This window comes from Gorilla gorilla, chromosome 11 (genome assembly GCF_029281585.2).
Source record: "Gorilla gorilla gorilla isolate KB3781 chromosome 11, NHGRI_mGorGor1-v2.1_pri, whole genome shotgun sequence".
Lineage (NCBI taxonomy): Eukaryota > Metazoa > Chordata > Mammalia > Primates > Hominidae > Gorilla > Gorilla gorilla.
In genome coordinates, this window is record NC_073235.2 from 29,488,408 (window position 1) to 29,632,586 (window position 144,179).

Below are 144,179 nucleotides of genomic sequence, written 5' to 3' on the forward strand. Positions count from 1 at the left end.
GGGATCGCTCTATGTCATGCCACATGCAAAAATTAACTCCCAATAAACACCAAAATGAGGGTAATAGTTATAGGGTGAGGATTTGTTTTGGGGGCAACAGAAATGTTCTGAAACTGATTATCATGGTGGATGCCCAACGCTGTGACTATGGAAAAAGCCATTGAATTGTATACTTCAAGTAGGTGAACTGTATGGTATGTAAATTGTAACATCTCAATAAATCCTTTTAAACAATGAAATGACAAAGCGTTGTCATTAATGATTCCATGGATATGACGAGGATGACAAAGGAATCCTATGAACAACTCTATGCCCACAAATCTCATAATTTAGATGAAATGACCCAATTCCTTCAAAGACAGAAACTAGTAAAACTCACATAAGGAGAAATAGACAATCTGACTATGCCTGTATCTATTTTAAATTGAATCAACAATTAATAATCTTCCAAAAAAGAAAATGCCAGATCTAAATATTTTCACTGCTGAATTTTACCAAACATTTCAGGAAGAAATACCAATTGTCTATGATCTCCTTCTCGGAAATAGAAGCAGAAAGAACACTTCCTCACTCATTGTATGAGACTAGTATTACTCTGATGCCAAAACCATGCAAAGATAGAGCAAAAAAGAAAATCACAAACCACTAACTCTTATGAACATAGATACAACAAAATATCGGCAAACTGAATCTAACAATGTATAAAAAGAATTGCACATCGCAATCAAGCGGGATTCATTCCAGGTATGCTGGTGGGACTGGCTGTATCAACAATAAAAATTCAGTTAATGTAATCTACTATGTCAACAGTCTAAAAGGAAAATTCATATGATCATATCAGTTGATGTAAAAAAGCATTTGCCAAAATATACCATCTATTGAAAACTCTTAGCAAAGGAGGAATAGCAGGGAGCTTCCTCAACTTGATAAAATAAATCCACAAAAAACCCTACAGTTAACATCATACTTAATAGTGAGAAATCGAACACCTTACCCTTAGGATTAGAAAGAAGGCAAGAATTTCCCCTCTCTCCAGTCCTATTCAACATCTTTCTGGAAGTCCTAGCTAATGTATTGTCAGGAAAAGGAAATACAAGTTATACAGATAGGGAAAGAAGAAATAAAACTATGTGTTCACAGATGGAATGATTGATTCTGTAGAAAATCTCTAAGAATTGACAATAAAGGCCACCAAAACAAAAAAACAAACTTCTGCAAATATTGCAACATGCAGCACCCAAGGTTAATAACATAGAAATGTCAATTGCTGCCAGGCGCGGTGGCTCACGCCTGTAATCCCAGCACTTTGGGAGGCCGAGGCGGATGGATCACGAGAGGTCAGGAGTTCGAGACCAGCCTGGCCAACATAGTGAAACCCTGTGTTTACTAAAAATACAAAAATTAGCTGGGCATGGTGGCGTGCGCTTATAATCCCAGCTACTCAGGAGGCTGAGGAAGGAGAATTGCTTAAGCCCAGGAGGCGGAGGTTGCGGTGAGCCAAGATTGCACCACTGCACTCCAGCCTGGGTGACAGAGTGAGGTTCCGTCTCAAAAAAAAAAAAAAAAAAAAAAAAGTCAATTGCTTTTTCTATATACCACCAGTGAGCAACTGGAATTTGAAACTGAAAACATAGTGCCATTTACAATAGTACCAAAAAAATCAAACACTTACAAATCTTAGTGAAATACATATAGGATGTATACGAGGAAAACTGCGAAAACTCTAGTGAAAGAAATCATATAGATAAATGAAGGGATAGTTCATATTTGTGAATTAGAACACACAACACTGTTATCAATTATTTCCAACTTGACCTACAAAGTCTACATAAAGCTAATCAAAGTCTCAGCAAACTATTCTGTAGATGTCAACAGTCTATAATTTATAGGAAAAGACAAAAGACCTGAATAGCCAACACAAGAATGAAGAACAAAGATGAAGAACCGACACTGACCTGAATAGCCAACACAAGAATGAAGAACAAAGATGAAGAACCGACATTGCCCAACTTTAGAACTTCCTATAAAACTACACTAATGTGCTATTCATCAAGGAAGTGGATCCATGGAACAGAAGAGAAAGCCGCACAAATACAGTCAATTGATCTCTGACAAGGGAGCGAAGGCTTATTAGCAAAGGCTTCAAAGAGAAATCTTACTAGGATTTCAATGGAGCAAGGAGAGGCTTTTCAACAAATGGTGCTGGAACACAACTGGATATTCATATGACAAAACAAAACACAAAAACCCTGGCTGGGCGCAGTGGCTCATGCCTGTAATCCCAACACTTTGGGAGGCAGAGGAGGGTGGATTGTTTGAGCTCAGTTTAGGACCAGCCTGGACGACATGGTGAAATGCTATCTCTACAAAAAATACAAAAATTAGCTGGACATGGTGGCATGCGCCTGTAGTCCCAGACACTTTGGAGGCTGAGGTGGGAGGATCGCTTAGGTCCAGAAGATTGAGGCTGCAGTGAGCCATGATCACGCCACTGCACTCCAGCCTGGGTGAGAAAGCAAGACCTTGTCTCAAACAAAAACAAAAACAAAAACAAAAAATCCTTGACAGACCTTACATCTTTCATAAAAATCAACTCAAAATGGGTCATAAACCTAAATATAAAACATAAAAATATAAAATTCATAGAAAACAGGAGAAAATCTAGGTGCCTTAGGTTTAGCAATATCTTTAGATATAATGTCCAAAGCACAATTCATGAAAGAAAAAATTAAAAAGTTGTATTTTACTAAAATTAAAAACTTCTGCTCTTCAAAAGGTACTACTGGCCAGGCACAGTGCTGTAATCCCAGCACTTTGGGAGGCTGAGAGGCTGAGGTAGGAGATTCCTTGAGCCCATGAGCTTGAGACCAGCTTGGGCAACATAGTGAGACCCCATCTCTACAAAAAATACAAAAATGAGCTGGGTGTGGTGGCACATGCCTGAAGTCTCAGCTACTCAGGAGACTGAGGTGGGAGGTTTGCTTGAGCCCGGGAGGTTGAGGTTACAGTGATCTGTGATCATGCCACTGCACTCCAACCTGGGAAACAGAACAAGACCCTGTCTCAATTCAAAATAATAATAATAATAATAATAAAAAAGGCAAAGATGTGAATAGATATTTCACCTGAGAGGATACTAAAGAAGGCAAATGAACACATGAAAATGCTCAACATCATATATCACCAGGGAACTGCAAATGAAAATGAAATACCACTACACACCTATTAGAAAGACTAAAATCCAAAAAGCACTGACAACACCGAATACAGGAACTCTCATTCATTGCTGGTTGCAATGTAAAATGATACACCCCTATTAGAGGACAGTTTTGCAGTTCCTTACAAAACTAAACAGTTTTTCACCTTACAACCCAGCAATCACATTCCTAGGTTTTTACCCAAACGATCTGAAAAGTGATTTACACATAAAAACCTGCACACAAATGTTTATAGCAGCTTTATTCATAATAGCCAAAAATGTAAAGCAAACCAATGGGTCCTTCAATAGGGAAGTGGACGAACTGTTGCATCCTCACACAGAATACCACTCAGCAAGAGAAACAACATACTGATACTCATGACAAATGGATGAAGCTCAAATTATGTTGAGCAAAATAAGCCAAACACAAGTAAGTGTGTACTGCATGAATCTATTAAATGAAGTTAACGAACAGACAAATCTGTGTTAACAGGTGGTAGATGAGTATTTACCTTTTTTTGTGGGGGGGGGCGGGCTGAGGCAGAGGGGTACTGACTACAAAGAGGTGCTCCTTTGGGATTATAGAAATGTCAAGTATCTTTATTTGGGTGTTGGCGATGGGTGTATATATTTGTCAAAACACAAGATTTTGACAAATCTTATTAGGATTTGAGCCTTCGACTCTGTACTACAATAAAAATGATTATTTGGAAAAGTTAGTGGGGCACTGGAGGGCTGTGATTAGATGTGGCAGTGGCGAAGCTTCTGGAGATGACTGACAAGTTTCTATTTCTTACCATGGGGGTGATTTTAAAGTTGTTCTTAAGAATTGATCAATCTATACATTTGCTTCATGTACTAGGCTTTTGGATGTGTGGTATTTTATAATGTAAAAAGAAAAAAATTGTTTTTAAGGAGTCCATTTCATCATTGGTTGGCTTGGACTACATAATCTGTAAATAAATATTCAATCCTGTAATTGTATGACTCTCTATTATTACTATGACAAAATCAGTAGGTCAGGTGCAGTGGCTCACGCCTGTAATCCCAGCACTTTGGGAGGCTGAGGCAGGAGGACTGCTTGAGGTCAGGAGTTTGAGACTGGCCTGGGCAACATAGTGAGATCCCGCCTCTACAAAAAATTAAAAAACTAGCTAGGCACGGTGGTGTGCACCTGTAGTCCCAGCTACTCAGGAAACTAAGGCAGGAAGATTGCTTGCACTTGGGAGGTTGAGGTTGTAGTGAGCTGTGTTCGCCTCACTGTATTCCAGCCTGAGTGACACCAAGACCGTCTCAAAAAAAAAAAAAATCACTCGTTATGAAGACATAAAAATATTACAAGCCATTTTCAAATGTTTTCTTGTAGAAGTGGGGTCCCACTATGTTACCTAGGCTGGTCTCGAACCCCTGGGCTCAAGAGATCTTCCTGCTTCGGCCTTCCAAAGTGTTCAGATTACAGGCGTGGGCCACTATTCCTCTTTAATAAAACTGTATTTTTGTTTGTTTTTAGACAGGGTCTCACTCTGTCACCCACGCTGGAGTGCAGTGGTGTGATCTTGGCTCACTGCAGCCTCTGCCTACCAGGTACAAGTGATTCTCCTGCCTCAGCCTCCCAAGTAGCTGGGACTACAGGCATGCGCCACCACACCTGGCTAATTTTTATTTTTTTTAGTAGAGATGGGGTTTCACCATGTTGGCCAGGCTGGTCTTGAACTCCTGAGCTCAAGTGATCTGCCTGCCTTGGCATCCCAAAGTGCTGGGATTACAGGTGTGAGCCACTGCGCCCAGCCAATAACACTATATTCAAAAACCATTGTTTGTAGGCAAGAATCATCCCCTTTGCCTCTCCTAACTTCTGACTGCATTGTCCTCATAAGGGGAAGAAATCCTGAAAACACTATTTTCTTACCTGCACTGACTTCGAGGCTTGTACTGACAAGCTTTCTTCAAAAAAGTAATCTCTAGCCTGAGCAACACAGTGAGATCCCATCTCTTAAAAAAAAAAAAAAAATAGCTGGGTATGGTGGCAAGCACTGGTAGTCCCAGATACTCAAGAGACTGAGGCAGAAAAATCGCTTGAGGCCAGGAGTTGGAGGCTGCAGTGAACTATGATTGAGCCACTGCACTCCAGCCTGGGTGACAGACCGAGATCCAGTCTCAAAAAAAAAAAAAAAAAGCCATAGAGAATATGTCTATAATATAGGATCCCACATACCTGAATCCTTTCCTGCTCTAACCAAAGACCACATGTGATCACTAAGGCAATGTGTGTACTGATGAGAAACTCCAGCAAAGGAACACTATTCTAGGAGTTACGCTAGATTGGCACCTAGTAAAACCTTCTCAAGTTTTCTCCATATCCTCGTCGAATACTCTAGTCAAGCAGCCTCGACTGCGCCCAGGCTGTCTTTAGCCTAGGCTCTGCAGGCCTGGGTGGTCTTCCCAATCCCACAGATGACAGCCTACCATTCTACTATGAGGAAGGCTGTCTCAGGTGAGCCAGGGCATTGGTCCCAAAGGCATGGGCAGAAATGGAACACGGCCCATCTCAAATCTGTTCAAGTCAGAGCAAAGGGAAGCACTCTAGCCCCAACCTGGTAGCTGAAAGCAGGTGTCCTAAGGAAGGGGGGTGGTCACGTCGTGTCTGCAGAGGCAGAAGCCTCTGAGAAAAATCTTTCCTGGTCTGTCACATGGAGGCCAGATGGAGATGGTTGGTCTTGTGCCCAAAGGAAGCCGATCTGAGCTGCCTTTCCACTCAGGTTAGTTCAGACGAAGAGCAATGTGTGGAGAGGATCCACCCACCCGAAAGCTCCGCCCCCAGTACTGCAGCCTTAATAGTCCTGTAATCGGACCAATTTTTATCCGCACTGGGCCACAATACAGGCTCGTATTTAAGGGAGCCAAGATCCAACAGGTTTCACCACTGTAGCATATTTAAACTACCCTCTAAGAGGAACTCTATGCGAACAGCATAACTTCAACAAACAAAGTAGGCTCCCAACAATGTGTGAAAAACCGCAGCAGGGTAAACATTTCAGTGAGGGTCAGTATGGCACTGATTCACTTTACAAAAAGATGCAAACTGCGCAAGTACAAAAACCTCTTTGAGTCCTTTATTAACGTCTGGAGATGTGTGGTACATACAATTAACAGCATCACACCAGCTACAGAAGTACAGATAACCAAGAATGTACTTCAGAACAAGGATCTGAGAGCAACTTACGGTGTTGCCTGCTCTGAACCTCCACAAAAACCCAGTTCTGACACACGCAAGACAGACGATATAACAATTTCACTTGGGAATGGTTTTTTTTAAAAAATGACAAGAACTAATAGTTCAAACCCTTTAGAGTGTGAGATGTGGCAGCTCGCTTGGTGCCGTGGCACTGCTGTAAAAGGCCAACGTGGGCATTTGAAGGTCAGGCAGAAGAACCGAATGGGGTGGGTGGAAGAGGTTTTATTTTCAGTGTAGAGAGATAACAGATGGTCCGAGTGGATACTTTCAGTCCAGGCTCAGTATGGGGCCTGCAGGAATCCACTAGATAAATACAGTCTATAAACCGGAAGGCTGAAAAACACCAGCCAGCCATCCTTGTCATTGCTTCCAACTGATGGACACTGATGCATCCGGAGTCACTTATGACACAGATCAGGTTTAACAGGGGTGCACCCGAACGCAAGAAGGCAGCTCACTATGTCCAGTCAGCTCTGATCCTTTCATGCCCTTGGATGTCATGGGTTCCTCTGCTTTCACACGGGAACTAAGGAACACTTCCTTTATTTCAATGTTCCACTTTGGAAAAAACCAAAACCCTCCCCCCACCCCCACCATCATTCTTCATAAATTTGCTTCCAATCTCCTGATTGTTCTGGGTCTAGACTTTTTCCTTTCGCTTCAATTTGGACACTTTTTTGACAGTCCCGTTCTTGTTAAGCAGCTTCAGGACACGGTCTTTATGATCTAAAACCTTAAGCATGGAGTCTCTGGCTTCACTGATTTGATCCATCACAAGTTTACACCTCTGCATATTTCCCTGAAACAGAAGACATTGCATCATCAATCAGTGACCATGAGGATAGTACAGCTTTTAAAAAACTGCTTGCCTTTGGGCAGAGGCCATGTTGAGGCTTCCACAACAGAGAAAATGTCTTCTTGTTTCTCAGGAGTGCAGGCTGAAGCACATATGTTTTTACTGAAGATATGAGGGAGATGGGGGGAAATGGGAGAAGCAGGGCTTTACAGAAAGCAACTTCATAAAGTGGATGATCAGAAGGGAAGGGGCGCACTCAAACCTGTATCAGTTCGTTTATTCGGTGGAGATCATCATCAGTAGCTGCTTTTTTCTTTGGGATAATCCCTTCCTGCAGGTTGGTAAGTCTTTCATAGACATCATGTTCTAGATTCGTCTGCAACACACAAAAGGGAGGATATCATAAGCTTGGAAATATTTTTCTATGTCAACCCCAGGCAAATGAACCCACCTTCAATCACCTTTGTAAACTGTCTAAGAGGTGTTTGGGTGACAACGTCCTTTCTCCTAAGGACTAAGATACTAAGGTTTAAAAACAGTAAAGGGGCTGGGCGCAGTGGCTCATGCCTATAATCCCAGCACTTTGGGAGGTCGAGGCGGGTGGATCACCTGAGGTCCAGAGTTTGAGACCAGCCTGACCAACAAGGTGAAACCCCATCTCTATTAAAAATACAAAATTAGCTGGGCGTGGTGGCGCATGCCTGTAATCCCAGTTACTCGGGAGGCTGAGGCAGGAGAATCGCTTGAACCCGGGAGGCAGAGGTTGCAGTGAGCTGAGATCCCGCCATTGCACTCCAGCCTGGGCAACAAGAGCGAAATTCCATCTAAAAAATAAATAAATAAATAAATAAATAAATAAAAACAGTAAAGGAAACTGATCAACAAAGATTTACATTATAATTTGCCATAGTTCAGAGCCTATCTTCAAGGATAACTTTTGAATACTGCCTTGAATCCACAATTCTTCTGAAACACAAGTCTCCAAGTTTCATAGAAGTGATTTCTGCTAAGTCAGAAGTAGCCAAGGCACTACATTTTTTAGATACTGACAACGGACAATGTTCTTCAGGTCACTGCTACTGAAAAGGAAGAACTTTATGAGGTTGTTGCCTCCTCTTCACCTGCTGGTGAAGGAGGGATTCTTGCCCTAGGGTTATAGAAATGGCCAAACATATAAGATCCAACACTGGACAGATAAGATTAACAGCAGTTTATGAGTCACAGATACAGTCATGCTCTGCTTAATGACAGGGATACGTTCTGAGATATGTCTTTAGGAAATTTTATTGTTGTGTGACCATCACAGAATGTACTTACACAAACCTAGATGTTATGAACTACCACATATTTAGACTATATGATAGAGCCTACTGCTCCTAGGCTACAAACATGTACACCATGTTACTGCAAGGAATAGTGCGGGAAACTGAAACACAGTGTTAAGTATTTGTGTATCTAAACATATCTATACACAGAAAAGGTACAGTAAAAATACAGCATGACAGATTAAAAATGGTAAAGAGCACTTACATGAATGCAGTCTACCAGGACTGTTAAGTTGCTCTGTGTGAGTCAGTGGGTGAGCAGTGAGTGAATGTGAAGGTCTAAGACGTCACTGTACACTACTGTAGGCTTTATAAGCACTGTGCCCTTAGGCTACACTAAATCTATTAAAAATATTCTTCTTTCTTCAATAACAAATTAACCGTAGCATACTCTAACTTTTTACTTTATAAACTTTTAAATTGTTTTAAACTTTTTGACTCTTCTGCAATAAAACTTAGCTTAAAACACATATTGTTGGACAAATGTGGATACTGTTGGGCGGTTACAAAAAATATTTTCTTTCTTTGTATCTTTATTCTATAAACTTTGTTTTCTTCCTTTTTTTGAGAGTGTCTTCTCTGTTATCCAGGATGGAGTGCAGTGGTGCGATCATGGCTAAGGGCAGCCTTGGTCTTCCGGGCTCAAGAGTTCCTCCCACCTCAGCCTCCCAGGTAGCTGGGAGCACCACTACACCCGGCTAATTAAAACATTTTTTTTTGTAGAGACAGGGTCCCACTATGTTGTCCAGGTGGGCCTCAAACTCCTGGGCCCAAGCAATCCTCTTGCCCCAGCCTTCCAAAGTACTGGGATCACAGGCCTGAGCCACTGAACCTGGCCCCTTATGTTCTATTAAAAAAAAATTTTAACTTTTTATACTTGTTAAAAATTAAGACACAGTACAGCCTGGGCAACATAGTGAGACCCCGTCTCTACAATTTTTTTTTTTCCCGAGAGGGAGTTTTGCTCTTTCACCCAGGCTTGAGTGCAGTGGCATGATCTCTGCTCACTGCAACCTCCACCTTCTGGTTTCAAGCAATTCTCCTGCCTCACCCTCCCGAGTAGCTGGCATTTACAGGCGCCTGCCACCACGCCCAGCTTATTTTCGTATCTTTAGTAGAGACAGGGGTTTCATCATGTTGGCCATGGTCTCGAACTCCTGACCTCGTGATCTGCCCACCTCGGCCTCCCAAAGTGCTGGGATTACAGATGTGAGCCACCATGCCTGGCCTCTACAAAAAATTTTAAAAAATCAGCTGCGTGCAGTGGCTCACACCTGCAGCCCCAGCTGTTTGGGGGTGCTGAGGTGAGAGGATTAACTTAAGCCCAGCAGGTTGATCATGGCTGTAGTAAGCCATGGTCGTGCCACTGCACTCCAAACTGGGTAACACAGCAAGACCTTGTCTCAAAAAAAAAAAAAAAAAAAAAAAAAAAAGAACAGGAGAGAGGGAGAGGTATGCCTCGGTCTCTGAATGATGATGTGTGTGACTGGCTTACCTGAGTAATATTGGAAATTGGAATACTGGAAGCTGGCAGGGAACTGGAGCCTACTACTCAGCAAGGAGCAGGAATTGTGTGCCTGGTCCCTGTGGTATGAAGGGTTGTTTGCCTAGGAGACTTCATCTGAGGGAGCAGAGTTGGGAGGAGGGACTCTCGGTTAGGCCGTTTGAGGCTCCCCCTATTTCAGATGTCACAATATCACATAACACTGAATCTTAAATTTAGGTCTTACATCACAGTTGTTCCATATATTTTGGATCTGGATACCAGAACTCAGATATATTTCAATTTTAATCACATGTAACTGACACAGTGTGATATTACATAGCACACATAAAAATTCTATCATAACCCATGTTAGCTGGGAATGCTTCAGAGTTACTTTTAAAAAGTTCTATGAACTCAGCTATCTGCAGTGTCTTCTCCTCTCTTCAGCATGATGAACAACTGCTAGAACTCCACCTACCAGCTGTAGTAACTGGGCGGCACAGAGGTGGACTTTCCAGCCTTGAGCACGACAGGATACTCCTTTCTGATTAGCTATTTCCTGCAGCATAGCTTTCTTCTCCTCTGGAACCATAAAAAATAAAAATACATGTATTTCAGTGTTTAAAAAGGTAAATGATTTGTGTTCGAGCAGTGTAAATGCCATTATTTTAACAAGAATTTTATTTTATTTTTTTTTGAGACAGTGTCTGGCTCTGTCACCCAGGCTGAAGTGCAGTGGTATAATCTCAGGTCACTGCAACCCCTGCCTCCTAGGCTCAAACGATTCTCCCACTTCAGCCTCCCAAGTAGCTGGGACTACAGGTGTGCGCCATCATGCTGGGCTCACTTTTGTATTTTTTGTAGAGATGAGATCTTGCTATGTTGCCCAGGTTGGTCTTGAACTCCTGGGCTCAAGCAATTTGCCTGCCTTGGCCTCCCAAAGTGTTGGGATTATAGGCATGAGCCGCCGTACCTGGCCATAAGAACTTTTTTACTTGAGGTAATGGTTTCATCTAGGAGAGGCAAGCCAAGAGGACACCAGGCTGCTTACTCCCCTCCTTTACCTCCACTAAGTGCTACCTCCTAAAGCAGGGCTGTCACTCAGAGAGAAGCTTGCCACATGTCAAGCCAGGGCCTCCCCCATCTCTAAAGCCCTGGCTCAAACATTTTGCCGGAAGAAGTGGGCTGTAAAACAGATACCTTCTAATTTCTTCCTGAAGGAAGTGAGTCCATTTGCAAGAATGTGAAGAAGTTCAAACCTAAAGGTGCTCCCCATAACAGTGGAGGCTGTGGCAAAGGGAATTGGGGGAGATTTGTGGAACTAATGAAGATATAGCCTAGACTATGTGCAGGCTGGTTTGAAGGAAAGAACAAAGCATAAGACAGCTGGGGGAGCCTTTCCAAAGGCAGAACAACTTTATCAAATCAAGGAAGAACCCTTCTTTTTCTGTTTTTGAACACTGTTTATCACGAAAAGGTGTTTAATTTTGTCAAATTTTCTATATTGATTGATACAATCATGTGATTTTTCTTCTTTAGCTTTTGTTGTGGGTTGAATGGTTTCCCCCCCAAAAGACATGCTGAAGATCCTTGGTACCTGTGACTATAACTGTATTAGAATGTAATGTAGTCTGACCGCAGTGGCTCACACCTGCAATCCCAGCACTTTGGGAGGCCGAGGCAGGTGGATCACTTGAGGTCAGGAGTTCGAGACCAGCCTGGCCAACATGGTGAAACCCTGTCTCTACTAAAAATACAAAAAATTAGCTGGGTGTGGTGGTGGGCGCCTATAATCCCAGCTACTCAGGAGGCTGAGGCAGGAGAATTGCTTGAACCCAGGAGGCGGAGGTTGCAGTGAGCTAAGATCGCACCATTGTACTCCAGCCTGGGGGACAGAGCGAGACTCCGTCACAAGAAAAAACAAAAAAAAAAGGTAATTTGGTTAAGAAGTCATACTAGATTAAGGTGAGCTGTAAATCCAATGACTGGTGTCCATACAAGGAGGGAGGGAGACAGAGAAGTAGAGAGAGAGAGAGAAAAGGAAGGGGAGAGAAGGAGAGAGAGAGAGAAAGGAGGATGGGAGAGGCAGAGAGACACAGGGAAGAATGCCATTTGAAGATGGAGGCAGGGACTGGAGTGGTGCAGGTGCAAGCCAGGAACACCAAAGATTGCTGGCAATCACAAGAAACCAAAGAGACAAGGAAGGATTCTCCTCTACTGCTTTCACAGAGAACATGATCCTATCAGACCTTTATTCTGGACTTCTAGCCCCCAGAACCATGAGAGAATAATTTGTACTGTTTTATGCCGCCCAGTTCACAGTACTTTGTTATGGCAACCCTAGGAAATTAATAAGGCCAGTTAATATGGTGGATTACTTTGGTTTTCAAATGTTGAACCAGCTTTGCACAGCAAGAAAAAATTCTACTTGGTCAAGGTATATACTGCTGGATCTGATTTGCTAATATTTTATTAATGCATTTTTACATCTATATTCATGAGGAATATTGATCTGTCGTTTTCTATATTTGTACACTCTGTCTGGTGTTGATAGCATGAAAATATTGGCTTCATAAAATAAATTTGGAATGTCCTTGCCTATATTTTAAAAGACACTGCAGAGAAATGGATCATTACCTGGTCAGCCGATTATCTTATCAGTATGTAATATCCCTCTGTGTCTCTAGCAATTTTCTTTCCTCAGAATTTTACTCTATGTGACATTAATATAGCCACTCCTGCTTTTCTGTAAATTAATTTCATATTGTGTGAATTAATTTCGTATTGTGTGTTTGTGTGTGTGTGTGTGTGTGTGTGTGTTTTGAGACGGAGTCTCACTCTGTCACCTAGGCTGAAGAGCAGTAGTGTGATCTCGGCTTACTGCAAACCTCCACTTCCCGGGGAATTCACGCGATTCTCCTACCTCAGCCTCCTGAATAGTTGAAATTACAGGTGTGTACCACCATGCCTGGCTAATTTTTATATTTTCAGTAGGGACGAGGTTTCACCATGTTGGCCAAGCTGGTCTCGAACTCCCGACCTCAGGTGATCCAGCCATCTTGGCCTCCCAAAGTGCTGGGATTACAGGCGTGAGTCACCACACCTGGCTTGTATGTATTTTTCCAGTCTTTTACTGTCAATCTACCTATGCCACTGCATTCAAAGTGAGTTTCTTGTACACAGCACAGTTTGGACTGTGTTTTTTCACTGATTCTGCCAATCTGTGTTTAATTGGTATGTTTAGACTATTTACATTTATGACAATAACTAGTAGGCAAGGCTTAGGTCTGCCACATTACTATGTGTTTTCTGTACTTCTTTTTTGTTTCTCTTTTCTTTCCTGTGAGTTTTTTTTTTTTTTTTTGAGACAGAGTCTTGCTCTGTCACCCAGGATGGAGTGTGGTAGCGGTGGTGCGATCTTGGCTCACTGCAACCTTTGCCTCCCGGGTTCAAGAGATTCTCCTGCCTCAGCCTCCTGAGTAGCTGGGATTACAGGCACCCGCCATCATGCCTGGCTAATTTTTTTGTGTTTTTAGTAGAGACAGGGTTTTACCATGTTGGCCAGGCTGATTTTGAACTCCTGACCTCCAGTGATCCGCCCGCCTCGGCCTCACAAAGTGCTGGGATTACAGGCGTGAGTCACCGCGCCTGGCCTCCTGTGAGTTTTAGTCTATCTTGATGTATTTATATATATATATAATTTATATGTTATTTTATAGGTGAGGCAAAATAGCTGCACTAAAGTTTCATAGTCAAGAGGCACTGTGTAAAGGAGGTTAGTATGAATATATTGAAACAGAAGATTTAGGGATCATAAACCTTTCAGCTGTCAAGTTATCTTTCTTGAGATAGTTTTTGAAGAGCGAGTCCCAATAAGCATTTAGACTCTTGTAGTGTAGCTTGAAATGCTACCAGGCAAATTCCTAAATATTTTTTCTATGGAATTCTTGTGGCATGAAGAGATGTTTAGTGGTTCATATCCTACTTCCACTAAAAGGCAACACTCCTTGACCTCTGGAAATCTCACCTTCTTTCCAAACCTCAGAGTACACTTGTGAGGAAGAAAAGCTGGGAAATGTAGCCGCCTCTGTAATTCCATTCAGAGACTGAACTGTTAGCATCTCCACCTCTGCTTAATTAGTCAGTACTCCATCCAAGTTAGCCTCATCTTGAGCCTTCAAGAAAACCCTTAGAGCAGTTTCCAAATGGGATTTATGTAAGAGAATGGGAAATGTGACCAATTATCTAGAGGCTCACATTTCTTTGTACATATATTATATTTGAGATTAATGGCACTTAAAGTCCATCCGTAGAAATATTTGCAGGTATTTGCAAAGTACTATCAGCATTTTCAATCATATGTGGGTTTATTAAAATGTTATTCTCCGGTTCCACCAGAACAACAGAACATTCATTGAGGGCTTACCTTAGACCACTCCAAGAGTGTTGTATATTTGTTAAACAAAAGATCTTTTGGCAGAAATGCTTACAATGCATGCGTATTTTTAGCATCTTAGGAACTACTGTGGACTGAGAACTGTGTTACACAGTAACCCAGTACAGCTCTTCCACAATGACTCTGGAAACCACAGGTATCCTCTATCAGTACTTTGGGAGCTGTTAACATGTGGGTTTTACAAAAACCAAGGCTGTCACTTAACCATTAAACTGCAATTCCAATAAATACACACAGCTTGCTAGGGCAAAGGGTGATTTTCTAGGTTTTATATTCTACAGGATATACTTAAACACTAAAGCCTCAAGATTTTGTAACAAAAATTTATGGTTTTTTTGAAACCGGAAAATTGTGGTTCTGTTTTTCTCTTCTATTTTAATTAAGTTTACACCAATTTCATGCATTAATATCAAGTGTTTCTGGGGAAACTAACCTTTGACCCGGACGTCACTGTACCTCTGAAAGTGGTGGTAAGCAGCTTTCCAGGGGTTCCGATAGTGACGAAGCAAAGTAATGGGGGGTCTTGGACGCACTGGGACATATCTCACACCTTCCTCATCTATTAAAGAGAAGACATTAAACAACTTAGTAACATTGTCAACAATCCTCAAAGTACATTTCCAGTAAGTGAGGTATGAGTGAGGCTGACTATGTAACGAGCCTCTGGGTTGGACTCTGACTTTATTGGGAAGCATCATAACACAAGTCAGCCTGTGACCATTACCAATATACTCCTTGGGAGGAGATTTGCGCTTCTCAGCCTTCACCAGAAGATTCTTGGCAGTGGACTTCTCATCATCAGTGCTGTTTGTCTCCATCATGTCACCTTCTTCTGTTGAGATCACATGCTGTTGCTTTCGAGGCTTTTTCCTTGGGGAGGCACCAGGTGGTAGGTCACTTGTAGGCATGGACAAGTTGTTTGCCAGCAATGCAAGAGATGGAGACACAGTGTTGGTAGCCAGCGGAGGAACTGCTGTCATAGGAAAAGGAGCACACATATCTGTAAGAACTCAAAGATAACAGAAAGTTTCACTTCCTTCCTTCCAGCAAAGACGATTAAGAAGACAGCACAGAGCACCAACATTTATTGTCTTCCTGTGTGTCTGGCACTGTGCTAAGCACTCTGTGGCAGAAGCAGCAAACTCCTCCCTAATAGCCCATATCTTCATCTTCCTTAGTTCCAGGACGTCCTTTGACAAGGACACAATGATATTCAGCTAAAGAATGTACTTCCTAGCCTCCATTACAGGTGTGGTCATCAAAGATGGAAGTAGAAGTGTTTTGTAGCACTTTTAGCAAATTTCCAGGAGGGAGAGAGAGAGCAGGTGTGATCTCCTTGTCTTCTTTCTGTGATCCTGGAACTCAGAGGAGATGGCTGCAGCATCAGCAGCTGTCCTGAATCAAGAGCATGAAGGTCAAATCCTAGGGGCGGTGGAGCAAAGAGGTGGAAGGAGCCTGGCATTCTAATAATTTGATGAAGTCCACACACCATCCCTGAACTGTTTGCCTCAGGACTTGCTCCAAAGGAGGTAACAGGACCTTATGAGTTAAGCTACTATTTTTCACACTTTTTAAACATAAATGCCTAGCAGGTAACCTATTAACTCATTATCGTAAAAATCATCTGAATAAGTAGGCATTATTATTATCCTCCAATTCACAGATGAGAAAATATGGCACAAGTCACACAAGTATGAAGTGGGCAAGCTGGGATTGACAGAGGCAGTCTGGCTTCAGAGCTTGCACTCTCACCGACCACAGTGTGCTACCTCCAGATAAAAAGCATGTGTTGTGAGGACGTAAACATTTGCTTGAGCTTGTATGAATCGTACATCTAGGAATTTAAAAATCATGTTAAGGGCTCACCTTAACTCTTATTTTCACTCTACCACATACTTGCCCTATTTTCCTCTACCCACTCTGCTGCCCACTCCCAACAGTCATACCCTAAACTTTCCTGTCACCATTAAATAGAAACTGCCTCACACCCAATCTGAATTTCTAGCATCCAACTCCCTAGGTAAATCCAACTCTCTTTCTAGGTTCCTCCCCTCGGTACTCAGCCTCCAGCACTTCTTAGGCCTACAAGGAACCTGTTCATCCGACCATGTTCCTGCAGTCACTCATCCCTCTCATGTCTATCCTCCCCCATCGCTAGGTCTGAACCCTATAATCACTGTATTCCTTTTCTTCCTTCATTGTCCCTTCCTTTTCTTGCTTTACTATGCTCACTTAGCAAAAGGCCAAGAGGTTAAATCCTATTCTCCAACCAGTCTGCACCTATGCAACTGAATGTCGCCAGAGGGAGACACACTACCATGCTGACTGGCCTCACTTGGACAACCCTATCTGTTAAGTCCAGTCTCTCTTGGGATGACTACTTCACACCTTCTTCTCCCTCAAACACTCGATGCCTCCTCCACCATCTGTACTCTCAGTGGATGGCCTTGCTTTCTATTTTACTGAAAAAGATAGATGCAATCACAAGAACATGTCCATCAAGTCCCACCACCTTATCTCCCCATCTCCACTGTGTCCCTATATTCTCCTTCTCTCCATGCTTTCAGCAAAGGCCAAACTCTTCAGCTACACTCAAATCCCACCCACTCGCGCCTCCTCAAACAGTGCTCCAGGAATTCACAACTTTCTCCTGCATCATCAATTCTTCTCACTCTACTGGATCATTCCTATTAACATACAAAACTCTTATTTGTCCCACCTTAAAAAAATCTTCTTGGCCAGGCGTGGTGGCTCACGTAACCCTAGCACTTTGGGAAGCTGAGGCGGGCAGATCATAAGGTCAGGAGTTCGAGACCAGCCTGGCCAACATGGTGAAACCCCATCTCTACTAAAAATATAAAAATTGGCCGGGTGTGGTGGCAGGTGCTTGTAATCCCCGCTACTCAGGAGGCTGAGGCAGGAGAATTGCTTGAAACCAGAAGGCAGAGGTTGCAGTGAGCCAAGATCACGCCACTGCACTCTAGCCTGGGCGAAAGAGCACAACTCCATCTTAAAAAAAAAAAAAAAATCTTCTTGACATCATGTCACTTCAAAGACCTTTTTTCTCTTCCTTTAGAACAAATGCCTCAAACGTGCTGTTTATATATAATGTCTCTATCTCTCCTGGCTTTCTCCTGAACTTGCCCCCAGTCATGCTTTTACCCCATCATTACAGAAAAACTGCTTTTCTCAAGACCTCTGTGACTTCTGTTTGCCAAATCCAAAGGTCACTGCTCAGACCTCATCTTCCTTGATCTCTCAAGAGCATGTGATCCACCTGATCATTCTCTCCTCTCTGAAATATTTTTGTTCTTGCAACTTCCAGGACACCACATACTATAAGTGATATTCCTACCCTGTGTTCCCTCCATTCAGCCTCCTTTGCTGGACTTTACTTCCTCCCCCATCTCATGATAGTACACTATCCTAAGACTAGATCATGGACTGCTTCTGTCTTTATCAACATTCATTCCCTAGGTGATCTGAACCACTCATCCAGGCTCATGACTTTAAATACAATTTATATATATAATGACAACTCCCAAATTTATATCTGCAACTTCATTTTCTATTCCAAAACCAGCCTCATAGATCCAACTATTTATTTGATGTCTACATTTGAAATGTCTAACAGACATCTGAAACTTACCCTATCAAAAACTAAACTCCTAATCTTTCCCTACAAAACATGGTCCTCCTGCAGGCTTTCCTAATTCAGCCAATGGCAACTCTATGGCTTCCAGTTGCTAAGGCCAAAAATCTTGGAAATTGTCCCAGATACTGTTCTCTCACACTCAACATCCAATCATTAAACACTCTTAGCTCTACCTTAAAAACATAAACAGAATCCTACCACCTCACACCACTTCCGCTACTACTACCCTGGTTGAGCCTTCATTGTTCCTGGCAATTAATGCAACAGCCGCTTGACAGGTCTCCCCGATTCCATCCCTGTTCCCAGAGTCTGTTCTTTCCCCAGCAGCCAGAGTGTTTATCTTCAGTCCTAAGTGAGTGCTTGGCACTGCTCTGCTCATACTCCCTGCTCTGCTCCAACAGCTCCCTGCCAACCCCAGCAAAGCCAAAACCTTTACAACAGCCTGTGGGCCCTGTTCAACCATGATCTGATCCTGCTGCCTGCCACTCCCCTTATTACTTAGCTCCAGCGACCTTTGGTTCTTTGCTATATTTTGAGCACATCATGCATGCTCCTATCTCAAGATTTTTGTACTTACTGCTCTCTGGCCTGGAATACCCTTTCCCCGGATATCCTCATGGCCAGCAACTTCATTTCTTTAATGTCTCTACTCAATGGTCACTTCCTCAGTGAGGCTTTCTGCTAAAACTCTTTACACATATTCCAGCCCTGGCTACAACTTTCCTTATATTTTGTCCCTGCTTTGTTTCTCCATAGAACTTATCACCCAAACATATATATACATACATACATACATACATATATAATTTAGTCATCTTTTTGCTTTTGTCTCCCTTGCTAGAATGTAAGACCTAAGAGGATAAAGCTGCATTTGTCTTACACAAAGTTGCATCGTCAGTGCCCAGAACAATTCCTGGAATAGACCCCTATAGGTTGAGGTAGGATTACAGGCAGTTTCCTAGCACAGAGAGGTAAAGGGAACCAGCAAAAAAGAGCAGGTGAGTAGCATAACTGAGGGTGCTTCATTTTTCCCTTCTGGATTACTCATGGTATCTTTCGAAGAAAGTGCCAAGGGTAAATATACCCGCAGAAAGAGATTTCATGGCAGAATAAACAGATGAATAAATAAACAGTAGATTAAAAAAACTATAGACACAACACAATCACACCTCTATCGGGCAAACAGCATGAGAAAGAAATGGAGGACTTCTCACTGAAATAGCAGGTAATACTGGGTACCAGAGCACAAATAACTTGCTTTCTTCTTTGGATTTGTTTATACTTCACACAGTTTGTATACTGAATATGTTACTTTTGTAGGAAAAACAAAATTCCACATAAATTATTAAAAAAAAAAAAAGAAAAAAAGAAAACCTCTCAAGTGACTTGACTTCTCAAACCGGAAGTTTAGAGTTAAGATGAAGTGGTAAAGGGAGAAATGAATTGTTTTAAGATTTTACTAATCACATATAGGTTTTTCAGCAACACAAATCTTACTTGATTGTATAACAAGGCAATGAAACTTGGAATAAATAGTATTAAAGCCATATTGTGACTCCTTTTACATAGTAGTATTTTCTTAATACTACTAGGCATGGAAGGAAACTATGTTGAAGGATATCCATGGGGAAATATTAATCTCTTTCATGATTTTGGCCAGAAATTAAACTTTATTACAGAAGGGAAGCAAAGCAGTTTTAGTTTTCACAATGAGTTTACTGCTTTCTTCTACTTATCAAAAACTAATGACATGCAACATCTAAAATGGGTTATCAGGGAGTCTTGGCTGAGGGTTACAGAAGAATCTGGATGCTGGAGGAGAATTAGGGAAGAGGAAGAGGCAATTGCCAATGGAGAGTATTCTATGGACGGACTTACCAGAAACTGGCCTCATGATATCCATTGGTTCTACTTCTTCTTTCACTTTAATTTCAGGAACGGGAGGGCCCAAGACGGAGGAAAGACTGCCACCCACAGTGACTGATGGAGGTGGTGCAGCTGCAATGGTGGTGATGGGTGGAGTGATGGGGACCGCTCCAGGAATGGTTGAAAGGGCAACGGCTGGTTGTGACGGGGGACTGGCTGCTGCAATCATAGTTGGAATGGTCGGTGGGGGCTGCTGGGCAGTTGGAGGGACGGCAATGGTAGGCTGATCATTATTTTGATTGGATACAGTCTCCATGGACACAGTGACGGGAGTGGCCATAGACACGTGGATTTCAGACTTGGGTTTGGCACTAAAACACAAAAGAAAAGCACATGTAGCAAATAAGAAAAAAAATGCCTTCATCTACAACATCTCAGAGGATGAGTATTTGTCCAATTATTTCTGTCCAGCACACTGCACAATTTATACTCTATTTCCTTTTTTAAAATTTTTAATTTAAAAAAAATTTTGAGACAGGGTCTCACTCTGTTACCCATGCTGGAGTGAAGTGGCATGATCTTGGCTCACTGCAACCTCTGTCTTCTGGGCTCGAGGGATTCTCCCACCTCATCCTCCCGAGTAGCTGAGACTACAGGTGTGTGCCACCATGCCAGGCTAATTTTTGTATTTTTTTGTGGAGATGGGGTTTCACCATGTTGCCCAGGCTGATCTCCAACTCCTGAACTCAAGTGATCCGCCTGCCTTGGCCTCCCAAAGTGATGGGATTACAGGTGTGAGCCACCACGCCCAGCTCTAATACTCTATTCCTTGACTTTAAAGTTTAACAAAGCAATTTTAAATGGAAATCAGGTTTTAAAGATATACTGTATGTCCTGTTCCCAAGTTTTTATAAGCAGTAATAAAATTAACTAAGAAAATAACACTTTAAAGAATCAGTCATATCGTCATAGCACAACCAATTTTCATAATATTAATGTATCTTTTCTCCCAGAATTCCTTAATATATATGTTGTCTTTGGAGTTGTTATTTTTCTGTTTTTTTTTCTTTTCTTTTTCTTTAGCTACAGTTGTAATTGAGAGGGACTAAGGTTGAGCTGATTACTAATGGCCAATGCCTAATCAACCATTCCTGTATAAATGGAATTTCCATAAAAACTCGAAAAGACTGGGTTCAGGAGCTTCTGGGATAGCTAGCACGTGGAAATTCCTGGAGGGCAGCCATGCCTGGAGAGGCCATGGAAGCTTCACGTCCCTCCCAGGCCTTATGCTTCTGTTCCATTTGGTTGGTCATCTGCATCCTCTGTAATAGCCTTTATGAAAATAGGTTAGTGTACGTAAAGTGTTTTCCTGAGTTCTGTGTGCTTTCTAGCAAATTAATCAAACTTATGCACGGGAACTAGCTGGTCAGAAGAACAAGTAAAACCACCTGGGGCTCGCATTTGGCGTTGAAAGTTGGGTGCAGTCTTCCGCATGTTCTCACTCATAGGTGGGAATTGAACAATGAGAACACTTGGACACAGGAAGGGGAATATCACACACCAGGGCCTGTCATGGGGTGGGGGGAGGGGGAGGGATAGCATTAGGAGATCTACCTAATGTAAATGATGAGTTAATGGGTGCAGCACACCAACATGGCGCATGTAGACATATGTAACAAACCTGCACATTGTGCACATGTACCCTAGAACTTAAAGTATAATAAAAAACAAAAAAAAAAGAAAGAAAGAAAGTTGGGTGCAGTCTTGTGGGACTGAGCCCTCAACCTGTGAGATCTGACACTATCTCCAAGTGTCATAATTGAATTGGAGGGCACCCACCTGGTGTCTTCTGCAAAACTGATTGGTTGGTTGCTGGGGAGAAATCCTTCCCCACTTCTTACTAACCAAAGGTCACAGAAGTTTCTGTGTTGTTGTTGAGTGAGAGAAGACAAAAACAAAAACACTTTGGTTTTTACTCCTATATTCTCAGATGAGAAATTGTATACTTGGGATTTTCAAACTATAGAAATGAAAATATTGAGTTGGACACAGTGGCTCATGCCTATAAATTCCCAGCAGTTTGGGAAGCTGAGGAGGAAGAATCATCTGAGGCCAGAAGATGAAGACCAGCCTGGGCAAAATAGTAAGACCCCATTTCTTAAAAGAAATTTTTTTTTAATTAGCCAGGTGCACTGGCATATACCTGTAGTTCCAGCTACTAAGGAGGCTGAGGCAGGAGAATTACTAGTGCCCAGGAGTCTGAAGTTGCAATGAGCTGTAATTGTAACACTGGCACTCCAGCCTGGGCAACAGAGGGACGAGAAGTTCTGGAATACAAAAGTGTAAAGGCTGAAAGGGGGGGAAAAAAAAAACACTAGAGTCTGAACTGTATATTTGAATAGGCATAAGAAAGAACTGGCTAGGCGTGGTGACTCACGCCTATAATCCCAGTGCTTTGGGAGGCCATGGCAGGAAAATCGCTTGAGCCCAGGAATTTGACACCAGCCTAGTTAACATAGGGAAACCCCAAAACTACAAAAACACAAACACTAGCTGGGCGTGGTGGTGTATGCCTGTGGTCCTAGCGACTCTGGAGGCTGAAGAGCAGGAGGACTGCTTGAGCCTGGGAGCTTGAGGCTGCAATGAGTTATGATGGCACCACTGAACTCCAGCCACAACAGAGCGAGACCCTGCCTCTTAAAAAAAAAAAAAGATAAATTACGGCAAAATATTAAAAGTTACATATGTTTGATTACTATTATTTTCTCTATTTTCTCAGACATTTACAGATTTTCATATTGAGAAGGCTTTAAGATAAAGTTGAAGATATCTAGAAAGAAAAAGAGAGAAGAGAGACAGTAAATAAGAGAGAAAAAATAAAAAAAATCAATTCTAGAAGTTCACCTGACAAATAAGAGTTTCCCCAAAAAAGGGAGGAGATGGAAATTGAGTAGCAGAAAACAAATCATGAAAGAAATAATACATTAAGATTTCCCTGTACCGACCAATACAAGTTTTCAGACTGAAGAGACCACTGAGTACACAGCACATATAAAAACAACCAACTGGTACAACAAACCACCATGGCACATGTATACCTATGTAACAAACCTGCACGTTCTGCACATGTATCCCAGAACTTAAAGTATAAAAAAAGGCTGGGCACAGTGGCTCACGCCTGTAATCTCACCACTTTGGGAGGCCAAAGCAGGAGGATCACGAGGTCAGGAGTTCGAGACCAGCCTGGCCAACATGGTGAAACCCTGCCTCTACTAAAGATACAAAAAATTAGTGGGGCGTAGTGGCGAGCGCCTATAATCCCAGCTACTCAGGAGGCTGAGGCAGAAGAATCGCTTGAACCCAGGAGGCAGAGGTTACAGTGAGCTGAGATCATGCCACTGCACTCCAGCCTGGGTGACAGGGCGAGACTCCGTCTCAAAAAACAACCAACCCAAATTCTACTGTCAAGTTTTTGAACATTGAGAACAAAGATCATAAAGCGTTCAGAAAGAAATGAACACATAAGATATAAAGATCAGCACTCAAAAATCATACCTGGGTTTTCAAAAGTAAAAACAAAATGTAGAAGACAACAGAGTAATACCTTTATATGTATGCCACACACTCTCTCTCTCATATATATGAGAGTGAGACAGATGACAGAGACAGAGAGAGAAAGAGAGAGAGAGAGAGAATCTCTCACTGTGTTGCCTAGGCTGGAGTGCAGTGGCATGATCATGGCTCACTGCAGCCTTAAACTCCCAGACTCAGGTGATCCTCCTGCCTCAGCCTCAGTAGCTGGGACTAAAGGTATGTGCCACCATGCCTGACTAAGTTTTGTATTTTTTGTAAAGGCGGGGTTTCGCCATATTGACCAGGCTGGTCTCGTACTCCTGGACTGAAGCAATCTGCCTGCCTAGGTCTCCTGAAGCTCTGGTGTGAGCCACCACACCCGGCTAATATTTTTAAAGAGCAATGATTTCCCATCTAAAATTCTGCCTGCCATTCTATCATTTAAAAGTGAGGAGTTGTGTTTCAGGCATGATGGAGTAGACATACTTTTTCCTATTCCTCCCACAAAGTATAGCTGAAAATTGTGAGTGTTATATATATATAAACCAAGCACAACGAGCTGCTGAAAAGTGAGGAGAAAAAGGCACATTGTCTAGGGACCTCGGGACCCCAGGAATGGCACGGCAGTCAGTTCCCTGGATTTGCTTTTTTCCTTGTGTGTCCTGGACAGGGCGCTGGAGAAGCTGATAACATGGAAATGCGAAAGAGCAGAGACAAAAAAAAGTCCCAAGAAAAGCCTACTCTGTCTAGCCCAAGAACCAAGAAAAAGGGGTGGCTTGGCATGACGAAAATCCTGTAGACAATAATTGCTATACTCCAGTGAAACGTCACAGCAACAACTGCGGCCTTGGCAAAGGCTGAGAAGAGTCTAGACTTCCCCCGCCAGGTTGTAATGAGAGACCTCAATCTCCTCCCACTACTCATGTGGTATCATCAGAGGCCAACCAGGAACCTGGCCTTCACTGATCACCTGGCAGTAACAAGGCAATGCCCCCTCTTCCCTGCTGGTGTAGTTTGAGAGGAGGCCTGCTAAAGTATAACCTATATATAAATCCAGTCTTATAACTTAACACTTAAAATGTCCAGTTCCAAACAGAAAATCACTCATCAAGAAACAGGAAAAATCACAACTCGAGTAAGACAAGAGATGAATGATGAAGCAAATTACCTGACAAGGACTTTAAAGTAGATATCATAAATATGTGTTAATATGCAATTACAAATTCACTTGAAATGAATGAAATAGAAAAATCTTAGTAAAAAAACCCCAAAGTTATAAAAATTTTGGAACCAAATAGAAATTAAAGAAATAAAAAATATAATAACTGAAATAAGACGGTCTTGCTGTGTTGGCGAGGCTGGAGTGCAGTGGCTCTTCACAGGCATGATCATTGAGCACTACAGCCTCCAACTCTTGGCCTCAAATGATCCTCCCTCCTCAGCCTCCTGAGTAGCTGGGACTGTACAGGTAAGAGCCATCGCATCTGCCTTAGAATCAATGAGGCCGAAGATGGATCAGTATTATTAGCCTAATCTGAACAATATAGAGAAAACAGACTGAAGAGTGTGGATAGAATAAAGATGTTTTCTGATATGCCAAGTATCAAAAATCGGCATCTTGGGCATTCTGTCCCTACTACTGAAGAGGTGCTCTTACAAATCAAGGGGGTAAATCAAGAAAAAGGAAGCATACAGGCTCCAGGTGACAAGGTGAAGGGAATTCAGAGCCTGGCGGAGAAAGGAGGCACCAGAAACAACAGCTGGGCACCGAGTCCAGACAGGCACCGATACAGACCGCGGCAGGCAGAAGCAGGGCTTCAAGGAGGGATATGATCAAGAAAAAGCAAAAATGACAGAGATCTGACAGGTTTAACTCATTGAGAGCAGTTCTGTAGGTTTGGTGGAAAGTTTGAAGATGAACTAGTGATACCTAGAAAAACCTACACAAACATTATAAGCCTTGTAGTACTACATAACTTAAAAAAATTAAATTTACTTATATTGACAGCTATTGGATTTCCTTTTTAAATCTATTTTATATTTTCCAATATCTTAATTTTCCTTAAGTTTTTTTGTTTGGAATGAGTAATGCATTCACATGTTTCAAACGATATATCAAGAAAGCTCCCTTCTTCTAACCCATCTACTATTATCTTCCACACAATATCACTATATCTCAGCATTCCACTGACTCTAAGATGGCAACAGTTATAAAATGAACCATTATTTTGTGCATACTTAAAAATGCAATAACTGAATTCTAGAATATTAAGATGTCATCAGTTTTAAGATATTGATTTTAGAGATGCTGTGGTTTTAAAACCTTGTTTCTCACAATCAATGAAATATAATAATTTCTTGTATGACCTTATAATACTTATTAATGAGACATAAGCAAATACAAATGTTTTTTCTTTCTTTCTCTCTTTTTTTTTTTTGAGAAAGGGTCTGGCTGTTGCCCAGACTGGAGTACAGTGGCACGATCAGGACTCACTGCAGCCTCGACCTCCCAGACTCAAGCAATCCTCCCACCTCAGCCTCCCAGTAGCTTGGGACCACAGGTGTGCACCACCACACCCAACTAATTTTTGTATTTTTTGTAGAGATAGAGTTTCGCCATGTTGTCCAGGCTAGTCTCAAACTCCTGGGCTCAAGCGATCCACCCATCTCAGCCTCCCCTCCCCAACCCCTCTAGCAGCTGAGACTACAGGGGTGTACCACCATGCCCAGCTAATTTTTTTTTTTTTTTTTAATTTTAGTAGAGACAAGGTCTTGCTATGTTGCCCAGGCTGGTCTCAAACTCCTGAGCTCAACTGATCCTCCCATCTTGGCCTTCCAAAATGCTGAGATTACAAGTGTGAGCCACTGCACCTGGCCCAAATGTTATTCTCTTACCCAACCTCCCTGCTTATTTCAAAACTGTCATAGCATATACCTCATACCTTGCTTTTTTTTGACTCAATTGGGTTGCTTTTTTGACTTGTAACCATATTTTATTTACCCAGTCCCCTATTTGTGGAGTAGAGTATAAAGACCAATACAGATAACAACATTCAACAGACTAAAAAACTATAAATTTAACTGGGAATATTTGGAGGCGGAAGGTGAGCGGAATGCACACACTTCCCCAGGCTCCCCATCCTACCAAGAAATGCAATGCCCAGCCACAGTGGACGAACCACTTGCTGTCAGAGACAGACTTCCCAAAGTATGTTGCTTCCTTGGTTCTCTACACTAAGGAATTTGGGGAACGTGAGGGTGGCATGAAAACTATGGGGGTGGGAGGAGGTACTTCTGAGCTCTGGTGCTGACTGTTCAGGAGAGCTGCATTTCAGAGTGGAGCTGTCCAGGGAGCAGCAAGCCAGCTATCTTTCAACAGAGCCCTTCCAACTCTGGCGTGTTAGCTCTCAGCACGTTGACACCTCTGTCATCTGATATGTGTGCTAGTGTATCCGAATAATAAATTACCACACATACCTGGGAAAGAAAAATGCCTCTGTAATTTTGGTAAGTATTGCGAAGTTGCCTTTCCATAAGGGTTATAACAGTTTGCACTCTCACCAAGAATAAAAGCACCCAATTATCCACAGCTCTTCCAACAGCATATTTCAAACTCCTGGGATTTTGCCAGTATGAAAGGTAAACGATGGTGTCTCAGTGTGCTCTCAGTTTGCTCATCTCTTGATATAAAGCATCATTCCACATGTTATGGACCACTGATACTTCTTTATCTGTGAACTACTTGTTCCTCAGGGATCTAGAACTAGAAATACCATTTGACCCAGCCATCCCATTACTGGGTATATACCCAAAGGATTATAAATCATGCTGCTATAAAGACACATGCACACGTATGTTTATAGCGGCACTATTCACAATAGCAAAGACTCGGAACCAACCTAAATATCCAAAAACGATAGACTGGATTAAGCAAATGTGGCACATATACACCATGGAATACTATGCAGCCATAAAAAATGATGAGTTCATGTCCTTTGTAGGGACATGGATGAAACTGGAAACCATCATTCTCAGCAAACTGTCACAAGGACAAAAAACCAAATACCGCATGTTCTCACTCATAGGTGGGAATTGAACAATAAGAACACATGGACATAGGAAGGGGAACATCACACACCGGGGACTGTTGTGGGGTGCGGGGATGGGGGAGGGATAGCATTAGGAGATATACCTAATGCTAAATGACAAGTTAATGGGTGCAGCACACCAACATGGCACATGTATACATATGTAACAAACCTGCACGTTGTGCACATGTACCCTAGAACTTAAAGTATAATAATAATAAAATTAAAAAAAAAAAGATGACTGGCTTGATGTCATAGAATAAAGTTAACTAGAAATAGTCACATAAACCTTAAGTGTTGCTGCTTCAAAGAAACTGAATAAAAATAAATTGTATATAAATGTCTGAAAACAAAAAACAAAAAACAAAAAGGTTGTTCATTTTTCTACTGGACTTACTTCTTTATTCTTCATTTCTGGCAGTTATTTATATACTATGAAGATTAGCCGTTAGACTGTGATATGAGTTGGAAATATATCTTCCCAATTCATCATTTGTCTTCCACTTTGCTTACCAAGTTTTTTCTTGACAAAAGTAGTTTGTTTTTTAAATAATTTTTACTGAGTCAAATTTCTCTCTCTCTTATGAAAGACAGGGTCTCACTCTATCACCCAGACTGGAGTACAGTGGCATGATGCTGGCTCACTGTAGCCTCGACCTCCCAGACTCAAGCAATCCTTCCACCTAAGCCTCCTGAGTAGCCAGGACCACAGGTGCGTGCCACCATGCCTGGCTCATTTTTGTATCTTTTGTAGAGATGGAGTTTGGCCATGTTGCCCAAGCTGGTCTCGAACTCCTGGGTTAGAAGCAATCTGCCCACCTTGGCCTCCCAAATTACTGGGATTACAGGTGTCAGCCACCATAACCAGCCCTGAGTCAAATTTCCCAAAACTTTCTTTTTATAGATTCTGAATTTTGAGTCATAATGTGTTATGGTTTGGCTCTGCGTCCCCACACAAATCTCATCTTGTAGCTCCCATGATTCCTATGTGTTACGAGAGGGACCCTGTGGGAGATGACTGAGTCACGGGGGCGGGTCTTTCTTGTGCTGTTCTCGTGATAGTAACTAAGTCTCACGAGATCTGATGGTTTTAAAAAGGGAGAGTTTCCCTGCACAAGCTCTCTCTTTGCCTGCCACCATCCACGTAAGATGTGACTTGCTCCTCCTTGCCTTCTGCCATGAATGTGGGGCTTCCCCAGCCACATAAATTTATGCATGGTTTTTTTCTATCATTATTTGCATAGAACTACGTAAGTTCAATGTAAAAAACTCCTTTTTAATTTTTTTATGGGTTATCTCGATTGGGATAGTGTTAGGCAGGCAAACTAGAAATAGGAATGAAAGGAGAAAACAGAAAGCCCTTTTTACCCATTTTAAAATGTTCTCTGAGAGCTGAGCATAGTGGTATGTGCCTGTAGTCCCCTACTCAGGAGCCTGAGGCAGGACAATGACCTGAGCCGAGGAGTTCAAGGCTTCAGTGAACTGTTCACACCCATTGCACTCCAGCCTGGATGACACGGTGAGACCCTATCTAAAAAATAAGGAAATTTAGGCTGGGCGCAGTGGCTCACGCCTGTAATCCCAGCACTTTGGGAGGCCAACGAAGGCAGATCACTTGAGGTCAGGAGTTCGAGACCAGCCTGGCCAACATGGTAAAACCCCGCCTCTACTAAAAGTACAAAAATTAGCTGGGCGTGTTGGTGGATGCCTGTAATCCCAGCTACTCAGGAAGCTGAGGCAGGAGAATCACTTGAATCCAGGAGGTGGAGTTTGCAGTGAGCTGAGATCGCGTCACTGCACTCCAGCCTGGGCGACAAGAGCGAAACTCCACCTCAAAAAAAAAAAAAAAGTAAATTAAAAAAGCCACAATGAAAGCATTATACAGCAGAATCAGTGGGCTGCAATGAAAGCATTATTTAGAAGAAAGTTCATAGCCTTAAATACTGAAAACTGTTAGGCTGAAAAACTAGAAAAGAAACAAAAAAAATTAAAGGAAACAATAAATATAAAAACAGAAACTAATAACTTAGAAAAGAGACTAACACTGGCTGGGCGTGGTGGCTCATGCCTGTAATGCCAACACTTTGGAAGGCTGAGGCGGGTGGATCACCTGAGGCCAGAAGTTCGAGACCAGCCTGGCCAACATGGTGAAACCCCGTCTCTACTAAAAATTCAAAAATTAGCCAGGTTTGGTGGCACACACACCTGTGATCCCAGCTACTCAGGAGACTGAGACACAAGAATCACTTGAACCCGGGAGGTGGAAGTTGCAGTGAGCCGAGAACGCGCCACTGCACTCCAGCCTGGGTGACAGAATGAGACTCTGTCTCAAAAAAAAAAAACAGGCTGGGTGTGGTAGCTCACGCCTGTAATCCCAGCCCTTTGGGAGGCCAAGGTGGGCAGATCTCGAGGACAGAAGATCAAGACCATCCTGGCCAACATGGTAAAACCCCGTCTCTACTAAAAATACAAATAAATTAGCTGGGCGTGGTGGCGGGCGCCTGTAGTCCCAGCTACTCGGGAAGCTGAGGCAGGAGAATCGCTTGAACCTGGGGGAGGCAGAGGTTGTGGTGAGCCGAGATTGCGCCACTGCACTCCAGCCTGGCAACAGAGCGAGACTCTGTCTCTAAACAAAACAAAACGAACAGAAAAACCCAGACTAACACTAACCCAAGTAGTCCCAGCTACTTTGGAGGCAGAACAGGGAGGATCACTCAAGCCTGGGAGGTCAAGGCTGCAGTGAGCCAAGCCAGGATTGTGCCAGCTTGAGTGACACAGTGAGATTCTGTCTCAAAAACAAAAAAAGCGAGGGGTGGAGGGCGGGGCAGGGAGTGGGCATGGTGGCTCACGCCTGTAATCCCAGCACTTTGGGAGGCTGAAGCGAATGGATCATTTGAGATTAGGAGTTTGAGACCAGCCTAACCAATATGGGAAAACCCTGTCTCTACTAAAAATACAAAAATTAGCTGGGCATAGTGGCACACGCCTGTAATCTCAGCCACTCGGGAGGCTAAGGCATGAGAATTGCTTGAACCAGGGAGGTGAAGATTACAGTGAGCCGAGATCATGCCACTGCACTCCAGCCTGGACGACAGAGCGAGACTGTCTCAAAAAAGAGAGAGAAAGAAAAAGAAAAAGTGTAATCAACACAGGGAATTTAATATTATCTATTTCTCCTTATTATTATTTCGATTTATTATTATATCCTATTTATTTGTTGTCTGCTAGAACTGATGAGGCCTGAAAAATGTGAATTAAAGCCCTTTTGCTCCTAAGCTGCTCTTTGAAACTCTCCTCATACTTCTTGTAAATTCTGCTTTATGAGTCTTAATGCTACATTATTTGGTACACAGATATTCCTAACTGTTAAAACTTCCTTGTAGGCCAGGTGTGGTGGCTCACGTCTGTAATCACAGCACTTTGGGAGGCTGAGGTGGGCGGATCACAAGGTCAGGAGTTCAAGACCAGCCTGACCAACATGGTGAAACCCCGTCTCTACTAAAAATACAAAAAAATAAGCCAGGCATGGTGGCGTGCGCCTGTAATCCCAGCTACTCAGGAGGCTGAGGCAGGAGATTCTCGCTTGAACCTGGGAGGTGGAGGCTGCAGTGAGCCGAGATCGTGCCATTGTACTCCAGCCTGGGGGACAGAGCGAGACTCCGTCTCAAAAAAAATAAAAATAAATAAAACAAACAAACTTCATTGTAAATTAGATTCTTCAGCATTATAAAGGACCCTCTGTGGGCCGGGTGTGATGGCTCACACCTGTAATCCTAGCACTCTGGGAGGCCGAGGCAGGCAGATCATCTGAGGTCAGGAGTTCAAGACAAGCCTGGCCAACATGGTGAAACCCTGTCTCTACTAAAAATACAAAAATTAGCCGGATGTGGTGGCGCATGCTTGTAATCCCAGCTACTCAGGAGGCTGAGGCAGGAGAATCGCTTGAACCCAGGAGGCGGAGGTGGCAGTGAGCTGAGACTGTGCCACTGCACTCCAACCTGGGCAATAGGAGTGAAATTCCGTCTCATGAAAAGAAAGAAAAAGGACCCTCTGTGTTTTGCTTTTAAGTTGAATTACACCTTTTCTGATAAGATTTCAATTTGTTTACCTTTGCTTGATAAATCTTTTGAAAAAATATTTGTGTAATTTGAGTCCTCAGATGACATTATCTTTTTTCACTGGTATTTTAAAACTGGTTACCATGGGATTACAATCAACATTCTAAATTCATATCAATCTAGTTTGCATTGATACCAACTTAACTTCAATAACATACAAAATGTGAAACGATGGAAAAAGATATTTCAAGAAAACAGTAAGTAAAAGAAAGCTACGGGCCTATATCAATATCAGAGAAAATGGATGTTAAATCCAAAACAAGACAAAGGACATACTATATTAATAAAAGATTCATCAAGAAGATCAAAGAACCTGGAGAAATGAGCAGTTACTAATTAAAGGGCATAAAGTTTCAGTTAAGCAAAATGAAGAAGTTCTAGAGCTCTGTTGTGTGACACCGTGCCTACAATGAACAACAATGTACATTTTAACTTCTCCCTACCAGGGCAGATCTCATGTTAAGTGTTCATACCACAATAAAGAGAAAAAGAAACAGCAATTATAAACCTTCGCACATCAAAAAATAGTGCCCCATGTGACAGAATAAAGGAGATACTGACAGAATCAATGGGAGAGACAGAGAGGATGACAAGAATAGCTGGAGATTTCTTTTCCTTTTTTGAGACGGAGTCTCGCTCTGTCGCCCAGGCTGGAGTGCAGTGGCGCAGTCTCAGCTCATGGCAAACTTTGCCTCCGGGTTTCAAGTAATTCTCTGCCTTAGCCTCCCGAGTAGCTGGGATTACAAGCATCCGCCACCATGCCCAGCTAATTTTTGTATTTTTAGTAGAGACGGGTTTCACCATCTTGGCCAAGCTGGTCTTGAACTCCTGACCTTGTGATCCACCTGCCTTGGCCTCCCAAAGCACTGGGATTACAGGCGTGAGCCACGGTGCCCGGCCATAGCTGGAGATTTCAATACCCCACTTTCAATAATGGATGAAACATCCAGACAGAATCTTGGCAAGGACACAGAGGACTGGAACACTAAACAAACTAGACCTAACAGATATACAGAATACTCCACCCAACAACAGTGATTGTACATTCTTCTCGAGGGCACATGGGACATTCTCCAGGATAGACCATACGTTAGGTCAAAATTCAAATTTCGAAAAATTCATAAAGTCTGAATCCAAACTAAAGATCTTTTCCAAGTACAATGGAAAGGACCTAAAAAATCAATATGAGGGAAAATGGAAAAATTCACAATGACAGGTGAGACTTCTTCCCTGAGTCAGGTAACGGTTTTGAACATATGCAGAACACTTCCTTAAACTTTTGGCGTCTTCATAATGTCACAGCTATAGTAAAGCATTTTTTTTTTTTTTTTTTTTTTAGGCAGAGTTTCACTCTTATTGCCCAAACTGGAGTGCAATGGCACCATCTTGGCTCACTGCAGCCTCTGCCTCCTAGGTTCAAGAGATTCTCCTGCCACAGCCTCTGGAGTAGCTGGGGATTACAGGTGGCCCCCACCACGTCCAGCTAATTTTTTGTATTTTTAGTAGAGACAGGGTTTCGTCATGTTGGCCAGGCTGGTCTTGAACTCCTGGCCTTAGGTGATCTGTCTGCATCAGCCTCCCAAAGTGTTGAGATTACAGACGTGAGCCACCATGCCCAGAGTTGGTTTTTTTTTTTTTTTTTTTTTTTTTTTAAAGACAGGGTCTTGGGAGGAGGAGGTTGCAGTGAGCAGAGATCGCACCACTGCACTCCAGCCTGGGCGACAAGAGCAAAACTCCATCTCAAAAACAAAAAAAAGACAGGGTCTCACTCTGTCGCCCAGGCTGGAGTGCAGTGGTACGATCTTGGCTCACTGCAGAGATCTGCCTCCCAGGCTCAAGCAAATCTCCCACCTCCCGAGTAGCTGGGACAACAGGTGCACCACTACACCCGGCTAATTTTTGTATTTTTAGTACAGACAGGGTTTCACCATGTTGGCCAGGCTAGTCTCAAACTCCTGACCTCAAGTAATCCACCCGCCTCAGCCTCCCAAAGTGCTGGGATTACAGGCGTGAGGGCACTGTGCCCGGCCTGACAAGCACTTTCAAGTTCTGTATGACTAACGTTTTCTCCATTACTTTCTTATGTCTAGACCAGGCGTTGACAAACTATATCCCGGCCCAACATCAGTTTTGCAGATGAAATCTTTCAGTACAGCTACACCAGACATGAGGACTCATGACAGAGACTATGTGACTCACAAAACCTAAAATAACTTACTATTTATTTTTCCCCTTATTGAAAACGCTTACCAATCTCTGCTTAGATGATCAACAAAACAGTAAACAAAGTGCTATTGATAATTTCTGTGGAACAAGTGCTCCAACTGGGGCCAATTTCAAGCTGCCAATGCTAAATGACTCAGTGTGGAGTGGGGTGGAGGTTGGCGGGGGGAGAGGGGGACATGAAACAGCACACCATTCTACATAATTATTCCATGGGAAGAAGGATAAAATGTAGTTGAATAATTAGCAAGTACTGGGTATTTTAATTTAATTACAAGTTTTTACCCAGGATTATAATTTTTTCAATGGCTGTGTCTAACACCTACCTCATAAAATTCCTGATAATGTATCAATCTACTCTTGTGAGTTAGCACAAGTCAAGTTCAGCATCCCTTTACTTAATGTTTCATTCTGACCTTCCTGAATCACTTTGTGTTTGGCCTGCCTCTGAATACAAGGCAGAGCAGAAGTGGGTTCTGCTTTGCAATGCAATCTGGAAACAGGTGAGTTAAGACCTGTATTAGATTGCTAGAGCTACCACAACAAATCATCACAAACTGTGTGGCTTAAACAGAAGTAGCTTGTCTCACAGTTCTGGAGGCCAGAAGTCTGAGATCAAAGTGTCGGCAGGGCTGGTTCTTTCTGCGGGCTTGAAGGACAGACTATTCCATGCCTCCTCTCCCAGCTTCTGGTGGCTTTGCTGGAAATCTTTGTTATTCCTCAGCGCCTTCCCAATCTCTGCCTTCATGTTCACATAATGTATTTGTCTGTGTCCTAATTTCCCCTTTTCTAAGAATACTAGTCATGGGTCAGGTATGGTGGCTCATGCCTGTAATCCCAGCATTTTGGGAGGCCAAGGCAAGAGGATCACTTGAAGCCAGGAGGTTGAGACCAGCCTGTGCCATATAGCAAGACCTTGTCTCTACTAAAAAAATTTATTTAGGCCAGACGCAGTGGCTCACGCCTGTAATACCAGCACTCTGGGAGGCCGAGGTGGGCGGATCACGAGGTCAAGAGATCGAGACCATCCTGGCCAACATGGTGAAACCCTGTCTCTACTAAAAATACAAAAATTAGCTGGGCATGGTAGCTCACACCTGTAGTTGCAGCTACTTGGGAGGCTGAGGCAGGAGAATCTCTTGAACCCGGGAGGCGGAGGTTGCAGTAAGCCGAGATTACGTCACTGCACTCCAGCCTGGGTGGGAGACTCCGTCTCAAAAAAAAAAAAAAATTTTAAATTAGCTGGGCATGGGCCAGGTACAGTGGCTCATGCCTGTAATCCCAGCACTTTGGGAGGCCGAGGCGGAGGGATCATGAGATCAGGAGATCGAGACCATCCTGGCCAACATGGTGAAATCCTGTCTCTACTAAAAATACAAAAATTAGCTGGGCATGGTGGTGCGTGCCTGTAATCCCAGCTGCTCAGGAGGCTGAGGCAGGAGAATAACTTGAACCAGGGTGTTGGAGGTTGCAGTGAGCCGAGATCGTACCACTGCACTCCAGCCTGGCGACAGAGAGCAAGACTCTGTCTAAAAAAAAAAAAAAAAAAAAAATTAGCCGGGCATGGTGATGCATGCCTGGAGTCCCAGGTACTTGGAAGGCTAATGTGGAAGGATCACTTGAGCCTAGATCACACCGCTCACTGTACTCCAGCTTGGGTAACAGAGCAAGACACTGTCTCCAAAAACAAACAAACAAACAAACAAAAAGACCAGTCATATTCAATTGAGGATTCACCCTACTCCAGTAGGGCTTCATCTTGACTAACCACATCTGCAATGACCCTATTTCCAAATAAGGCTGCATTCCAAGGTACTGGGAGTTGACTTTTGGGGGACACAACTCAACCCACAATGAAGTCACTGACATGACATGATATGACGCATGCTCGGTCTTACTTCTATCACGATATGCTCTGTATGGTTTTTCTTTTATCTTTCTCTCTTTTGTTTTTTTAGACAGGTTCTTATTCTGCCACCCAGGCTGCAGTGGAGTGACATGAACACAACTCACTATAAACTCAACCTGCCAGGCTCAAGCGATCCTCCCACCTCAGCCTCCTGTGTAGCTGGGACTACAGGCCCATACCACCACACCTAGCCAATTTTTTTATTTTGTTTTTAGAGCTGGGGTTTCGCCATATTGCCCAGGCTGATATCGAACCCCCGGGCTCCCCCCGTATGTTGACCTCGGCCTCCTAAGGTGCTAGAATTATAGGCATGAACCACAACACATGACTATCTTTCTTTATATTTTATCCACTTTTTCATTTTTTTTTTTTTTGAGACGGAGTCTCGCTCTGTCACCCAGGCTGGAGTGCAGTGGCGCAATCTCGGCTCACTGCAAGCTCCACCTCCAGGGTTCACACCATTCTCCTGCCTCAGCCTCCCGAGTAGCTGGGACTACCGGCGCCCACCACCACGCCTGGCTAAGTTTTTGTATTTTTTTAGTAGAGACGGGGTTTCACCGTGTTAGCCAGGATGGTCTCGATCTCCTGACCTCCTGATCTACCCGCCTTGGCCTCCCAAAGTGCTGGGATTACAGGCGTGAGCCACCGCGCCCTGCCACCCACTTTCTCATTTCTATCTTCCACGGCCAATACTCTCTTGTGCAGTTTTAATTTTGCCTCCCTTCTGTGGTATCTTCATTAGTTCTCTACTGAGTCCTGTCAACTCCTGTGTCATCACTTCATGTTTTGCCATTTACTCCAGGGGTCTTTTGTATTTGAACTTTGTGTTTTCCTTCATAGAGGTGGTTATGTTGTTATGTTATTTAAATTCATGGTGGCATGTTTCATTATAAATTTCATCTGTCCCCTGTCAACATCTTTTGGTCAGTGTCTTAAGGAACAGATTAATATACTTTGTTGTTCTTTTCCTATGTTTTAATTTTAATTATCTTCATATTAATCCTTTTTTGTTACTCATCAGTGAATGGAGTTGGCTATTTCTAAAACAGCCATTTATATGAGATTACTTTTACTTGGGTGTGGGAGTGTGGGGGGTTTATTCTTCCAGCTAGTTATTTCTTCACAATCCAAATGCTCTCTTCTTTCAGGTGCCACAGATTGACTACTGCAAATAAAGCCAGTCTGAGTGCCTGTGTGGGCCCTACCTCCACAACTTCTCTGAAGCACAGCAAATCCAAGAAAGAGTCTAAAAAAGAGCCCCTGCTCACCCTATTTCTGCACCTGCTGTTGCTCACAGGGAGACTTTGGTACCTCATGGCAGGTTCTTCACCTTCAGGACCAACACTTGAAAACTAAGTCCATATGAGACTTTGTTTTGAAAAAGACAAAAACAGAAACAGACCAGGTGCAGTGGCTCATGCCTGTAATCCCAATATTTTGGGAGGGCAAAGTGGGAAGATCAGTTGAGGCCAGGAGTTCAAGACCAGCCTGGGCTACACAGTGAGACTGCCATCTCTACAAAAACAATATGAAAATCAGCTTAGCAGGCTGGGCGTGGTGGCTCACCCCTGTAATCCCAGCACTTTGGGAAGCAAAGGTGGGCAGATCATTTGAGGTCAGGAGTTCGAGACCAGCCTGGCCAACATGGTGAAACTCCGTCTCTACTAAAAACACAAAAATTAGCCAGGTGTGATGGTGGGTGTCTTTAATCCCAGTTACTTGGGAGGCTGAGGCAGGAGAATCACCTGAGCCTGGGAGGCAGAGACTGTTGTAAGCCAATATGGTGCCAGTGCACTCCAGCCTGGGCAACAGAGTGAGATTCTGTCTAAAAAAAAAGTAAATTAAAAAAATAAAAATAGCTGGGCATAATGATGCCTACCTGCAGTCCCAGCTACTCAGGAGGCTAAGGTGGGAGGATCCTTGCGCCCAGGAGTTCAAGGCTGCAGTGAGCTATGATCACGCCACTGCACTCCAGCCGGGGTGACTGGGCAAGACCCTGTCTCTAAAAATAAAACAAAAATAAGCAAACAAAAACCCGAAGTGTTCATTAGCTGAAGACTAATTGTGGCACCAACACACCTCAGAACATCACACAGTACAGGGAAACAGTCACTTTTTCTGGTTTTTCATTTTCCTGACCTCTAAAGATGCTATGTCCTCAAGCCTGGTCCTTGCACCACTTCTGTTCTATTTATACTACCTTCCACTCTCATGGCTCTAAAGAACATCTACCTGCTTACAATTCCCAAATCTCTATCACCAGCATGGACTTCTACTTCAATTCTAGAGCTGTATTACTACAGAATTTTTTGTTGTTGTTGTTGTTGAGATGAACTTTCGCTCTTGTTGCCCAGGCTGGAGTGCAATGGCGAGATCTCTGCTCACTGCAACCTCTGCCTCCTGGGTTCAAGAGATTCTCCTGCTTCAGCCTCCCAAGTAGCTGGGATTACAGGCATGCGCCACCACGCTCGGCTAATTTTGTATTTTTAGTAGAGAGGGGGTTTCTCCATGTTGGTCAGGCCGATCTCAAACTCCTGACCTCGGGTGATCCGCCCGCCTCAGACTCCCAAAGTCCGAGGGAGTGCTGGGATTCCAGGCGTGAGCCCCTGTGCCCGGCTTCCTTCAGAATTTTCTATCTGTCTATTTGACATCTCCAGTTGGGTATCCAATCATCTAGATATTGCAAAAGTGAAACGACTGAAACTAACCTGATTTTTTTCCTGCTATTCTCATAGCTTTCCTCATTTTAGAATGCTCAGGTAAAATTTGGGAGCTATCCTTGACTCCTCTCTTTCTCTCCATTCCATCAGAAAATTTTGTCAGCTGTACCTTCAAATCATATCAAGAATCCAAACACTTGTTAAGACATATGGGCAGGGTGTGGTGCTCATGCCTGTAATACCAGCACTTTGTGAGGCTGAGGTGGGAGTATTGCCTGAGCCCAGGAGTTCCAGACCAGCCTGGGCAACATGGCGAAACCCCGTTTCGACAAAAAAATACAAAAATGAGCTGGGTATGGTGGCTCTTAAGTAGTCCTAACTACTCAGGAGGTTAAGGTTGCAGTGAGCTGAGATTGCACCACTACACTCCAGCCTGGGTGACACAGTGAGACCCTATTTCATTAAAACAAACAAACAAACAAAAAACACTACCTCCATGCAGGTTCAAGCCACGAAGATAGTTAACGATTTTATCAGCTCTCACTTGGTCTTCCTGCTTCCACCCTTGCTCTGCTGCAGTTTATTCTCAGCACAGTAGCCAGAGTGATTCTTTTAAAATAAGTCAGATCATGTCACTCCTATACCTTAACCCTCCAATGGCTCTCCGTCTTAGAATAAAATCCAAAGGCTTCTGAATAGCCCACAAGGCCCTAAATAATCTAGCTCTCAATGTCATCTCTAAGCCATCTTGTACAACTCTCCCCTCTGGTTCCAGGCTAGTCTTCTTTGCTGATCCTGTGATATTATTCCTAATACACAGGGAGTCCTCACTGAGCACGAAGCTCACACATGTAAATATCAGATATAGTCATGCAGCACATAAGGATGTTTCAATGAACAAAGGACCATACACATGACAGTGGTCCCATAAGATTATAATTTCTGGCCGGGCGCGGTGGTGCACACCTATAATCCCAGCACTTGGGGAGGCCGAGGTGGGTGGATCACCTGAGGTCGGGAGTTCAAGATCAGCCTGACCAACATGGAGAAACCCTGTCTCTACTAAAAATACAAAATCAGCCAGGCATGGTGGTGCATGCCTGTAATCCCAGCTACTCGGGAAGTTGAGGCAGAAGAATCGGTTGAACCTGGGAGGCAGAGGTTGTGGGGAGCCGAGATTGAGCTACTGCACTCTAGCCTGGGCAGCAAGAGTGAAACTCTGTCTCAAAAATAAATAAATAAAGATTATAATTTCTATGTTTAGATACACAAATATGTACCACTGTGTTACCACTGTCTATAGTATTCAGTACAGTAAAGTCCTGTACAGATTTTTAGCCTAGGAGCAATAGGTTGTACCACATAGTCTAGGTATGCAGTAGGCCATCCCATATAGGTTTGTACAAGGACACTCATGATGTTCATACAACAATGAAATTGCCTACGGATGTATCTCTCAGAATGTATCCCCATTGTTATGTGGCTAGCTCTACGGTCCCCAAATCACCATGTAACTAACAGATGCCCATCATGATCAGTAACCTATCACATCACTTCTTAAGTCTGGTAATGATCAATCACTGACCATAAACAGTTCTGCATAAACAGTTCATAAAGAAAACAAAGCATGTAGTTGTGTTGCTCTGGCATCCTAGTGATAAACCAATGTGAAATTTTAAGAAAATGGAAGACTGAATGTGAGAATGGGTCAACCAAGATGAAAATGCAACAAAAGACCAAAAAGGGATAAGGCCAGAAGTGAAACTGTATGTGATTTGAAGATTTCAAAATGGCCCAGCAAAGAGAAAAAAGGATAAGACCTAGACTAGTAAAAAGCTGTATGGACCATATTGAAAAAGTCCAGTGAATATAAAAAGGAAGGTAAAGTAGCTTTAATATCATCTTTCAGTTTAAACTGCATCAGGAAAGCCACCTATGGCAGAAATAGTTTATTTCTATTTTGGATTGACAATAGTAATAACCAAAAAAAATTACAATTATTCAAGGCTGAAGCGCTGAAGTTAGCTGCCACACTGAAAGGAAATGGTAATTAGGAAAATGAATTACTGCTAGTGAAGGCTGGTTTTAGCATTTCAGAAGTCAGTATGACTATGAGTGGTGTTGAGTGAATCAGCTAACTGCCATCACACAGAAAGATGGTACTATAAAGTGTGTACCCAGAGTCCGAGGAGAAGTGAAGGCAAAGTGGTTTTGAGGAAAAAGATGAAGGGGTCTCAGAAGTTACGCCGGCAAAAACCTTCACATTTAATGAAGTCTTGGAGATGTTCCACGACACTGTCACCCAGGCTGGAGTGCAGTGGTGCGATCTTGGCTCACTGCAAGCTCTGCTTCCTGGGTTCACGCCATTCTCCTGCCTCAGCCTCCCGAGTAGCTGGGACTACAGGCACCCGCCACCATGCCCGGCTAATTTTTTTTGTGTTTACTTTTAGTAGAGACAGGGTTTCACCATGTTAGCCAGGATGGTCTCTACCTCCTGACCTCGTGATCTGCCCGCCTCGGCCTCCCAAAGTGCTGGGATTACCGGTGTGAGCCACCGCGCCCGGCTGGTCATTTTTATGTTACTGCACTAATGTGCAAACTGACAACTGCAAGTATCCTTATATCAAAGCCTTGGTTCCTCTTTCCTCTGCCTGACACATTCCAGCATCAAGGAGCATGTGGCTTATTCCTTCATACTCTTCTCAGAGAAGCCTTTTTCTGTAAATCATCACCTCTTCCTCCCATTACTTTTTATTCCCTTTACTCTGTCTCCCTTTCTTCTTATATTTATTATTTCTTCACATCCACTAGAAAGTAAACTGAAAGGGAATGGACACATTACATCTATTTTTGTGACTGCTCTATAGCCCCACATCCTAAAATAATACCAGGCACAAACAAGGCATTCACAATTTTTTTTTTCTCAAATGCGGTTTTATGAAGAAGTAAATCTAAATATACTAACATGGCAAACTATTACTGATATAAGTAAAAGTGTGAGACATAAAACAATATAATCAGTAAGATCTCTTTTAAGAATCTATCAACTGGGGCCGGGCACGGTGGCTCACGCCTGTAATCCCAACACTTTGGGAGGCCAAGGCGGGCGGTTCACGAGGTCAAGAGATAGAGACCATCCTGGCCAACATGGTGAAACTCCGTCTCTACTAAAAATACAAAAATTAGCTGGGTGTGGTAGCACGCTCCTGTAGTCCCAGATACTCAGGAGGCTGAGGCAGGAGAATCACTTGAACCTGGGAGGCGGAGGTTGCAGTGAGGGCCACTGCACTCCAGCCTGGTGACAGAGCAAGACTCTGTCTCAAAACAAACAAACAAACAAACAAACAAACAAAAAGAATCTATCAATCTATCTACATGTGTATGCAGAAAAAGACGTGGAAAGATACTTATCAGAACTATTATCTTGATCACAGAGGAAGTCTACAGGAAAAAACAAACAAAACCCCAAAACTGTTACCAGTCAACATTATTCTAGGAAGTGGGATTGGCAATGTGGGTAGAGAATGAGACAATAATTTTCACTTTATACTTTAAGTATTTTTATATTATCTAATTACTTTTTCCAGTATAATATTACTTGTGGAATTAAGAAGAGAAAGAACAAATACTGTCATAAGGCCCGGCATGGTGGTTCATGCTTATAATCCCAGCACTTTGGGAGGCTGAGGCACGTGGATCAATTGAGGTCAGGAGTTTGAGACCAGCCTGGCCGACATGGCGAAATCCTGTCTCTACTTAAAATACAAAAAAAAAAAAAAAAAGCCAGGTGTGGTGGCACATGCCTGTAATCCCAGCTACTCCGGTGGCCGAGGCAGGAGAATTGCTTGAACATGGGAGGCCGAAGTTGCAGTGAGCCAAGATAGTGCCACTGCACTCCAGCCTGGGCAACAGAGCAAAACTCTGCCTCAAAAACAGAAAAAACAAAAATAAATACTGTCACGATGTCATTTTTGAATGCCATAGCAACTGGGTGTTTGCTATAAGGCACATACAAAGTGTTTTAAAAGTATCATTTTGTTTAAATACACAAAAATTCTATGAGGTAGATGTTACAGGAATGCGCAATGCCCACTTTATAAATGAGGCAAATGGGAATCAGAGAGGTTGAAAAACGCGTTCAGGTCATGCAGCTAGAAAGTGCATATAAGTTGGGAGTGGTGGCACACGTCTATAGTCCCAGCTACTCAGGAGGCTGAGGCTGATCACTTGAGCCCAGGAGTTCAAGGCTGTCGTGTGTTACAATTTTCTATGATGGCGGCTGAGAATAGCCACTGCACTCCAGCCTGGGCTATATAACCTAACAAGACTATGTCATGCAGGAATATTAGACTCCCCCCAACTGCAACGATGTGTGGGTAAAAGCAAGAGTTCGAAGAACACTTAGGTGCTCACCCTGCAGGCCTAGGTGACCCAGACGTACTCCGCATAGAGCTTTCCACTCGAGGACTAGCAACATCAGGAGGCTGAGGAGGAATGAGGGTTTTCCGAACTGCCATTCTGAAAGAGACAAGAGACAAACCCGGAGAACAGCAGTCCAAGGGCATTCAAGGCTAAGAAATACAGGATGCATATTTGCCAGGCATACCTAGGACAAAATAAAGCCCTACACTGACTAAGTATTTTTAAAATGGATTTTCATTTTCTCGGATACCACAGACACATTACCAAAAAACCCAAATAGTACACAAAATCTTAAAAAAAAAAAAAAAAGAGCAGGTCCCTTCCCCATTCCTGCTCACTTCCTGCCAGGCTCCCTCCAGGAAGCAACCATTGTGGCTCTTTCAGCCGCTGCTTCTAGCATGCCACATCTCCTTTCTACTTAATGTTATTAAGGCTGACATCCATATTAAGTGTTTACAATTATTATTATGCCTATGGTGTTTATAAAGACCCTGAAGCCAAGTGAAAAAACCTGATCCAGGAAGAGCCGGAGATCAATTGTGCTGTGCAGCAGAGAGGCCACGTAAGGCTCTGACAGAGAATTACCCATCAGGTTAGCACTTGGAAAACATGAGCAATCTTGACATGTTTAGTTTTGACAGAATGGTGGGAACAAATACCAGTTGAGAGTGGATCTGAGAGAAAATAACTAGACAGGAATATACCAGTTTACAACACTTAATCACTAATGGATCCGGGTACTGATCTTCAGAGCCACTAACATCTCAAAAAGGGTGAGCATCAGACATCATGTGTCTTCTGGTAAGAGACTAAATCACCAAACTATGAAGTAGTCTTGCCATAAGAAGAAATTAAAAAAAAGAAAAATCAGATCAAACCTTCAGAGTCAAGTAACAACTTACAGAAAATGTGGAAGATAGAACAAGTGAAATTACTCTACGGGTGCAATCAGTTGAACTGAGTTCTTTAAGAAGATATATGTAAGTCCCAATCTTTAGTAACTGTGAATGTGACCTTACTTGAAAAAAGGGCCTTTGCAAATGTAATTAAGGATCTCAAGATAAGAGATTCTTAATTACATTTAGATGTAGAGTTTTGGATGTAGAGTTTAGTTTAAAATCCAGTGACAAGTATCCTAGTAACAGAAAGGGAAGGGAGATTTGAGACACAGGTACGAGGGCAAGGCCATGTGACGACGGAGGCAGAGATTGGGGTGCTGTGCCTGCAAGCCAAAGAACACAAAGATCAACAGCAGCCACTGGCAGCCAGCACAAGTGGATTCTCCCTGAGAACCTCCAGGGGGAACTGACCCTGATGACACCTTCATTTCAGATTTCTAGCTACTGGAACTATACATGGATAATACATGTCTGTTGCCTTAAGCCAGAAGATTTATGGTAGTTTGTTACAGCAGCCCTAGGAAATGAATACATTGGGGATGCCATCAACAAAATCCAGAGGGGGTATGGCCCAGAAGACCAAGTTTCTTCAACAAATAAACTGCAGGAAAAAAGAAAGAAAGAGGAAACCTCGATAATAAAATGGCTTTTAAAGTCATATTAACTAATCACAATGTATGCATCTTATCAGAATACTCATTCAAATAGATAATATAAAATATAACAAATTGTGTGACATTTCAGACCATTGGAAACCTGAACAATGACTGGCTATTTGATATTAAGGGGTTATTGGTTTTTTAATGTTATGTATCTCTCCATAGGAACATGCTGAAATACATACAAATGAAATGACATGGTATCTAGGATTTGCTTCAAAATAATATGATACGAGCAGGTAGGTAAGCATATAGGTGAAGCAAAATTGGCCAAGAGCTGATAAGCTGAGAACTAAAGTTGGGTGACAGGCATATATTCATATGTTCAAAATTTTTTTCTTTTCTTTTTTTTTTTTGAGACAGAGTCTCGCTCTGTTGTCCAGGCTGGAGTGTGGTGGCACGATCTCAGCTCACTGCAATCCCTGCCTCCTGGGTTCAAGTGATTCTCCCGCCTCAGCCTCCCAAGTAGCTGGGATTATAGGTGCCTGCCACCATGCCCTAGCTAATTTTTGTATTTTTACTAGAGACGGGGTTTCACCATGTTGGCCAGGCTGGTCTCGATCTCCTGACCTCAGATGATCTGCCCGCCTTGGCCTCCCAAAGTGCTGGGATTACAGGCGTGACCCACCGTGCCTGGCCACAGGATTTTCTTATGTTTAAACTTTTCCATAACAAAAATAAGGATAAAAGTTAAAAAAGCAAGACCAACTGCATTGCTGCCAACCCTCCCACCCCCAACACTGGCCAAAAACTAACCAAACCAAAAACAAATTTAAAAAAAGAACCTAATGCGAAACATCACTATAAACCGACCGAATGACCAAACTCACAAAGACTGCCCAGAACAAGTGTTGGTGAGGATGAAACAATGATTACTCCTGGTGAGAGTGTAAATGGGTAAAACCACGCAGAAAACCATGCTCCATGAAAGTTTAAAACAAGCACACCCTATGACATAGCAAATCCCTCAGTATTTAACAGAAATGTACTCACGCATGAATCAAAAGTCATGCACAAAAATGTTCAGGGTATCATTACAGGAAAACGTAGAAGCAACCCAAATAACCGTGGATAAAACACGGTACTGTTATACATGGTATTTTATACAACAATTTAAAAATTACAATCAAGGCCAGGTGCTCACGCATGTAATCCTAGCACTTTGGGAGGCTGAACCAGGTGGAATGCTTCAGCCCGGGAGTTCGAGACCAGCCGGGGCAACATGGTGAAATTCCATCTCTACTAAAAATACAAAAACCGAGGTGGGAGGATCACCTGAGCCTGGGGAGGTAAATGCTGCAGTAAGCTGTGATCGCGCCACCATAGTCCAACCTGGGAGACAGAGTGAGACCCCCATCTCAACAACAACAACAACAACAACAACAACAACAACAACAACAAATTCATATGCAATAATGCAGATGAATTACATAAAACCGAGTGATGAAAGTCAGACTCACACAAAAAAATGCACATCATATGATTCTATCTATCCATTGGTTAGTTACCTTTGGGAAAAGATGTTGGTAACTGTTAAGGTCACCACCACCAGACCATTTCCTGCCCCTCCCACAGGCCTTACAATACAGTCCCTTGCACTCTCCTCACAGCTACCCGAGGGCAAAAGACAAACCCCCACCCCACCTTCGCTGACCCCTCCAGTAACTGTCCAGTTACAGGATGCGGTTAACATGTCTGTTCACCTCGCGCAACAAAGCTGGCAAAAAACATCTCCAGGATGCGGGTAAAGACACCTGTACCCGACTCAGCACTCCCACCCTGACCCAGTCCTCCTGCACCCCCAACTCAGCTCCCCTACCCCGACCCAGTCCTCCTGCACCCCCGACTCAGCTCCCTCACCCCGACCCAGTCCTCCTGCACCCCCGACTCAGCTCCCTCACCCCGACCCAGTCCTCCTGCACCCGACTCAGCTCCCCTACCCCGACCCAGTCCTCCTGCACCCCGACTCAGCTCCCCCACCCCGACCCAGTCCTCCTGCACCCCCGACTCAGCTCCCTCACCCCGACCCAGTCCTCCTGCACCCCCGACTCAGCTCCCTCACCCCGACCCAGTCCTCCTGCACCCGACTCAGCTCCCCCACCCCGACCCAGTCCTCCTGCACCCCCGACTCAGCTCCCCCACCCCGACCCAGTCCTCCTGCACCCTCGACTCAGCTCCCTCACCCCGACCCAGTCCTCCTGCACCCCGACTCAGCTCCCGCACTCCGACCTAGTCCTCCTGCACCCTCGACTCAGCTCCCTCACCCCGACCCAGTCCTCCTGCACCCCCGACTCAGCTCCTGCACTCCGACCTAGTCCTCCTGCACCCGACTCAGCTCCCTCACCCCGACCCAGTCCTCCTGCACCCCCGACTCAGCTCCCTCACCCCGACCCAGTCCTCTTGCACCCCTGATTCAGCTCCCTCACCCCGACCCAGTCCTCTTGCACCCCCGACTCAGCTCCCCCACCCCGACCCAGTCCTCCTGCACCGCCGACTCAGCTCTCCCACCCCGACCCAGTCCTCCTGCACCCTCGACTCAGCTCTCCCACCCCGACCCAGTCCTCCTGCACCCTCGACTCAGCTCTCCCACCCCGACCCAGTCCTCTTGCACCCGACTCAGCTCCCCGACCCTGACCCAGTTCTGGCCCTACAAAACCCTGCTATAGTCTGTAAGGGGGGTTGCCTCCTGTAACTGTGGTGGAGCAGCCAAGCAGCTCAATAAAGCTTGCTTGCCTGACTTTGGGTCTCCTCATCCTTTCTCTTGGCTGACCTTACAGTAACATTGTTTCTTGACCCATACAGTGGTTGGACACTGTTTATTTTGAGATTATACATGCGTCTGTGACATTTTCTATATACTTCCATGAAAATGATGAAAAAAAGACTGACAGAAGAACTGGACACAGCAAACACAGACAATTTCTTTTTACAAAGAAGAGCAAAAAAAAAAATTTAGGTTGGTAGATAGTAGAGCAAAGTGAGCTCAACAGAAGGATATTTCATACAGAAGAAATGACGGCATGTTTATACTGTTTATGTGAATGATCTACTAACAAGAAAAAGCTGAGGCTGTAGGAGAGAGGGGGAGAAGAACTAGAGCATCATTCTTGAATAGGCAAGAGAGGAAGAGACAGGGCATGTTGGAGAGGAGCCCAGAGAGCTTGTCTAGAGGAACAGACAGAGGCAGGACATGGGGTACTGCCACCGTAAGTATTATAGATGTGATAGCTGCAGACTGTGGAAGTTGTCTTTTGATTTTCTTTTTCTCAAAAAAGGAGCAATTTGTCGACTAACAGTGAAGATGGAAGAAGCCTGGGAGTTTTGAGAGAAGGAAATGTAAAATAGTTATCTGGAGTGGTGCAAGAGAGTATACTTTGATGGGCTGCTTTAAGACCTTAGTGCGTCTGTGAGGCTAAGCAAGACCAGTTGGCAAAGTGGCTTTCCCTGCCGCAATCTGCTGTACATGTGCCAGTGTAAATGAAGCAGAAAGTTGGATTTAAGTCTGGTTTTGACAAAGCGAAGTGGGATGGGGGTAAGGAAATGACTGCAAGTGACCACAGACTCTGAATCAGGAAGAGCAGAGAAAGAGGCCATGAGAGGCAGTGAAGAACATGAAAAGGTGGATCAATGGACTGGAGGCTGCTGGGGTCCCTCTGGAGCTGGAGTTCCATTGGGAGGGAGGTGGGAAGAAAGAAGGTGGGCTAGGGGCATGGGAGCACAGAGACAAGGTCAGGAAGGCTTACTGAGCTTATGTGCTAAGTGCCCAAACTGGTGGGGAGGGTGGAGGCAGGAGAAGCATTCAAGCACCTGAGGGGCCAGGGAGCTGGAAAATCATTTCTGATCATTAAAGGTGAAGAGAGGGTTCCACTATCACTAAAAAGTGCCAGACATCATGTCCTTCCAAAAGGCATACAGATACACCTGCAAAATCTAACTTGACTCTTTGCGCCTCTAGATCTGCCCTGCCCAGCAAGAAGGCCATATGGTACTACTGAGCAACTGAAATGTGGCAAGCGCAACTCAGGAACAAAATTTTTAATGTTATTTCATTTTAATTAATTTGAATTTTATAATGGATACTCGATCCAGTTATTGAGAAACTTTTTATTGTCTGGAATAACTTGGCTATGTGAAACTACTTTTTCAACTGTACATTTTATGAAATCTAAATACAGATCAAGTGCTTTTGAGGAGAAATGGTCTGAAAATGGCAGTGAGGCATGACAAGGACACCTTGCCTACCTCCAGGCTGAGTGACAGTAGGGATGTGGAAGAGAGGCAGGGACCACTTTAGACAGCTGCAGGGCAAGTTGAGTCCCTGAGGAAGAGCCAGGTTTAAAGCAAGAAGGCGTGGAGAAAGAAGAGACAAGGGCACTGGGGTGGAGGTTGGAGTGTCATGTGATGACAGGCTGTGAATTAGAGGGCACAGTACAAGGGTCTTTGGGAGGAAGTACGGGAGAGGCAGGCACATCTCTTTGTCTCCAGTGCTGCCAAATTTCAAAATACTGGCCTGAGTTTATTGCATCCATTGAATACTGTGCAGAGCATTTCTGTAACCAGGAAACTCATTTCTTTCAGTTTTGGTAATTTTCTATTACTTTGTAACTCCTTACTTTGTAATCCCTGTTCCTTTTCTCTGATCTCTCTTGTTGAAACCCATTACCTGGAGGCTGGATTTCCTGAACTGTTTCTTTTTATTGTTGTTTTCAATTTTCTCCTGTCGTTTTCTCCAATTTTCTTGTCTTTTTGTTCCACGTTTGAGATTTCTTCAATTTTATCTTCCAACTCTTCTACTGATCTTTCAATTTCTGCTATCTTATTTCAGGACCGGTTCTTTTCTCCTCTGAATGTTCTTTTTGCATAGCACTGTGTTACTGTTTTGTGGATGCAACCTTTTCTTTTGTCTTTCTGAAGGCATCACGGATACTGTTTGCTTATCCCTGCTCATTTGTTTTGTGTTTTATTCTCCCTGCCAGGCCTCTACATCTTCCAAGGTGCTTTGGGCATGTATTTATTGTGGTTTCTGTCTTCCACCGTTAGAGGTCCCCTCAGATATGTGCCTATCTTTGGTTGTATGTTCATGATTAAGAGTCGGGGAGAGGGACTGAAATGCTGGCTGGGAGCTCTGAGCTTTGGAAGGGCATGTCTACTATGAGGTCCACTGTAGGGTAATCTAACCCTGTCCTTAAGGAAGCCCTAGTGTCAGTATCTTTAGAGCTTCCCCTTGGGCTGGATAGACTCCCCAGAAGGAAAGTAGAGTCCTCTTCTCATTTTCTATCTAGAATCAAGTTCACCTGCCAGAGTTGTATCAGCTGAAAGCAGGGAGTGGACTGGGAAGTGTTCAGCACTCCAAACACACATGGTGAGTCACAATCTCTTTCTGGTAAAATACTCATGACCTCTATAGCGCTGGGTGACCCTAGTGGACCATCTGCAGAGTTTGAACTTTCAGGATCCTGCTAAAGTCGGGAAGGGGCAGTACACCACATGGCATAGGTAGAAAATGGGATTCTGGGCTCTAACTTTAACACTTTTCAAACTCAAAGGTTTTAACTTATCCTCCTTAAAGGAGAGAGCCCCTTCCTTCGCCCCCAGGATTTGCCTGTTGTTGGTCCTTTTGAAGATTTTCCAATTTTAAAAGAGGATGGTTCTCAACTTTCCCCTACGCAAGCTTCACATTTAGCTTTCTCAGAGCCAGGACGCCATCGCGTGATGGTCTGCTTCCCAGCTTCAGTTGCTACTGTGTCCTCTCCTGTTCTCCCCATCCTTGTGTGTTTACAACTTTTTTGAAAAAAAGTTATATAGGGTTATGAGACGGAGAGATTTTACATGTGTGTAATCAATCGGTCATCTTAACCACAAGCTTTGCCTTGTGTTTTTACTAATAAGGTAACTTTGTCATGGACTGACTTATCCTTTAAAAAAGTACAAAGTATTCATAAACAGCAAAGATAGGGACTCTGGTCTATGCACAGCTCTGTGCAAATAAAAACCCTGCATGGACCCTAGTCCCAGCAATTTAAGTTTGCACTTGCTTTAATCTTTTGATGTTGATGCTATTAGCTCAGCTGAGCCATAGAAACTCTGCTCTCTGAAACATGTCTGCTCATCTCCCACCTCCAGAATGTTTAACTCAAACAGCACAGCACATACCTTCCTGCCTATGATCCACCAACTGAGAAGCTTACATGGCAACACAAAACACTATCTGCTACCAAATATGACCCTTACTACACTTCAGAATTTGTTTGCCCACAGTGACATAGAAGGGGAGTAGGGAAGTGCTGGGAAGAGGCGGGTCCCTGGTGAGGGCTCCACCCCCGGCCTGTGCCCACGGATCTAGGTGAGGACAAGCATTTTTGTTTTCCTGCCCAAATGTTGCATTTCCCCCAGACCACCCTGGCCTGCTACGCCCTGATCCTGTGCCTGTAAAAACCTCCGAGACCCTAGCAGACAGGCACACAAGTGGCTGGACGTCAAGAGGAACGCATTGGCAAAAGACACAAGCAGCTGGACGGTGAGAGGACAGCAAGGGGAGCATGCCGGTGGAAGAGCACATGACAGACGCTGGCATGCCAGCAGGCCCCCGACCAGCAGAACGACGCAGTTTGGCCAGGGCAGTCAGAGAGCTGGGGCCGCTCCATCTCCCTTCTGGCTTCCCCCATCTGCTGAGAGCTACTTCTACTCAGTAAAACCCTACACTCATTCTCCAAGCCCACGTGTGATCCCATTCTTCCAGTACACCAAGGCAAGAACCCTGGGATACAGAAAGCTCTCTGTCCTTGCCATAAGGCAGGGGTCTAATTGAGCTGGTTAATGCAAGCCATCTATGGATGGCTAAACTAAAAGAGCACTCTGTAACACATGCCCACTGGGGTTTCAGCTGTAAACATTCACCTTTAGACACTGCTGTAGGGTTGGAGCGACACAGCCTGCCTGTCTGTATGCTCCCCTAGAGGTTTGAGTAGCAGGGCAATGAAGAAACGAGCCACTCCCATTGTTGCACGCCCTGCGAGGGGGACAAGGGAACTTTTCCCATTTCAACAGCAACGATTTATGCTGAATGAAGTTTATAGTATGAGTTAATGTAACTACCTACACAAGCCCAAGAGTTACTTATAAACTACTTTAAAAGTTCTATGATTGAAGTTCCAGAACTAGAGAGAATTAAAGCAGTATGCAACAGATGCTTACAAACTAACACCTCACTGACTCCAGGATTTGTTAAGATCTTACAGTCTCAGCTGGGTAAGGCTCTACTGAATAATCCTGTGGTCAAGTTGTTTTGGAGGAAATTTTAACACACCACAGAAAATGAGAGATGAGTTTGATACCAGCATTAGATAAGAGTGCCTATTATGTATACCAGTTATATCCAGAACCAGAGGTGTCATTCGGCACTACCAGGTCTACTCACCCATCTGTGGCAGGTTTCTTCCGGAGTATGCTTGGCCGTGGCGATGAGCCCTGGGCGGGAGCGTTGGTGCTAGCACTCTGGCTGTGGGTCTGCACCACGGTTGTTGCTGCTGGAGCAGCACTGAATGGATTGCTAATAGGGTTGGCCACAATTGTGGCTCCATCTGCCAACACCACTGCTACAGGAGAGAGGCAACAGGAAAGAACATTGAAGAGAGGGAAACAAAATGCCACAGAAGACATAAATAAAAATGATGAGACCACTAGAATTAGGTATCCATGTTCTAACTGTCCAATTTCAAACTGATAAGGGACAGGAGCACAATGTTCATCCGACAAAGAGCAGATAGCTAAATGGGAGCAGTTACTAAGTCTACTGATGCATGATCCATACCATTATTTTTTCTTTGCTCTATAATCACAGTTACTAATAAATGAGATAAGGTGAACAAAGTACATAGTATCTAGTATAGTCTCTCACTCTACTAGTTACTTTCCATTTTTTACTGATATAATTCTTACCATCATTGTAATTTCCATTTTAGAGATAAGAAAACTGACAGACAAGAAAGGCTTAATACAAGAGCCACAAATAGAAAACACTATCTACCAGCCTGATAGCATGCTCCAATGTACACTTCAAGAAATGTGCTCATTCAGTTTTTGTAAAATACCAATCTCTCTCAACCCTCAATAACGGTACCCTCCCCAGTCTATCTTTAGAAACACATTCAACTAACAGATATTTTAACTATACACTTAAAGTTAGCATCAAAATACTGGTGAGCATGAGATCATAATCACAAAATACCCGTGTTTGACAGTTTTTGACCTATAAAAATGGCAATTTCATAGGAGTCAACTTAATATCATGAGTTTTCTGGCAGGTGCCCTTAAATATGTAGTACACCATCCTACCAGGTGGGTCATTATGGGTAAATTGCATCTCTATCATAGACATTTAGTTTAGTAATAAAAAATCAGAGAGACTTTGATTAAATAGTTGAATTCAAGGTCTACAGAACAATTAAAATTCATAGCTCCAGCCAGGCACAGTGGCTGATGCCTGTAATTGCAGCACTTTGGGAGGACAAGGCTGAAGGATAGCTTGAACTCTGGAGTTCGAGACTAGCCTGGGCAACAAGCAATATCCTGTTTCTACAAAAAATCAAAAATAATTACCCAGGTGTGGTGGCATGCACTTGTAGTCCTTGCTACATGGGCGTCTGAGGCATAAGGACTGCTTGAGCCCAGAAGGTCAAGGCTACAGTGAGCCATGATTGTACCATTGTATTCCAGCTGGGCAACAGAGTGAGTGAGACCTTGTCTTCAAAAAAAAAAAAAAAAAATCAGTGCCTTGGCTGAGAAACAGCCATTTTGTTTTTTTAAACTACATCAGAGAAATGGCTAATTAATAATAATCCAAGTACATGGAATCTTAAATTCAGCCGAAAAAAAAATGACCTAGCTGGTGTAATGACTCATGCTTGTAATCCCAGCACTTTGTGAGGCCAAGGTGAGTAGACTACTTGAGCCCAGGCGTTTGAGACCAGCCTGGGCAACATGGCAAAACTCTGTCTCTATTAAAAATACAAAAATTAGCCAGGCATGGTAGCTTGCACCTATAGTCCCAGTTACTCAGGCGGCTGAGGTGGGAGGATCACTTGAGCCCAGGAGGTTGAGGCTGTGGTGAGCCAAGATCACACACCACTGCACTCTAGCCTGGGTGACAGAGTGAGACTCTGTCTCAAAAAGATCTAAATACAGTGACTTATTCCATTTTTCAAAATGTTATTCCACTAGTATTTCTTTTTAAGAATTCATAATATTAGCTAACATCAGCATAAGATTTTACAGCTTTATATACAACTCTGAAGAAAATCTTCGATGAGAATACTACTTATAAGGTGAATTTTTTCCCACAACTAGGAGCTTTTAAAAAAGATAACACTTCTCATTATGTTCAAATGAATACTAGGGCTGTTGATGTATACTGTATCTTTTTTTTTTTTTTTTGGAGACAGAGTCTCACTCTGTTGCCCAGGCTGGAGTGCAGTGGCGTGATCTCGGCTCACTGCAAGCTCCACATCCCGGGTTCACGCCATTCTCTCGCCTCAGCCTCCCGAGTAGCTAGGACTACAGGCGCTCGCCACCATGCCTGGCTAATTTTTTTGTATTTTTAGTAGAGACAGGGTTTTACCACGTTAGCCAGGATGGTCTTGATCTCCTGACCTCGTGATCCACCCGCCTCAGCCTCCCAAAGTGCTGGGATTACAGTGAGGTATATTATTTCTAACGTTTACAGTGACCCTGAAACTCTAAGTTCTAAGCAACTCATATTATTAATACAAAGAAGAAAAGGCCTAGAGAAATTATAAGACGACAAAGCCAGTGGCAGAGAAAGGATTTAAACCCAAATGTATTTCTTTTCTCCAAACCACCTTCTATGCAAAAATTTAAAATTACCTGAAGTCTTTCCTTCAGGCTGAGGCTGCTGAGTACCCATAGGTGCAGGCTGAAGCCCTTGTGTGTTGATTGGGGTTGCTGAGTGAATTCCCTGTGTGCCAAGTGGTGCAGGCTGTATCCCTGGGGTCCCAATGGGGGCTGGCTGGATGCCCTGGGTACTGATGGGTGCTGGCTGGATCCCTTGAATATGTCGAGCATGCGATGCATCCACTGTCATCAACTGCATGGGGTTTAGGTGGACGGTAGACGCTACCCCAACACCAGTCTGAGCTGTGATGGCAGAGTTTGGAGCCTGAGCTGAAACTAAAAATGATGCGAAAGGTAACTATAAGAAGGTTAGCTTCATTCCACACAGTCCACATAAAGAGAGAAACACTAAAAACAGATTTCCTCCACTGTATAAGATCTAAATCCATGGTTTGAAAAAAAAAAATAAATAAACATTGTTACTTGAAACTTAATATACTTGGGATTGTTGTTTCCTTTCACTTCCTACCAATATGATTTTGTTTTTCTACAGATTACTAGAAATATGACTAAAACAAGAAAAAAGGCAATCAGCTATTAAATTGCAAATATTAGCCAGGCAACCGTGCTAAATAATTAATATAAAACGTCAGAAATACACCCAGAGGTCCCAGGTCAAGAACCTCTGCTTTAATTGATAGGGCCACTATCACAGGTGGTTTTGAAATACAGTAGTTATGAATTTCAAATGGCACGTATCCACCAGAAACAGAGAACAAGCAAGTGTCCTGTGTCCTACAAGGCAAACACCCCATCTACTGTGTATATTGAAAAAAAAAAAAAAAGAAAACAAGAGCATTCACAGAAAGCAACAAAAAAGGAGGAATTTCTTACTATCTGTGGAAAGAAAATAAACACAGAGGACTTTTTCCTCAGTCATCAAAACAATCCAGAGATGGGACTTTTTCCTCAGTCATCAAAACAATCCAGAGATGTTGGAACTTGTTTTCAAAGCTATTTAAATATCTTACACTCTTATAAGCTACCTTTTCCCTAAATAAACAAGTATCTTACAATGTTTGAAATTTTAGACCGGCACAGTTCAATGGCATAGTGGGTCACTCACACAACTTTAAATTTGCCAGTGGCTACAATAAAAAAGTAAAAACAGCCCGGTGTGGTGATTTGTACCTATGATCCCAGCGCTTTGGGAGACTGAGGTATGAGGAATGCTTGAACCCAGGAGTTGGAGACCAGCCTGGGCAACATGGCAAGACCCCATCTCTATAAAAAATTAAAGAATTAGCTTGGCATCATAACACACGCCTGTGGTTCCAGCTACTCAGGAGGCTGAGATGGGAGGATTCCCTTGAACTCAGGAATTTGAGGAGGCAGTGAGGTATGATTGCACCACTGCACCCAGCCTGAGTGACAGAGAAAGACTGTCTCAAAAAAAAAAAAAGTAAAAGAAACAGGCCAGGCACGGTGGCTCACGCCTGTGATCCCAGCACTTTGGGAGGCCGAGGCAGGCGATCATTTGAGAGCAGGAGTTCAAAACCAGCCTGGTCAACAGGGTGAAACCCCATCTCTACTAAAAATACAAAAATTAGCTGGGTGTGGTGGCGCATACCTATAATACTATCCACTGCGGACAGTGAAGCAGGAGAATCACTTGAAGCTGGGAGGTGGAGGTTGCAGTGAGCCAAGATCACACTACTACACTCCAGCCTGGGCAACAGAGTGAAACTCCGTCTCAAAAAAAAGAGACAGACCAAATTAATTTTGATCATATATTTTATTTAACCCAATATATTCAAAATATTACCATTTCAATATGTCATTAATAAACTTTTTTTTGGGACAAGGGTCTCGCTTTCTTGCCTAGACTTGAGTGCGGTGGCACAAACAACATGGCTCACTGCATCATCAACCTCCTGGGGTCAAGCAATCCTCCTGCCTCAGCCTCCCAAGCAGCTGGGACTACAGCACGCACCGCCATGCCTGGCTAATTTTTGTATTTTTGGTAGAGACTAGGTCTCATCTAGCTTGATCTCAAACTCCTGGTCTCAAGCGACCTTCCTCCTCAGCCTCCCAAAGTGCTAGGGTTATAGGCATGAGCCACTGCGCCTGGCCTAAAAATTCTTAACAAGATATTTTACATTCTCTTTTCTATATTATGTCTTCAAAATCTAGGGTATATTTTACTCTTCGAGTACATCTCATGAATTTTTATCAGAAATGCTTAATCTGTATTTTGATTTCATAAAGCCTACAACTGAAAAAGTAGTTTTGCATTGCTAAGTTGTTCCAAACATACTTGAAATTTCTCGAAATTAAACAAAATTAACAATCGAGTTTTTCATGTACTAACCTACTTCAAGTGCTCTGTGGCCACACATGCCGCTGGCTGCCATACAGCACCGTGTGGCAGGAGGGCAATGTCCACAATCCAGGCAGCAATAACACTTTCTTTTGTCTTTTTTGTTTTTTTGAGACAGGCTCTCACTTTGTTACCCAGGCTGGAGTGCAGTGGCGCCATCATGGCTCACTGCAGCTTCAACCTCCTAGGCTCAGGCAATCCTCCCACCTTAGCTTCCTTAGTAGTTGGGACTAGAGGCACGCACCACCATGCCTGCCTAATTTTTTAATTTTTTGTAGAGATGGGGTCTCCCTATATTGCCCAGGCTGGTCTCAAACTTTTGGGCCCAAGTGATCTGCCCACCATGGCCTCCCAAAGTGCTGGGATTACAGGCATCAGCCACAGCTCCCGGCCCCAGGCAATAAGGCTTTTTTTTTTTTTTTTGAGATAGTTTCACTCTGTCACCCAGACTGGAGTGCAGTGGCACAATCGTGGCTCACTGCAGCCTCTGCCTCCCAAGTTCAAGTGATTTTCCTGCTTTACCCTCCCAAGTAGCTGGGATTATAGGCATGTGCCACCGTGCCTGGCTAATTTTGTATTTTTAGTAGAGATAGGGTTTCTCCATGTTGGCCAGGCTGGTCTCGAACTCCTGACCTCAAGTGATCTGCCTGCCCTGCCTCAGCCTCCCAAAGTGCTGGGATTACAGGCATGAGCCACTGCACCTGGCTGGAAATAAGGCTTTCTGATGCCCAGAGTGACCTGAGGGTCCCACAGTAAAAGACTACACAGACTCTGACATTTAAGGATTGTTTTTCCTGGATTAGCAAAAAGAACACTATTCACACGTCATCATGATGAGAGGAGAGCATAACTGAACTAAAAAACATACAACTGGTACACCAAATCCCTGTGCATGCAATTTATCAACATAACAAACCTGCACAAGTACCATGGAACCTAAAGTAAAAGTTATTATAAACAAACCTTTATAAATTTTTTAAAAATACAGCCAATATTTGCATAAAACAATGGAAACCCTATAAAAGTGCAGCTCTATTCATTGTAACTACTGTCATTTTAAGGAGTAACAAAAATTGTTAACATGAGTATCCTCAGGGTGGCATAATACTATGCAAATATCACTAATGAGTAACAACTTTTATAGATCACAAAGATGATTATTTAAGACCTTCAAGCTTCACATTTTATCTGAATCTGAAAACAGAAGCTGAAATAATTAATCTCATACAAAAAATAACCCCTCATCAACTTCTACGTTATTGTTGGCAAAAGTTAAACTGTGAAAAGTCATCTAAAAAGCAGGGCTCGTACCTGGATACTGTCGGATAGTGGACACGGAACTGGTGATTGGGGTGTAGGTATGTGCCGCCAGTGGGTATGCAGAAGGGGGGTAAGTTGGCAAAAAATATTGGAACTGAACGGGAACAGACGGTCTAGAGACAGAACAGATGACAGCAAACAAAATAGTCATTTTCTTCTTTACTTTCAAATGATCCTATACCCTAGTTCCTCTTTGTATCCTTCAGAACTGTCAAACAAGCTTTGCTCAAATTGTGTCCCAAACAAACTCTTACATCACAGGACACACACCAAGAATGCAAAATTAAAAAAAAAAAAGTGGATACTATAAATACCTATATCAATAAATGTAAAAACATAGATAATATTCTATGGGTGATTTTTGAGAATAAGTCTGAAAACCAGTTCACAAAATCTCAGTAATCAAATCTTCCCTGCTCAATTCCTCATGAACTACACTCAACTCAAATTGGTTTTACTGGCCAATTTCATTAAAAATACATAAAACAAATAATCCCAATTTCATTCAAACTGCTTCAGAAACAATGGAAAGAAGAAATGGGATCCAATTTATTTTTATTTTTTTAGAGACAGGGTCTTGCTATGTTGCCCAGGCTGGAGCGTAGTGCTTATTCACCAGCACAATCATGGTACACTATAACCTTGAACTCCTAGGTTCAATCAAGCCTCCTGCCTCAGCTGCCTGAATTCTGGGACTACAGACATGTGCCACCGTACCTGGCTCCTAGTTTAGTTTTTGAGCTTAATATAGCCTTGATACTAATATTGGAACAGGAGAATATGACAAAAGAAAGATTATAAACAAATCTAACTCACTACAACAACAAAAAAACCTACATAAAATTGAATTAAGTACCATATAAAGTTAAATACATCATGATCAAATAAAGTTTATCATAGGGAGAGAAATGCTTCAACATCAAAATGTCTATTCATGTTTTAGATAAATTTTAAAAATTAAAAGAGAACAATAATTTAAAACCTAAAAGATAAAAATATTCGACAGCAGTCAATAATTATTCATGATATAAATGCCTAAGAAAATAGAAGTAGGCCAGGCACAGTGGCTCATGCCTGCTATCCTAGCACTTTGGGAGACTGAGGCAGGTGAATCATTTGAGCTCAGGAGTTCGAGACCAGCCTGAGCACTCTGGGAGGCTGAGGCAGGCAGACTATTTGACGCCAGAAGTTCAAGACCAGCCTGGCCAATGTGGCGAAACTCCGTCTTCTACTAAAAATACAAAAATTAGTCAGGTGTGGTGGCACACGCCTATAATCCCAGTTACTCAGGGGGCTGAGGTACGAGAATCACTTGAACCTGGGAGGCAGGGATTGCAGTGAGCCGAGACTGCACCACTGCACTACAGCCTGGGCAACAGTGTGAGACCTCATCTCTACAAAAAATAAAAAAACTTAGCCAGGCATGATTGCATGTGCCTGTAGTCCCAGCTACTTGGGAGGCTGAGGTGGGAGGATCATTTGAGCCCGGAATTCGAGGCTGCAGTGAGTTATGATGGTGCCACTGCATCCAGCCTGGGCAACAGAGCAAGACCCTGTCTCAAAAACAAAACATAAAAACAAATGAAAATGATAAGACCCTCTTGCTTTCCCCTCAAACTGTCCTTATTTGTAGGCAAAATAAACATGTACATAGGAAATTCATAAATCTATAAACATTTAGAGCTAATTTACAGAATTATTTAGAGAATCTATAAACATTTAGAGCTAACAGGAGTATTCAACAAGGTGGATGGACATATCAACGTATCAAAATCTGTAAGCATTCCTAGACACAAATGATCAAATTAGAACACTTAACAATAACCTGCTTTTGAAACTACTTTGTGTATACTGTATAGGGTTCTTTATGGGAGAGGCAGATACAAACATGGAATGGGGGAAGCGATGGGGTTGAACTAGAGATATCAGCATGAACTCAAATGTTCTTAAAATATTATATACTTTCTACCTCTGCCTGCTCAAAGGGCCTAGAAGAATGACAACCCATAGCAACAAGCAGGGCTAATGCCCAGATCTTGGTTTGTAAATGACAAAGGGCTCCTTGGAGAAACAGCAGACAGATAAACAGCCAGACAGATAAAGTTCAATAGGAATCTAGAATATCTCATCATTGGAAAATAAGGAAAGGCTAGAATAGAGGGGATGGGGCGAAATCCACAGAAGCAGACAGAAAGAACCCCCAAAGACCAAATGAGATCATGTGAGCACCAAAATAGATGACAGCAATGGATTCTAATAATGAATAAAAGCAAATCTACAAGGCCGAGCCAATTAAAAAACAATAAAGTGCTCAACATAATAAATAAATGGGGGTGGATAAGAGAAAGTTTCTTTACATCAGAATGCCAGCTAATATATATAGACAACACATTAGAAAAACTCACTATTTTGCAACTATCATATTAATAATTGATTCAGCCAGGAATTAATAATAGATCTACAACTATTGAATGAATGTTTACTGGAGAACAGGATATTTATACTCAGATATTTCCATATAGATTACTTGTTTACAAAGGAGAAAAACATGCTTTTCCAGTAGAAAAAACCGGCAAACATCACCTTCACTAAGTAATGAATGTTAACATAACCAATATGGGAAAAACAGACAGCATGAGCTCTCTGATGCAATGGGAAGAACACACTGCTTACCTGGTATAACCTGAATGTAACCATGAGGAAACAATGTGACAGTATCAAATTCCCTAAAACAACCGGCCTCTCCACACTCTTTAAAAATATCCATGAGTGAAAGAGAAGGGAGAGCTCGGAATCCTTTCAGATAGCTGTACCACGGTGACATCAAAGAATGTCTTTACTCTTCCGTGTTACAAATGGAGGTACTTACAGATAAATGGTCATAATGCTGCAACCCTTACTCTCAAAATGGCCAAAAAATGTTAAACACACAAAACCCAAAAAATGGATACTAGGAAAACATCCATCAAAAGGAGACCGGCTTGAAAAAAATCGCACAGAAAAAAAGGAATTATACGAAGTGTTACTTTCAGGGCAAAATCTGAAAACATGAGTAATAAATATAGGCCATATTTGTGGGACACTTTGTTTTATGCTGATAAAGCAGAACGATTAATGACACAGTGAGGCAGAAGAACTGACACGCAGCCTCCTACCTGTTGTCACTTCGGGTTTCCATGGCCACAGGATTGGGAGAGGCCCGATGTCCGGAGATGGGAATCAGGCTGCTCCTCTCGGCAGGGTAGTCTGGCTGGATCCGAGGAGAAGTGTGCGTGATCTGCTGGGGCACCACCTTGGCTGCAAACAGTAAACGCCAACTCCATGACCATTCTACACTTTTTTTTTGGCATGCCAAAACATTCTTGGCTAGCGGCAATCTTAGGAAAGCAAACAATTAAAATAAGCCTGGATTTTTAATGAAAATAAAAAATGAAAAATAAGTACAAAGTTCAACAGAATTATTTCAATCCTATCATTCACTGATATATTCCTACTGTTATTAAAGCAGGGTTCAACATTAATACTGAAACAAAGAGAGAAGTGACCAGGCTCTTTTCTCCCAATCTGGCTTTTTAATGACCTGTTTTTAAAAGGGGTAAACTATTTAAAAAGTAAATAGGCCAGGCACGGTGGCTCACATCTGTCATCTCAGCACTGTGGGAGGCTGAGGCCGGAGGATCACTTGAGTTCAGGAGTTCAAGGCTACAGTGAGCCATGACTGCACCACTATACTCCAGCCTCACTCACAGACTGGGACCCTGTCTCAAAATAAATAAATAAACACACAATTTTTTTTTTTTTTTTTTTTTTTTTTTTGAGACGGAGTCTCGCTCTGTCGCCCAGGCTGGAGTGCAGTGGTGCAATCTCGGCTCACTGCAAGCTCCGCCTCCTGGGTTCACACCATTCTCCTGCCTCAGCCTCCCGAGTAGCTGGGACTACAGGCGCCCGCCACTGCGCCCGGCTAATTTTTTGTATTTTTAGTAGAGATGGGGTTTCACCGTGGTCTCGATCTCCTGACCTCGTGATCCGCCCACCTCGGCCTCCCAAAGTGCTGGGATTACAGGCGTGAGCCACCGCGCCCGGCCATAAACACACAATTTTGTATTAAAAAACGGAAAAAAAAAAAAAAAAAACCTTAGATTCTACTCCAGGTCCATAATTATAAAATGTAGCTAATTAGCAATGAGAAGATGACTTTAATTCCCAAGTCTGTTTCTTTACCTATAAGGACACCTTCTCTAGATCACTTAATAATTTCTAAGGTCCTTTGAATGTCCTACGATTTTATATAATACTTTAGAGCAAAATTAAAATCAATGACCATAGAGTTTTCAAATTCAATCTGAGGCTCCAAATGTGTACTCTTTTAAAACTTGCAATCCAATTTTGTTTGGAAGGTATAGCTGAACTAGAATACACTTGACACTATTTTTTATAGATCTATCTATTAACAGTATGCCTGGGAATTCAGAAAGAAAAGCCATGATCTATATCAGAAATATAGACAGACAGCTTCCATAGACAGACAGCTTCCATCTTTGTAAAAACCCGTTACACCAGTGAGAGGCACATTAACAAAGAGACTAGACTAGGAGGATGCCAACATATTACCCTAAATGCAGAGCATTTAACACCAAAGGTAAGCTGCACAGACCCACTGTGATGCCCAGCCAGCTCCTGTGGGAGGCAGCTGGAGAAGTTTTCGCAGGGTGATAACAGGAATGCCCATCTGACCACTGAAGATCGCATCTATTGGCCAATGCAAAGAGAAGTTGGCATGATAGGGTTTTCCATCAGGGAGGTAAGCAGTGGGGATGGTGAGCAGGGGGCAACTAAGCCTTGTTTTTTTCACTGAGCCTCATGAAAGGTAGGAGAAAATGATGCTTCCAGTAGGAATGAAGCTGCCATGTGACAGAGTAGCTAACCAGTGGCTGGTAACCAGACATACCCCACCACTCAGCCATTAATTTAAATCTTTACTTGTTTTCTAATTTAAAAAGCCATAAAGGCTGGATGCGGTGGCTCACGCCTGTAATCCCAACACTTTGGGAGACCAAGGCGAGCAGATCAACTGAGGTGAGGAGTTCGAGACCAGCCTGGCCAACATGGTGAAACCCTGTTTCTACTAAAAAGACAAAAATCAGCCAGGCGTGGTGGTGTGTGCCTGTGATCCCAGCTACTTGGAAGGCTGAGGCAGGAGAATTACTTGAACCTGGGAGATTGCAGTGAGCTGAGAGCATGCCACTGCACTCCAGCCTGCATAATAGAGTGAGACTCCATCTCAAAAAAACAAAAGAAAAAAACCATACATTCTCAATAATTAAATAAAAACCAAGGAACTATATAGCACAGAAAACATTAAGTCTGTCATAATGTTATCTCCAAAACTTATCCCTATTTTCTGAATAATGTGATCACCAGATTTTGCTTTCTATAATTCTGAGAACATGATCATATGTTGACCAGAACATGAAGAAAATAAGAATGGTATTCCATTGGAATAGAGGCAAAAACCTTATACTTGTGATTTATTAGGCTTTTTTTCTGAGCCAACATATTCCTAATAAGAATAGCTGAATTCGGATTTCATATCACCTGGAGAGGGCAAGCTCACTTGGAAAAAGTCACTTAGGTGATTTTAATATGTATGTTTTACTTCCCAACTTGAAAATCAGTGGTCTAGGGTTATATCAGGTTTCCCTTCTCAACTGAGCTACCTTTCTTAGAGAGATCCTATTATAATACAGAAATACTGGGGTTAGCATAAAAGAGAAAAACAAAATGACAGCATAAACCCCATGGAACATAGGAATACATGTATGTACGTTTCCTGGTACTTTTTAGTGAGTCTACTTCCACAGTGGGATCTCTTAGGAAGATAGAAGGACATTCACAAGAACCAATCTCTAAAAAATTCTTCATGGTGGAGGGTCAGGAGGAAACTAGACAGTCCCTCTGGGCCACAAGGGCCCCTCTTTATTGGTCTGACTTTCGATCATAGATACAAATACCAGAGTGAGGCTCCTGACTTGATAAGCGTTAAGCGTCTGGGCTTGGCTCTGCCGTGATAGCACTCAGGAGAGCTGATGACGCAGGCAGAGGAAGGAAATGGGCTGAGATGGCAATATGGACAATTTACTACCTTTTCAACAGGTGTGTTATGCTAAACAGATACAAAAGAAACAAACTTTTTTTGACAAATATGAATTAAATTCAGAAGGTTACGGGAAAAATTTGGTCTCTCCAATGGCAAGTCATGGTGAGCAGTGATGCAGAAAAGACCCAATAGCAGCACCCTCTGTGCTAAAAGACTTCTGTGAGGCTGAGCACCTACTTAAGGGCTGGTGTAGGCTGGTCACCCTAGAACAGGAGTAGGGACTTCCTGGGTACTACCATTATTCCAGAAAATGGGCTTCAAAGTTTGCTCAGAGGGGCTGGAACCCACACTTTACGTCCAGTCACCAGTATGTCAGGGTGTCCTCTTCACAAAAACTGCCTTATCTCAGCCGAGCGCGGTGGCTCATGCCTGTAATCCCAGCACTTTGGGAGGCCGAGGCGGGCAGATCACAAGGTCAAGACCAGCCTGGCCAACGTAGCGAAACCCCGTCTCTACTAAAAATACAAAAAAATTAGCCAGGCATGGTGGCGTGTGCCTGTAGTCTCAGCTACTTGGGAGGCTGAGGCAGGAGAATTGCTTGAACCCGGGAGGTGGAGGTTGCAGTGAGTCGAGATCGCGTCACTGCACTCCAGTTCGGGCAACAGAGTGAGACTTAAGGAAAGAAAAAGAAAAAAAAAAAAAAAGAGGAAATCAACAATGGTAAAAATCAATACTAGCCATCACCATGAAGGCCTAGTCTGAGGGGTTACAGCACTCCTGGTAAGCTTCTGTCCGAAGGCAGCATGCCACTTACCGACTGGGATGTTTGAGGTGGTCACAGCAGTAGCATGGGAGGAATGGGAGGGTACTGTCATGGTAACAATGGTACTTGTGGGAGCTTGCGTGTGTGACACAGATCCTGAAATAGGTGAAAAAAGGAAATTCTTTAACAAGAACTTCTCTGCACACGTTACAGATTCTCAAAAACCTGGGAAATCTCTTGGAAAAAGTTAAGAGAATTTTTCTAGCCCGTTGTTTTTCTCTGACTGAAGGTGAGAAATGAAAAATTAACCCACCACTCTTGCCTCCTTTTTCCCCAGTAGAAGGAAGAGGAGGGTCATGGACTTACCAGCTGTGGTCGCTGAAGGAATGGTGTTGGTTGCCAAAATAGGTGCTACTGTGGCTGCAGCCACTGGCGTGCCAGTACTGAAGATTGTTTTCTGTGAGGGAAACCCCACAACACAGTTATAAGAACATTATCCACTGCATCCAGGGTAAACACAATCAATGCCTTCAGTATCACTAGGCCCTCAGCACATTTTGCCCACTTTTGGTTTTACCCAACAAAGTACACAGGTGGTTCTCCACTTTTGGTTTTACCTGAGCCATTGTATGAAGCTGCTGTTTTGGCGTCCCTAATGCAGGGTGAGATGGTAGTGTGATTCTTGTTGTGACATCTCGTGACTGGGCAGGACGCTGAATACTGATTGCTGCAGATGGAGGATGCTGGATAGACAAAGTTGGCCTACTGAAAAGATAACAAAGACACAATGCAGATGGGCAAGGTCATTTACAATCTTCTGCTAGGTTACTGTCATGCAAGTTATACTTTTTCATAGGTCTATGAAGTTCAGAGTTAAACCAACACTTGGTCTTTAATCACACCACTGTGGCAAAAGGTGCACTGAGTTTGTCTTGTTTTAAAAGGCATCAATTTGTACCACAAACTGAAGAAATTAACCCTTAGTTGTTCTCAGAATCCTTGATGTAGTTAATCAACACTCCGTAACAAACTTGAGTTAATATCATTATAATAATTGCACTTCAGGTCAGGTGCGGTGGCTTACACCTGTAGACACAGTGCTTTTGGGGGGCGCAAAGGCTGAAGGATAGCTTGTGCCCAGGAAGTCAGGGTTACAGTGAGCGATGACTGCCACTGCACTCCAGCCTGGGGGACAGAGTAAGACCTTGTCTACATAAAAAATAAAAATAAAATAATTGCACTGAACTCTGTGGATAAATCTGAAAATATACTATAAATTTACATGCTGTAAGTTTTTGACAAATTTCCTGAAGAAAGATCAGAGACAATTTGGATTAAAAGCAGCTTAAACTGTGACCCTTGAAGCATGGAACTTCCTCCCAATTTTACATCATTCCTTAGCAAATGTAAGAACACTCCTAAAATGATAAAAAGTTAGTTATGGCTGCCTCAGGATTGGAAGGGAAATCAACAGAGGATGCCAAATTAATTGGTAGCAAGCTACTGAAATGGCAACACTGGCAAGAAAATTTGACAGTATAACGAAGTTGGCTATTCAAATCAGAGGGGAGGCCACAGGCGGCAGCTCACACCGGATCCCAGCAGGAGGACCGCTTAAGCCTGGGAGGCCAAGGCTAAAGTGAGCTCTCCAGCCTGGGCGACAGAGTGAGACCCTGTCTCCAATAAAATAAAATGCAAATAATCACTTCAAGTGACATTCAAACACATTGCCACTCTGGTTAGTGGGATCTAGCTGGAGGACAAAAAGAACTGTGAAGTTAGTTACTCGGTATTCTTATTGTTAGTAGTAATCTACAAATAGCAAGAGGTTAATTTATGTCAGATGGACAAACGATACAGGTGCCTCTTTTTTTAATCTTTTACACTGTATTTTTACTGTACCTTTTCTGTATTTAGATATACAAATACCATAGTGTTACAACTGCCTACAGTACTCAGTACAGTAACGGGCTGTATAGGTCTACAAACTAGGAGCAATAGTTATAGCATCATAGCCTCGGTGTGTAGTAGGTGACACCACCTAGGTTTGTGTAAGTATACTCTTATGATGTTCGCATGTCAAAACTGCCTAACTATTCATTTCTCAGACTGTATCCCCATCATTAAGTAATGAATGAGTGTAAAACCTTAGAAAGCAAAAAAAAACCAAAACAAAACTGTAATGTTAAATTTCATCTGTAAATACCAATATGCGTCCATTACCAGAGAAGGAGTGAAAAAAACTTTTTTTTTTTTTTTGAGACGGAGTCTCACTCTGTCACTAGGCTGGAGTGCAATGGCATGATCTCAGCTGACTGCAACCTCCACCTCCCAGGCAGAGGCAATTCTCCTGCCTTAGCCTCCTGAGTAGCTGGGACTACAGGTGCGTGCCACAATGCCTGGCTAATTTTTGTATTTTTAGTAGAGACGTGGTTTCACAATGTTGGCCAAGATGGTCTTGATCTCTTGATCCGCCCGCCCTGGCCTCCCAAAGTGCTGGGATTATAGGCATGAGCCAATGTGCCCGGCCAAAACTTTTTAATTAACGTAAGATTTAAAATAACATAAGATTTTAAAACAGGTGGTGGCTCATGTCTGTAATCCTAGCATTTTGGGAGGCTGAGGCAGGTGGATCAAGTTCGAGACCAGCCTGGCCAACACGGTAAAACCCCATCTCTACTAAAAATACAAAATTAACCGGGTGCAGTGGTGCGTGCCTGTAGTCCCAACTACTCCAGAGGCTGAGGGAGGAGAATCGCTTGAACCTGGGAGGCAGAGGTTGCAGTGAGCCAAGATTGTACCACTGCACTCTAGCCTGGGTGACAGAGCAAGAGTCTGTCTCAAAAAAATAAATAACAAAATAAAGAGGAAAATATCAGCAGGAAGACATGACTATCTTTACTATACTGAGTACCTGTCCCCAGAAAGAGCCCAAAAGCAATGACACACCAGAAACAATGAACACTTCTAACACCCAGAACTTGGGTTATAAATACTACTCTCCACTAAAAAGAACCAAGGAGAATTGGCTTATTTGAAAACTAAAAAAAAAAAAGACAAAAAACAAAAAACAAACAAACAAACAAACAAACTGGAGAAAGCATGAGACATGGTGTATCAAAAACAATAAAGTACTCAAAGGCTAACGGGAGTCATCAAAAGGAAACTTGGGCCAGGCCTGGTACAGTGGCTCACGCTTGTAATCCCAGCAGCACTTTGGGAGGCCACAGCAGGCAGATTGCTTGAGTCCAGGAGTTCAAGACTGGCGTAGGCAACATGGCGAAATTCCACCTCTACTAAAAATATAAAAATTAGCTGGGCATGGCACCACACACCTGTAGTCTCAGCTACTTGGGAGGCCGAAGTGGGAGGATCGCTTGAGAGCCCAGGAGGCAGAGGTTACAGTGAGCTGAGACTGTGCCACTGCACTCCAGCCTGGGCGACACATGAGAAGGTCTCAAAAAAAAAAAAAAAAAAAGATACTTGAGCCAGCAAAAAGGGGTTCTCACTAGCCCAATTTGGGGCACTGGGAGCAAAAGAAAGAGACTTTGATTAAAATATTTTGAGGCTGGGCGCAGTGGCTCACATCTGTAAGCCCTAGCACTTTGGGAGCTGAGGCAGGAGGACTGCTTGAGCCCAGGAATTTGAGACCAGCCTGAGCAACATGGCAAGGCCCAGTCTCTATGAAAAATAAAACAACTAACCAGGCATCTTGGCATACACCTATGGTCCCAGGTACTCAGGAGGCTGAGGTGGGAGGACAGCTTGAAGCCCAGAGGTTAAGGTTGCAGTGAGCTGTGACTGCGCCACTGCAACCTTGACTTCTGGGGTTCAAGGTCTCCTCCCACCTCAGCCTCCTGAGTACCTGGGACTACAGGTGGGCGTCAAGATGTGATTCAGCCTGGGTGACAGAGTGAGACGTTGTCTCAAAAACAAAAACAAACGACAACAAAAAAAAATCCAGTCTGAATATTTAACATCGACAGGTCCATAGTGACTCACCCACACGTACCAAAAACAGTCAGAGGGAGTAAGTAAGGTCATTCAGAAAGTGCTCCCTAATCCGTTGTCTTAATCACCATATTACAGGTTGAGTATACCTTATCTAAAACGTTTGAGATGAGAAGTGTTTGAGATTTTGGAATTATATACTTACAGACTCAGCATCCCCAATCCAAAAAGCAGAAATGCTTCAAGGAACATTTCCTTTGAGTGTCATGGCAGTGCTCAGTTTCAGATTTTGACATATTACGGATTTTGGTTTAGGGATACCCAACTGTGTAGTTCTCCCACAGATCAGCTTTTTTTTTTTTTTTTTTTTTTTGTTAACAGCCTGAAAGGCAACTCCAAGGATAGAGCCCCAATTCAGTGATCTGACATCTACAGAAAATACAAGGGTTAAATGATAAATGGACTTGTGATTATCCTCCAGTGTTCAGATGGGTCCTTGTATGACTAGCTTATTTGGAGGACAAGGGGATTGTAGGCAGAGACTGCCAGTGTGGTATTTTCTCCTTCTCCTCTCAGAGAATAGTAAGGAAATAGTAAGGAAAACAAAAAAGAGAAATACAGTATCCTCCTTTCGCAAAATTAGGAGACATCTGAAATCTCAAACTACAGGACAGAAGAACTGCCGAAGGTAGGGATAACCAAACAGGGACTCAGGAGCCAGTGAAGGGAGGATTGCTTTCTTTCCTTTTTTTTTTTTTTTTTTTTTTTAAAGCGATAGATTCTCACTATGTTGCTCAGGCTGGTCTTGAACTCCTAGGCTCAGACAATCCTCCTGCCTCAGCCTCCCAAAGTGTACGATTACAGACATGAGCCACCCTGCCCAGCCTGAAGAGAGAATTTCTGGGGCTATAATTCTGGGGATAAAATCCAGTAAGGAAGTATAATACTCCAAAATGAGGAGCATAAACTGACAGAGAAAACCAAAATCTTTTGTGTAACAGTGGAAATGAAGCTGGCAGTGAAGGAGCATTTGGACCAGTTCCAAGGGTTAAAAAGCAAAGGATCTAGGGTTAAACCAGGAATCAGACACAGACACAGATAAGCCCCGTCTGTGGGGAACAGTGTGCGGGGGACCTAGGGAAGAGAGGCTTTGCCATTTTAAGTGGTCTATCTGCACTGACAGGAGTGAAGTAATGGCCAAAAAAATTCAAACACAGGACACTGAGTCATTTGGAAAATTTATCCAAACCCAGTATATAGTCCAGGCTACAATAAGAATCAATTACAAATAGGGGATCCAGAATAAAGCCAATCCAATCAAAGATGAATACTCAGAAAGGACCCAAAACGGGATCTATTTAAAGATGCTAAAAGACAAAAGGTGGAACGAAACACACCAGAAGTGCTTTCACTACGCAGATGAACACTGTACCATGAATTTAAAAACTTAATGAAGTAACTGCTTCTATGAAATGGAAACACAAAGCAAAGACATAAGAACTCAGTGGAAATGATGAGAGAACAACAGAAGACGACAAAATACATGGGCAGAGCTCCAGAGAGAAACAGAAGGCAACTGCTCAGCAGTTTCAAGAATGAAGGCAAAATTAGAAGTGGAACATGAGAGACAATGCTGAAAATGCAGTCAAGGATGGAGAAGAGTATGAAAGCAACATTAAAGGGAACAGTTAAAAAAAATTACACAGGAGTGCAAAAAGATTCAACACTTGGGAATCACCTGTAATCCCAACACTCTGGGAGGCTGAGGTGGGCAAATCACCTGAGGTCAGGAGTTCGAGACCAGCCTGGCCAACATGGCAAACCCCCATCTACTAAAAATACAAAAATTAGCCAGGGGTGGTGGTGGGTGTCTGTAATCCCAGCTACTCGGAAGGCTGAGGCAAGAGAATCGCTTGAACCCGGGGGGTGGAGACTGCAGTGAGCCGAGACTGCGCCACTGAACTCCAGCCTGAGCAAGACTAGGTCTCAAAAGAAAAAAAAAAAACAAACTGTTCATATAGTTTTTCTTTTTTTTTTTTTTTTGAGACGGTGTCTCGCTCTGTTGCCCAGGCTGGAGTGCAGTGGCGCGATCTTGGCTCACTGCAACCTCCGCCTCCCAGGTTCAAGCGATTCTCCCGCCTCAGCTTCCCAAGTAGCTGGGATTACAGGCATCCGGCCCCATGCCCAACTGACAGACAGGGTTTCACCATGTTGGCCAGGCTGGTCTCAAACTCCTGACCTCAAGTGATCTGCCTGCCTCAGCCTCCCAGAGTGCTGGGATTAGAGGCATGAGCCACCATGCCTGGCCAATGAATAGTTTTATGCTACAGATTGAAAAGGCACACCATGTTTAGAACAAAACCATAAATAATGGTCATTACAAAATAAATGCTATGAAATTTGCTGATATTCAACGAAAAAGAATCAGGCAATGAGGCAAAAAGACTAAGGCCTTTGTAAGCGGTTTAAAAAAAAAAAAAGACTCCAGTAACATCCAGATCTAGAAGACAGGGGAAAAATTACCCATCAAGTAATCATGGAAAGAATATAGAAACAATAAAACACTCAATCAGCCAAACTATTGCCTAAGTATAAATGGGAAATGATTCTCAGCATGTAAACTTTCGAAATATTGGTGCTTTAAATTTTGCCCTTTTTGAAGAAAGTTATAGAAAATAAATTTCATTCAACCAAGTAATGACTGAAAAGACAAGGGTCAAAGAACTGACAGACTGAATGTATTTAGCAGAAAAATTAAGATACGACTTACATTTTTCTGGAATTTTACTTTTTTTTCTATACCTTGAACCAATTTCATTATCACTGGTTTATCTGGCCCCTTTGAAGGTTTGGTAGAATTCTATGAAACCAAGGCTGGGTGTGGTGGCTCACAATTGTAAACCCAGCACTTTGGGAGGCTGAGGCAGATGGATCGCTTGAGCCCAGGAGTTTGACACCAGCCTGGGCAACATAGGGAGACCCTGTCTCTACAAAACATTTTAAAATTAGCCAGGCATGGTGCATGGTGGCACGTGCCCGTAGTCCCAGCTTTGGGAGGCTGAGGTAGAAGGATCACTTGGGCCTAGGAGGTCGAGGCTGCAGTGAGCCGTGATCAAGCCACTGTTCTCCAACCTGGCTGGCGGAGCAAGACGTTGTCTCAAAAAAGAATTCTATGAAACCAGCTGGATCTGGTGCTTTTGTGAGAGATAGTGCTTAAAATTTTTTTCTATTTCTTCTAAGGAAATTGGTCTGTTGAAAAAGTTCTATCTTAATTCAAAAAAAGTTAGACATTAGGAATTTATTGTAATTGTAGATATAAAGAGAAAAATCATCTGATTAGGGTTTTTGTCTGTTTCATTCACTACTTGTAGTATATTGCTAGTGTTATATGAGTGAATGCTAAAAATGCATTCAACAAAATTCAATATCCAGATTTTATTAAAACAATCAACACAATGGAAAAGATACTTTGACAAAACGATTAAAAATAAAAAGCCTACCCCTAGTTTTCATCATACAATTGGCCCTCAGTTTCATAGGTGCCACATCTATGGATTCAACCAAGCATGGATTGAAAATATTCAAAGGGGAAAACAATTTCCCCAAATTCCAAAAAGCAAAACTTGAATTAGCTGAGCACCAAGTACTACACGGAATCCACATGAATGAAGTGATGTGTAGGCATCATAATAGGCACTCCAAGTAACCTGGAGATGATTTAGAGTACATGGGAGGAGGTGCGTAGGTTATATGCAAATACTATGCTACTTTATATGAAGGAACTTGAGCGTCCGTGGATTTCAGCATCTGCAGGGGCTCCTGGAGCCAAGACCCCATAGATAGAGATGACTGTGTATCCATTTATACCTTGTGAATTTCCTCATACCATCTGAATACATGAACTTTTATAAAGTTAAAATGAGCAACAACAAGTAGTCTATTTTATGTTGGGTAGTTCTGTCTCTTTGTACCTCAGGCAACATATTTATTAATAACTGCCGCAAAGTAAAGTATCCCTTTTATTGAAGAGAGAACAAAGGATCAGGGGAGTTGAAAACCTGCTTAATGTCACACAAGTAGATAACAGAGCTAATGGCTTAAGATAAGTTCCAGGTATTGCTGTTCATTTAAACATAATTTTCTTCAGAGTTCTGTTCTAGGCCCTCTTCTCACTCTCTAGTACCCCTGGATAGACACCTGAAGGCTTTCATTGCGGCCCACACATTGATCACTCCTAAACCCATTACCTCTAGCACAGACATCTCTTCAACCACATACTGACAACAGCCACTTGGTTGTTACACAGATAAACTCAGTATCCCAAAGCTCAAGCTTTTCTAAAACCTGCTTTCCTTCCCTTGTTTTGATTTTCATTTACTCGGACGAGTAAGGAGGAAATCAAAGAGGCATCTCCGATTCCTCTTTCTTCCTCACCACTCTGCCCCGCTTTTAGCTGACAGGTCCTAGTGGTGCCCCGCCAGCTTCTAACAATTCCTCTCTCCACACCTACTATCCTTGCTTTGATTCAGTGAATCCCTTCTTGTCTGCGCTATTGCCAAAGGCTCCCTTCCCTCAACATAACCAATGGCAAGAATCAACTGCCCTCCCTAACCTCCCTGTAATGTGACTTGGAGATCATGAGGAAAAACAGCATGATGTCATCCCTGATTGTGTCACTCACAAAAAGCCTTTAAGATCATCCCTCATCAACCACACTTTATCCCTGTATGGCTCTACAAATCTTTCTTGCTTCTTTTTTTTTAGAGTCAGGATCTCGCTCTGTTGCCCAGACTAGAGAGTAGTGGCACAATCATAGCTCATAGTAATCTCAAACTCCTGTGGTCACATGATCCTCCCACCTCCGTCTCCAAGTACCTAGGGCTATAGGTACATGCCACGACGCTTACCTTTTTTTTTTTTTTTAATTTGTTGAAATGGGATCTTGGTATGTTGCTGGGGCTGGTCTTGAATTCCTGGCCTCAAGTGATTCTCCCACCTTGGCCTCCAAAAGCACTGGGGTTACAGGCACGAGCCACTGCACCTAGCCTAAATCCTTTTCCTGTCTGTTTTTTTTTTGGTGGAGATGGGGTCTCGCTCTGTTGCCCCAGCTGGAATGCAGTGACACGATCACAGCTCACTATAGACTCAATCTCCAGGGCTCAAGTCATCCTCCCACCTCAGCTTCCCATGTAGCTGGGACCATAGGTACACACCACCATGCCTGGCTACTTTTTTATTTTTTAAAGAGATGGGGTCTCCCTATGTTGCCCAGGCTGGTCTCAAACTCCTGGACTCCGGTGATCCTCCTGCCTCAGCCTCCCAAAGTGCTGAGATTACATGCATGAGCCATTATATCTTGCCATCACAATCTTAAAATGCCTAAAATCAAAGTATAAAACTCCTTTCCTAAACCTCCCACTGTCCTCCACCCTGTTAGGTATACAGGCCAACTAGCACTGGCAAATAATCCTGACTCCTCTCCTTCTTTCACACTCCCACACCCCCACCGCCTGCCCCAGTGATTCCTCAGAAATCTTCTTGACTCTATCCTTCAAAATCTACCCAGGGCCAGGTGTGGTGGCTGGCTCACGCCTGTAATCCCAGCACTTAGGGCGACGCGAGGATCACTAGAGCCCAGGAGTTCACGACCAACCTGGGCAACAAAGTGAGAACCTGTCTCTACAATAAAATAAAAAAATTAGTTAGGCATGGTGGTGCACATCTGGAGTTCCAGCTACTTGGGAGGCTGAGGCAAGAGGATCACTTGAGCCTGAGAGTTTGAGGCTGCAGTGAGCCACGATCGTGCCACTATACTCCAGCCTGGGCGACAGAGTGAGACCCTGTCTCCAAAAAATAATAATAATCTACCCAGAATCTAATCATGTCTTTCTACATCCATTTTCATCTCTCCTACATGCTGGCTATACCCTTCTACCCAACTCTGCTTCTAACTTGGCCTCTCCAGAGCCTATTCTATCCAGCAACCAGGCTGAACCAACTGAAACTTCAGATCATTGCATTGCTCTGCTAAAAACTCCACTAAGGCTTTCCATCATGCCCCAGCTGAGTCCATGTCCTTAGCGTGGCTCCTAACGGCCTATGTGATCTGGAGACCCTGCTACCTCCCCAAACCTAACTCTTGCTACCTTGGCCTCACTGGTGGTCCTTATAAGTGGCAAACACAATCCTGTCTCAGAGCCTTTGCGCTTACTGTTCCCACTGCCTAGAATACTCTTCTCTCAGATAACCATATAGCTCACTCACTTCATTGTATCTTTTCATTTTCTACTGAAATGTATTCTTATCAACAAAGCCCTCTCTGACCACATTACATGAAACTGTAAGTCCCCTGCACCACCCACCCTGTCAATCCCAATCCCTTTTACCCTTATTTTTTTCCAAAGCACTTTTCACCATCTAAAAAGCTACATATTTATCGCGTCTCCAGCCTGTAAAAACAGAAGCTCTGTGTGGGAAGGAATTTCTTTGTTCACAGCTTTAGCCCCAGGATTTAGAACACTACATAGCTCATTATAAAAAAAAAGCCACTCAATAAATATTTACTTAAATAAAGGAACGAAAGAAAACAGAGTGAAGGAGGAGGATGGCAGGAAGGTTCAAACTTCATACTCCCCGTGTATACCTAAGTGCTGAATCAGTAGCATGTGCCGCTGTCGTAGTGATGACTGGAGACTGAGCTCTGGTGGCTGAGACAGTTGCTACCACAGCAGGAGGGATGGCATTGGAGGTGGTCACAGGTGGCCGAGACTACCAAAAGAGAAAAAACAGTTCATTTAAAACAAAAATAAAATAGAGGAAGTCAAATACTAAATGTGTAATTTGAAACTTGAGCCTACAGATAAGCATGTTTCTGCCCAAGTAAAAATAAATTCTCACCATTCCAATTAAGGAATTCTCTTTTCAGATAGGTTGTTATAAGACCAAGAGCCAGGCTGGGTGCGGTGGCTCACACCTGTAATTCCCAGCACTTTGGGAGGCTGAGGTGGGCAGATCAACTGAGATCAGGAGTTAAAAGACCAGCCTGGCTAACACAGTAAAACCTTGTCTTGACTAAAAATACAAAAAAAATTAGCCGGGTGTGGTGGCACGCGCCTGTAATCCCAGCTACTCAGGAGGTTGAGGCAGGAGAATCGCTTGAACCTGGGAGGCAGAGGTTGCAGTGAGCCAAGACCGCACCACTGCACTCCAGCTTGAGCAACAAGAGAGAAACTGTCTTGAAAAAATAGAAATTAAAAAAAAAAAAAGACTAAGAGTCAGAATTATTAAAAAAAAAATCCCTTATTAAGATACCACTGACAAGTGTTTTGAAAAAAAAAAAAAATCCCATTTTGATTGAACAGTACATGAGTATGAGTCCCTCCTGTACAAATGTGATTGGAGTCAAAATTCTGCCCTACTATTGGTACCACTGGGATCTCACCCTTCAATCTAGAGTTGCCACAGGTCTGTTGTTGGTCCTGGTGTAGACATTTTACGCTGCCATCCAACCCAGCACCTCCACAGAGGGCCTACTCAGCTGCTGAATAGAGCTGTTGGCTCTCAGGCCATCTACGTTAGTGAGTACAAGGGCAACTCAAGGTAACAGTATTCTTTTCTAGGTAATCGTTCAGGGTGCCCATATGCTTTCTGGATGTTTTCACATGGACAGAGTGCCCTTATCACACTTACGTGTGAAATCTTCCTCTGAAAAATAAGCTCCACACTGGGCTTCATCCACGTACCCACCATTATTCTTCGAATCACCTGAGTTCTGATTCTTCCCTTGCTCTTAACCCTGAAACATGCATCTAAATGGCCGAGCTCTGCCCATCCCTCATCCTTGCTTTTCATCTGCAGCCCTTTTACCTGCCGCTTCTACCATGTGCAGGTGCGTGTCTCACACTAGGGCTACAGCACCAGCTTCCTCACTCGGGAGCTCCTTGTCTTGGTTCTCGTCTTCCTCTAACCCTTCGTATGTATCACATATACTACTAGAGGCCTAATACTCCTCCGACTCTGTTTTCTTGGCCAGAAAAGTATTTATCTTGAAAGCTGTAGGCTAGACAGATACTACCCAGTGTCATAATCAAGACTTCCTTATTATCTTAAACCCAGTTGTTTCATACATCTGTCTGTCCCCTGAAAGTGCTTAAGGGGACAGACCTCCTGTATGTGATTCAGCTAGATTAATCTTATCTTTCTTATTTTTTGTGAGATGGAGTCTCACTCTGTCGTCCCAGCTAGAGTGCAGTGGCACGATTTTGGCTCACTGCAACCTCTGCCTCTCGGACTCAAGTGAGTCTCCCACCTCAGCCTCCCAGGTAGCTGGGATTACAGGCACACGCCACCATGCCCAGCTAATTTTTTGGCATTTTAGTAGAGACAAGGTTTCACCATGTTGCCCAAGGCGGTTTCAAACTCCTGATCTCAGACAATCTGCCCGCCTTGGCCTCCCAAAATGCTGGGAATTACAGGTGTGAGCCACTGCGCCTGGCCTAATCTCATCTTTCAACAGTATTACTTTAATGACACACAGAGCCATTGTGTTAAAAAGATAAAAATGATTTTTGGCCGGGCACAGTAGCTCATGCCTGTAATCCTAGCACTTCAGGAGGCCGAGGCAGGCAGATCACTTGAGGTCAGGAGTTCGAGACCAGCCTGGCCAACAGGGTGAAACCCTGTCTCTACTAAAAGTATAAAAATTAGCCGGGCATGGTGGTGCACACCTGTAGTCCCAAGTACTTGGGAGGCTGAGGCAGGAGAATCGCTTGAACCCAGGAAGCGGAGGTTGCAGTGAGCTGGGATCGCACCACTGCACTTCAGCCTGGGCAACAGAGTGAGACTATCTCAAAAAACAAAAACAAATAAACAAAAAAACGCAGTGGCTCTCTACTGTATATAAAGTCTAGTTTATACTCCATATCCTAGAGAACCCAATTTATAGATACTATATTTCCTGCAAATATTTTTATACTTCAGTAATAATGAGGTCATAGATTTCCTTAAGAAAAAGCTGAATGGCATGGACCATGTTCTTGGAACATACATAGATATATGCCTAACTTTTAGGAGTCCACAGATCCCCCCAATCCAAATTAAAATCCCTCAATCCTAGCTAGCCTTTACTAACTGCTGTCTACAACCATCACTCCCCTCCTTGCCACTGTTCATTTCCCCCTTCACTTCCTCTTCACTTCTCTGATTCCTCGTTAGCACAGCCTTTCCAACAGGAAGGCTTCCCACCATCTTTCCTCTGCATTCTTACAGCTTGCCACATGACACTGTGCATCTTTCAAACTTCCCTATGTCTTGGCAACTAGATGGAAAGTCCCTGAGGTCAAGGATGTGCCTAGTGCCTGGCAGAATGAATAACTCCAATGAGGCCCTTAAGGCACCCCAGGCTCCAACGTGCCTGGATTGGTTGGTGAATGATGTGCTGTACTGCTGGCTGAGCAGTAGCAGCATTTGGCAGCTGTGAGGTCGGCCTCAGGACTGTGGTTACTTTAGAACTGGACATCACAGCAGCAGCAGCTGCACCTGGAAAAAAAAAAGTGTTTATTATATTTATTCTAGTTATATTCCCTGGGAAAATAATCAGTATGTTTCCCAAAACTCAGATAGCATGTCAATATTGAGCTGAAGTATAGTATGTATACTTCCCATTTCATCACAGAGAAAACAAAGAAAATGTGTATTCAAGAGATTTAATAATAATTTATATTGCCTCTTCACAGACAACCTTAAGTGAAACTAGCTGCTGTTTTTTGTTTCTGTTAACTGCAAGTGTGCACAGTGGTAAAGCACACAGGGAACAGCAGTGTGATGCCACTGCCTCAGCTCTGACGAGGGCTCGGACACTTTGCCTTCCAGTCTTCGTTCCACTAGAGCAGACATTGACATTGTGAAAGGGACACATTATGAACCCTAACCTTAAACCTAACCCTGCACTTTTCACCCTGCAGACCCCCATAAGGGCCTGTGAACCACATTTGGAGAACTGCTGAGTTATGCTATAACCAAGCAAACCTGGTCTTGTGTTTGCTAACTTGATTTTGCCAACAATCTCCAATTGTTGTAAAGTCTCCAATAAAAGGTAAAAATTTCTAGTCAAAACTCATTTATTACCTCATAACCTATTAGAACTTAAGGATAAAAATAAATTAATCTTAGCCAGTGTGGTGGATCACACCTGTAGTCCCAGCCACTCAGGAGGCTAAAGTGGGAAGATCGCTTGTGCCCAAGAAATCTGAGACCAGCCTGGGTAACCCAGTGAGGCCCCGTCTCAAAAAATAATTACCATCATCATTTTATTGTTACATAAGTTAAAAAACTGAGTAAAGATCATCATTGAACTTTAAAAATATTCAGTATTAATATTTGTGACTTATGTATTAAAAATAAAGACCATGTTGCAGATAAGCAGTCTAATAATAAAGACCATGTTGAGATTATCAAAGCTTGGGCAGTTCCTCAATATAAAGGACAATTTTAGACCATATTAAACACTTTAATTGCATAAATATACACACTTGTAATACAACTATAATAAGCACATATTAAACCATGTTAAAAACATGGATTGCTCTAAGTTTATTTCTACTGTCTTGCAATTTTTTTTCTTTTTCTTGAGACAGGTTCTCGCTCTGTCACCCAGGCTGGAGTGCAGCGGTGCAATCTCAACTCATTTCAACCTCTGCCTCCCGAGCTCAAGCCATCCTCCCATCTCAGCCTCCTGAGTGCCATCCTCCCATCTCAGCCTCCTGAGTGCCATCCTCCTATCTCAGCCTCCTGAGTAGATGGGACTATAGACGCATGCCACCACACCTGGCTAATTTTTTGTATTTTTGTAGAGACAGGGTTTCGCCATGTTGCCCAGGCTGGTCTCAAATTCCTGGACTCAAGTGAACCTACCACCTCAGCCTCCCAAAGTGTTGGGTTTATAGACATGAACCGCAGCACCTGGCCTTTTTTTCTTTTAAAATAAAAGAGGTTTATTTGGTTCACGGTTCTGCAGACTGTTGTTCTGCAACTTTAACAAGCTGATTCTAGATACCTTCTGTGTTATGTATTTTACCAAATGTATATCTACTACTGCATTTTGAGAGTTTGAACAAAACTTGCAAGTCGTTACCTCGAGGTAAATGAGAAGCTCCAATGTGAAGAGGGGGCCCAGGAGCATTGCTGCGGATGATAGACATTTGCACATTTGTAGTCATGATGTGATGCAGGTTACTGGGATGGCCCTGAAAGAAAGAGGATAGAACGTTATTTTTACATGTTTGCTCTTTAGCCATTGCCTCTAGGAAGTCACCTGCCTCCAAATGTGGGTCAGGTTGTTTCTTTTAGATAGTGAGTATCCCAAGGGAAAGGGCTAAGGACATTCAGCTTGAGCTACTTTTACATGCCATACCATACAATGAACTGTGCTAACAGGCATGTGAGAAGTATGAGGACCCCACAACTGCTGCAGGCCCACATAATAACAGATAATATACTTTGATATCTACGTTTAGAGACTCTCATCTGCGATATTACCTTTCACACTTGTTTTCCCTGTTCTGGCCAAATGCTTATTTTTTTTCCCATTCTCACTATTTCCTTTACATACCACTGCATCCATCCATTCTTTAAGCTTTTTTGTTTCTAAGTAAATGTCAGTTAGTATCCAACAGGTGCTCCCTACCAGTTCTTCAGCTCAACCCTGAAATGTCCCTTACATTCTCCCAAACCACAGAGTTCAGGGCTTCTCAGCTAAGGGTTCTGGTACTTCTGAGAGTACTCAGCAGTATGACAAAAGGAAAAAACACAGTACACCTCTTTGGGATATAAATTTTTCTTGAAAATGTGAAGGGAAAGTTTTTAGATTTAGTTTTTTTCCCCAGGTAAAAAATGTAAAATATTTAATTAATCAGGTACACAGCAGAGTAGGATTGCAAAATTTCACAAGAAAACCTTAAAACAGAAGACTTCAGAATAAATGTTCGCAACTAAGGCTGGGTGCGGTGGCTCATGCCTGTAATCCCAGCACTTTGGGAGGCTGAGGCGGGCAGATCATTTGAGGTCAGGAGTTGGAGACCAGCCTGGCCAACATGGTGAAACCCCGTCTCTATTAAAATAAAAAAATTAGCTGGGCGTGGTGATGCACGCTTGTAATCCTAGCTACTCGGGAGGCTGAAGCAAGAGAATCGCTTGAACACGGGACGTGGAGGTTGCAGTGAGCCAAGACTGCACCACTACACTCCAGCTTGGGTGACACCGTGAGATTCTGTCTCAAAAAAAAAAAAAAAGTTTGGAACTAGAGAGCTGCTTGAGGTAACCTATCCCAAGAGATGCACATCTGCTCTCCTCAGAGAAACCACAGAGCAGCACTGCCTACCCCCGGAAGGCAGTTCTTGACGCTAAAACCAAACACGAACTGGACTCCGGACTTCTCAAGGACACGGACTGTTTTATCTAGATTTATATATCACACTAGGGTCGAATCGAGCATCTAGTAGCTGCTCAATAAATTCTGGCTAAATGACCACTATGGACACTGGCTTCTACTCCCTTTACAGTTATCCTTCTCTCTCAAACCTACTATCTTCACTTGCAGGTATCAGTGACTGTTTAATCTTTTTTTATTACCATGACTAATGTACTGCTAGCATTCAATAAATCATGATCAACAGTTTGGCATTTCAGTTCAAAAATCAGCAAATTAAAAGGAAGAAAAACCTGTTGTCCACTGATTGTTGCCACAGGAATGGCTGAAGCTTGAGGGATGCTACTCTCCATGGTAACGGTAACCTGCCCTGGAACCTTGGGGGGAAGTGACAGGGTAGAAGGTGGAGCAGGAGCAATAGGACGGCTAGGCATGGTGGGCTTCGGGGGCGGCTGCAAACAGAAAACCACACCAAACATATCAATGGCCTCATACTGGTGATGCGTTTCAATCCACAATTAAGAGTGCACAAATCGAACCTGCAATGTGCCAGGAAAGATGCCATAAGCTTTATACATTTTATCTATTATCATCACAGTGTTTCCATTGAAGTACTAGCATTTCTATTTCACAGAAAAAGAAACATACAAAGCAAGGCTAACTGACTTGCTCAAAGCCACACACACAGTAAGAAGCAGAACTGGGAATAAAGCCCAGAGCTGTATGGCTCACAGCCCACACCCTTTCTTCTACATGATGCTGCCTCCCAAGTTTGGGTGGATTGAACAAAACTCCCAGTAACTGAAACACAACCCCAAGGTAATACACAGGCAATATTCTCAGAAACCCCCAAATTAACCAGTTATTAAAACACACCTTAAAGAAGAGTGCCACTCCACTTGGTCCCATGGTACTGGGTTATCTGAACTTATAACATTACTGTCAGCTGGGCACAGTGGCTCACGCCTGTAATCCCAGCAATCTGGGAAGCTAAGGCGGGCAGACCACTTGAGGCCAGGAGTTTGAGACCAGCCTGGCCAACATGGTGAAACCGCATCTCTACTAAAAATACAAAAATTAGCCAGGCATAGTGACGTGCGCCTGTAATACCAGCTACTTGGGAGGCTGAGGCTGCAGAACTGCTTGAACCTTGGAGGTGGAAGTTGCAGTGAGCCAAGATCGCACCACTGCACTCCAGCCTGGATGACAGAGAAAGACTGCGTCTCAAATAATAACAGAAACAAAACATTAGTGTCATTAAGCCCCCACTGCTAAATCTGACTGGCTTAAAAAAAAAAAGAGGGTCCCTTCAAGATTGTATCTAACTTAACATGCCCATAAGTTGAATAATATCAGTATCAAAATGGATAACAGCAAAGATCCTATGATGCCAACTGCCCAGTAGCACAAGACAAGGCACTGCAGAAAATCAGGGCTGAGTTACAGAAAGGAGCTGAACTCATATGTCATAAAGAAAAAATGAAATGTGATCCTAAGATACAGCCTAAGATTTTATACAAATTGTTACAAACATTAGCCAGTCTCGAGCTCTGGTTCAGTGTGAAGTTTTAACCCTCTCCATTACCTTCATAAGTCCCTCCGAAAATGAAAGTGGCACTGCTGGCGTCAGGTGTGCTGGCGGGGCTGTCACTGCAACAGGTGTGGCTGATGCGACAGCATGGTGTGTCGACAACATCTGCACCTGTGGATAGGGCCTTACCACAACAGGCTCTTGCTTCTCCTCCCGGGACTGGAGGGAGCTGCTGGAACTCATGTGCTCCCTGGCACTGACTTCAGAATCTCGACCAGATTCATCATTGACTAGTAAAGACATTAAGAGTGAGACAGTATGTCACAGTCTCCCAGTGTAAGATAGCAGCACAGACAAGAGTGGCACATGAAGTTAAATCTCAGGATTGACAAAGTGGCCATTTCCTTGTGATGTTTTCTTAACAAGGTCAATATGGGCACTGGATTCTCCTGATGGACATCAAACAAAAGAGCCACAACTGTGGAATATAGAATTTATTCTGGGTATTGTAGCCTTATGAACAAACTACCTGAAAATCATCTAAAATGAGCCGAAATAGTTAAAAGTACAATACAGGATATAAGACAATTTCATTTAAAACATCCTCTTAAAAAGTTATAAAAGCCTGACATTAAAAAGAGATTTTATGCTGGCCAACATGGCAAAACCCTATCTCTACTAAAAATACAAAAAAAAAAAAAAAAAAAAAAAAACCCCAAAAACCACAAACCACGTTTTTTTGTAATCCCAGCTACTTGGGAGGCTAAGGTGGGAGGATCACCTGAGCCCAAAAGGTGGAGGTTGCAGTGAGCCAAGATTCCGTCACTGCACTCTAGCCTGGGCAAGAGAGGAAGACTGTCTCCAAAAAAAAAAAAAAAAGTATGGCTGGTGCAGTGGCTTGCACCTGCAATCCTAGCATTTTGAGAGGCCAAGGCAAGCAGATCCCTTGAACCCAGGAGTTCAAGACCAGCCTTGGCAACACAGTTAAGACTCCATCTCTGCAAAAAATTTTAAAATTAAATGGGCATGGTGGCATGCACCCGTAATCCCAGCTATATTGGAGGCAGAGGGAGGAGGATCACTTAACCCTGGGAGGTCAAGGCTGCAGTGAGCCAAGCCATGATTGTGCCACTGCACTCCAGCTTGGATGACACAGTGAGACTTTGTCTCAAAAAAAAAAAAAAAAACAAGGTGGTGGGGGGCTGAGCACAGCAGCTCACGCCTGTAATCCTAGCACTTTGGGAAGCCAAGGCAGGTGGATCATTTGAGGTCAGGAGTTCCAGACCAGCCTGACCAACGTGGTGAAACCCCGCCTCTACTAAAAATACAAAAAAATTAGCTGGGCGTGGTGGTACACACCTATAATCTCAGCTACTAGGGAAGATGAGGCAGGAGAATCACTTGAACCCAGGAGATGGGAGGCTGCAGTGAGCTGAGATTGCGCCACTGCACTCCTACCTGGGTAACAAGAGTGAGGGTCCATCTCAAAAAAAAGAAAAAAAAAAGATATTTTAAGTACGGTTCCTAACTTTAAGAACATATAATTTTTCAAAACTGAGGGACAGAGATAGGAGAGATATTTTCCAACGTATGCTCTTTTTCTTTTGGTGTTTTGGTCTACCAGAAGACAATCTATTTTAAACTTTTTTTTAATTAAAAAAAATTTTTTTTTTGAGATAAGGTCTCACTCTGTCTCCCAGGCTGTAAAGAAGTGACAGGATATCAGCTCACTGCAGCTTCAAACTCCTGGACTCAAGTGATCCTCTGCCTCAGCTGCCCAAGCAGCTAAGACTACAGGCGCACGCCACCACGCCTGGCTAATTGTTTTATTTTTTTATGAAGACAGAGTTCCACTATGTTGCCTGGTCTGGTCTTGAATACCTGGGATCGAGTGTTCCTCCCACCTCTGGCCTCCCAAAGTGCTGAGATTACAGGTGTGAGCCACTGCACCTGGCCTATTTAAAAATTAAGTATTTAAAAATTCAGTGGAGGCCGGGCGTGGTGGTTCACGCCTGTAATCCCAGCACTTTGGGAGGCCAAGGTGGGGAGATCACTTGAGGTCAGGAGTTCGAGATCAGCCTGTCCAACATGGTGAAACCCTGTCTCTACTAAAAATACAAAAAATAGCCAGGTGTGATGGTGCACACCTGTAATCCCAGATACTCAGGAGGCTGAGGCCAGAGAATTGCTTGAGCCCGGGAGGCGGAGGTTGGGAGATCCTGCCACTGCACTCCAGCCTGGGGCACAAGAGCAAAACTCTGTGTCAAAAAAAAAAAAAATTAAGTGGAAAAAAATCAGAGAACAATACTAATATAATAAAGGAAGAGCTTGTGAAAATATTAACTCATATTTGTCTATAATTTTTCCAAAATAATATTTTTTTCTGAGCATAAAGATAATATTTACTTATGTAGAGAATTTAAATTATTTGGAGTACCATAAACAAAGTGATGTTGCCCCCAAACTTACCCTACAAAGGCACCAACACTTAAAAGTTTTGGTGACAGTTCTCGCTTCTTTTAAATTTTGGGTTTTTATTCATTTGACTTTTTTTTCTTGAAGTATGATTTTCATAAAGATAAGTGCACAAATGTTAGCTGTGCAGCTCAATGGACTTTCACAAACTGAATAAACCTGAGTAAATAGCACCCAGCTCAAGATAGAAAACATTATTGGTCCCCCAGAGACCCTTAGTTTGGCCCTATTCTAGCCACTATCCTCCGAAGGAAATCAATCTTCTACCTTGTAACACTATAGATTAGTATTGTCTGTTTTTTAACTTTACGTAAACAGACTCATAACAAATACACCCTATTGTGCTTTGCCTCTTTCACTTACAGGTATGAGATTCATTCACATTAGCGTACACAGCTGTAGATCTTTCATTCTCAATGCTGTATATAGTACGACACATGAGTAACGTACAAATTATCCATTTTACTCTTAAGAGGCACTTTAGTTTTCAGTTTTTTCCTATTTTGAATAGTGCTAGTAATGTTCTTGTACATGTCTTTTGGTGAACATATGTACCACTTCTACTCAATATATACCTAGGATTGGAACTACTGAGTAGAGAATACTGCATGATTTTTTAAAGGTGAAATGGGGCCGGGCACAGTGGCTCATGTCTATAATCCCAGCACTTTGGGAGGCTGAGGCAGGTGAATCACCTGAGGTCAGGAGTTCAAGACCATCATCCAACGTGGTGAAACCCCGTCTCCACAAAAATACAAAAATTAGTTGGGCATGATGGCGGTTGCCTGTAATCCCACCTACTCGGGAGGCTGAGGCGGAAGAATCACTTGAACCCAGGAGGCAGAGGTTGCAGCAAGCCAAGACTGTGCACTCCAGCCTGGGCAATGAAGCAAGACTCTGTCTCAAAAAAAAAGTGAAATGGGATTCTATTGTATAGATGTACTGTAGCTTTTAAAATCACTGTATCATTGATGGGCTTTTAGGTTATTTCCAAATTTTTGCTTTTATCAACAATCTTGTCCAGTGATCTCTTCAGGAAAAAATTTCTAAAAGTACAAGTGCTGGATGAAAAGACTGATGTGGCCGGGAGCGGTGGCTCAAGCCTGTAATCCCAGCACTTTGGGAGGCCAAGGCGGGGGGATCACAAGGTCAGGAGTTTGAGACCAGCCTGGACAATATGGTGAAACCCTGTCTCTACTAAAAATACAAAAATTAGCTGGGCATGGTGGCGGGCGCCTATAGTCCCAGCTACTTGGGAGGCTGAGGCAGCAGAACTGCTTGAACCCGGGAGGTGGAGGTTGCAGTGAGTCGAGATCACGCCACTGCACTCCAGCCTGGGCGACAGAACGAGACTCCATCTCAAAAAAAAAAAAAAAAAAAACAGAGAGGAAAGAAAAGACTGATATACGTTTTCTTTTTCACTATATATTGACTTTTCTCCCAGGTCATTCAGAATTTTTAAAATTTTGATCTATAAAACCTCTTTATTGGGGAATAAATTACATAGAATAACACCACTGGTTTACCAGAAAAGTTCAATAATTTTTTTACAAATATCCTCAGTAACACCAAAGAGCAGAATGGTTGGGTCAAATGGTAAGTATATGTTTAACTTTGCCGAAGTCATTTCCAAAGTGACTGTAGCATTGCCTGTTCCCATTAGCAGTATACAAGCTGCTCCTCTTCCTTACTCATGCTTGATATACAGCCATTCTAGTGGGTTGTAGTGTGTGTCTCACTGTAGTTTTAATTAGCATTTCCATGATGACTAGTAATGTTGAACATCTTTTTATGTGATCCCAGCCCATTCATATATATCTTCTTTAGTGAAGTGCATGTTTATCTTTTGTCCATTTTAATCAATTAGGTTTACTGAGGTACAATTTACATATAAAATTCACTAATTCTTTGTGTAACATTAGATAAGTGTTCGCAAAAGTATACAGCGGTATAACACAATCATGATACAGATCATTTCCTGTTACTCCAGTGAGTTCATTCACATCCCTTTGCAGTCAATTCCCTCCCCACAACCTCTATTCTCCAGAAACCACCGATCTGCTTTCTGTCACTATGGCATAGTCTTTTCTGGAATTTCATATAACACAATCATACCATCTGTAGTCCTCTGTATCTGGATTCTCTCCTTAGTGTAATGTTACTGAGGGTTATCCATAATGTTGTGTATATTGGTAGTCTGGTCCTTTTTATTGCCAAGTAGCATTCCACTGCACGGATGGACACACAACAATTTGCTTATCCAGTCACCATCTGATACACATTTGGTGAGAACCCTGTTTTGGCTATTATGAATACAGTTTCTATGAACATGTGAATATAAGTCCTTGTATAAACATACATTTTCATTTACCTTTGATAAATACCTATGGAATGAGATTGCTCAGTGGTGTGGTAAGTGTATATTTAATTTTATAAGATATTGCCAAATTGTTTCTTGAAGTGATTAGCCATTTTGCATTCCCAACAATAAAGTATGAGTTCTATTTGTGCTACAACCATTCCAACATTGGTATTGTCAGTCTTTGTAATTTCAGTCTTTCTACTGGATGTGCAGTAGTTTCCCACAGTGGTTTTAATGTGCACTGCCCTGAGGATTAATAATGGTGAGCATCTTCTCATGTGCTTCTTTGGCACTTATCTAGCTCTTCTGTACTCAAATATTTTCCCATCTTAAAAAAAATCAGGTTGTTTGTCTTTTTACTACTGAGTTATAAGTTCTTGTTTTTTTTTTTCCTGGAGACAAGATCTCACTCCGTCACCCAGGCTGGGGTGCATTGGTAAGATCTCAGGTCACTGCAACCTCCGCTTCCCAGGCTCAAGCGATCCTCCCCCTCAGCCTCTCAAGTAGCTGGGACTATAGGCATGAGCCATCACACCTGGCTAATTTTTTTTTTTTTTTTGAGACGGAATCTTGCTTTGTTGCCCAGGCTGAAGTGCAGTGGTGCTATCTTGGCTCACTGCAAGCTCTGCCTCCCAAGTTCAAGTGATTGTCCTGCCTCAGCCTCCCGATTAGCCGGGATTACCGGCACCCACCACCACGCCCAGCTAATTTTTGTATTTTTAGTAGAGACAGGTTTCACCATGTTGGCCAAGCTGGTCTCGAACTCCTGGCCTCAGGTGATCTGCCCACCTCAGCCTCCCAAAGTGCTAGGATTACAGGCATGAGCCACTGTACAATTAGCCTGGCCTCGGCTAATTTTTGTATTTGCTGTAGAAACGGGGATTTGCCATGTTGCCCAGGCTTATCTCAAACTCCTGAGCTCAAAGCGATCCACCTGCCTTGGCCTCCCATGGTGCTGGGATAACAGGCATGAGCCTACCGCACACAGCCTTTATTCCCCCATAATGATGTTATGATCTTCCAGCACTGTTTTACTGAAAAGACTATCAGGCGCAGTGGCTCATGCCTGTAATCTCAGCACTTTGGGAGGCCGAGGCGGGCAGATCAAGAGGTCAGGAGATCGAGACTATCCTGGCTAACACAGTGAAACACCGTCTCTACTAAAAAATACAAAAAATTAGCCGGGCACGGTGGTGGGCGCCTGTAGTCCCAGCTACTCAGGAGGCTGAGGCAGGAGAATGGTGTGAACCTGGAAGGCAGAGCTTACAGTGAGCCACGATCACGCTACTGCACTCCAGCCTGGGAGACAGAGCGAGACTCCGTCTCAGAAAAAAAGAAGACTATCATTTCCCTATTGAATTACTTAGGAACTTTTATCAAAAATCAATTGGCTATATATATCTGGTTCTATTTCTAGATTCTCTACCTGAGTTGTTATGGAAGATAGAATCTTCTGTTATTCTAGAGAATAATAATAATTTTCTTCTAGAGAAAATAACATCTAAGTTGAAACTTGAAAAAAGAAGGAATTAGCCAAATAAGTTAAGTATATGGAAAGGAACAAGGAAGACTATGGCAAAAGGAAAAGAATGTGCAAAGTCCCAAAGTCGTGAAATTGGGAATTTTTTAATCATTTATTTAGAAATATGAGTAGATACCATCGAGCAGGAGTCATAAGTAGCTTAAAGTCACTTCAAGTCTAAAGAGAACTAAAATAAATTTATAACAAAAACTAAGTTGGCAGCCACGCAAGTGGCTCACACCTGTAATCCCAGAATTTTGGGAGGCCTAGGCGGGAGGATTCCTTGAGGCCAGGAGTTTGAGACAAGCCTGGTCAACATAGCAAGACTCCATCTCCATCGGAAAAAAAAAAATTAAGTTGGCAGGAGGAAGGCTAAATAGTAAGAAATGAGGCTGGAACATTAGACAAGGGCCATAGCTCATAAGAAAACGCAGAGCAATTAAAGATGCTTCCAGCTCAGCACAGTGACTCACACCTGTGATCCTAACACTTTGGGAGGCTGAGAATGGAGGATTACTTGAGTCCAGGAGTTTGAGACCAGCTTCGGCAACATTGTTCGATCCCCTCTTTACAAAAAAATTTAAAATTAGCTGAACATGTGGCTGGGTGTGGTGGCTCATGCCTGTAATCCCAGCACTTTGGGAGGCCAAGGAGGGTGGATCACTTGAGGTCTGGAGTCCGAGATCAGCCTGGCCAACATGGTGAAACCCTGTCTCTACTAAAAATGCAAAAAAAAAAAAAAATTACCCAGGCATGGTAGCGCATGCCTGTAATCCCAGCTACTCAGAGGCTGAGGCACAAGAATCACTTAAACCCAGGAGGCAGAGACTGCAGTGAGCTGAGATCGCACCACTGCACTCCAGCCTGGGCCACAGAGTGACACTCTGTCTCAAAAAAATAAAAAAAATAAAAAATAAAATAAAATTAGCTGGGGAGCCCAAAAGACCGAGGCTGCAGTGAGCTGTGATTATTCCACTGTACTCCCGCTTGAGTGACAGAGTGAGACCCTGTTGCGCAAAAAAAAAAAAAAAAAAAAAGCCTCAGCTACTGGTTTGAGCAATGAGTAGACAGTGGTATCATTTACCATAAGGAACACCAGAATCCAGTGGTGAAGAAAAAGGAATAGAAAAGCATTTATTTCACTTTGCAATGTCATATATTTACTTAATACATAGAGAAAAAGAGTATTTGAAGGAATTCCTCAACTTCAGCACTGCTGACTGGACTGGATACTTCTCTGTTGTGGGGGGCTTCCCATTACCTTGTAGGATGTTAAGCAGTATCCCTGGCCTCTACCTATCAGATGCCAATAGTACTCCTTAGTTGTGACAACCAAACTGTCTTTAGATATTGCCAAGTACTCCCCTGGAGGAAAAATCACCTCCCCAAACACCTGTCACTGAGAACCACTAATTTCTACCACTCAAAGGATATAAGACTAAAAACCAAGTTTTATCTATGTCTTTAGATATTGCCAAGTACTCCCCTGGAGGAAAAATCACCTCCCCAAACACCTGTCACTGAGAACCACTAATTTCTACCACTCAAAGGGTATAAGACTAAAAACCAAGTTTTATCTATGTGTATACAATCAGCCCTCTGTATCCATGGGTTCCCTGATGTGAATTCAACCAACTTTGGATGTTAAATATTCAGGGGGGAAAAAAAAACCTGGTTGCATCTGTACTAAGCACATACAGACTTTTTTCTCTTGTCATTATTCCCTTAGCAATACAGTATAACAACTATTCACATACCATTTATGTTGTAGTAGGTATTACAAGTAATCTAGAGATGATTTAAAATATACTGGAGGATAGGTATAGGTAATATGCAAACACTATACCATTTTACATCAGAAAGTGGAGCATCATGGATTTTGGTATCTGAGGTGGGTCCTGGAAACAATCCCCCACAGACACCATAGGGAAACCGCATATCCTTTGTTTTCCACTTCTTTTCCTAGATAATAAACTCCTAAAAGGCAAGATCTGTTCCTTAAACACCTCTGGGCTCCCTCACAGCACTAATGCTATACTCCTGGACATTAATTAAACAAGAATATATTAATGCATTTCAAAAACAGTTCTTACAGGCACGCTTTGCTATAAGTTGCATGTGTACTCTATGTGAATGAAGTGGTTAAAACAGGAAGGAAAAAAAGCCTTGTTTAAATTAGAATAGTAATATACCCTTTCTTCAAATTCACTAAACAAGAATTTACTAAAATCCTAGAAGAATCTGCTAATTTTTAAGTTAGAAAACTGGTAATATTCTTAAAGTAGGAAAAAATATGTTAGAATATTACATATCTCACCTGTAGCAGCTGGGTTTATCAATCCAGCAGAACCACTGTTTGCAATCTGAGAAGGGGCCTGGCTCAGCCCGGTAGAAGGGGCTCCTAACCGAGGAAACTGTTGAGAACTCATTTCCACCTGTAGTACATACAGTTATATGGTTATTACTAGATTCTGAGATCTGAATCAATACTGAGAAATTAAAGCATCTTTAGTACCTATGAGATAGTCCCTTGGAAAAGCAAATGCTGCATCATTTATTTAAAAACAATAACTTGGGATCAATATAAATGCAGACATTATCTAAACTACCTAAGTTTTCTACAAATATTGTTTATACGGAGCTGGCGGGTACTATGACCCTCCATAAATACTTGTGGATTGCTATGCTAAAAAAATCACCATTGAATCCTGTACAAGAGTCACATGACAGGTATTACCACAATGCATGTGTATTTCTCTGTGTAAAGTTTTATGGAAAATGGCATGTCTCTTTGAAACACTCAAATCTCACACCAAGGTGAACAGAACTGTGATTAGTATGTCATAGGAACATTCGGAGGAAGATATCCAGCCCTAAGAAAAGATCGGATATCTTACATCCAGACCCGATGCAAAAGGAATTCTCCAATGCTTTTCGGCAAAGGCCTCCATTTACGGATTTCCTTTTCCTTCTCTTTCACAGATCCCCTCACAGAGCCAGAGGACCCTACACCTTCTCCATCTTCCCTAAAATCGCCCCCCACTTTTCCCTCAGGAGCCAAGCGATCTCCCCTGATTCGCCCGCAACCCCACCCCACCGCGAAGCCCCCGCTGAGACCGGAGGACGCCGGTTTCCAGACACCTCGGAGTGTGAGACCCCCGTCTCCGGGGTGGGGGTGCGGACGGGCGATCTGGGGACCCGACCACAAGACGAGCACTGTGCCTCTTTACCTGTAGCCGCCGCCCGCCGCCCGCACCGCCCGCTTCTATCTCGCCGGCCTGGGGGTGCCGCGGAGGGCCCATCTCGGCGGCGGCGATGTGCTCGGCGGGCGCGGGGAGGGATCGCGGCGGCGGCGCCCGGGGCCCGCCGCTGTCCAGCCCCGCTGGCCCCACTCACCCCCGCCACCCGGCCGCCGCTGTGCTCGCAGTCCTCTTCCCCCGAACCTGCCCCTGCCTCCCCCGCCCGCCCATTGGCCCCACGCCCGACGCGTCAGTGGAGGCCCAAGACCAATCCACAGCGACCTGCACGTTCAGAGCCCGCCCCACCCTCCCGCCGACTGCCAGCCAATCAGGCGCGAGCCTGGCCGGGGCAGCCCAAACCCCTCGAGGCTGAGCCAATGGCAGAGGAAGACAAGCGCCCCCGGCGAGGGGGGCGGGGAGCGGGGAGGCCCCGCCTCAGCCAGGGTCTGAAAGCGGCGGGCGCAGGGCCCGGATGTGGAGAGTCACTTTAAACTGCTCCAGGAGCCAAACTCCCTGGGCCGGCCGCCCGCCCGCCCGCCCGCCCGCGCTCCCCCGGCCGCTCTGCTTCCCCGCCAAGGCCCACGTCCGCCACGCCCCCACGCCCGGGTCAGCCCACCCCTCCCGGTGCCTCTCCCTTCCTCGCCACAGGACACCCAGCCCCTGTCGCCGGCCCAACCGCCGTGCCCAGCTCGCGAAAGAGCCGCGGTCCGAGCCGCAGGAGACGAGGATCCTCTGCCCTTCCCCGGGGACGCGCAACGGGACGGACGCTGCAGCCCGGCTCGGCCGCCCCGCCCCCTCGTCTCCTCCCCTTCCCTCCCGGGCGCCCGTCCCGCCATTACCTGGGTGCTGCGCCCAGTGGCCGCCGCGCCGCCTTGAGCTCGCTACCGCGCGCTCTCCGTCTGTGGGGCCGACGTCCCCAGGCTCCGGACCCGCAGCCACCGCCGGGGAGCTAGCACTCTGCCCCCCACCCCTCACTCCAGCGCCGCTGCTTCCGCCGCCGTAACGAGCCTCCCGTCTATTGGCTGGCGCAGGCCCCGCCCCCTGCCGAGTCAGCCAGTCGCCGGTGGTCGTGAGCGGGAGAGCGGACGGGCCCGCCCCTCTGAGCCGCGGCGTCCTCTGGGAAATGTAGTCGCCGGAGCCAGGAGGGCGGGCCGCGAAGGAGGTGGAGAGCGCCGGGGCGGGGCCGCAGGCGACCCGGCCAGGGCAACACACCCCTTTGCTGTCTGAAGTCGGTTCTGCCTTTTCTCTTGGCTAAGTGAGAAGACAGCGGATCCCACCCTATGCCTTAACCTGAGGGCACTGGGTTTCATTTTCCCCGCGGGGAGGCGCGGCGCGGGAAAGGGTAATGGAGGCCAACTGCGGCGGCCAAGGGATCCGCGGGCCGGGCCAGTGTCGTGACGGTGCCCGCCTCCCTATGCCGCAAGTGGGACTCGGTGTCCCCACCGGGAACCGCGGTCGGCACAGCCTACGCGCGGCGGGAGCCGCCAGGCGCAGCGCGGGCGCGGCTCTGTGAAAGCAGGCCGGCAGGGCGCAGGGCTCTGGGCGGCCGGGGCGCACCTGCGCGCCCTTTCCGGATTATAAAGGAGCTGAAGGGGGCAGTTTTATTTTGTCATTTTGTTTGGGGTTCAGGGTTGGAGTTTATGCACCTGTAGAAGACTTAGCCATATCTTTTGAGGCCACATTTGTGTCTGATAAGAGATTAAGTCTCCCTCTTCCCTTACCAGATGGTAATTTAGGCCTGGAGTTTTGTGATTAGTTAGGAAATAAATGGGGCTCAAACCCCCCTCTTCCTATCATGCACAGCTGTGTAAGACAACTGCTTGGTTAGAAGAGAGTAGCTCCTGGCTATAGCCCAGGGATGAGTCTCAGATACTCCTCCTCTTCAAGCCACTTTCGTTTTCCACCTTCATGCCTTCATTCTCAAACTTCTAAAGAGTGACTCCTGTAATAGACTTCAGCCTCCTCTCTGCCTAGGCAGTCCTTATCCCTTTTGGAGTTGCCACTCTTCTCAGACTGCTCCCCAAAAGTTGCCAACACCTACTCAACTTCAAACCCATCGGTCCTCACTTAGATCTCATCTTGTTTAGCTTACTGACCAGTAGTAATTCCTCCTCATGTCTTCCCTTGGCCTCTAGAACCAGGCTGTCTCCTGCTTCTACTCCTATCTCAAGCTCCATTATACCTCCTCTTTCTCATAAATACAGCATTCTTCAGGGCTCCAACACGCTAATGCTATACTGCCTTCCTAAATGGTTTAATGTATTTCCACAGTTTCAAATGTCATCCTTTTTGTTTTTTGTTTTTTTGAGACAGGTTCTCAGTTCAGCCCAAGCTGAAGTCCAGTGGCGTGATCACAGCTCATTGCAGCCTCGACTTCCTCGGCTCAACTAACGTATTGCTTCAGCCTCCTGAGTAGCCAGGACTGCAGGCGCATGCTACCACACCCCACTAAACATATATATATGCCAGGCACGTGGCTCATGCCTGTAATCCCAGCACTTTGGGAGGCCGAGGCAGGCGGATCACCTGAGGTCAGGAGTTCGAGACCAGCCTGACCAACATGGGAAAGACCCCATCTCTACTAAAGATAGAAAATTAGCCGGGAATGGTGGCAAATTCCTGTAATCCCAGCTACTCGGGAGGCTAAGGCAGGAAAATTGCTTGAACCCGGGAGGCAGAAGTTGCTGTGAGCCCAGATCAAGCCATTGCACTCCAGCCTGGGCAACAAGAGCGAAACTCTGTCTCAAAAATATATATTTATATATGAATATATATATTTTATATATATAATATATATTTTTGAGATGGAGTTGTATGTATGTATATGTATATATACGTGTGTGTGTGTGTGTGTGTGTATATATATATATATATATTTTTTTTTTTTTAATAGAGACAGGGTTCCACCATATGCCCAGGCTGGTCTTGAACTCCTGGGCTTAAGCGATCTGCCCACCTCAGCCTCCCAATGTGCTGGCATTATAGGCATGAGCCACTACACCCAGCCTCAAATATCTTTGAGAATGTTACCTATGCATAGGTGACCTCTCTGAGTTGTATACCTATATTTCCGCCTGATGGGCCAATCCACACAGAAGTCTTAACAAGCCCCTCAAAGTTAATGTATTGAACACCTTTATTGATTTGCCTCCCCTATGTACTCCCCTTGATACCTGGGTTTACTTACTGGCATCACCATCCTTTCTGTCTTCAGCTTCATATATGTTGTTCCACACTCTTCCATCTCCCACAGCCGCCATATTACATTGATATGCACCTCTGCCTCCTTTTCTATTGTTTCCATAGCTGTGGCTCAAGCTGTCATTATTTCTTATCTGAATTGCAGCAGTGCTGCTGCCCCCACTGAAATCTCTTCCTACACCCACTATGTCCTCCAGAATTCTTTTTCTAAATCACTAATCTGGATCTATCCTTCCCATCCACGATGTTTCCATATCTTCAGAATATATTCCAAATCCCTATGCCCATTATCCAAAGGCCTTAATAATTTAGTCTCTCCTGCCTCTCCAAAAACTGGATACTCTGCCAACAACAGTTTCTACTAGTTATCTGCGCAGTTTGGCTTCCAGCATTTTGCTCTGGCCTGAAGTGCCTTCTAATAGGCTAGGATGCTCAGCAATCATCTAGAAGAGTTCTGCCAATTCTATAATGCCTAACTGGAAATAAAACTGTTTCTCTTCGGCAAGAAGCCTTCCTCCAATTCCTCTCTTTTCCCCACCCTCTAGAATATTTCCATAGAACTTCCTCAGTACCTCTCTTACAGCACTGATCTGTGTCTGCCCATATTCCTCCTGGAGTAGGCAAACAGAGAAATTATTTGTCTTTATATCTCCTGTCAACAGGGTTTTAGATCCAGGAAGCATTCAATAAATGTTTGCTAAATATAATCACAAACACATCGGCGTTACTATATGATTGAAATTGGAGTTTTCCTGAGTTACTTGGGACAGTAGCTATGGCTTTATTCATCCATGTCTCTGGTCCTGCACATAGTGGACACTTAAAGGAAAACAGGTGCTTCACCCATCTTTTATCACTAGGGTTTAGAATTCCCATCAACTGAGCTTGGTGTGCAGAAAACACACCTTGTGCCCCAGCCAGACTGAACCTTCTACACTCCTCAAGTATTCAAGCCCTATGCCAGTTTCAGGAGCTTACTAGTATTTGAGGTTCTTGAAAATTGGCCAGGCGCGGTGGCTCACACCTGTAATCCCAGCACTTTGGGAGGCTAAGGCGGACAGATCACTTGAGGTCAGGAGTTCGAGACCAGCCTAGCCAACATGGTGAAACTCCATCTCTACTAAAGGTACAAAAAGTACAAAAATTAATCCCAGCTACATGGGAGGCTGAGGCAGGAGAATCATTTGAACTTGGGAGGTGGAGGTTGCAGTGAACCAAGGTTGCACCACTACACTGCAGCCTGGGCGACAAAGCAAGTCTCAAAAAATAAAAAAATTTAAAAAAAGTGTTTTCCAGCCATGATCTTTTGAATGGATTAAGCAGAGATAACAATAGGCATCATATCTGCTCGGTGATTTTCTAGAGAAAAGCAGATTCTCCACGTGAGTGTTCTGTGGAAGTCAGTCAGATGTCAGTGAATGGTCCCTGAGACTTGGTGATGTGATTGAAACCACTTTTGCAAAATCGTGACAGTGAGAGATATCTAACATATTTGACTCCATCCTACTTCTGACCTCCACGCTGTCTTTGGTTATTCCTGGGTATAGACTCAGCTATGTTTCAGAATTTATAGTTTAACTTGAAAGCAAGGATGATAATAGTCCCTTTCTAAATCTAACCCCCTCCTTGCGTGGGGACAAAAACCACCTTTGTAAACCAACGAAAGACCACAAGAATAGGATTATGAGAGGGGCTTGAACTCTGCTAAAAAGTAGTCAGTTTCTATAATCCTTTACTGCTCAGGAGTCATGTGGCCAGAGGTCTCAGATTTATGACTTCCCCAGTTGCTCCTATAGATAACATCACTGTTGTAAAGATTGTTTTTTTGAGATATCTTTCATTCTGATCCGATCTGAACTCGTGACTCATGGCTCTACTGGTCCTGTGGCCCTACCTAGAGGCAGACTCAGCACACGAGGAATGTTTTCCACACCCCTATGGTTTCATCCCCAACCAATCAGTAGCACTCATTCCCTATCCCCCTGCTTACCAGATTGTTCATAAAAACCCTAAGCTCTGAGCCTTCGGGGAGACTGGTTTGAGTGATAACTCTAATTCTTCCCTGTTGCCCACCTCCTGTCAATTAAACACTTTCTCTGCTGCAATGCCACGGTCTCAGTGGATTGATTTTGTCTGTACAGTGGACAGGAAGAACCCACTGGGTGATCCAACACTTTGTTGCATTTTTTTCTCTTAAAAAAAATTTTTTTTAAGAATTCCAGGGCAAACTGGTGGTAGTAGCCTGCAACTTTTTATTGAATAGTACTGCTCCTTGTGGAGCAGGGCTAACTCATAGGCAGTATGCCCAGAGTCTGCCAGGTAATTGCACTTTGGTGGGCCTCTTTACCATCAGACCCAGACGGTTCTCACTTAGTCACTGCATGAGCAGTCCAACGATACTGACTCTCTGCAGTTGCCCTCTGTCCAAATACTCCCCTTGACTCAACCTCCCAGTCAAGGAAAGCCTAGTTTCTTCCAGGTCACTTGTGTAACATGAGCATACCCTTATTTATCTCCAGCTTGTTGTGTAGATTAAATGAGCCATACACATAAAGGATGTGTTGCTTTTGAGCTTGCCTGTATCCATTGTTTTTACAACTTCCATCTGTTTATTACCCTGGGCAAACTCAAGAATCTCTCTCTTCCTGGTATCACATTCTATACCACTGTCCCCACCCGAGCAGCACCCATGCCAGGTGTGGCAGGAGACTCTAGGATGGTCCCCCATGATCTCTTCCCAGTGGTCCTACCCTTATGTAGGAACCAAGGCAAAGGGATCATTCCTTTGCCTTGAGTGTGGGTAGGACCTGCGACTTTCTACTAACCAATGGCAAATGGCAGAGGTGGTGGGATGGCACTTCCTGTACGATGTTAACTTATACAGCCATGTGGTCCGTGGCAATGTTTTGGTCAAGGACAGACTGCATATATGGCTAGTTCCATGAGATTATAATGGAGCTGAAAAATTCCTGTCATCTAGTGACCTTCTAGCTGTCATAATATCTAGTGCAAAGCATTACTCATATATTTGCGGTAATGTTGGTGTAAACAAAACAAAATGTTGGTGTAAAAAAAACTGAGCCAGGTGTGGTGGCTCATGCCTGTAATCCCAGCACTTTGAGAGGCTGAGGCAAGAGGATCCCTTGAGCCAAGGAGTTCCAGACCAGCCTGGGCAGCATCGTGAGACACCATATCTATTTTAATCTTTTTTTTTTCAAGACACAGTCTTGCTCTGTCACCCAGGCTAGAGTGCAGTGGCGTGATCTCGGCTCACTGCAGCCTCCGCCTCCTGGGTTCAAGCGATTCTCCTGTCTCAGCCTCCCGAGTAGCTGGGATTAAAGGTGTGCACCACCACACCTGGCTAATTTTTGTATTTTTAATAGAGATGGGGTTTCACCATGTTGGCCAGGCTGGTCTTGAACTCCTGACCTCAGGTGATCCTCCTGCCTTGGCTTCCCAAAGTGCTGGGATTACAGGCTTGAGCCAGTGTACCTGGCTGCCATATCTATTTTGAAAGACAAAACAACAAATAAAACTACTGCTCTGCCAGTTGTATAAAAGTATATAGCATACAATTTTTTTGTAGAGATGGGGTCTTGATATGTTGCCCAATCCGGTCTTGAACTCCTATACTCAATCAGTCTTCCCACCTCGGCCTCCTGAAATGCTGGGATTACAGGCGTGAGCCACCATGCCTGGCTTGTTTTCTTACCATAATATTTTTATATACCACAGTACCTATGTTGACAAAAAAAGCCAAACTTGGCCAGGCATGGTGGCTCACGCCTGTAATCTCAGCACTTTAGGAGGCTAAGGCTGGCACATCACTTGAGGTCAGGAGTTCAAGACCAGTCTGGCCAACATGGTGAAACCCCGTCTCTACTAAAAAATACAAAAATTAGCCAGATGTGGCAGCGTGGACCTATAGTCCCAGCTACTGGGGAGGTTGAGGCATAAGAATCCCTTGAACCTGAATGGCAGAGGTTGCAGTGACCCGAGATGGCACCATTGCATTCCAGCCTGGGTGACAGAGTGAGACTCAATCTCAAAAAAAAAAAAAAAAGCCAAACTCTGTAAATTTTTTATTTTTTTGAGACAGAGTCTCACTCTGTCACCCAGGCTGGAGTGCAGTGGCGCCATCTCAGCTCACTGCAACCTCTGCCTCCTGGGTTCAAGTGATTCTCCTGCCTTAGCCTCCCGAGTAGCTGGGATTATAGGTGCCTGCCACCACGCCTGGCTAATTTTTGTATTTTTATTTTTATTTTTTATTTTTTTATTTTTTTGAGATGGAGTCTTGCTCTGCCGCCCAGGCTGGAGTGCAGTGGTGTGATCTTGGCTCACTGCAAGGTCCGCCTCACGGGTTCATGCCATTCTCCTGCCTCAGCCTCTGGAGTAGCTGGGACTACAGGTGCCTGCCACCACGGCCAGCTAATTTTTTTTTTTTTTTTTGGTATTTTTAGTAGAGACAGGGTTTCACCATGTTAGCCAGGATGGTCTCGATCTCCTGACCTCATGATCCACCTGCCTCGGCCTCCCAAAGTGCTGGGATTGCAGGCGTGAGCCACCTCATCTGGCCTAGTTTTGTATTTTTAATAGAGATGGGGTTTCACTATGTTGGCCAGACTGGTCTCAAACTCCTCACCTCAGGTGATCTGCCTGCCTTGGCCTCCCAAAGTGCTGGGATTACAGGTGTGAGCCACTGCGCCCAGCCCAAACTCTGTAAAATATTTAAACAGGTTTATTCTGAGCAAAGTATGATATAACGATGGCCTGAGGCACAGTCTCAAGTGGTCCTGAGAACATGTGCCCAAGGTGGTTGAGTTACAGCTTGGTTGTATATGTTTTAGGGAGACGGATGACATCAACCAATACATGTGATGTATACATTAGTTCAATCTGGAAAGGCAGAAAAACTCGAAGCAGGGGAAGGGGTGCTTACAGGTTATAGGTGGATTCAAAGATTTTCTTTTTGTTGTTGTTGAGACAGGGTCTTACTCTGTTGCCCAGGCTGGACTGCAGTGGTGTAATGATGGCTTGCTGCAACCTCAATCTCCTTGGCTCAGGTGATCCTCCCACATCATCCTCTGCAGTAGCTGAGACTACAGACACGTGTAACCATGCTTGGCTAATTTTTTGCTGTTATTGTATTTTCAGTAGAGACAAGGTTTCGCCATGTTGCCCAGGCTGGTCTTGAACTCCTGGGCTCAAGCAATCCACCTGCTTCAGCTTCCCAACATGCTGGGATTACAGGAATGAACCACTGTGTCCAGCCAGATTAAAAGATTTTCTGATTGGCAATTGGTTGAAAGAGATAAGTTATTATCTAGCCAGGCATGTTGGGATATGCCTGTAATCCCAGCACTTTGGTATGCCAAGGTGGGAGGATCCCTAAAGCCTAAGAGATTGAGACCTGGCTGGGCAACATGGTGAAACCCTGTCTCTACCAAACAAACAAACAAACAAACAAAAAACAAAAAAAAAGCCAGGCATGGTGGTGCATGTCTGTAGTCCTAGCTACTCAGGAGGCTGAGGGTGGTGGGGGCATCACTGGAGCCCAGGAGATCTAGGTTTCAGTGAGCTATGATCATGCCGCTGTACTCCAGCCTGGGCAACATAGCGAGAACCTGGTCCCTCCAACCACCCCCCCCAAAAAAAGTGATTATCTAAAGACCTGGAATCAAGAGAAAGGAGTCTTTGGATTAAGATCAGGGATTGTGGAGATCAAGGTTCTTACTATCTAGATGAAGTCTACATAGGTGGTCACCCTTAGAGAGAGATGGCAAATGTTTTGGGTTTTTTTTTTTTTTTTGTATTTTTAGTAGACAGGGTTTCAGGGTTTCACCATGTTGGCCAGGCTGGTCTCAAACTCCTGACCTCAAGTGATCCACTTGCCTTGGCCTCCCATAGTGCTGGGATTACAGGTGTGAGCCACTGTGCCTGGCCAAATGCTTCTTATTTAGACCTTTAAAGGATGCTGAACTCTTAGTTACTCTCTTCAGGATTGGGAGGACCTGCAAGTGGAAAAAAAATCTAGTTATATTGATAGAGATTTTTCACAGATGCAAATTTCTCCCTGCAAAATATGGCTTTGCAGGGTCATCTCAAAGTATGGCAAAGAAATATATTTTGAGGTAAAATATTTTCATTTCCTTCTTTGTCATGTCATGATATAGTAGAGTCAGGTTGGAATTTGCTATTTTCTTGCTACAAATAATCTGTTTTGTCAGTCTTATGATCTCTGTTTCAATGTTAATGCTGGTCAGTTGTGCCCAAATTGGAAGGGAAGGAGAGTACAATGAGGCATGTCCAAATGTCCCGTTCCTGTCACAGCCTGAACTAGTTTTTCAGGTGTCTTTGGGTCCCCTTGGTGGAGAGGGGGCTCCATTCAGTCAGTTGGAGGACTTAGAATTTTGTTTTTGATTTACATCCGCATTTTTGTTGTAACACCTCTAATTCAGACATTGGTCAACTGCCTTTTGACCTTCCTAGCGTCAGAGATGATAAATTCCTCTTCAAAAGTTTTTAATTCCCTGTTCTTCCAGTTCTTTGTTTCTCTAGTTTCTCTAGTTGCCCATGCTGTAAACAACTCATCCCACCCTTGCTGCACCCTGACATGCCTGACAGGCTTAGACATGCATTATGTCGTAAAGGATAGCCTTCCCCTTCCCACCTAAATAGCTGTGTTCAATTTCAAAGATTAGCCAATCAGGTCAGTTTAGACTGTGCAGTCCCACCCCAGCCAATGAAGACAGAACACAGCAGTAGGAACCAATTGCATTAGGGATAAAAACCCCTGCCCCACCCTGCTCAGTGTGCTCTTGCAATCGTGACTGGTGCAAGCTGCACACTTCTGCAGAAGTAAATTTGCCTTGCTGAGAAAATTTCTGTTTGAGTGCTATTTCTTTTGCAGCACTGAAGCTTGTTTCTAACAAATTTGGGGGTTCGTCCGGGATTCCCATTCTCCTCTGGGGAAGGGTCCAGTCCTCTCCTGTGAGGAGGTGTGCCCTGCTGCCTCATTGCAGTGGACTCAGGGGTAAGGAATCGAGACCCACCTGGTGTGACGAATAAACCTGGACTCTCAGCAATGCAGGAAAAAACAGACCAACAACTTGGGGAAAAAAAAAGAAAAAGATCATCATATACCATGGCAACCAGGTAACTCTGTGCACAGACCAAGGTAAGAAACATCACTGGATTGACAACGTATTTCCTTGGTTGTTGGGACATCTTGGAGGTTGAAAGCTGTAAGTGTGTGAATAAGCACTACTAGTGTGCAGAGTGAGTGAGTTCAATCTGTGGTTCCATGGTCACCTCATATGGCGGCCTTTCGAGGGTCCCATCAGGGGTTTATACTGACCCGCCAATGTTAAGAGGGACCCGATGTTCCCTTTGGGGAAGTGGCCAGAGAGGATGAAACGAAAGGAAAAGAGTGCAAGAAGCCTCCACCAGGGAGGGTTGAGCCTCTAGAGAAAAGGAAGGCAAGAAATCCCTAATATGAGGCATTGAGCCTCTAGAAGAAAGGAAAGATGAGAAATCTCCAGTAGGGGGCACTGAGCCTCACACAAACCTCTAGTATTAGGGAAGGCAAAAAAATTTCCAGTAGGGGAAGTTAAGGTTCACCCCAAAACCATCAAGATTGGAAATACCCCAAGTAAGACAGGAAGTAAAAAGGATAAACCTAACAGCAATGATATTCCCCTTGATAGTCCCTTAGGTCTCATGTTAAAGTATTTGAAAGATAATAAAGGACTAAGCATAAGATAAAGCAACAAATGATAAAATAGTTTTATTTGGACCCAGGAACGAATCCTCAAACCCTCAGTTTTGTGGACAAAATTTGGGTCAAATGAGTACTGGATTTGTCAGCTTCTAATAGAACATGTTAATATCAAGAGTCCTGTTTCCCAAGAAGAGATAGATTATGCCTTGTTTTGGTGACAAGGACCTGTTCTTCTCTACCCCCCAAAACTCTAAAAGATAAGCATAAGCCAGAGAATGTTTCCCCTAAGGAAACTGCAACTCTTAACCCCAAGCAATCTACACCTCGGACCTGCTAAATCACCTTCCCCCACCAAACACTCCTAACTTTCCTCCCCCTCAAGCAGCTGCTGTCCCAGACCCTTCTCCTACCCCCGTTGTTCCCCCTCCTTATAACCCTGCCTCTTGGGAATCATCCCAAGAGCCCACTCACTACCAGCCTAAGTACCCTTCCCTAAAGGGACTTCAACGTGAAATAGAGAAATGTAAAAAAGATATTCAAAACTTCCCCAAACTTCCCCTTCCCCTCTGCCTTAGGGGAATCAGCTCCAGCTCTCTTCCCCTTGAGGGAGGTGCCCCTAGGAGGAGGAGGCATTGGCTTTGTAAATGCTCCTTTAACCAGCTCAGAAGTACAAAACCTAAAAAGAGAGCTTAAGCCACTATTAGACAACCCTTACGGGGTAGCAAACCAAATTGACCACTTTCTAGGACCACAGTTACATACTTAGGCTGAGCTAATGTCCATCCTAGGCAACTTCTTCTCAGGAGAAGAAAGAAGCATCATTCGTAGAGCTGCTATGGTAGTCTGGGAACGTGAACACCCTCCTGGCCAAAACGTTCCTGCAGCAGATCAAAAATTCCCCTCCCAAGACCCCTGGTTGGACAATAACAATGCAGCCCACCAAGAAAATATGCAAGACCGTAGGGAAATGATAATAAAAGGAATTAAAAATCAGTACCCTGAACCTAGAATCTTACCCAAGCATTTCATATTCAGCAAGGGAAAGATAAAGGGCCTATAGAATTTTTAGACAGATTAAAAGAACAAATGAGAAAGTATGCAGGTCTAGATCTCGAGGATCCTCTTGGGCAGGGAATGTTAAAACTTCATTTTCTTACTAACAGTTGGACAGATATTTCAAAGAAATTACAAAAGATAGAAAATTGGAAAAACTGTCCCATGAGTAAACTTCTTAGGGAGGCTCAAAAGTGTACGTAAGAAGGGACGAAAAGAAACAACAAACAAAAGCAGAAGGCAAAACTTCTGCTGTCAACCATACCACACAGTACTCAGGGGGCGAGAACCTATAAAGAGCCTAGGCCCCCACTTTCCAAGCCATATAAAGAGCACCAAAAAGCGAAGCCTTCGAACTTGAAATTAGAAAAGGAAGAAAGGATCTCTTTGAAGGCTATAATGCTTTGAAAACTGTGTTGGCAGTGTGGCATGACTGTTTAAAGTAGATAAAAGCTTGTCATTTTACCCCATCCTGGCATGACTGTGAAGCTGGCGAGGAAAGAGGAAGAAAGGCAAGTTCGGCTGCAAGCTGGGTGGCTGGGACAGGTTGGCTGAGGGACCACTCTGGAGGGCTCTTGCGCCCGGCATTGCCCACTTCAGCCCAGCTGTGTGTTTACGGCAACCAGAGTCCCTGCAAAGGTGTGGCTGGCTGCAGTCAGGGCCTACTAGGACCGTCAGCACACTCCCACCAGCGGCTCAGCTCCTCTCTGCTAGGCCAACTAATAGTGCTTTGTCCTGGGTAGGACATAGGGGCTGAGAGAGATGGGGGGAGACATAACACCCAGGAATGAAAATATGGATTTAAAGAAGGAACCAGTAAGTAGGAGACACAAGTGAAATATAAAAACCGATCAGCTAGTATCAAATTTCTATTAATTCCAGAAGCAGGGACAAATCTATTAGGAAGGGATTTCATGCTAAAATTAGGCTTAGGCCTCCAAATCAATCATGGAAAATTCCTCCCCTCTCTAAACTTGCTCACCACCGCAGATGAAGAACACATTCATCCCGAGGTATGGTCAAAAGACGGGAATAGAGGAAAGTTACAGATTCCTCCAATTCTTGTTAAATTAAAAACCCCTGGGGAAGTAGTAAAGCAAAAGCAATACCCTATTCCTTTAGAAGCCAGGGTAAATTTAAAACCTATAATTAAAGGTCTCCTCCGTGATGGGCTTCTTGAACCCTGTATGTCTCCCTATAACACTCCAATACTGCCTGTAAAGAAGCCAGACAGGTCATACCAGTTAGTGCAAGACCTTAGAGCCATTAATCAGATAGTCCAAACTACATACACTGTTGTTCCCAATCCTTATACTGTTATCAGTAGGATCCCATACAGTCACCAGTGGCTTACAGTAATAGATTTAAAAGATGCCTTCTGGGCTTGTCCAATAGCAGAGGACAGCCGAGACCTATTTGCCTTTGAGTGAGAAAACCCTCACTCAGTTTCTCAAAAACTATATATTAGGTCTGCCTTCTGCCCTTTCCTCCCTTAAGACTCAAGGCATTCTAGCCCAGACTCCACCTCTTGAATTTCCAGTTCACCAACACCAGCCTAGAGATCACGTCCTCATCAGGAGTTGGAAAGAAGGGAAGCTTGAACCCACTTGGGAAGGACCTTATTTAGTGCTCTTAACAACTGAGACAGCAGTTCAGACCACCAAGAAGAGCTGGACTCATCACACTCAAGTTAAGCAGGCACTACCCTTCCCAGAATCATGCACCATTGTTCCAGGACCAACTCTGTCCAAACTAAGTCTAAAGCAGGTTTAACCCTCTTATTCTGTATTTCTTTCCTTCCCTGCCCCCCACCATCGCTAGTCCCCTTATCATTAATGTAACCAAGTCAAGCTCACCCCAAACTACTACCTTTGATGCTTGCCTTGTTATACCCCACAGAGATTTGTCAAGTCGAAAGCAACTCTCCACCTCAGAAAAGTATCTCTGTCCTTCCTGGCTCTCCTCAGATTGGGTATTTGTTAACTGGGATAAGTTAGTTAGGGAAAAGTTTGACGAAGATTCCAGTGTGAACCAGGAATCTTGTCCTCTTAGAGCAGAGCTTCTCTGCTGAAGTTGGTCCAATGTTCTATGAAATACTAAAGAGCAAGTATGAACCACCCCAATGAGTACTTGCAGTTTCTTAAAACCATATATTCATTTTACTAAGGGAATTACCCCTCCCAATTGTCAGCTGAACCAATGTAATCCAGCACAGATTACCATCTCTGCTCCCCAGAGTTCTTCCCCTTCATTAAGCCATTTTTATGATATAGGAGCAGAAGTCTCAGGGAAGGACCCCATAGGATCCTTTGAAATGTGCTCCATTGCTTCCCCACCTCCTGCACCCCCTTCTCCCTCTCCTAAGTTCTCTGCTAACCAAACCTTTTCTCGTTATATATCCAATGATAAAACCAAAGTAGCTGTTGTAGTGGTTAAAGATTTAAAACAAATTATAGCAATTGAAACACGGTATCAGGATGCAAATGCTTGTCTGGAATGGATTAAATATTCTGTTCACAAGCTAAACAAAAGTGACGGTTATGCTTGTGCGACAGGCAGGCCAGAGACCCGAATTGTCCCCTTTCCACTTCGGTGGTCCACTCACGGACTCTCATGACCGGGCATGAGCTGTATGGTAGCTCTCTTCCAGAACCCCACAGCCTGGGGTGATGAGTCATGCAAGACTCTTTCACTGCTGTTCCCTGAGGTCAAGAGCCCTGTGGGTCAGCCCTGAGGGCCATCTGGCCTCCAGTCCCTGATGTTAACTTCACCTCATGCCGTTCATGGCAGGGGGAAATGTTAGAATTCCTTAGAGACTTAACAGGGTGCAGTGAAACCAAGCCTTTTCAAGAGCTTACCGAGCAGTCTGCCCTTGTTCATCCCCAAGCAGGTACGTGGTGGTATTGCGGGGGACTATTGCTGGGTACTCTGCCAAGTAACTGGAGCGGCACTTACACTCTAATTCGATTGGCTATCCCTTTCACCTTGCCATTTCATCAACCAAGAAAGTTGAAAACAGAATATTTAAAAAAGAGAGATGTCTCTCACGGATCATTTGATCCTCATATTTATATAGACGCTACCAGAGTACCATGAGGGATACCAGATGAATTCAAATCCTGAAATCAAATAGCTGCAGGATTCGAGTCTATATTGTTCTGGTGGTCAACTGTAAACAAGAATGTAGCTTAGATAAATTATATCTATTATAATCAACAACACTTTGTTAATTATACTAGAGATGCTGTTATAGGAATAGTTGAACAATTAGGCCATACCAGCTAAATGGCCTGGGAAAATACAATAGCCCTTGACACGATATTAGCTGAAAAATGTGGGGGTTGTGTCATGTTTGGAGTCCATTGTTGTACTTGTATTCCTAATAACACCATCCCCAATGGAACAATAAAAAAAGCCTTACAAGGTCTTACCTCCTTATCAAATTATTTATCTAAAAATTCTAGAATAAATGACCTCTTTACAAAGCCTCATGGAAAAATGGTTTGGAAAATGGAAAGGAATTATGACCTCAATACTCACCTCCCTTGTAATCATTATAGGCGTGCTCATTCTTGTAGGATGCTGTATCATATACTGTATTCGTGGTTTAGTGCAAAGATTATAGAAACAGCTCTCACCAAAACCTCCCTTAGTTCACCCCCACCTTATTCAGATAAACTCTTCCTTCTAGATGCCCAAGAAGAACAACAGAGCTGAGATACGCTAAGACATTTTGAAGAGGAAAAACTATAAAATCTAGAGGGGGAAATTGGCAGAGATGATAAATTCCTCTTCAAAAGGTTTTAATTCCCTGTTCTTCCATTTCTTTGTTTCTCTAGTTTCTCTAGTTACCCCTGCTGTAAACAACCCTTCCCACCCCTGCCGTGCCCTGACATGCCCTGAGAAGCCTAGATATGCCTTCGGATATGCCTAGACATGCATAATGGATAGCGTTCCCCTTCCCACCTAGATAGCTGTGTTCAATTTCAAACATTAGCCAATTGGGTTAGTTTAGACTGTGCAGTCCCACCCCAGCCAATGAAGAAAGAACACAGCAGTAGGAACCAATTTCATTAGGGATAAAAAGCCCTGCCCTACCCTGCTCGGTGTGCTCTTGCAATCATGACTGATGCAAGTTGCACCCTTCTGCAGAAGTAAATTTGCCTTGCTGAGAAAATTTCTGTTCCAATGCTATTTTTTTTGTGACACAAAAACTTGTTTCTAACGCTAGCTCAGTCTTCAGTCCCCCTGCCACTTGCTAAATATCCTTGATGCTCTTCCAGTCTCTCTTTATTCTTCAACTCTGACAACTTCCCAGCCCTGTCTCTGGCCCCATAAAAAAACAAAGACTAAGGCTAAGCAGGAACATAGCAGAGGAATCCTCTGGGGAAGAGGAGGCATCAGAATATGTGAAAAGCCAGATGTTGGCATGGAGAAATGCAGAAATTATTCTCTAAAACATGGCACTTGGGCATGCTGAGTATTTCTGAAAATTGAAATGCCTCAGAAATAAGCCCCAGAATCAAGGACCCTCTAATCTTGTATTGTTCTTTCTCCCCTCCCCCAAAGTGCACAGACGGACTCTCTCTGAAATTTTCTTATCTAAACTAAGAAAGCTTCTTATCAAAAGAAACACAATTGCCTTCTAAACCCCTTACTGAAATCTCATTTCAGACCTAGGGATGTTTGAATTCTTAGGTGCAAAAGTAATTGCAGTTTTTACATTTTTGGAATTTGCCACTTGATATTGGAATTCATTCTTAAATAAATGTGGTTATGGGCTGGGCACGGTGGCTCACGCCTGTAATCCCAGCACTTTGGGAGGCCGAGTTGGGTGGATCACTTGAGGTCAGGAGTTCGAGACCAGCCTGACCAACATGGTGAAACCTTGCCTCTACTAAAAATACAAAACGGTGTGGTGGTGGGTGCCTGTAAGCCCAGCTGCTCAAGAGGCTGAGGCTGGAGAATTGCTTGAGCCCGGGAGGCAGAGATTGCTGTGAGCTGAGATTGTGCCATTGCACTCCAGCCTGGGCAACAGAGGGAGACTCTGTCTCGATAAATAAATAAATGAATAAATAAATGTGGTTATGTTATGCATCATTTTAGCACACATTTCTCACTTCATTTTTTTGCTAATGACCTATTACTTGATGCTTATTTTATGTTTATTTTAGACTGTGGAAATAATGTTAGACAAAAAGCAAATTTGAGTGATTTTCTTACTTGATTTCAAAATGGATCGTAAAGTAATGGAGACAACTCACAATGTCAGCAACGCATTTGGCCCAGGAACTGCTAATGAACAGTGCAGTGGTGGTTCAAGAAGTTTTGCAAAGGAGATGAGAACCTTGAAGATGAGGAGCATAGTGGCCGGTCATCGGAGGTTGACAATGACCAGTTAAGAGCACTCATTGAAGCTGATTCTCTTACGACTACTCGAAAAGTTGCTGAAGAACTCAACATCGAACATTCTATGGTTGTTAGGCATTTGAAGCAAATTGGAAAGGTGAAAAAGCTCAAAAGTGGGTGCCTCTCGAGCTGAGGGAAAATTTAAAAAATTGTCATTTTGAAATGTCATATTTTCTTATTCTATGCAACAGTGGTGAACCATTTCTCAATTTAATTATGACAGTAAAAATTGGATTTTAGATCACTTGAGGTCAGGAGTTTGAGACCAGCCTGACCAACATGGAGAAACCTTGTCTCTACTAAAAATACAAAATTAGCTGGGCATGGTGGCGCATGCCTGTAATCCCAGCTACTCGGGAGGCTGAGGCAGGAGGATCAATTGAACCCAGGAGGCAGAGGTTGTGGTGAGCCCAGATCGAGCCATTGCTCTCCAGCCTGGGCAACAAGAGTGAAACTCCATCTCCAAAAAAAAAAAAAAAAAAAGTAAAGAAAGAAAAGTGGATTTTATACAATGACCAGTGATAACCAGCTCAGACCAAGAAGAAGCTCCAAAGCACTTCTCAAGCCAAACTTGCACCAAAAAAAGGTCATGGTCACTCTTTGGTGGTCTTCTGCCAGTCTGATCCACTACAGCTTTCTTTCTTTCTTTTTAATTATTATTTTTTATTTCCATAGGTTATTGGGGAACAGGTGGTGTTTGGTTACATGAGTAGGTTCTTTGGTGGTGATTTGTGAGGTTTTGGTGCACCCATCACCCGAGTAGCATACACTGCACCCAATTTGTGGTCTTTTATCCCTCACTCTCTTCTCATCCTTTCCCCCTGAGCCTGCAAAGTCCATTGTGTCTTTCTTATGCCTTTGCATCCTCATAGCTTAGCTCCCACATATGAGTGAGAACATACAATGTTTGGTTTTCCATTGCTGAGTTAATTCACTTAGAATAATAGTCTCCAGAGGCCAGGAGTGGTGGCTCATGCCTTTAATCCCAGCACTTTGGGAGGCTGAGGTGAGTGGATCACCTGAGGTCGGGAGTTTGAGACTAGCCTGACCAACATGGAGAAACCTCATCTCTACTAAAAATACAAAATTAGCTGGGAGTGGTGGCATGTGCCTGTAATCCCAGCTATTCGGGAGGCTGAGGCAGGAGAATTGCTTGAACCCAGGAGGTGGAGGTTGCAGTGAGCCGAGATTGCACCACTGCACTCTAGCCTGGGCGACAAGAGCAAAACCCCGTCTCAAAAAAAAAAGAAAAACAAAAAGAGGAATAGTCTCCAATCTCATTCAGGTGACTGCAAATGCCATTAATTCATTTCTTTTTTTTTTTTTTTTTGAGACAGAGTCTTACTCTGTTGCCTAGACTGGAGTACAGTGGCGCGATCTTGGCTCACTGCAACCTCTGCCTCCCAAGTTCAAGTGATTCTCCTGCCTCAGCCTCCCAAGTAGCTGGAACTATGGAACTAGATACATCTGCCACCATGCCTGGCTAATTTTTTTGTTATTTTTAGTAGAGACGGGGTTTCACCATGTTAGCCAGGATGGTCTCGATCTCCTGACCTCATGATCCTCCCGCCTCGGCCTCCCAAAGTGCTGGGATTACTGGCGTGAGCCACTGTGCCCAGCCTAATTTTGGTATTTTTAGTAGAGACAGGGTTTCACCATGTTGGCCAGGATGGTCTTGATCTCCTGACCTTGTGATCTGCCCACCTCAGCCTCCCAAAGTGCTGGGATTATAGGCCTGAGCCACCACACCCAGCCAGTTCATTCCATTTTATGACTGAGTAGTATTCCATCATATGTTTACACCACAGTTTCTTTCTTCTTTTTTTTTTTTTTTTGATGGAGTCTCGCTCTGTTGCCCAGGCTGGAGTGCAATGGCACGATCTTGGCTCACCCAACCTCTGCCTCCCAGGTTCAAGCAATTCTCCTGCCTCAGCTTCCCAAGTAGCTGGGATTATAGGCAACTGCCACCACACCCAGCTAATTTTTGTGTTTTCAGTAGAGATGGGGTTTCACCATCCTGGCCAGGCTGGTCTCGAATTCCCCACCTCATGCGATCTGCCTGCCTCAGCCTCCCAAAGTGCTGGGATTACAGCTGTGAGTCACTGCGCCCAGCCATATATACCACAGTTTCTTTATCCACTCATTGATTGATGGGCATTTTGTTTGGTTCCACGTTTTTGCAATTGCAAATTTTGCTGCTATAAACGTGCATGTGCAAGTATCTTTTTCATATAATGACTTCTTTTCCTTTGGGTAGATACACAGTAGTGGGATTGCTGGATCAAATGGTAGTTCTACTTTTAGTTCTTTAAGGAATCTCCAAACTGTTTTCCATAGTGGTTGTACTAGTTTACATTCCCACCAGCAGTGTAGAAGTGTTCCCTGTTCACCACACCCATGCCAATATCTATTATTTTTTTTTCAGTTATCTTTTCATTATTATTTTTTTCCATAAGTTATTGGGGTACAGGTGGTATTTGGTTACATGAGTAAGTTCTTTTTTTTTTTTTTTTTTCTGAGACAGAGTCTCTCTCTGTCGCCCAGGCTAGAGTGCAGTGGTGCGATCTTGGCTCACTGCAAGCTCCGCCTCCTGGGTTCACGCCATTATCCTGCCTCAGCCTCTCGAGTAGCTGGGACTACAGGTGCCCGCCACCACGCCCAGCTAATTTTTTGTATTTTTAGTAGAGACAGGGTTTCACTATGTTAGCCAGGATGGTCTCGATCTCCTGACCTTGTGATCCACCCACCTGAGTCTCCCAAAGTGCTGGGATTACAGGCATGAGCCACCGCGCCTGGCCCCAGGAAATTCTTTAGTAGTGATTTGTGAGATCCTGGTGCACACCCATTACCCGAGCAGTATACACTGCACCATATATGTTGTCTTTTATCCCCTGCCCCCCTCCCACTATTCCCCCCAAGTCCCCAAAGTCCATTGTATCATTCTTATGCCTTTGCATCCTCATAGCTTAGCTCCCACATATCAGTGAGAACATACAATGTTTGGTTTTGTATTCCCGAGTTACTTCACTTAGAATAATAGTCTCCAGTCCATCTAGGTCATTGCAAATGCTATTAATTCATTCCTTTTTTACAGGTGAGTAGTATTCCATCATATATATATATATATCACAGTTCTTTATCCACTCATTGATTGATGGGCATTTGGGTTGGTTCCAGCATTTTGCAGTTGTGAATTGTGCTGCTATAAACACGCGTGTGCAATTATCTTTTTCCTATAATGACTTCTTTTCCTCTGGGTGGATACCCAGTAGTGGGATTGCTGGATCAAATGGTAGTTCTACTTTTAGTTCTTTAAGGAATCTCCACACTGTTTTCCACAGTGACTGTACTAGTTTACATTCCCACCAGCAGTGCAGAAGTGTTCCCTGTTCACCACATCCATGCCAACATCTCCTGTTTTTTGATTTTTTGATTATGGCCATTCTTGCAGGAGTAAGGTGGTATTGCATTGTAGTTTTGATTTGCATTTCCCTGATCATTATGATGGTGGCCGTTTTTTCATATGTTTATTGGCCATTTGTATATCTTCTTTTGAGAATTGTCTATTCACGTCCTTAGCACACTTTTTGATGGGATGGTTTTTTTCTTACTGATTTGTTTGAGTTCATTGTAGATTCAGGTTATTAGTCCTTTGTCAGATGTACAGATTGTGAAGATTTTTCTCCCACTCTGTGGGTTGTCAGTTTACTCTGCTGACTGTTCTTTTTGCCATGCAAAAGCTCTTTAGTTTAATTAGGTCCCAGCTATTTATCTTTCTTTTTATTGCACTTGCTTTTGGGTTTTTAGTCATGAAATCCTTGCCTAAGCCAATGTCTAGAAGGGTTTTTCCAATGTTAACTTCTGGAATTTTTATAGTTTCAGGTCTTATGTTTAAGCCCTTAATCCATTTTCAGTTGCTTTTTGTATAACGTGAAAGGTGAGGATCCTGTTTCATTCTCCTACATGTGGCTAGCCAATTATCCCAGCACTATTTGTTGAAAAGGGTGTCCTTTCCCCACTTTATGTTTTTGTTTGCTTTGTCAAAGATCAGTTGGCTGTAAGTATTTGGGTTTATTTCTGGATTGTTTATTCTGTTCCATTGGTCTATGTGCCTATTTTTATACCAGTACTGTGCTGTTTTGGTGACTATGGCCTTATAGTATAGTTTGAAATCAGGTAGTGTGATGCCTGCAGATTTGTTCTTTCTGCTTCTTAGTCTTGCCTTGGCTATGTGGGCTTTTTTTTGGTTCCATATGAATTTTAGAATTGTTTTTTCTAACTCTGTGAAGAATGATGGTGGTATTTGGATGGGGACTGTGTTGAATTTGTAGATTGCTTTTGGCAGTATGGTCATTTTCACAATATTGATTCTACCCATCCATGAATATGGGATATGTTTCCCTTTGTTTGTGTCGTCTATGATTTCTTTCAGCAGTGTTTTGTAGTTTTCCTTGTAGAGGTCCTTTGACTCCTTTGTTAGGTATATTCCTAAGTATTTTATCTTAGTTTATTTTATTTATTTATTTATTTATTTATTTTTGAGATGGAGTCTCACTCTGCTGCCCAGGCTGGAGTGCAGTGGCATGATCTCAGCTCACTGCAACCTCTGCCTCCCAGGTTCAAGCGATTCTCCTGCCTCAGCCTCCCGAGTAGCTGAGATTACAGGTGACTGCCACCATGCCTGGCTAATTTTTGTATTTTTAGTAGAGATGGGGTTTCACCATGTTGGTCAGGCTGGTCTCGAACTCCTGACCACAGACGATCTGCCCACCTTGGCCTCCCAAAGTGCTGGGATTACAGGTGTGAACCACCGTGCCTGGCCAGTATTTTTTTTTCTTTTTTTGCAGCTATTGTAAATGGGATTGAGTTCTTGATTTGATTTTCAGCCTGGTCACTGTTGGTGTATGGAAGAGCTACTGATTTGTGTACATTAATCTTGTATCCAGAAACTTTGCTGAATTCTTTTATCAGCTCTAGGAACTTTCTAGAGGAGTCCTTAGGATTTTCAAGGTAAATGATCATATTGTCAGCAAACAGGGATATTTTGACTTCCTTTTTACCAATTTGGATGCCCTTTATTTATCTTGTCTGATTGCTCTGGCTAGGGCTTCCAGTACTATGTTGAAGAGGAGTGGTTAGAGTGGGCATCCTTGTCTTGTTCCCATTCTCAGAGAGAATGCTTCCAACTTTTCCCCATTCAGTATTATGTTGGCTGTGAGTTTGTCATAGATGGCTTTTATCACATTAAAGTATGTCTCTTGTATGCCGATTTTGCTGATTTTATGCAATTTTAATCATAAAAGGATACTGATTTTGTTGAATGCTTTTTCTGCATCTATTGAAATAATCATGTGATTTTTGTTTTTAATTATGTGGTGCATCACATTTATTGACTTGCATATGTTAAACCATCCCTGCATTCTTGGTATGAAACCCACTTGATCATGGTGGATTATCTTTGTGATATGTTGTTGGATTCAGTTAGCTAGTATTTTGTTAAGGATTTTAGCATCTATGTTCATCAAGGATATTGGTGTTTAGTTTTCTTTTTTGGTTGTGTCCTTTCCTGGTTTTGGCTTCATAGAATGAATTAGGGAGGGTTCCTTCTTTCTCTATCTTGTGGAATTGTGTCAAAAGGATTGGTACCAATTCTTCTTTGAACATCTGTAGAATTCTGCTGTGAATCCATCTGGTCCTGGGCATTTTGTTGTTAGTAATTTTTAAATTACTGTTTCAATTTCGCTGCTTGTTATTTGTCTGTTCAGGGTATCTAATTCTCCCTGATTTAAGCTAAGAGGGTTGTGTTTTTCCAGAAATTTCTCCATCTCTTCTAGGTTTTGTAGTTTATTCACGTAAAGGTGTTCACAGTAGCCTTGAATGATCTTTTGTATTTCAGTGGTGTCAGTTGTAATAACTCCTGTTTCATTTCTCAGTGAGGTTATCTGGATTTTCTCTCTTCTTTTCTTGGTTAATCTTGCTAATGGTCTATGAATTTTATTTATCTTTTCAAAGAAACAGTTTGTTGTTTCATTTATCTTTTGTATTATATATATAACTATATATGTATAATATATAATTACATATGTACAATATATAATTATATATGTATTATATACATATTTATATATATATAATTTTTTTTATTTGAGACAGAGTCTCACTCTGTCACCCAGGCTGGAGTACAGTGGTGCAATCTCACCTCACTGCAACCTCCACCTCCTGGGTTCAAGAGTTTCTCCTGTCTCAGCCTCCCAAGTAGCTGGGATTACAGGCATGCAACACCACACTTCGCTAATTTTTGCATTTTTAGTAGAGACAGGGTGCCACCATGTTGGCCAGGCTGGTCTCAAACTCCTGACCTCAGGTGATCTGCCCACCTCGGCCTCCCAAAGTGCCAGAATTGCAGGTGTGAGCCACCGAGTCTGGCCCTCTTTGTTTCTTTTAACTGCTGTTGCTTTAAAGTTTGTTTTGCCTGATATAAGAATAACTACCCCTGCTCTCTTTTGGTGTCCATTTGCATGAAGTGCCTTTTCCCACCCCTTTAAGTTTATATGAGTCCTTATGTGTTAGGTGAGTCTTCTGAAGAAACCAGATAGCTGGTTGGTGAGTTCTTATCCATTCTGCTGTTCTGTATCTTTTATTTTTGAGATGGAGTTTTGCTCTTGTTGTCCAGGCTAGAGTGCAATGGCGTGATCTCAGCTCAGTGTAACTTCTGCCTCCTGGGTTCAAGAAATTCTCCTGCCTCAGCCTCCCTAGTAGCTGAGATTGCAGGTGTGTGCCACCAAGCCCGGCTAATTTTTGTATTTTTAGTAGAGACGGAGTTTCACCATGTTGGTCAGTCTGGTCTTGAACTCCTGACCTCAGGTGTTCAACATTCTCTCTACCCGCCTTGACCTCCCAAAGTGCTGGGATTACAGGTGTGAGCCACCATGCCCAGCCATCCATATCATTTAAGTGGAGCATTTAGGCCATTTGCATTCAGTGTTAGTATAGAAATGTGAGGTACTGTTGCATTCATCATGCTTTTTGTTGGCCTGTGTACTTAGTTTTGTTTTTTGTTTTTGTTTTTTAACTTGTATTTTTGTTTTATAGGTCCTATGTGATGTATGCTTTAAAGGGATTCGTTTTGATGTGTTTTCAGGACTTGTTTCAGGATTTAGAGCTCCTTTTAGCAGTTCTTGTAGTGGTGGCTTGGTAATGGCAAATTCTCTCAGCATTTGTTTGTCTGAAAACAACTGTATCTTTCCTTCACATATGATGCTTAGTTTCACTGGATGCAAAATTCTTGGCTGATGATTATTTTGTTTGAGGAGGCTGAAGATAGGGCCCCAATCCCTTCTAGCTTGTGGGGTTTCTGCTGAGAAATCTGCAGTGAATCTGATAGGTTTTCCTTTATGGGCTACCCAGTGCTTCCTTCTGTCTCACAGCTCTTAAGATTCTTTCCTTCATCTTAACTTTGGATAACCTGATGACGATGTGCCTAGGTGAAGATCTGTTTTCGATGAATTTACCGGGTGTTCTTTGTGCTTCTTGTATTTGGATGTCTAGGTCTATAGCAAGACTGGGGACGTTTTCCTCGATTATTCCGCAAATATGTTTTCTAAGCTTTTAGAATTGTCTCCTTCCTCAGGAACACCGATTTTTCTTAGTTTGGTCATTTAACATAATCCCAGACTTCTTGGAGGCTTTGTTTATATGTTCTTATTCTTCTTTGTCTGTGTTGGATTGGGTTAATTGGAAGACCTTGTGCTTGAGCTCTGAATTTCTTTCTTCTATTCATTCAGTTCTATTGTTGAGAATTTCCAGAGCATTTTGCATTTCTAAAAGTGTGTCCAAAGTTTCCTGAATTTTTTATTGTTTTTTTCTTTAAGCTATTGACTTCATTGAATATTTCTCCCTTCACTTCTTGTATCATTTTTTGGATTTCCTTGCATAAGGCTTTGCCTTTTTCTGGTCCCTCCCTGATTAGCTTAATAACTAACCTCCTGAATTATTTTTCAGGTAAATCAGGGATTTCTTCTTGGTTTGGAGCCACTGCTGGTGAACTAGTGCGATTTTTGGGGGGTGTTGACCAGCCTTGTTTTATCATATTACCAGGGTTGGTTTTTTGGTTCCTTCTCATTTGGGTAGGCTCTGTCAGAGGGAAGGTCTAGGGCTGAAGGCTGTTGTTCAGATTTTTTTGACCCACGGGGTGTTCCCTTTAGGTAGCACTCTCCCCCTTTTCCTATGGATGTGGCTTCCTGTGAGCCAAACTGCAGTGATTGTTGTCTCTCTGCTGGGTCTAGCCTCCCAGCAAGTCTACCAGGGTCCGGGACTGGTACTGGGGATTGTCTGCACAGAGCTCTGTAATGTGAACTGTCTATGGGTGTGTCAGCCATAGATACTAGTGCCTGTTCCGGTGTAGGTGGCAGGGGAGTGCAGTGGACTCCAGGAAAGTCCTTAGCTTTGGTGGTTTAGTGCTCTATTTTTGTGCTGGTTGGCCTCCTGTTAGGAGGTGGTGTTTTCTAGAAGGCATCAGCTGTAGCAGTGTGGAGAGGGACCAGTGATAGGCAGCATCCTAGAACTCCCAAGATTATATGCCCTTTGTCTTCTGCTACCAGGGTGGGTAGGGAAGGACCATCAGGTGGGTACAGGGCTAGGCACGTCTGAGCTCAGACTCTCCTTGGGTGGTTCTTGCTTCAGCTGCTGTAGGGGATGGAGGTGAGGTTCCCAGGTCACTGGAGTTGTGTACCCAGGAGCATTATGGCTGTCTCTGCTGAGCCATGCAGGTTGTCAGGGAAGTTGGGGAAAGCCAGCAGTCACAGGCCTCACCCTACTCCCACGCAAACTGAAGGGCCAGTCTCACTCTCACTGTGCCCCCTGCAATAGCCCCAAGGCTGTTTCCATGTAGAGGGTAAAATGGGCTTGAAAATTTGCCCATGGCTTCCCACCTCCCAGTTGTGAAAGAACTGGGCTTTGGTTCTTCGTCTGCATGTGAATTCTGCCAGATTCACACCGTACCCGCCCCCGCCGCTGCCGCCCCAATTCTGGCCAGGAGGCTTCTCGCCCAGTTCAAATTGTTACTAAGTTCAGCTGAAGAATCCCTTCTCCCTGTGGAGTTTTACCCCCTTTGTGTCCGGAGTTGGTTCCTTCCGGTGGGTTCTTGGTCTTGCTGACTTCAAGAATGAAGTCACGGACCTTCGCGGTGAGTGTTACAGCTTTTAAAGGTGGCACGGACCCAAAGAGTGAGCAGCAGCAAGATTTATTGTGAGGAGCAAAACAACAAAGCTTCTGAGTGGGTTACTGCTGCTGGCTGAGGGGCGGGGGGGTGGCCAGCTTTTATTCCCTTATTTGTCCCCACCCACGTCCTGCTGATTGGTCCATTTTACAGAGTGTTGATTGGTCCATTTTACAGAGTGTTGATTGGTCCATTTTAAAAACATCTAGCTAGCCAAAGAGCGCTGATTGGTGCGCTTTTACAGAGCACTGATAGGTGCATTTTACAAACCTCTAACTAGCTACAGAATGCTGATTGGTATATTTTACAATCCTCTTGTAAGACAAAAAAGTTATCTAAGTCCCCACTCAACCCAGAAGTCCATCTGGCTTCACCTCTCACTTGCTCCTGTGGCCCCCCTCCTAATGGATCCCTATGGTGCCAGGCAGGAAAGGGGTGCTTGGGGACCCAGTGAGCTACCAGGGCCTTTCTGCTGCTTCCTCTACCCCTGTGTTTCACTCAGCTTGGCTCTAACTTGGCTCAGCTCCAGGTAAAGTCGGGAACTTCTCCTGCAAACAGACCTTCAGCTTCTCCAGTAGGGGGTGTATGTTCAGGAGAGTGGGGGGGTCTCCCTTTCCCTCTTCTGTGGTTGGGATTGGGGCACTTACAGTATTTGGGGTGTCTCCCAGGTCCTGCAGGAGCAGTCCACTTCCTTCAGAGGGTCTGTAGGTCCTCTCAGGATTGCTGGTCTGTTCTTGTAGTGGATCTGGAGCTACAATTCACAGTGCAAGCCTCCACACACTGCTGTGTCCAGGGCTGCAATCTGGTCCTCCCTCCCATCCGCCATGATCCAGCCCCAGCTCAACATCTATTATTTTTTTATTCATTACAGCTTTCTGAATCCCAGCAAAACCATTAGGTCTGAGAAGAATGCTCAGCAAGTCAATGAGGTGCACCGAAAACTGCCACGCCTGCAGCCAGCACTGATCAACAGAAAGGGTCCAATTCTCCATGACAATGCCCGACCTCATGTCGCACAGCCAACGCTTCAAAAGTTAAACAAATTGGGCTATAAAGTTTTGTTTCATCTGCCACATTACCCTGACTTCTTGCCAACTGACTACCACTTCTTCATGCATCTCGACAACTTTTTGCAGGAAAATGCTTCCATAACCAGCAGGATGCAGAAAATGCTTTCTAAGAATCATGAACTTTTTTTTTTTTTTTTTTTGAGATGGAGTTTCACTCTTGTTACCCAGGCTGGAGTGCAATGGCGCCATCTTGGCTCACCGCAACCTCTGCCTCCTCGGTTCAAGCCATTCTCCTGCCTCAGCCTCCCGAGTAGCTGTTATTACAGGCATGTGCCACCACGCCAGGCTAATTTTGTATTTTTAGTAAAGATGAGGTTTCTCCATGTTGGTCAGGCTGGTCTCGATCTCCCAGCCTCAGGTGATCCACTCACTTTGGCCTCCGAAAGTGCTGAGATTATAGGCATGAGTCACCGCGCCTGGCCCTGAAGCATGGATTTTTATGCTACAGGAATAAACAAACTTATTTCTCATTGACAAATATGTGTTGATTGTAATGGTTCCTATTTTGATTAATAAAGATGTGTTTGAGCATAGTTATAATAATTTAAAATTCATGGTCCAAAACCACAATTACTTTTGCACCAACCTATACCTGGATGCACTTTTTCACAAGATTAACATATGCCTCTCAGGCTCATTCAAATTCCAACCAGAATCATTTGAAAGTTAATTTTTGTCTCCCTTGTCCATTCATTCTCCCTAATCATCATTTACTGCCCTTCAAAAGAATTGTGTACATTCCCGTGTCCTCCCTCCCCTATGAAAAAGGGTAGGTACAGCTGGGCACGGTGGCTCCTGCCTGTCATCCCAGCACTTTGGGAGGTCGTGGCGGGCAGATCACCTGAGGTTGAAAGTTCGAGACCAGCCTGACCAACATGGAGAAACCCCGTCTCTACTAAAAATACAAAATTAGCTGGGTGTGATGGCACATGCCTGTAATCCCAGTTAGTTGGGAGGCTTAGGCAGGAGAATCGCTTGAAGCCAGGAGGCAGAGGTTGCAATGAGCCGAGATCGTGCCACTCCACTTCTACTGCATCCTGGGTGACAGAGCGAGTCTGTCTCAAAAAAAAAAAAAAAGAAAGGCTGATCAAAGACTCAAAAGGATGCAGGCACTTGCCTCTTACCTACGCATACCCTTTTAAAAATTACTTCTCTCTCCAATACTCTCCCTTTTCCCTTTAAATATTGAGACCCCTTAGACTCTTTTTGGAAAAAGCGTAGACCACGGTTTTTCCTGAGGACCTAAGGTCTTTCCTGGGAGTGTCCTTAACTTTGGCAAGTAAGCCTCCTAAAATATTCAGACTTACCTCAGTCATTTTGTTTGATTTACAAGTGGGAGAGAAAGGTTTGTGTGACTAGTTGGGTATACAGACTCTGGATATTTTTGGTATGAATATTCATATTGTCTGACCTTTTTCCTCCCAGAAATAGTCTTGTCATTTGCCATAGTCTTTCTATGTTGTTCCGTCATAAAGAGGGATACGATGGGGGTAGAACATGGCCTAAAACCCCGTAAGCCCATTGTTCCGGTTGGCTTTGCACACTGGTCAGTTTTGTGGCTCTGACCATGCTGGCATCTATTTAGATAAACTTTGTTGTTGGTCCTCAAAATAAAAAGTCTCATCTTGTTTTAGGTCCTTGAGAATTTGACTTGTGACCAAGTTGGAACACTCTCTTGCTCTCCACCATCTGAAAGGTGTAATTTTTGGGTGATGTCAGGTGGCCAATCTAAAAATGGCTGAGAACCTGGAGACATGTAAGATTTTTTTTTTTTTTGAGACGGAGTCTCGCTCTGTCTCCCAGACTGGAGTGCAGTGGCAAGATCTTGGCTCACTGCAAGGTCCACCTCCCGGGTTCACGCCATTCTCCTGCCTCAGCATCCCGAGTAGCTGGGACTGCAGGTGCCCGCCGCCATGCCTGGCTAATTTTTTGTATTTTTAGTAGAGACGGGGTTTCACCATGTTAGCCAGGATGGTCTCGATCTCCTGACCTCGTGATCCACTCACCTCAGCCTCCCAAAGTGCTGGGATTACAGGTGTGAGCCACTGTGCCCGGCTGAGACATGTAAGATTTTAACCAGCACACTCTTTGTTCCAATCCATAAGAGTCTGTCATCTCAACTCTTATTTCCTGGTTAGTCCTGGGGAAGTCCAAGCCCAGGAGGACCTACCGGGTGTCATAGATTAATGGGTCCATGACTGGTGGCCCTCCACAAATTTGTGGGATACTAGAGGTATTGTGTGCACAAGCACCATCCTTAACCTTTTGTGGCAACAAGTCTTTTCCCATCTTAGCCTATTCCTGGGAATGAATTTCTTGAAATGGGGGGGTTGGATCATCAGGACTGCCTGCTTGATGCCCTCTCCAGGAAACACCTAGTTTACATGGTAAAAACTTATGCTAAACCAGGAAAACTACCTCTATGTTTTCCATGAAGAAGCTTATTGAATTGAGTCACTATTGGAATGAGTACACCATGGGAAATTCTAATAACCAGTGGCCAAAAGATGAATCCTATCAATTAGAAAGACCCTTAAATTAAAAAAAAAAAAAAGATTTTAGCAAGATCTCTTGTTCTAAACAATCGCCTTTTTTTTTTTTTTTTTTTTGAGATGTTGCCCAAGCTGGAATGCAGTAGCTCCATCTGGGCTCACTGCAGCCTTGGCCTCTTGGGTTCAAAGGATTCTCTTACCTCAGCTTCCAGAGTAGCTGGGACTACAGGCAGGCACCATTGCAACATACCACGCAGGGCCAGGAAGCATGATTTTAGCACATTCAGGATATTTAAGGGCTCAAAGAACAGTATTGTTACAGTAAATTACAAAAAAAAAAAAAAAAGATGATTGCCTTAGCTACAATATGAAGAAAATATTACAATGAAGATAGGTTGGATAAACAAAATGGGAGGTATTGTTACATCTCACATTATCTGTCTTACTTTAACTTTTGCTCTTGCCATTCCACAAGAAAAATGTGAAACATTAAAGAAAAATATTGAGATAAAGTATCCACGTGTTGATAATTGAATTAAATGTGGAGCCTGAAGAACAAGCTGATTTCTTATTTACATTGAAGAATGATTATGAAACATTAAGATGAAAAAATGTAACTATCAAGTAGAAAGATTGTAATATTATTATCACTGTTTCCAGTGACCTTCCAATGTCAAATACAAAGGCAACCCTGACCTGATTAAAGTCAAAAGCGAGTCCTGGCTCTTGTGCATGGTGTATTCTCCATGTGTTTCAGGCTGTACTGAATGTATCAAGAAGCAAGGACACTCATTACAATATATACAGAAAATATGAAGTAATACATACGTTAATATATAACTATAAAATATATGATATAAGAAACTTTTTTTTCCGAGTGTAAGAGAGTGGATTTGTTTATCTGTTTGTTATGTACTGAATGGTTGTGTGTCTCCTCACATTCCTATGTCCCCATTGTGATGGGATTCAGAGGGGGCCTTTGGGAGATAATGAGGTCATAAGTGCAGAGCCCTTATTATGGGATTAGTTCCCTTCTAAAAGAGTCATAAGACAGATGATCCATCTCTCTCTCTACCATTTGAGGATACAAGGAGCAGATGGCATTTGCAAACCAGGAAGAGCACCCTTAGGAGACACTGCATTTGCCAACGCCTTGATCCTGGACTTCCAGCCTCCAGAACTGTGAGAAATAAATGTCTGTTGTTAGCCACGTGTGGTGGTGTGCAACTGTAGTCTCAAGCTACTACTGGGACAGGAGTCCAGGAGTTCCAGGCTGCAGTGTGTTATGGTCATGCCTGTGAATAGCCACTGTACTCCAGCCTGGGCAATGTAGAGAGAGCCTGTCTCTTTGTTTTTTTGAGACAGGGTCTCACAATATTGCCCAGGCTGGAGTGCAGTGGCAGCATCACCGCTCACCGCAGCCTCAACTTCCCAGGTTCAAGTGATCCTCCTAACTCAGCCTAACGAGTAGCTGGGAGTACAGGCACATGCCATCAGCCCAGCTAATTTTTTTGTATTTTTTGTGGAGACGGGGTTTTTGCCTTGTTGGCAAGGCTAGTCTCAAACTCCAAACTCCTGACCTCAAGCAATCCACTCACCTTGGCCTCCCAAAGTGCTGGGATTATAGGTGAGAGCCAAGGGCCCGGCCAAGACCCTGTCTTTTTTTTTTTAAAGTCTGTTTTTTAAGCCACCCAGTCTATGGCATTCTGTTATAGTGGCCCAGATGGACTAAGACACTGCTGTATTTAAAGAATATTTTGGGCCGGGCGCGGTGGCTCATGCCTGTAATCCCAGCACTTTGGGAGGCTGAGGCGGGCGGATCACGAGGTCAGAAGATCAAGACTATCCTGGCTAACACGGTGAAACTCCGTCTCTACTAAAAATACAAAAAAAAATTAGCTGGGCGTGGTGGCAGGCCCCTGTAATCCCAGCCACTCGGGAGGCAGAGGCAGGAGAATGGCGTGAACCCGGGAGGCGGAGCTTGCAATGAGCCAAGATAGCGTCACTGCACTCCAGCCTGGACGACGTCTGTAATCCTAGCACTTTGGGAGGCTGAGGTAGGCAGATTGCCTGAGCTCAAGAGTTCGAGACCAGCCTGGGCAACAAGGTGAAACTTTGTGTCTACTAAAATACAAAAAATTAGATGGATGTGGCAGCGTATGCCTGTAGTCCCAGCTACTTGGGAGGCTGAGGCAGGAGAATTGCTTAAACCTGGGAGGTGGTTAAGCAAACCTGGGAGCCAAGATCACACTACTGCACTCCACCCTGGGCAACAGAGTGAGACTCTGTCAAAAAAAGAAGAAGAAGAAGAAGAAGAAGAAGAAGAAGAAGAAGAAGAATGTGGCTGGGTATGGAGTCTCATGCCTGTAATCCTAGCACTTTGGGAGGCCGAGGCGGGCAGATCACTTGAGGTCAGTAGTTCGAGACCAGCGTGGCCAACATGGCGAAACCCCATCTCTACTAATAATACAAAAAAAATTAGCCAGGTGTGGTGGTGGGTACCTGTAATCCCAGCTACTTGGGAGGCTGAGGCAGGAGAATTGCTTGAACCCAGGAGGCAGAGGTTGTAGTGAGCCGAGATCATGCCACTGCATGGCAGCCTGGGTGACACGGCGAGACCCGGTCTCAAAAAAAAAAAAAACAAAGAGTATTTTTATGTAAATATAGTTGTTTTTCCTTACTATATATTATGGGGAGGATGATGTTCCCCCTAAATTCGTATGTTGAAGTCCTAGCCCCAGGACATCAGAATATGACCATATTTGGAGGCAGAGATTTTAGGTGATTAAGTTAAAATGAGGTCATTAGCACAGGCCCTAATAGAATCTAACTGGTGTCTTTTTTTTTTTTTTTTTTTGAGATGGAGTTTTTTTCTTGTTGCCCAGGCTGGAGTGCAATGGTGCGATCTCGGCTCACCGCAACCTCAGCCTCCCCGGTTTGACCAGTGTCTTTATAGGAAGAGGAAGTTTGGACACAGAGCAACTTCAGGAGCATCCAACTACATGGAGGAAAGATCATGCGAGGAAGTGGCTCTCACAAGGAGAGAGGCCGGAGAAGAAACCAACTCTGCTGAGACCTTGATCTAGAACTTCCAGTCTGCAGAACTATGAGAAAACAAATTTCTGTCGTTTAAGCCCCCTAGTCTGTGGCATTTTGTTATGACAACGCTAGCAAATTAATGTACTATATGGAGTAGAATACTCTTTTCTGAAATTGCAGTTTCAGTTGTGAGTATGTGTGCTGGGTGTCAGTACAAGATGCATTTCTTTTTTTCTTTTCTTTTTTTTTTGAGATGGAGTCTCACTGTGTTGCCCAGACTGGAGTGCAGTGGCACGATCTTGGCTCACTGCAACCTCCGCTTCCGGGTTCAAGCCATTCTCCTGCCTCAGCCTCCCAAGTAGCTGGGACTACAGGCATGTGCCACCACGCCTGGCTAATTTTTGTACTTTTAGTAGAAATGGGGTTTCACTGTGTTAGCCAGGCTGGTCTCAAACTCCTGACCCAAATAATCTGCCTGCCTCGGCCTCCCAAAATGCTTGGATTACAGACGTGAGCCACCACGCCCAGCCAAGATGCATTTCTTACTATGGGGTGTAGGTCAAAATGTATGGAAAATACTGAGCTAGAAGAAAGGAAAGCCTCTGCCTCTCCCTCTGAAGCAAGACAGTTGAAGTAGAACCTTCCACAAGGCAAACTTAGAGAAACCCTGGTCCCACATTTCCCAGGGAAGGACTAAGAAAAAGAAATGGCCTCTATGGCTTTGGGTTCTGTAGGTGAAAGACTCTAGAGCACTGATCTAAAGTGGAGGAGTCGAGATAGAATCTACTGGGTCTGTGAACTTGGATGGGAAAAAAGTGCATATTAATTTTCATCAATGTCTCTGAAAATTGCCATTTCCTTCCATTATAAATACAAGAACAGATTTTGGTAATATTAGCAGTACCTGTAACTTTGTCACCAATAGAAATTACATGTATTTTCAAATCACATTGCACAAACTCTATGTCAAAATAGAAATTGGAATCATCACCATATTGAAGGTATATTGGTTATTAGATTTACTGATAGAGTTTGCTCCTTAAAACATTGATAAAGAAGCATAGGTATTAATATGCACAGATTTGCCTTGCCTTGCCTTTTGTTTCCCTTTCTTTCCTTTCTTTTTTCTTTTCTTTTTCCTTCTCTTCTCTTCCCTTCTCTTCTCTTCTCTGCTCTTCTCTTTCTTTGAGACAAGGGCTCCCTCTGCCACCCAGGCTGGAGTGCAATGAGGCGATATTGGCTCACTGCAACCTCCACCTCCCTGGCTCAAGCAATCCTTCTGCCTCAGCCTCCCAAGTAGCTGGGTCTACAGGTGTGTGCCACCACATCTGGCTAATTTTTGTATTTTAGTATAGATGGGGTTTCACCATGTTGGCCAGGCTGGTCTCGAACTCCTGACTTCAGGTGATCTGCCCGCCCTGACCTCTAAAAGTGCTGGGATTACAGGCGTGAGCCACTGTGCCCAGCTAATTTTTAAATTTTTTTGTAGAGATAGGGTCTCATCATGTTGCCCAAACGGATCTTGAACTCCTGGGCTCAAGTGATCCACCCGCCTCAGCCTCCCAAAGTGCTGGGATTACAGGCATGAGCCACTGTGCCTGGCCCAGCTTTGTTTTTCATACATTTTGATAATAAACATGTGTGTATATAATTTGTTCCCTTTGGGGCCCTATGTATTTTATCTTACACACTTAAGGACATTTTTCTTTCTTTTCTTTTTTTTTTTTTTCTTGAGACAGAGTCTTGCTCTGTCGCCCTGGCTGGAGTACAGTGGCTCAGTCTTGGCTCACTGCAACCTCCACCTCCAGGATTCAAGCGATTCTCCTGCCTCAGCCTTGCGAGTAGCTGGGACTACAGGTGCCTGCTACCATGCCCGGCTATTTTGTATTTTTAGTAGAGATGGGGTTTCACCATGTTGGCCAGGCTGGTCTTGAACTCCTGACCTTGTGATCCGCCCGCCTCGACCTCTCAAAGTGCTGAGGTTATAGGCGTAAGCCACTGCACCGGGCCGAGGACATTTTTCTGAGAAGGATGACTGGGCTTCTTAAGACTGTCAAAGGTGGTATGTGGCAAATGAAAGGTTAAGGACATCTCTACAGCTCTATTCTTAGAGACTCAGGCCCTGCCTCTTCTGTGCTTCACCTTGATTCTTGTCTTATCTGTTTCTTCCAGCTTCCATCCTTTTGGCGACTACCAAGATCTCCTTCTGACCAGTCTCTTTTAACTGAGGACTTCCTTGGTCCTAACATTGACTTGACATCTTCCTGAGGCTGCCTCTTCATTTTCCATCTCTGCTCTGGCAGTGCAGCTCAAGGGTAGTGGTCCTGCTCTGGCACCTGGCCCAGGCAATGACCCACAGTGCTGTGACTTCAGGACTGCCATGCACCAGCCAGAAGGTATGTTAGCCACCCAAGGCCACAAGGCCACCCAAGAAGCCGATCGCCCTTAGAAAAACAGCTAATAGCATCAGGCCGGGAGCGGTGGCTCATGCCTGTAATCCTAGCAATTTGAGAGGCTGAGGTGGGTGGATCACTTGAGGTCAGGAGTTTGAAACCAGCCTGGCCAACATGGTGAAACCCTGTCTTTACTAAAAAAAAAACACGAAAAAATTAGCCAGGCGTGGTTGCAAGAGGGAGGCTGAGGCAGGAGAATTGCTTGAACCCGGGAGGCGGAGGTTGCAGTGAGCCGAGATTGTGCCACTGTACAGCAGCTTGGGGGACACAGCGTGACTCTGTCTCAAAAAAAAAAAAAAAAAAAAGAAAAAGAAAAACAGCTAATAGCATCAGCAGTACAGAATGGGAATTCCTGCAGTACTACGTCCTGTGGACCTATTCCTGCCTCCTGAGGGTTTTGACCCTACTTCTGTGGCTTCCCTGACCATATCATTTCATATTTTGACGCCTGGCTCATGACCTGCATTTGTAGTGCCACACATGGCCTTCTAGATTGAAGACGTCCGCATTTCCATTGCTCGCTTAACCCCATCAGTGGCCATATGGAACATATCCACCTCCCGCAGCGCATCCTTGCAGAGCCCGTCTGCCAGTTCGCAGTAATTAGGTTCGCCACTCCCTTGGTTTTCGTTAGCATTCCCACTCTGGCACCTGCTCAACATTTGGAGGAATTCCATGCTTCCATAAGACCAGAATGATACCTTCGGGTGGCAGGAAAGAACCACTCCTAAATCTCCAACCAACCAACCAACCCCATTTGTAGGAGAGGTCATCCCAGAGAGAACACTGTGCAGCTCAGCTCCTGCACTCCCTGTGTGTCAGTGGCACACTCTGGCCTCTAGAGGGATCTCCAAGAACGAGGAAGAGAAGGAGCCTCCACACGGTCACAGAACGGGGGCCCAGGAGCTTAAATCATCAGCTGTCCTGGAAAAGGGGGCTCACGTCTTGACCGTATCTCTAAATGCACTGATGTCCTTTCGTATCCTTTGGGCAAGCACGTCCTACTTGATTTACCCTGCCTGGTCTGTTTTTTCTCTCTGGTCACTGGCAACATTCATCTATGACTGCTTAGGCTGAGACTGGCCTCACCATCAGTACCCAAGCACTCCCTTAATGGAGACTCCAGAGTTTGGCCAGGCGCAGTGACTCACGCCTGTAATCCCAGCACTTTGGAAGGCTGACACGGGTGGATCACCTGAGGTCAGGAGTTCAAGACCAGTCTGGCCAACATGGTGAAACCTTGTCTTTACTAAAAGTACAAAAATTAGCCAGGTGTAGTGGCGCATGCCTGTAATCCCAGACACTCAGGAGGCTGAGGCAGGAGAATCACTTGAACCTGGGAGGTGGTTGCAGTGAGCTGAGATCATGCCACTGCACTCCAGTCTGGGCGACAGAGCGAGACTCCGTCTCAAAAAAAAAAAAAAAAAATTCCAGAGTTTGACAAACAGGTACAGTGGATATATCTAGAAAGCAACCAGTCTGGGCAAATGGGCAAATGTACATATCCAATCTCATCTAGGCTTCTTCCTAGGATGAAACAGTGTTCTGCATTATGTTTAGTTTTGACTTTGTCCTTAAATCTTACTGTCAGAAGTACTTAAAAATATTTTTCTTTTTCCATCTGATTTTGAAATTTTCAAACATCACAGAAGAGATGGAAAAAAAGTATAATGAGCAGCTATATTCCACCCACCTAGAGTCAACATTTTTTTTTTTTTTTGAGACAGTTTCTGTTACCCAGGCTAGGCTGGAGTGCAGTGGTGCAATCATGGCTCATTGCAGCCTCAAACTCCTGGGCTCAAAAGATCCTCCTGTCTCAGCCTCCCAAGCAGCTGGGATTACAGGGTGCATGCCACCACACAAGATTGTTTGTTTGTTTGTTTTTTGTAGAGATGGGGTCTCACTTTTTTTTTTGCCCAGGCTTGTCTCAAACTCCTGGCTTCAAGTGATCCTCCTGCCTTGGCCTCCCAGAGTACTGAGATTACAGGTGTGAGTCACCATGCCTGGCCAATTCAACCATTTTTAACATTTTGAACATCTGCATTTCTTGTGCCCTCAGTCATCCCCCTATACATGTATATAATTGTGTACATTTGTATACACCCACTTTTTCCCCCTGAACTGAATATGCATTCAGGCATAGTTGCTTCACTATAAAATACTTCAGTAAGTGTCCCCTAAGAAGGATAATTTTCTCCAACACTAACTTGCTACAATGAGCTCCAGCATCCCCAGAGAAGCTGGGTCCTTTATTATTCAGTTATTCCCCCAGGTGGCTTCTCAGCAGGTGGATCAGTAGCGGCAGGCAGGCACCCAGTGCCAGGCTGTTGCCTCCAGCTATTCCCAAGGGTCAGCCATTGAGCCTCTCTTTTAATAGTTCGGTGGGGCCTAGTCCTGATTCTGATTAAGAGGCCAGTCAGAGTCCAGGCTTTCCAGGAACAAATAACCCAGTAATCCCTTTATTTTATGTTTCACATTTTATTTTTTTTCAACAGGCCTTGCGGCTGGGCTCAGTGGCTCATGCCTGTAATCCCCGCACTTTGGGAGGCCGAGGCGTGTGGATCACTTGAGGTCAGGAGTTTGAGACCAGCCTGGCCAACATGGTGAAACCTCGCCTCTACTAAAAATACAAAAATTAGTCAGGCATGGTGGCACACGCCTGTAATCCCAGCTACTTTGGGAGGCTAAGGAAGGAGAATCGCTCGAACCCAGGAGGCAGAGGTTGCAGTGAGCCGAGATCCGAGATCGTGCCACTGCACTTCCGCCTAGATGACAGAGTGAGACTCCACCTCAAAAAGAAAAAAAAAAAAAGGCCAGGCATGGTGGCTTACACCTGTAATCCCAGCACACTTTGGGAGGCCAAGGCGGGCAGATCGCCTGAGGTAGGGAGTTCAAGACCAGCCTGGCCAACACGGTGAAACCCGATCTCTACTTAAAAAATAAATAAATAAATAAATTTAAAAATTAGCCAGACGCAGTGGCTTGTGCCTATAGTCCCAGCTACTCGAGGGGCTGAGGCTGGACAGTCGCTTGAACCAGGGAGGCAGAGGTTGTGGTGAGCCAAGATTGCACCACTGCACTCCAGCCTGGGTGACAGAGTGAGACTCTGTCTCAAAACAAAACAAACAAACAAAAAATAGGCCTTGCATTCACACATTATAAATGTGTGTACACGGCAAAGTCCTTCCACTTCTGTCTCTTGCTTCCTTACTTCTCTCTGGAGGAAACCAACGTTACCAGCTCTAGTGTGTCATTCCCAAGGTTGCCTACATGCTTACGAGAAAATCTGTGTGTATATATGGTTCCCTTTCGTTACAGAAACATTAGCACATTATATATGCTGTTCTGCACATGTTTCCAATAATACTTTAAAAGCATGTAACTAGAATGAGGGTCTAAGTCCACGCAGCCAAAGACCATGGTTAGCAAGATAAAGACGTGCAGATGAGCCGGGCGTGGTGGCTCACGCTTCTAATCCCAGCACTTTGGGAGGCTGAGGCGGGCGGATTACCTGAGATCAAGAGTTCAAGACCAGCCTGGCCAACCAATATGGTGAAACCGGCTACTAAAAATACAAAAATTAGCCGGGCATGGTGGCAGGCGCCTGTAATCCCAGCTACTCGGGAGACTGAGGTGGGAGAATCGCTTGAAGCCGGGAGGCGGAATTTGCAGTGAGTCAAGATCAAGCCACTGCACTCTAGCCTGGGAGACAGAGCGAGACTCCTTTTCAAAAATAAAAATAAAAATAAGGCTGGGCATGGTGGCTCACGCCTGTAATCCCAGCACCTTGGGAGGCTGAGGCGGGCAGATCACAAGGGCAGGAGATCGAGACCATCCTGGCTAACACGGTGAAATCCCATCTCTCCTAAAAATATAAAAAATTAGCCGGGCATGGTGGCACACGTCTGTAGTCGCAGCTACTCTGGAGGCTGAGGCAGGAGAATCGCTTGAACCCAGGAGGCGGAGGTTGCAGTGAGCCAAGATCATGCCATTGCACTCCAGCCTGGGGGACAGAGTGAGGCTCCATTTCAAAATAAATAAATAAATAAATAAAAATAAAAGCATGTGACTAGAGTGAGGGTCTAAGTCTGGGCCTCCAAAGAGTGTATGGTTAGCAAGATAAAGATGTGCAGATGAGCCAGGGAAGTGGCTGATGCCTGTACTCCTAACACTTTGGGAGGACAAGGCGGGGGGTTCACTTGAGGTCAAGAGTTCGAAACCAGCCTGGCCAACGTGGTGAACCCTCATCTCTACTAAAAATACAAAAAATTAGCCTGGCGTGGTGGTGGACGCCTGTAACCCCAGCTACTTGGGGGCTGAGACAGGAGAATCGCTTGAACCTGGGAGGTGGAGTTTGCAGTGAGCCAAGATTGTGCCATTGCACTCCAGTCCAGCCTGGGCAACAGAGCAAGACTCCATCTAAAAAAAAAAAAAGTGCAGATGAGAGCAGCAATTAACCAAAAGTCAGTAGAAACTGCCGAAAGAAAACACCTCAAAGAGTTGCTGAGAGCTAAATTAGCTGAATGTGGCTGGAATTGTAAAAGTAATCAGAAAGAAAGGACTGGAGCACATTACTGTTGATGACTTGGTGGTTGAAATTACTCCAAAAGGCGGAGCCCTGGTACCTGACAGTGTAAAAGAAGGAGCTCCTGGCCAGGCGCAGTGGCTCATGCCTGTAACGTCAGCACTTTGGGAGGCCGAGTTAGGTGGATGGCTCGAGCCCAGCAGATCAAGACCAGCCTGAGCAGCATGGCAAAACCTTGTCTCTATGAAAAAAAAAAAAAAATTAGCTTGACATGGTGGCACACGCCTATGGTCCCATCTACTTGGGAGGCTGAGATAGCAGGATCACTTGAGCCCAAGAGTTTGAGGCTGCAGTGAGCTATGATCACTGCCCTCAGCCTGGGTGATAGGGCAAGACCCTGTCTCAAAAAAACACACACGTAAAACAAAAAAGGCAACTGTAGTTTTGACTGCTGCTAATTAGTTTCCAGAGTGTCAGAGGCCAAGTATAGGCCAAGCATCATTAGAAACAGGGTCATCTTGCTGGTCCAAGTGCAGTGGTGTTTACAACCAATTGATCACAGCCAGTTACAGATTTATTTGTTCCTTCTCCACTTCCACTGCATCTCTTGACTAGCCAAAAAAAGAAAAAAAAAAGAAATAGGGTCATCGTTATCGTAGTGGACAGTAAGCATGGATGGACAATAATCAGAATGGCTTTACTGAAGATATTCTCCCTGATGTCTCACTGATTGTGATGTCCCTAGGCATAAAACATATGGGAACTGCACTAAAGTCTTACTTGATTTTTTTTTGTTTTGTTTTGTTTTTTGAGACGGAGTCTCTCACTCTCTGGAGTGCAGTGGCGTGATCTCGGCTCACTGCAACTCTGCCTCCTGAGTTCAATCAATTCTCCTGTCTCAGCCTCCTGAGTAGCTGGGATTACATGTGCGTGCCACCATGCCTAGCTAACTTTTGTATTTTTAGTAGAGATGGGGTTTCACCGTATTGGCCAGGCTGGTCTCGAACTCCTGACCCTCAGGTGACCCTACTGCCTCAGCCTCCCAAAGTGCTGGGATCACAGGTGTGAGCCACTGCACCTGGCCTTACTTGATATTAAGAAGTACAAATGTTCTTTTGTTCCCCCCCAATACAGTGTCTCGCTCTGTCACCCAGGCTAGAGTGCAGTAGCATGATCTTGGAACCTCTGCCTCCCGGGCCTCAAGCCATCCTCCTGCCTCGGCCTCCAGAGCAGCTGGGACTACAGGCATGTACCACCACTCTCAGCTAATTTTTTTATTTTTTCAGCAGAGACAGGGTTTTGCCATGTTGCTCAGGCCTGGTCTCTAACTCTTGAGCTCAAGCGATTCACTCAACTTGACCTCCCAGAGGGCTTAAATTACAAGGATGAGCCAACACACATGGCTGAATATGTACAAATGTTATAATTATGGAGTCCCCAGACCTGATTGTAGGTTCATTATCCCTCATCCAATTCTCACACTTGAGCCAGTTTATAGACTTAGCGCTGCTTGAATAAAGGGGAGGAAAAGCCCCGGGGAGAATGACCCTGCAGTGTGGCCACACAGACAAACGGCCTCTTCTTCCTTGCCTTGCCACAGGAGATCTGTGGCCTTTTACCATAGTGATTGTGTATTGTAGAAAGGAAAATACCCAGAACTGTCAGGGATTGCTGGATGCTGTCTCTTAATTGATGCAATGTCCTGAGGAATCTTTGTGTGGTGGGCTGAATAATATCCCCCCAAAATGTAGTCCACTTCCTAATCTCTGGAGTAGAAACTGGGAATACGTGGCTTGGCAGATGTCATTAAGCTGAGGATCTTAGACGGGGGGATTATCCTGGATTATCCATGTGGAGCCAACGTGATCGCAAAGGTCCTCATGAGAGGGAGTCGGGAAGGTCAGAGAGATAGGACATGTGACAACAAAGAAGAGATTGGAGCATGTGGGGCCACGATCCAAGCGATGCAGACAACCTCTAGAAGCTGGAAAAGGCAAGAAAACAGACTCTCCCCTAGAGCCTCCAAAAAGAATGCAGCTGATCAACCCATTTTAAACTCCTGACCTCCAAAACTGTAAGACTTCAAATTCTAACTGTTTCCTGAAAGGGCCGTAGGCACTGTGCATGTTGACTCACGCCGGTAATTCTAGTATTTTGAGAGGCCAAGGTGGGATGACTGCTTGAGCCCAGGAGTTCAAGACCAGCCTGGGCAACATAATCAGATCCCATCTCTTAAAAAAAATGAACTGGTTGGCTGGGCACAGTGGCTCACACCTGTAATCCCAGCACTTTGGGAGGCTGAGGCAGGCGGATCACCTGAGGTTGGGTGTTCGAGACCAGCCTGACCAACATGGAGAAACCCCATCTCTACTAAAAATACAAAATTAGCCGGGCGTGGTGGTACATGCCTGTAATCCCAGCTACTCGGGAAGCTGAGGCAGGAGAATCATTTGAACCTGGGAGGCAGAGGTTGCAGTGAGCCGAGATTGTACCACTGCACTTCAGCCTGGGTGACAGGGCGAGACTCCATCTCAAAAAAAAAAAAAAAAAAAGTGGAGGACAGTTGAAGGCAACCCTCCAAGGAGAGTATATGAGTCATAGCCTATAATTTGATAACTCCAAGGTTGACATGCTCTTACACTAAAGACAGTAAATAAAGTGGAAATCCTGGAGGCATTCCCAGGACGTGGGTTAATCAGAAGTCAACATGGAAGATTAGCGTCCAAGATGGAGTCACTAGTGTCTCCACACTAGTCAAAGTGGCAACTTTTGGAGTCATGATAAATGGAGTCATCGTCTAAGTTCATCCCGCAGTAAGTCTAGTGGTCTGTGAATCCACTCTGTATTTTGTTTTCTATACTCAATAACTGGTAGAATCCTCACATTGGCTTTCTAACCCATGGAAGGAAGGCTGCTGTTATGGTAGGAAGTGCCAAGTGGAAGCCCTGAAATTGCCCCCACAGGCCTTCAAAAGCAATCTAGCATCCCTTGGGAAATTTCAGAGATTCATATCACCATTAAAGAACACAAAGATGTGGAATTAGTGGTTCCCCACTGAATTTACCTATTAGTTCTGTGTGAAAAAATGATTTTGAGGAGATAATGGATTATTGTAAATTTAAATTCCAATTGCAGCCAGGCACGGTGGCTCACGCCTGTAATCCCAGCACTTTGGGAGGCCGAGGCAGGCACATCATGAGGTCAGGAGATCGAGACCATCCTGGCTAACACGGTGAAAGCCCGTCTCTACTAAAAATACAAAAAATTAGCCAGGCGTGGTGGCGGGTGCCTGTAGTCCCAGCTACTTGGGAGGGTGAGACAGGAGAATGGCGTGAACCCGGGAGGCGGAGCTTGCAGTGAGCTGAGATCGCGCCACTGCACTCCAGCCTGGGCGACAGAGCGAGACCCCCATCTCAAAAAAAAAAAAAAATTCCAATTGCATCTTTTGTTTATTTATTTTGAGATGGCGTCTTGCTCTGTTACCCAGGCTGGAGTACACTGGTGTGATCTCGGCTCACGGCAACCTCTGCCTTCTGGGTTCAAGTGATTCTCCTGCCTCAGTCTCCCAAGTAACTGGGATCACAGGTGCCCACCACCAGGCCCGGCTCTTTTTTTTTGTATTTTTAGTAGAGATGAGGTTTCACCATGTGGGCCAGGCTGGTCTCGAACTCCTGACCTCAGGTGATCTGCCTGCCTTGGCCTCCCAAAGTGCTGGGATTACAGGTGTGAGCCACCATGCAAATGCTTTTTTCTAACAACCAATTAAGAAAAACCGTAAGGTGTTGTTTTCACCTAGAAAGCATAGTGGTATATCTTCACTTTCTTAGGCCTATGTTAAATCTTCGGCTCTATGTTATAATCTAGTCTGCAAGAAACTTGATCTTTTTTAATCAAGTCATCATTCTGATCTGCCATTGAAAATAATGTCAAAAACTGCGATAACTTTTGCACCAATGTAATACTGAATTGAGCATACAGGCTGGGCGTGGTGGCTCATGCCTGTAATCCCAGTACTTCGAGAGATCGAGGCAGGATTGCTTGAGCCCAGAAGTTCAAGACCAGCCTGAGCAACATAGTGAGACCTCATCTCTATAAAAAAAAAAAAAAACACAAAATTAGTCAGATGCAGTGGCATGTGCCTGTAGTCCCAGCTACTCGGAAGGCTGAGGTGGGAAGATCACTGGAGCCCAGGAGGTTGAGGCTGCAGTGAACTATGATGGCACAACTCCACTCCAGCCTGGGTGACAGAGCAAGACTCTGTCTCAAAATAAATAAATTAATTAAAAATAAACAAATAAAAATAAATAAATTGAGCACATGATACTGTTGGACCTAATAATGAAAATACTTCAAATACCCTGGATGTCTTTCTAAGTAAGATACCTTCAAGACTGAGGATGGGTGATAAACCTCATAAAAATCCAAAAGTTTGCCACAGTGTTGAAGTTTCTAGAAATTCTGTGATGCGGAGTGTGTTGAGATAGCCCCTCTCAAATGAAAGGCGAATTAGTGCATCTTCTACTCCTGCCACTAATAATGAGGCACAGCATTTGGTGGGCCAATGTGGATTCTGGAGGCAACGTATTCAGTTGAGTGTGTTTTCTGACCCATTTACTGACTAACCCATAACGTTTCAGTTTTGAATAAAAACTAGAGCACGACAAGACACCACTGCAGCTGACTCAAGCTTTATTGCTAGCTGCTCTGCCGCTTGAGCCTTATGATCCAGCAGATTCAACAGTTACCATGGTATATCCGGCAGATATGATGGAGCCTCTGAAAAAACCCAATCAAGAATGTTGACTCAGACTTGTAGAATTTGGGAGCAAAATCACACCATCTTGGGAAGGCAACTATTCTTTTTTTGAGAAACAGCTCTTGATTTATTCCTGAGCCCTGGTAGAGATCATAGAGAAACTTATCCTCTGACCTCAGTTGCTTATCATGGTGTGTTATTGAATCCATGAAGCCATAAGTTGATCATGCATACCAACAATTCAGCATCCAGTGGAAACTGTATATTTGAGATTATGCCTGTACATGTTCTGAAGGCACAAGGCAGTTGTATGAGCAATAGCTTAGATTTCCATGGCAGCTACTACTGCTTTATTGACACCTCCCTCTCAACCCACGTTATGTGTTCATGGGCAATTGCCTATTACCAGTTGGTGGAGAAGGATTGGTTTCTTTCTCAGACATGGCGTATAGATACTTCTTTTTATTCCCACCCATCCCAGATACTTCTGCATGCTATATTAATATGTTAGTACTGATCTTAAGGCATATTTGTTAATGCTAACATTATAATTTGAGCTTTTTTTTTTTTTTTTTGAGACAGTCTTACTGTGTAGCCCAGGCTGGAATGCAATGGTGTGATCTTGGCCCACTGCAACCTCCACCTCCCAGGCTCAAGCAATTCTTCTGCCTCAGCCTCCCAAGTAGCTGGGACTACAAGTGTGTGCCACCACATCTGGCTAATTTTTTGTATTTTTTCTTTCTTTTTTTTTTTTTTTTTTTTGCGGGATGTTGGTGGACAAAGTTTCACTCTGTCACCCAGGCTGGAGTGCAGTGGCACGATCGCGGCTCACTGAAACCTCTGCCTCCCAGGTTCAAGCGATTCTCCTGCCTCAACCTCCCAAGTAGCTGAGATTACAGGTATGCACCACGACGCCCAGCTAATTTATTTTTGTATTTTTAGTAGAGATGGGGTTTTACCATGTTGCCCAGGCTGGTCTCGAACTTCTGAGCTCAGGCAATCTGCCCACCTTGGCCTCCCAAAGTGCCAGGATTACAGGCGTGAGCCACCGTGGCTGGCCTCAAAAATTTTTTTTTAGAGATGGCATCTCACTATGTTACCCAGGCTGGTCTTGAACTCCTGGTCTCAAGTGATCCTCCAGCCTCAGCCTCCCAAGTAAACTGGGATTACAGGTCCGAGCCACTGAGCCCAGCTTTGTATTTTTGGTAGAGATGGGGTTTCACCATGTTGCTCAAGCTGGCCTCAAACACCTGGGCTCAAGCAATCCTCCCATTTCAGCCTCCCAAAGTGCTGGGATTACAGACATGAGCCACCGAGCCCAGCCAGCCTTTTTTTTAAGCTCTATTGGACTTGATAATTTAGTCTTTAGATGACTGTATATCAGAAGTGGACTGTAATTGAGCTAGAAAAGTAATGAACATCACCTAGAGAGAGATTAACAGTGATTGATAGGCCTTGAGGTGTCTGCTTCTTAGGGAGAATACGGCAGCATCTCTAATGGCACAAGGTCTAGTAACAGGATGTTAGGCAGGACCTAGATGATGGGGTTACAGTTGTTTGTGGGCATATTAAATATGCGTAGATTAAAAATTATCTATGGAGGCCGGACATAGTGGCTAACACCTGGGTTCTCAGCACTTTGGGAGGCCAAGGTGGGAGGATCACTTGAGGCCAGGGGTTCGAGCCAGGGCAACACAGTGAAACACCATCTCTGACTCAGGAGGCTAAGGCATGAGAATCCCTTGAGCCCAGGAGGCTGAGGTTGCAGTGAGCAGAGATTGCACCACTGCACTCCAGCCTGGGTGACAGAGTTAGACCCTGTCTCAAAAAAAAAATTATTTATTGGGTAAAATGTTCACTATTTGGTAATGGATGCACTAGAACCCAAATGTCACCATTACACAATATAGCCATGCAACAATCTTGCACATGTACCTCCTGAATCTAAAAAAAAGTCAACGAATACACCTCTTCCCCAAAAAAATGTGCATAGAGGGCTGGGCGCGGTGGCTCATGCCTGTAATCCCAGCACTTTGGGAGGCCAAGGTGGGCAGATCACGAGGTCAGGAGATGGAGACCATCCTGGCTAACACAGTGAAACCCCAGCTCTACTAAAAATATAAAAAAATTAGCCGGGCATGGTGGCGGGCACCTATAGTCCCAGCTACTCGGGAGGCTGAGGCAGGAGAATGGCATGAACCCAGGAGGCGGAGGTTGCAGTGAGCTGAGATCACGCCACTGCACTCCAGCCTGGGCAACAGAGTGAGACTCTGCCTCAAAAAAAAAAAGTTGTGCATAGAGGGTGGGTGTGTATGCTGAGCTCCCAAAGGGGTGGAAGATGCCACATGGTCTGTTGTGAAGTTCTCATCACTGCCAGGACCCTCTATATCACAGAGAGGGAGCCCGGAATTATAACACTCACAACCCCTTTCCCCATACTATTCCAAGTTAGAGTCTGCCAATGTGAAGCACTTGCATAAATATTTTTAACAATTTTTATTTTGAAAAAGTTTGGACTTACAGGAATTTGTGGAAATAGTATACAGAGTTCACATATACTCTTCACCCAACTTCCCCTAATTTATTTTATTTATTTATTTATTTTTTGAGACAGAGTCTCATTCTGTTGCCCAGGCTGGAGTGTAGTGGTGCAGTCTCTGCCCACTGCAACATCTGCCTCCCAGGTTCAAGCAATTGTCCTGCCTCAGCCTCCCAAGTAGCTGGGATTACAGGTGCATGCCAGCACACCCGGCTAATTTTTGTATTTTTAGTAAAGATGGGGTTTCACCATGTTGGCCAGGCTGGTCTTGAACTCCTGGCCTCAAGTGATCTGCCCGCCTCAGCCTCCCAAAGTACTAGGATTACAGGCATGAGTCACTGCCCCCGGCCCCAACTTCCCCTAATATTAACAACTTAATCACAGTAGAATTATTAAAATCAGGAAACTAACAATGGTACAATACTATTCACTAAACCGTAGGCCTTAACATTTTCCCAGCTTTCCCCTAATGTCCTTTTAATGTTTCAGGATCTAATCTAGAATCCCACATTGCATTTAGTTTTTGTATATCACTAGTCTCCTCCAATTTGTGTATCCTTATTCTTGAATTTATTTCCTTGTGTTTCATGACTTTGACACTTTGATGAGTATTGGTCAGACATTGTGTAGAGTGTTTCCCTGTGTGAGTCTGAAGTTTTCTTGTGGCTAGATTTAAGTTATGCATGTGATATTGTGCCCTTAGTGCATCCTATAAGGAGATAAATCTTTGTTTTTTCTTTTTCTTCACTTTTTTCTTTTTCTTTTTCTTTTTTTTTTTTTTGAGACGGAGTTTCGCTCTCGTTGCCCAGGCTGGAGTACAATGGTGCGATCTTGGCTCACTGCAACCTCCGCCTCCTGGGTTCAAGTGATTCTCCTGCCTCGGCTTCCCGAGTAGCTGGGATTACAGGCATGTGCCACCACGCTCGGCTAATTTTGTATTTTTAGTAGAGACAGGGTTTCTCCACGTTCGTCAGGCTGGTCTCAAACTCCTGAAGTCAGGTGATCCGCCTGCCTCAGCCTCCCAAAGTGTTGGGATTACAGGCGTGAGCCAATGTGCCTGGCCTGTTTTTTCTTTTTAAAGGAAAAATCTCTTTATTTTCAATAGTACAAGCAAAGCTTCATTTGCAACATAATAAACATATCTTCCACCAATTTTTTTACAGTCCAAAGAATAAGATCTCTAACATCTACTTTTTTTTCTTTTTGTTTTTTTTGAGACGGAGTCTCACTCTGTTGTGCAGGCTGGAGTGCAGTGGAGCGATTTTGGCTTACTGCTGTCTTCGCCTCCCGGGTTCAAGTGATTCTCCTGTCTCAGGCTTCCCAGTAGCTGGGATTACAGGTGCCCGCCACCATGCCTGGCTAATTTTTGTATTTTTAGTAGAGATGGGGTTTCACCATGTTGGCCAGGCTGATCTTGAACTCCTGACCTCAGGTGATCCGCCTGCCTTGGCCTCCCAAAGTGCTGAAATCACAGGTGTGAGCCACTGCGCCCGGCCTAAAATTTACATTTTAAGCCTGGGCAATATGGCGAGACTTCATCTCTACAAAAAAAAAATTAACCAGGCATGGTGGTGCACGCTGGTGATCTCAGCTACTCAGGAGGCTGAGGCAGGAGGATTGTTTGAGTTCAGGAGGTTGAGGCTACAGTGCGCCATAACCATGCCACTGCACTCCAGCCTGGGTGGCACAGTTAGATACTGTTTCAAAAAAAAAAACACCAAAAAAACAAAAAAACAAAAAATTTACCTTGTGCCTTAAATATTCCAAAACCCATCCATGTCAATTTTGGAATTTTAACCTTGCCTGATACTATGGTATTTCTCTGCAGGGTAAACCTTGATTAGTGGCATATTCCTAATTGTTGCTGTTCAACCATTTTTCTTGCTCTTACTGTCTGATCCTGTAACAACCCAGTGGGTCCTCCTTGCCTGCTGCCCAGATACAGCTAATTTATCAAGACAGGCGAACTGTAGTAGAGAAAGAGTTTAATTCACACAAAGCTGGCTCCATGGGAGACTGGAATTTTTTTATAATTTGGGGGAGGAGAGGGTGACTAGGGAATAGGTACTGCTGATTGGCTGGGAGTGAGATCATAGGGGTGTGGAAAATGGGCCTCTTGCTCACTGAGTCCGCTTCTGGGTGTGGCCACAGGACAAGTAGTTGGTGGGTCTGGGTAGAGCCATTGGCCTTTAGAAATGAAAAAACCTGAAAAGACATCTCAAAAGGTCAGTCTTAGGTTCTAAATAGTGATGTTTTCTGCAGGAGTAATTGAGAAAGTTGCAAATCTTTTTTTTTTTTTTTTTTTGAGACAGGATCTCACTCTGTTGCCCAGGCTGGAGAGCAGTGGCACAGTCACAGCTCACTGCAGCCTTGACCGCCTGGGCTCAAATGATCCTCTCACCTCAGCCTCCTGAGGAAGTTGCAAATCTTTTTTTTTTTTTTTTTTTTTAGACAGAGTCTTGCTGTGTTGCTCAGGCTGGAGTAGTGCAGGGGTGAGATCTTGGCTCACTGCAACCTCCGCCTCCCACGTTCAAGCAATTCTCCTGCCTCAGCCTCCAGAGTTGCTGGGATTACAGGCACGTGCCACCATGCCTGGCTAATTTTTGTATTTTTTTTCTTTTAGTAGAGATGGGGTTTCCCCATGTTGGTCAGGCTGGTCTTGAACTCCTGACCTTGTGATCCGTCCGCCTTGGCCTCCCAAAGTGCTGGGATTACAGGCATGAGCCACTCCACCCGGCAGGAAGTTGCAAATCTTGTGGCTAATTTGTTAGTTCTGCGAAGGCCATCTGGTCCCCAGGCAAGAAGGAGGTTCGTTTGGGGAAAGCGCTGTTACCATCTTTGTTTGAAAGTTAAACTGCAAACTAAGTTCCTCCCAAAGTTAGTTTGTCCTATGCCCACGAATGAACAAGGGCAGCTTGGAGGTTAGAAGCAAGATAGTGTTGGTTAGGTCAGGTCTCTGTCACTGTCACACTTTTGTCACTGTTATAATTTTTGCAAAGGCAGTTTCAATTCCACACATTTCAGACTGTTCAGTGGATTTGTAATAAACTTCCAAAATGATGGGAAATTTCTTGCTCATTATTTGCCTGAAATTGTGGCTTCTGTTCATCTAATTAAACAAAAAATATGCTCCCAAACTGCCCACAAGTTCAGCTTCTAAAAATCCTTTAAAGATCTTTTTTGCTCGTGGTTCTTTAGTGTGAGTTATGCAGGAGCACGTGCAAGGGGAGCTGTGGGAGGCCAATCTCCATCTCTTGTTTCAGGTGGTATCTGCTGGGTGTTTCCAATGTAAAATCACTATTTTTTGGCCAGGCACAGCGGCTCACATCTATAATCCCAACCCTTTGGGAGGCTTGGGTGGGAGCCCAACAGTCAGAGACCAGCCTGTACAACATAGCAAGACCCCTGTCTCTAAAAGAAAAAAAGTTGGGGATGGGGGTGCATACCTGTAATTCCAGCTACTCTGGAGGTGGAGGTGGGAGGATCTTTTGGACCCAGGAGTTCAAGGCACCACTGCACTTTAGCCTGGGTGACAGAGTGAGACCGTGCTTCAAAAAAAAAAAAAAAATCACTATTTTTCTACTTTATAATTGAGGAACTATCTTAGGGGAACTGTCTTGGGAGAGATACTTGGGATTATGTGAATATCCCATTTTGCCCACGGATTTTAGCATTCCATTGTGAATCTTGCCTGGAACGATTGTTACCCTACTGTTTGCCCGATGGTTATTTTACATTTCTCTTATTACTTCTACAATTTTTTTGAGACGGAGTCTTGCCCTGTCGCCCAGGCTGGATGGAGTGCAGTGGTGTGATTTCAGCTCACTGCAACCTCTGCCTCCTGGGTTCAACCAATTCTCCTGTCTCAGCCTCCTGAGTAGCTGGGATTACAGGCATGTGCTACCACGCCTGGCTAATTTTTGTGTTTTTAGTAGAGACGGGTTTCGCCATGTTGGCCAGGCTGGCCTCAAACTCCTGACCTCAGGTGATCCACCTACCTTGGCCTCCCAAAGAACACGCATTACAGGCGCGAGCCACTGCGCCCAGCCCCTTCTACATGTATAATTGGTATTCTTCCACAAGGCAGGGCTGTTTCTTCCCTGCTATCCCTCCTATTAATTTATTTATTCAATTATTTATTCATATCAGCATGTAATCATGGACTTTAAAAAAATTCTGTGTTGTTATCCATTACGCTCATTGTTTAGTTCATTTCTCAGACT

General features: G+C 43.9%; 1 protein-coding gene across 12 annotated transcripts; it reads right to left on the minus strand.

Annotated features, from left to right (window-relative positions):
• Positions 1 to 6,290: 6,290 nt before the first annotated feature.
• SAP130 (Sin3A associated protein 130) lies at positions 6,291 to 93,333 on the minus strand. 12 transcript variants are annotated; one of them, XM_019022650.3, is made up of 21 exons: positions 93,322 to 93,333; positions 91,561 to 91,678; positions 82,939 to 83,174; positions 81,647 to 81,805; positions 80,061 to 80,172; positions 78,342 to 78,466; positions 75,573 to 75,697; positions 65,596 to 65,743; positions 65,345 to 65,435; positions 65,030 to 65,134; positions 61,274 to 61,415; positions 58,110 to 58,231; positions 54,452 to 54,754; positions 51,987 to 52,164; positions 43,003 to 43,107; positions 20,031 to 20,389; positions 15,222 to 15,470; positions 14,931 to 15,056; positions 10,520 to 10,623; positions 7,493 to 7,606; positions 6,291 to 7,233 (listed from the first exon to the last, which is right to left on the minus strand). In XM_019022650.3, exons 2-21 carry the CDS (start codon positions 91,670 to 91,672, stop codon positions 7,075 to 7,077), a joined length of 3,174 nt encoding a protein of 1,057 aa, XP_018878195.1. In that variant the 5' UTR covers positions 91,673 to 91,678; positions 93,322 to 93,333; the 3' UTR covers positions 6,291 to 7,074. The 12 variants fall into 12 exon arrangements, with proteins under 12 accessions (XP_018878195.1, XP_018878196.1, XP_004032579.1 ...); XM_019022651.3 differs by lacking the exon at positions 93,322 to 93,333 and adding an exon at positions 92,640 to 92,732; XM_004032531.4 differs by lacking the exon at positions 93,322 to 93,333 and adding an exon at positions 92,474 to 92,689.
• Positions 93,334 to 144,179: the final 50,846 nt, after the last annotated feature.

Bases quoted from the DNA above. Each gene is read 5' to 3' on its own strand.
- SAP130 (XM_004032531.4), bottom strand. From the start codon at position 92,545: ATGGGCCCTCCGCGGCACCCCCAGGCCGGCGAGATAGAAGCGGGCGGT. The intron at 80,173-81,646 runs GTTTTTCTTCCT...TCTTTCTTTCAG, and splicing joins CAACAATCAGTGGACAACAG to GGCCATCCCAGTAACCTGCA. The intron at 7,234-7,492 runs GTTTGAGTGCGC...CTTCTGTTTCAG, and splicing joins GAATAAACGAACTGATACAG to GGAAATATGCAGAGGTGTAA.